Consider the following 144,179-nt stretch of genomic DNA (forward strand, 5'->3'; position numbering starts at 1 on the left):
CCCGACTTACAGTTCACACTCAATCCAATTTTTATCTCCTCAGCACAGCCACATATCTCCCTAGATCTAGGACTCCCACCAACTTCAGATCAAACTCCTGACGTGAAGAAGACGCAAAACAGAACAAAGGGGAAGGAAGCCACACTGACTAAATACAGATCACACCATGTATTCAATTGTAGTCTATGAGGTGAAGGGGATGAAAAGTTGGAGCACCACTGGAAATACACACACTCAGGATTTCAAAGTTGAGTTTGATTTTCTCACCATTTATAGTGGAGAAAACAAGTCACCCTTTTCAGTAGCTTTTAGTTTTGCATTTGTCCTGGGTTGATTGCTGAAGGAAGAAAAAGCTAATGATAAATTGCATCTTTTAAGAATTACACAGGGCTTTGCAAATAACAATCTTGTGTGGTAGGTAGTATATCATTAATTCCATTTTGGAGATGAAGAAACTGAGGCTCCTAGTAATAGTTACTTTACAGCCCTATATTCCACCCTCTCATGGCACAGTGGGTAGAGCACTGGCCTTGGAATAAGGAGGATGGGAATTCTAATTTGGTCTCAGACACTTATTAGCTGTGTGACCTTGAGTTACTTAACCCTGATCCAGGGTCATCTCCACTTGTCCTGCTTCATATATAGCCACTGGATCCAGATGACTCTGGAGGAGAAATTGAAGCTGGTGATTTAGTACAGCACCCCTCACTCAAATCCAATTCATTTGCTTGTCAGGGTATCTTCACCTCTCTGATGTCATGGTCTTCTTCGAAAATGAAGGACAAAAGAATTATAGTCAATATTTACATCTCTTGCAGTAGAAGGGAATATAGTAATTACAAGTAAAGAAATATATATTCATGGAAATTATGAGCAAAATTATTACCATCCAAAATAGCCTCTGCATATCCTTTTATTCCATCTATATATATATATATATATATATATATATATATATATATATATACAGATATATATATATGTATGTATGTATGTATATAGCAAACAAAAGCTACATTTCAGAGAATAGTTAGTGACATTCTCTCTTGATGGATACTGTACAAATGAAAAGCCACATTTGTGAAGCTCTGACTGGAAGCCACTCTGTCTTTCTCAAGGGTCATGGTATGATATGACCTTGTCAAAAAAAGTAGAAAATAACAGTGGAAGCTGGTTTTACCATGTTCTGGTCAGTGTCATTCAGTCCATGCCCAAAACAGTGTTATCGAGTAGTTTAACCACTCACTAAGAAGGGAAGGATATGTTACCTTTTTCCACCTCTGTACCTCAATTGGTTTGTGATCATGAGTTACATCATCTCTCTGTGTGGCAGTTTCCTCAATTATAAATTGGTAATCAATCTTTATTGGTACTATTATTTAGCATTATTTCTTTAGGTTTTTTTGCAAGGCAATGGGGTTAAGTGGCTTACCCAAGGCTACACAGCTAGGTAATTATTAAGTGTTTGAGAACAGATTTTAACTCAGGTACTTCTGACTCCAGGGCAAGTGCTTTATCTATTGCACTACCTAGCTGCCCCCATTTTATTCTTTAATTAGCTATATAAATATACTTATTTATCTCATAAAATTAAAAAACATTATGTAAATTCTCACTAAAAATACCATGTGCACAGTCAGATTTTCCCAATATGGAAACACCTTGGGATTAACATAGGGTATGTCAAAAGTGAACTAACTCTTTCAGTCCAAGAAGGAAACTCCAGCAAGATGACTACAATACACTAAGGAGAAGCTTAACAATGAAATATATTCCATAGTAGTCTGGTCTGTTTCATAGGATGCAAACCAGCCTCTGACACATACTGGCTATATGACCATTGGCAAGACACTTAAACTTCTCAGTGCTTCCAAGAAACTCACTAAAATTTTAAATGATATATGCCAATTATACATCATAGAGAGATTTTCCACACCAGAAATTTACTCACAGTGATTAAATCACATGACCTGTCAAGGGGAAAAGGAACCTAGTCTTGCCCACAAACTGGTCCAGTGACCTGAGAAATTGTAGTTTGAAAGAGCCCCCCAGGTGATGGAGAAAACTATTAAGAGCACAAAGTGATGATTGATGATTACCTTTTATATTTTCAGCTGTGAATTCTATACTTTTGCCCCAATGAGATCAGAATTCTGTACTTTGAAAGGCTGGTGATTTTTTCCTAATATAATGTTATGTTCTATCAGAGAAATAGATGACCACAAAACTCTGGAACTTGTTTTCCAAATTATGAATTCTGGAGAATTTTAAACTTATCTTTAGTTCTCTTTTTATTCCTTTTAACTAGATCTCCATCTTAGATTTTGCATATTATGTCAGTAATTATGGTGTTATTTTGTGATTTATTTTTATATTATGCTATCTTTCAGTGAACAATTATCTATTTTAACTATCATACTTCATACCCAATTTGGAAGCAAAATATTTTTTTTAAATTATATATATCATCAAGCACAAGAAGTATCTACATTTCCCATGTCCAAACATGTATATCTCATTCTTCCTCTTGATTCAATCATCTCATTATCAGAAAGTGAGCAAAGGGCATATAGGTGGTGTAATGGATAGAGAGCACTGGCCGGGAGTCAGGAGGACCTGAGTTCAAATCTAGCCTCAGACATTTAATATTTGCCTAGCTGTGAGACCTTGGGCAAGTCAATTAACACCATTGCCTTAAATAAACATATTTTTAAATGAGTAAAATAGATTATCAATCCTATGAAACTATGATTGGTCATCGTATAGATCTAAGTTCTTGAGCCTTTCAAAGTTGTATGTCTTAACATTTTGTGTTAATTGCAAAAATAAATTTAACTACAAATATATTGAATAGCTTGACCATCTAAGACCAAAAGGAATCAGACAGAAGCTTCAGTTACATCTCTATCCCAAGCTACTAATTTTCCTCAATCACCAAAGATAGATAAGACAGATAAAAAAAATACAGACAAATAAGTTAGATAGCTAGAAATATAAAATTTAATTTAATTCAATATATTTCAACAAGCATTTATTAAATATTACAGTTTCTCAGGCTTTGTATCAGATTATAGGAATATAAAAGTAGAAAAAAGCTTCTTATTTTAAGAAGTTTACATTTTAATGTAGAAAATAATAAGTAGAGATAAGAGCAAATATTAAATATAGGGAGGGAATCTGGGACTATGATTTTACCAGATGAAGAAACTTTCTCTATCAATTCAAGTACCACATTTTCTGAATTTAAATGACAAGTTCAGGATTATATATTCATTATGTACAAGAGGCAAATTGTGCATGTTTGGACCCAAGTCAAAAGACAGACAGAGACAGCAAGAAGTTATAGAAAGGTGTAAGAGATACAAAGATTATGGGGGGGGGGGGAATATATATATATATATATATATATATATATATATATATAGAGAGAGAGAGAGAGAGAGAGAGAGAGAGAGAGAGAGAGAGAGCAATAGATACAGACAGACAGCAGCACCTAGAGTGAAGAATCAGATGAATTTTTTTAAATAGGAAATAGTACCTGAGCTGAACTTTTAAAGTAATTCATTCCCAAAATTGCTATTTCATACTTTTCTTTTACTTCTAGGTCTATAAGCATAATAAGTACACATTTTGGATCTTTTAATTTGGGGTAGGAAAAAAACTCCCATTTTAAGTATGGTGGTCAGTTACTATACCCAGAAATGAATCACTGTCTTTCTACTTAAGCAACTAAATAATTATATAAATGAATAGATGATTTTTTAGGTTGTTATCAAGTTCTGCTTATTGATAAAGATTATTTCTGTAAAAGTTTATTGCTCAAACCAATGAGAAGCTCCAATAAAGTTTAATTCCCATGATAAATTCTGAAATTAAAAGTTTAGGCTTAAAAATATTAATTTTGAATTTGCATTCATGTGTATTTATACATGGTAGAGCAGCTGGGTGGTACAGTGGATAGAGCACTGGCCTTGACGTCAGGAGGATTGGAGTTCAAATCCAGCCTTAGACAACCGATAGAAGCTGTGTGACCTTGGGGAAGTCTTTAAGCCTGTAATTTAACCCTGGTTGCCTCTCTTCCATGTCATCTCCAGTAATCCTGATTTCATATATGGTCACTGGATCCAGATGACTCTAGAGGAGAAAGTAAGGCTAGTGACTTAGCACATTCCCCCTTACTAAAATCCAATTCACAGGTTTGTCATAGTCTTCTTTGAGAACAAAACATCAGCATTTATACATAGTAATTACATGGTAATTAGCAATTAATTTCAACTTACACTGTCACAATATCATAAATTCAGCATATTATCACTTTCAAAAAGAGGACAAAACATTGGTTATGTGGTATGTGTAACTAAGTTTTTCCATTTCATGTATATTCAACAACCCCCTCCCATATCAAAGAATTTTAGAACTAGAAGTTAAACTCAAAAAGTCATCTTATCCAACTTCCTACCTCCAAATTGGTGAAATCCTAACCATATAAAAATGGAATTAATAATAGATAATTAAGATCTATGATTTCATCAGCATATGAAACACCCAATGTTCATCTCTAGCCTATAGTCAACCTTGGTTTTGCCTGATCTGGGTCATGAAAAGGGTGATTGTTTTGCTAACAATGACCCAACTAGCATGTGTCAAGGGCAGAAGTTGAATTTAGTTCTTCCTAAATCTAAAACCAGCCCACTGTCCATAATGCCACACTGACTCTCAAGATACTCGACTGTCTGAAAGATTCAATTATATTCTCTCTTTCTTTCCTATATGTAAAGAAAAGAAAAATGAAAGACTCCTACACACACACACACACACACACACACACACACACACACACACACAAATGTCACCCATTCATGTCCTCTCTGGCCTTTGGTTTCTACACTCAACCTCCACAGGGAGGCTAGTATTGGGCCAGCTCTTGTCTTCCCCCAGTTGTTTCTAGAACACTTGTATTCCATGAGCTTCAGATGAGATTTTGCAACGTTTGTTGTCATTGTAAAAGATCATTTAATATTCCGTGGGCACATGCCATATGTTTTGAAGGAAGATGATAAGTACTGTTTTGTCACTTTTCCTTGGCAAAATGTAAAATGAAGTGAAAACAAAGATACTTTCCATACATGAAGCTTTAAGAAAATATTGGAGAAAATATTGCAAAACTAGAGTGAGTGAGCTGCCATGAATGTTATTTATTTTACTCCTGAATTTTATTGGTTGGGAAAGAAGTCCACAGCTTTCCTCCTACAGCTTCACAATGGAGAGTTGTAGTACTGAACCTTGGCCAAGATGGAACTACATCTTCTAGAAATATATGGTCTGCAAAGCACAGGAATAAGAACCATTTTTCCCCAACTTATGATGGATTCAGCAGAGCATTCTTTTCTTAAATAAAAGTAACTAAACCTGCAATCTTGCACTAGGGGATTGAATTGTGACAGTGTGATACATAGGATAGGGGGCTGTTGTGGGATTAATGCTCACAGCCATGGAATTAAATGCTTTAAAACATTCTACTTAATATCCCAGGGAATAATAAAGAGTAATACCAAGTAATATATAATCATAATATCATATTAGATAGGAAATCAATGGAAAGTCAGGTAACCATACTGCAGCAGTGTGTTTATATTGTGACAGCTAGGCATGTATATATGTGTGCTGTATTATATATATATATATATATATATATATATATATATATATATATATATATTCATATACATAACCAGATGTGCATATACATACTTTTCAAACATAATGTGGTATTCATTACAAATGCCATAAAATATTTTAAAAATCACAGTAAGTCAAACTTTCAGGTTTGATCAGAAAATCGGAGAATTTCAGAGTGAGAAAAGACCTAAGACTTGAGTCATTTAAATAAATGTATATTAACCAGGATTTCCCTATATAATAGCCAAGATAAGTAGTCATCTAGCTCCTACTTGAAGACCTCTGGTTAGAAGGGAATCCACTACCTCTCAGGCAGGCCATTTTATTTTAATTTTTTTCAATTAGCAAACATTTAATTTTCTCCTTACTCAAAGGAAAAGTAAGGAAAGGGGGCAGCTAGGTGGCACAGTTGATAGAGCACCAACCCTGGAGTCAGGAAAACCTGAGTTCAAATCCAGCCTCAGACACTTAATAATTACCTAGCTGTGTGGCCTTGGGCAAGCCACTTAACCCCATTTGCCTTGAAAAAAACTTTAAAAAAAAAGGAAGGAAAGAAGAAATGAGGGAGAAAGAAAGAAAAGAAGGAAAGAAGGGGGAAAAACAAGATTCTCATAACAGATAATAATCAATGTAAACAAATTATCATATTGGCAAAATCCAAAAATATGGATTATTCTTCATATTAGTGAATCACCTATTACATATATGTGTGTAAAATACATGCAAATGTATATTATATTTGAACACATATTTTGTTTATATATACATGTATACAATTATATATGTTTGAACATATACAACCTTTTCCTCTTTATCATTTTTGGTTGTAGGATTAGTGGTAGCCTCTCTGGGACTGTGGCAAAACAGACCTATTAAAACACCATCAGTAGAGACATTAGTGTAATAATTCACCTTAATCCATTTTGGGACAACATTAATTCTTAGGAATATTTTCCATATATCACCCTAAAACGTGGGTACTCTCTACCTTTGTGTCTTGTGTCTTTTGGGGATAATAAAATGAATGAACCACTTTTCTGAATGACGTCCTTTCAAATACTTTGAAGATAATGCTAAATATCTTTTCTGGGCTAAACTTCCTCAGTTAGCCTAATTGGTCCTAATAATTTTTTAGCCCTTGGTCAAATATTTTCCTCTGGACACATTCTAACCTGCCTATGTCCTTCCTCAAATGTGGCACCAAGAATTAACTCCAGGAGTGATTTGATTCAGTAGAGTTTATTTAATAAATAGGTTAAAACTTCCTTCATTCTACATCTTCTCTTAAAATGTTCTAAGATAAGTCACCCATTATAGATTATCATCTAAATAGTATGGTGGATAGAGTGTTATACTTGGTGTTAGGAAGTCTTGACTTGTAATACTGTCTCAGTCACTTGTTGCCTGTGTAACCCTGGGGAGGTCATTTAATATCTCTCTCTGCCTGAATTTCCTTATTTGTAAAATAGGGCTAAGAACAGCAGCTGCTTCATAGATTCATTGTGAAGGTCATAAATGAGATATATGCATGAGCTCTTTACAAACAATAAAACTTTATATATACATTAGCTACATCATGAGGCAGTGATCCTATTTATGTTTTTATTTTCTTCTTGCCTCAACATTTTTTTTATTTTTAATGAAAAAATAAACCACCCCATTGTTCTTTTCTCTAATAATCATCACAAGTCTCTGCAAATTATAAATTTTAGGCTTTCTCAAAGTATTCATTATATGTTTGTTTAACTCTTTACCTATCTTACCAGTACTGGAAGAGCAATGGACACTCTCAAACTCATCACCACTGCTGATCAGCATGGAAGTTTTGATCTACTCCTGGTGGCTTAGGTCAACAAACTGAAGTGAGACACTACAGAAAGTTGATTAGCCATACTGTAGTTCAAAATCCCAAAGCTATGGGAATCCATCAGTCTCAGCCTCTCCTAGTAACATGAATTACAGGCATATACCACTGGATCTGGTGAGATAATTTTCAATAAATGAAGTCACTCTTAGTTTTCATTCTCAGTCACCCATCATTTGATTCACTGTAAAAAGAAAAGTAAAGAAATGCCTTAGCCAATTTTTCACCATGATAGAATTTGAGTTCCTTGAGGAAAATTACCATGTATCTAGAATCTAACATAGTACCTGATGTGTAATAGGTATGTAAATGCCTGCTGAATGGATTAGATCATGAATTTTATTAATGCTCTCCTTGGTAATTATCATCTCAGAATTAGTGGTTATCATGATTGCTATTTGTTTTCAAGTCATTTCTACAGCATAAAAGCCATAGTACATTTCTAAAAGATGAAAAGAGCCATCTGGGATAAAATTTAAAATAAAAACATGTAATTCCTTGAACGTTTTGCTCAGGGGTGTGACATAGAGAGCTTGAACCAGCTTTTTTTATTTGTTTTTGCAAAGTAATGGGGTTAAGTGACTTGCCCAAGGTCACACAGCTAGGTAATCATTAAGTGTCTGAGGTCAAATTTGAACTCAGGTCCTCATGACTCCAGGGCTGGTGTTCTATCCACTGTGCCATCTAGCTGCCTCTTGAACCATCTTTGAGAGTGGATTGTTAATTTTTCATTTATAACTCAGAAATTGGCAAATGCTATAAAAAATCATGGCTTGCTTTGTTGTTTGCTTAGACTTAATAAAGTAATAGAAAAAATAGTCATGGTAGCAGATTAAAATTAAAAGTATATCATGTATCATTCTTTCCATCAAGAGCTGATTATTAAATTGTTTACCAGTATACTCCTGCTTTTGAATCTCTTATAATTTTAGTCTTTTCCATGAAATTTCAGTTTGATTCTAATAAAGTGAAACCAAATGATAATTTGGTACTCTGAAATTCTTAGAGCATTTGAATGTTATCAAAATTTGGAATTAGAGGGGTGGCTAGGTGCCACAGTGGATAAAACACCAGCCCTGGAGTCAGGAGTACCTGGGTTCAAATCCAGTCTCAGACACTTAATGATTACCTAGCTGTGTGGCCTTGGGCAAGCCACTTAACCCTATTTGCCTTGCAAAAAAAGCCTAAAAAAAAATTTGGAATTAGAGCTTGGAGGTCATCTAGAAGTGAAAAAAAACTGAGTCTCAAAAAGTATAAGTGATTTTCTCAGAGCTAGAAAGTCAGTATCAGAATCAGAACTTGAACTCAGGACTTCCTGAAAATTCATCTCTACCCACAAACACTCAACTGCCTCAAATAATTACTAGTTGTCTTCCAAGGACCATTAGATTTAGTTCCTTAAACTATTCACACTATAATACCAAGTAGGGTACTTAGTGATAAAGATATATAGACCTTGCCAGTAGGAGTTGAGCAGATTGATCAACAGTTATTGTTAGTCACAGCAAAAAAATTTCTTCCCAAACTATTGAGTATTTCAGAATATTCTCTTATCGACTACCCAGTTATGGTCTGTCAGTGGAACTTTTTTTTCTCTCATGAACCTTTGAGATTACACTAACATAGAAGAATCATCACACCCTATAACTCTTGTTAGAAAGTAAGCTCCTTGGGGATGAAGATTTCTTCTTGTATTAGCATCCCTGCTGCCTAGCATAGTAGCTGACAAGAACTAGGTTCTTAGTAAATGCTTACTGATAGATTGAAGAAATTATCTCCATTTGATAAATTAAAAATAAGGAAAAAGAAATAATATCTCTCATATTTAACTAGCAATTTAAAGTTTAAAATATGCTTTCTTCAAGGCAACCCAAGGATACAGGTAATATTTAAAAAAAACCCTTGTTAGAGTCACATTGCCCAATGTGCTGCATGAGGAAACAGAAATGCTACAAAAGAAAGCAAATATGAGAAAAGCAATTGCATTAGATCTAGTATATATAAAGAAGATGCCTTCCTGTAGACCAGTGTAGCTTTGAGGGTATTGAGAGACTGATTCTTAAAATAACTTAAAATCAGAAAGATACCGAAGACTTGGTATCTGACTCTATTATTCCCTAAAAAAGCAAATAATAAAATATCAATAACCACAAGCCATGTGCCTACTTTCAAAAAAAATTTCAACACACAATTTGGTGTATACTTGATCATAATTTGAGAGCTTACAAATGATATTTTATAATAGTTCATATCTTTACAATCAATCTATCTTGACTTAAAAGTGTACAGAATGCAATTCCCCACTCTGATTATTTTAATTATTAAAAAATTGATTAAGTAGACAATAAATCAAGAAATATTTATTAAGTGCCTACTATGTGTTAGGAACTATTTGCCATATGCTACTGTTAGCAAAATGCTAAACATTGTCTTCAATATTCTCCTCCAGGAAAGTGTCTAATATGCAAACATAAGAATTAGAAAAACATTCCTTGAAGCTATAGCTACAACAATAACTTGGTTTGGTGAATCTCTGATTACTCATAGAAAATGAGGCATAAACCAGAGAATCAATTGTTTGCCAAATGTGTTTAACCCTGTTGTGAAGGATATTCAGCAAAGGTCTAAACAAAAAAACTTAAAGATAATAAAGACCTTTAGAAGCAGATGTTAGCAGATGACATTTTAATAATTATATCAAGCTCTAGAACTTTATTTTTTTAAAGCCTCCTGAAGGGGGTACATAATTGCCACCAAAAAAAGTCTGTCCTAACTATCCACTTGAGGAAAAACTAAAAATATGTAGAATATCTAATGTCTATATAATTGAATTTGCAACTTAAAGAACCAGTCCAGTGAAAGTAGCCCAAATATCCAGGCAAAAACTATCCATGAAAAACTAATTGAGTCTGGAAAATTTGAGGGTGATGAAAGTGAGCCAGATTTTCAGATTTATTTTTGGAAGTTTCACCAGTATTTTTAATGACACAAAGAATATCTCTGAAACAAAGACCCATTCTTTTAATACAAATATTCTTGCAATGTTTCAGTAAGGTTATAAGTTCTAGAATATTGTTACTGTTATTTGTCCATTGTTCTCAAAGAGGACCATAACAAGAGGGAAGTGATGCCATAACAAGCATGTGATTGGATTTAATTGAAGGAAGTTTCTCCTCTGGAGCAATCTGCATCCAGTGGCCAGAGATAGAATGATTGGAGATAGTCCTGGAGGCATAAGAAACCTTGGCCTTTTTAAGCTGAGTTTTTATCAGGTCTCAGTTTAATTGAGGCACTCATTCCTTGAATAAGGCAGATAAGAAAGAAACCAAGTAAAGAATTTTTTTTTACATAACTAAAATAGGAGGGAGATCCTCAAGATTTCTGATCAAAACAGGAAAAAATAGCTATTTACATTGACTCATTTACATTCAGGCTGGTCAGGGCCCAAACAATGACCAAGTGAGGTTGATATGGGACCTATTGTTGACCAATCAATGAAAGTCAGAGTGATTTAGGGCTAGTGAACTCCAAGGTATCTTGCCTGATAGAATTTACCTTAGTCTTCAAAGAATTAAAATTGAGGTTGAAGCTAAGAGATCAGTGGAAAGGTCAATGATGAAACTGAGTATTTTGAAACATCATCAGTGCAGAATTGGGCAGGTAACCTAAAGAATACCATGATAGGAAAAAAAGGTATATGAATGACAACAAAGAAAAAAACAACATGAAAATATGACAACAAAGAAAATAATTAATAAACAGCCTATGTGGGCAGCTAATATCTAGGGATAGTCAAAGGCTCTAGAGGAAACTGCTTCCCCCCAAAAATTGGTCAACATGATAAAAATTTATGGGAATATATATATATATATATATATATATATATATATATATATATATATATGTATGTATATAAGAGTTTCACAGAATGAGATGTGAATGGGTAGTTATCAGAATTACCCACATCAGTGTGATCACAGATCCACTGACATAGAAAATTAGTTCATCTAAATAAGCATTTAACCTAAAGTTATGGTTTATTGGAATACAGATAAGGATAGCATATGGACCTGCGATTCCATTAGTATAGGAAAGTTAGAGAGCAGAAATGCTTTCTCCCAGAGCAGTCAATGCTATCTCTTAGAATTATAATGATAATTCACTTTGTGGGAATAATACTGAGATTTGCCAAAAAAAATACCCTTCCTCATATCAGAGGTGTCATTAACTCTGTTTTTACATCTACCTTTATAAAATTAATGATGATATTGATAATAACTAGATTAATAATGACTATGGTTCTTCAAGGGTTAGAAAAATATATGACTATATAGATATATTTGCATATGTCTCTATAGAAACTTGTCCATACATATATATATATAATTAATTATATATATATATATATAAACTTAATTTTGATATTTGCAATAACCCTGTTATTGTAGTAGATACTATTATCCTCATTTTGTAGATGAAGAAATTGAAGCTCATAGGGACCAGGTAACTTGTATAGAATTAAACAGCTACTAAGTCTGTGAAGCAGGATTCCACTATTCCACTTCAGGTCTTCCTGACTCCCAGTCCAATGTTTGATCTACAATAACATGTTGGATGATCCTATTAAGGGTCTTTTGGCATATAGCTTCCCCCCACCACCAAAACTGGTTCTTATCCATTTAAAGTAAATGATTCACAGTATTTGGACATGGAATGAATATACTGATTTAGAATCAAAAAGAGATCAATAGAGATAATGCTTATGAAAGTTTTTTTAAAAACATTAAAGTATTATGTAAATGGCATCTTTATTGGTATTAAAAATCCTCTTGTTCAGTAAGGAAAAAAAGTAATTTATCAATACCCATCCTTTAAGCTAAAAATCCCACTTCTTATTTCTAATGCTTCTTAATCCCCAATACCTTTCCTCTTTTAATTATTTCCAATTTATTCTATATATACCTTGTTTTTTAATTTGTATATATTCTCCTCTATTAGATTGTAAACACCATGATAAGAAAGATTGTTTTTGTCCCTTTTTACATCTCAAATGTTGAGCACAGTGTCTAACAAATAGCATCTAAATAAATAACATCTAAAAAAATCTTTATTGAATTGAACTATTGAAAAGTCAGAATTTATTTGCATTACACATTAATCCTAGAATCACTGAATATCAGCATTCAGGGCAATCTTAATCATCATCAATTCCACTCCCCTCATTTTATAGATGAGAAAACTGAGGTTCAGAAAGTGAAGCGAATTACCAAAAGTCATACAGTTAATAAATGACAAAGTCAATTCAGACTTCTAATTTCAAATTTGCTGCTCTTTCAATATTTTTATTTAGAAAACTGGAAAGATTGTGATTCAAAGACATAGTTTAAATTACTGTATAGCATTTTCTGAAGTCAACACCTCCATGCAAATCCTTTGGAAAGGAGGGAAAAGACAATCTTCAACCCAGAGGGAAGCTCACTGTGCAATTGGTAAGTCTTGAAAATCCATCCTGGAGTCAGCATGTGTCCTGACGTGTGTCACTGTACCAACCATTTCCAAACCTCCATTGTTTAAATTCCAAACAATACTGAATATTGGATATTTCCTGTAATTTTAGACAAATTTTGGCGTACACACAGAATCTTGACAACACTTCTATTAATCAAACACAACTTCTCTGTGCACAAATAAGAAAGCCACTGAATGCCACTGAAATGTATGGAGTCTTCTATCCCTTAAAACAGGGAAAACAGAAAAAATATAAAGTGATTTAAAAAAAACTAGAAGACATTATTGTTGCTTCAATGGAACAACTCCCCAACAAAAGAGTTAGCTTAAAAAATCTACTTTCAATTATACTAATGGAAGGGACTACCATTGTGAATGATGTAAAGCAAGAGGGCATCATAAAGCAAGAGGGTTGCCATATGGGTCAAAATGATTCCACGAAGATGCCCACTAATATGCCAGCAAAATCAGACCAATATGTAGGAAAATGTTTTTAGGTCTAAAGAAGAAATCTAAACTGCTAGCATTATTTGATTAGGGGATGGGGGAGGAGTAATTATGGCAAGGGGGGGAAAAGGACAGAAAAATGACACCTCTAAATATATTGAAGCAAAATCAGTTAAGTATTGGAAAAGCAATTCTATTGGAAGTCAGGAATTTTTCTAGTCAAAGTTCTATTGTTAATAATCTTTATTGTCAAAGTTCTATTGTTAATAATCTTTATAACCTTGGACAATTTCCTTGACCTCTCTGGGTCTCGGTTGCCTCAATTATAAAATTATAAATTAGGATGATTTCAAATGTCCCTTTCTAACATTCTTTAATCCTATGCTGGCTATGAATTCAAACTACAATCCTACAATGTATGCCTACCATCCTCCCTTGGGTAATTTCAGTAACAAGTCGTGCAGAGAGCAGTTATATTAATGAATCTCAGAAAAATGTCAACCCCATCTCAATAAAGCTTCAAACTTAAAAACCTATGGAATGACTTTCAATCAACCAAAACATTTGTCATTTCTTACATTTCAGCTAATTGTCGGCTTTCACAGAGAAGGTGTTATTTATTCCACATGAGTGACTTTCTATCCTGTGGAATAAATATTGTTTGCACAAGTGCAAGATAACAAGATGAATGCCACCCATGTGTCAAATATAACTTGCTAGATCAACTCAACTGTGGATCGGCAGTTCATTACATCACTATTAGCACCATCCTGATGTTGAGAGTGGATGTCCAATGTAGCTACTGAGTTTCAGTAATATGAGTGTATAAAATTGCTAACCATTCAAACCTGGAGGGCTGGTCTACTACATACATACTTAGGAAATAATGATAGTTCATGTGCCTACAGTACCCAAAAGGTTACAAAGTGGTTTCCTCTCAATAGCACTGCAAGGCAGATAATGTAAGTCTTATTAATCCCATTTCATAATGAATAGACTGAGACTCAGAGAAGGGAAATGAATGACTTATCTGTTGTCACACAACTAATAACAAGCAGAATTAAGATCTAGATACTCTGACTTCATATTCACTGCATATGACACTGAACCACATCTGTCAGCTATTAATTAGTTTTTAATTAACTATTAATTAGTAAATTCTCTAAAAAAAGTAATGTCATGTACATCCAAAATTCTTAAAGTAACAAAGCACTCTTACAGTAGCAAAGGAAACAAACTAGATGCCCATTGATTGGGGAATAGTTAAAGCATGATCCATGGATGCAATAGAATATTGCTATACGATGAGAGCCTAAATCACCCAAAAGAATGTATTCTAACCATCCACTTAGGAAAAACCAAGCATATGAAAAAATGTTTAACATCCAGATGATGCAATTGGATGGAAACCCACAGAACTGATTAAATGCAAATGGCCAGTATGGATGGTCCATACAAATGCCAGGTCAAAAATGTTCCTGAAAAATTAATTGATTTTACAATTATTATTTCTGATAAAGGACTCATTTCTAAAATATATATAAAGAATTGAGTTAAATTTATTTTAATAAAACCCAAATGATGCCCTAATTGACAAATGGTCAAAGGATATGCAAAGGCAATTTGCAGACGAGAAATCAAAGCTATCTATAGTCATATGAAAAAATGCTCTAAATCATTACTGATTAGAGAAATGAACATTAAAACATTTCTGAGATACCACCTTACACTTCTCAGATTGACCAATATGACCAGAAAGGACAATGATCAATGTTGGAGGAGATGTGGGAAATTTGGGACACTAATGCATAGTGGGTGGAACTGTGAACTAAACCAACTTTTCTGGAAAGCAATTTTGAATTATGCCCAAAGGGCAATAAAAATGTTCTACCTTTTGATCCAGCAATACCACTACTGGGTCTATACCCTGAAGAAATCATGAAAAAAGGGTAAAAACATCATTTCTACAGAAATATCCATGGAAGCTCTGATTTTGCTGGCAAAGAATTGGAAATCAAGGAGATGTCCATCAATTGGGGAATGACTAAACTAATTGTGGTAATTGCATGTGATGGAACACTATTGTTCTATTAGAAATCAGGTGGGGTGGGAATTCAGAGAAGCCTGGAAAGATTTGTATGAATTGTATGAATTAATGCCAAGCAAGATGAGCAGAACTAGAACATTGTACATCTTAATAGCAACATGGCGGTGATGATCAACTTTAATGGACTTGCGCATTCCATCACTGCAATAATCAGGGACAATTTTAGGGTATCTGTGATGGAGAATACCATCTGTATCCAGAGAAAGAACTGTAGAGTTTAAACAAAGACCAATTACCACTTTGCTTTCTCTATAATATTTCTTTCTTTCTCAAGGATATGGTTTTTTTCTCTCAACACATTCAGTTTTGATCAATGTACAGTATGGGAACAATGTAAAGATTTTCAGATTGCCCTCTGTGGAGGGGAGGGGAGAGCACAGGGAGGGTGGGGGGGAAATATTTTAAAATTCAAAACCAAAAATGTTAAGTAGAAACTACTATAGTATATATAATTGGAAAACAAAAAAATTATTAATAAGAAACAATTTAAAAAAACAAAATTTAACTGAACTTAGAATAGCAGAGGATAAGAAAAATGAATTGTGTTGATTGTATGCATAAAAATATTGACTAAATACTAATTAAGTGCAGATCATTGTGCTAAGTGTTGGGGATGCATACAGAGAAGTATTACAGTTCCTGATCTTAAGTAGTTCATGCCCTAGTGAAGGGAGCAGCACATAATGATTTCAGTTTTAAGTTCACTGGAAATGGCCAATGATCCTTAAGGTTTTGTGACAAGACAAATGATAGTATATCTTCTTTAGTACTGTTTTCATTCATGAAATGCTACTCATTACTGATGTTGAACCAATTTATAATGCCAAAAACTTTGGTATTAGGAGCTTTCAGTCCAAGTCGTTGAGTATTATGACTGATGAGAGAATAGGACTACATCACCTGCAGAAATGGTTGCCACATTACATTTTTTATCCTTTTGATAATGACTTGTTAGGACCAGGATGGATTAGACTGGAAACAGGTTAAGTTGCTTTTAGAATACAACTATATTATGTTTCCTATGTATTCATATAGTACATGGTATATATTTCTATTTTTGGTATGAATATAATAGAGAAGCAGAGGAAGACATGAACTGATGCAAAGTGAAGTAAGCAGATCTAAGAAATCAATATATACAATAACTATAAAACAAGAAAAAGCACAGTAAGATGACTTTGAGTACTATATAATTTTATTGACCAAATATGGTCCAAAGAAGAACTGAAATCACAACAACAAAATCTTCCTTACTTCTTTTCATAGTCTGAAGATTATGGTTGTGAAAAATAGCATCATATACTTTCATATGATTACTAAAATACTTTGATTTATTTTATATATTGATCATTTTTACTAAACTTCTTTCTCTCTATATCACCCTCTCTGCCTCTGTCTGACTCTTTTTTGTTATCTTACTTTTTGTTATAAAGATAAATTCTTGGGATGGGAAGAGAAGTGATTTATTTAGAAATGAAAGTAATGTTGGGGTAGCTAGGTGGCACAGTAGGGACAGCTTGGTGGCAGTGGATGGAGAACCAGCCGTAGAGTCAAGAGTACCTGAGTTCAAATCTTGCCTCAGATACTTAATAATTACCTAGCTGTGTGGCCTTGTGCAAGCCACTTAACCCCATTTGCCTTGCAAAAAAGCTAAAAAAAAAAGTAATGGCAAAACAAAATTTTTCTTTTTTTTAAAGAAGGAAATGATGGAATTCTTAAAAGTAAAATAGTTTAGGAAAAGATGGATGAAAGAGAACTGCCATCTTACACAAATGTAGTGTGATTAGAAGAAAAGAAACAGAAGAATTAGATGGGGAAGGAGACTTGATATTCTGGAAACCTACTCTCTTCAGAAATGGATTTTAAAAAAAGAGGGAATGATACATATACATACTATAAGCCTTCTCTAAAAACCTTCTAAATTCAGAAAGAAATAAGAGAGGAGAATAGGGAAGGTACTGAGTTACAGGCAATAGAATAAGAGTGTATATAGAAAAGTGTGTAAATTAATGTAGGTATAGAAGGGTATGTAAGAGAGGGATTCTTTGAAGAGTGGATGATTAAGGAATAGGAGGGCAAAGTAGTGAGTAGAAATGAGTAAAGGATAAAAATGAGAGATTACACATAAACCAAGTATACATATATATATATATATACATATATATATATGTATAGTATGCATATAAATAAATGTATACATGCATATATGGGTGTATATGAGTGTGTTGATAAGTATGTGTACAAATATACAAGCCTATATGTAAATATAGATAGATAGATAGATAGATAGATAGATATACAGATATACATATATGAGTGTTAGTATATGTATATCGGCATGTATCCTTGCTTAATTATAGACATCCTGCGGGAAGTGGGAGAAAAAAATTAAACAAATAGTGTGCTGCAGAGAACAGAAGATATCTACAAAGGAGAAAAGATGGTCAATTTTGATAACAATTTTTAAAATGTATTATATAGTCTTTCTTGAAATTGAAATTTGTTTTATATTATGAATGCTCTCATGTTTTGCTATACACATGAGTTAATCATATCATGTAAAATTTGAAAAACAGATAAAAAAAGAAGAAAACAATTTGTATTTTCTGAGTAGGAAAATGATCATGTCTAGTTTTGCTTCAGAAATTTCTTTGCATTGGTTCCCTATGGCACCAGAATCCTAGAGTACACAATATCAGAATTAAAAACACAAACCAAATACTTTACTATGTAATACTTCTTATTCCCTAAGGATACTGTAGAAAGTGATGTCTATTGGAATTACATGAACTCTTCCAAAGCACCAATTTTCTTATTGATTCAGCATAGAGTGCTCAATAATGTCTTTTTTATTTTTGTAAGGCAATGGGGTTAAATGACTTGCCCAAGGTCACATAAGTAGGTAATTATTAAGTGTCTGAATTCAGATCTGAACTCAAGGTCCTCCTGATTCCAGGGCTGGTGCTCTATCCACTGTGCCACCTAGCTATCCCAATAATGTCATAGTGAATTAAAAGCATTAATAAACTAGGTACACAGTTATCATTTAAAAATCAGAGCTGCAGTATAGTGAAATGAATGTATATAGTATAGTGGGAAAAAGAGTTCCAGTACTGGAATCAGAAAGTACCTGCATTTAAATCCTGGTTCTGACATTCTCTTAGTAAGTTATTTAACTTCTCTAAGAGTCAGTTTCCTTAAATGCAAAATGGCAACATGGATTTGTGCACCTCTTTAGGGGATATCTGTGAGAAAAGTGTTCTGTAAATCATGAAGAACTATATAAATGTGAGTTGTTACTAGGCTGAGAGAATTAGGTTTATTGTATAGAGTTAGGATTGAATAAAGAAATAAGTATCATCAGAAGTGGAGTCAGGGAACCTAGTTTCAAATTCTGTCACTAGTTTTGTAACTCCAAAACCACTAGTTATAAGAAAATCAAGTCCTCTCTCTAAACATCTATTTCTTCATTTCTAAAATTAAAAGAAAATCAGCTGATTACACTGCTTGCCCTGCAAGGTTTTTCTGAAGAAAGCACTTTGTGAACATTACAAGTCTATAAACTTACAAACTTTTATTGTGAAACATTTCTTTACCAGTAGGTCCTTTGGCTTATTCAGCATGACAGAGGCCCATTTCAGTTCTAACAGGTGCTTACAGAGCTCTCTTGACAGCCTCTTATCTAGATTTGTATATTTGGGCTTTGATCCTTTGGAGAAGATAAAACTAAAGCAATTAGAAATATGTAGTTTTGACACAAGAGACCATGATGACATCTGAGGCATGAATAAGACCTATGACCCTACAATACAAATACATAAATGTTTACATTAATTTAACAACATACATTATCTTCCTATTGATTCCTTTTGGTGTTGTTATAGCCTTTATTATACCAACATGCATTTGCAAAATTCATAGCATGAGCAGCTGATGGCATTATAGTATGATTTGAAACTCACTGCATTTGTGATGAAACATAAATGTTCAAGTTCTTTTTTAAATGATGTAAAAGCCTGAATATAGCAGTTGATATGAACATCAATTACTTTTTCCTGATATAGATGATGACTATTTGGAGACAGAAAAACTTCAAAACATGGGTCCATACCTTGGAGACCAAGTAACCATCTACAAAATAGGAATGATAACAGGAAATGAATTCTAGTTGTCAACTAGTGGTGACATCATTAAGATAAGGCAGAAGTGATCAATTCAACTGAGAGATGGAATTCAGAATCATTCTGTGACTGTGCTACTTAATGGATTACTCCCATCACCCACCTCCGTTAAGGTTAATCATGTATTGCTAAACAGGAGCTGGAGGGAGTCATGGAACAGTGTTTACTGAACCTACAGCTAGCTAACTAAGTGAATAGTGTTGGACTTGGAAGACGACTTGGAATACTGCTCTGATTCAGTTTCTTCATCTGTAAAATAGGAATAATAAAAGTGCCTAATTTTGCAAATCATATAGTGCTATATAAATACTAGCTATTTTGTTTAGACTTTCTCATCTCTACTAAGCTCTCATTGAAACAAGAAAATCCTTATTTTCCTCTCCAATCAATTCTCTATTTTACCTATCTGTTCCAAACAATTTCATTTCTCTTCAGACTTTTCAGTGTCCACTCCTCCCACTGTCTCAGTTAAGGACCTCACCTCACACTTCACTTGAGGCCAGGCATGAAAAGATGGCTTTTCACTCCTTCTTCTAACTACATATCTCCTTAACAGTATCCTCCACGAATTTCTCTTGATTCCATTCTCCAACAATTAGGGAGCCCCCTTTCCTAATCAAGGCCAATACCACTATATATACTTTTGACAAAATCTTCTCTTATCTTCTCCAATAGATTGAGCCTATTTGCATCTTATCTTTCTCTCAAATCTTTGATTCCTCTCTTTTGACAGGCTCCTTGTCTGTTAACTACAAACATGCCAATTCTTCACCATTTCTTTAAAAAACAAAACAAATCAAAAAACTTCTCATTAAATCATATCACGTTTGCTAGTTGTTATCTTTCACATCTCCTTTCTTTGCAATCTAGCTTTGAACCTTATCATTAAACTGAAATGAATTTCTCTGAAGTTACCAATGACCACTAAATGATCAAATTAAATGATTTTTTTTCTCAACTCTTATCTTTGACCCTTAAGACATTCAAAAATTTTTAGAATTGGGAAGGACATTAAAGATGACTGAATCCACCTCTTCATTTTATAGATAAGGAAGCAATAATCCTGAGAGTGAAGTGACTTGTCCAAGATCACACAGCCTGTTTAGTGGCGAGTAAGATAATTTCAATAACCTGATTACTATTCCATCATCAAAAACAAGTTGTGCAATTTAAAAAAAAGAAAATACTCTGAGTTGAGCATAGCAGGAAAAGAAATGACTTTGAACTCTCCTCAAAGTTTTGCAAAAAAGGAGTTTTGTTAGCTCCAAGATAAGGGAAGTAGAGGGAACATTTATCAATTCCTAATATCAGTGCAGTGAATACTTTTGCAAATATTATTTCATTGGTCCTACAGTTCTATAAAGTAGTGGTAATGATCCTCATTTTACACTTGAGTAAACTGATTCAGTCAGCACTTGAGTGTCTTGCCCAGGGTCATTCAGCTAATTAGTATCTGAGGTTGGACTTGAACTCATGTTTTCCTGACTCCAAGGCCAGTAACCTGTACCTCTTACCTGCATCTAGAATAGGAATGGAGTTCATAACACTATGTTATCCTCCTGGTCTCAGCTTCTCCTCTCAGGGTCCATATCTAAAGAAACTTCTTGAGTTATCTCATAATCAACAGAGATATGGGAGTAATGCTGATAATGGTAGAAGTAATCAATCAGTTTTAATCAAAGGGTCTGTCACTCAAACTGGACTTTATTGCCAGTAGCAAATGTCCAGAAAGATGAAAAGGGAAGTTTTCTTTATAATGTCTTCATTGTAGATATACTGTTTACATTCAAACAAGGGGAGAGGGGTCAATTCAACCTATTGTTGATATAACTGATAGAAGCACAGGGCTTCCTCCAGCAAACTTGCAAACAATGATAAGCAAGATTAAATGCAAGTGTTATCTACCCCATTTTACAGATAAACAAACTATGGCAGTGATGAAAGTCAGCCCAGGTTCCTGAGTCCCCAAACAGTCTAGGATGGCTGACTCCTAGCAGTAAAGAAATGTGAGTCTAATCAGCACTCACATAGTGATATTCATAGCAATTCAACAGTACATACAGCTTGTCCTTAGAGAAACATAATAATGCAATACTAAATTCAGAAGAGAAACTTGTAGGGAGAAAAAAAAAATAAGATTCCAGGCAGAAAAATATGTCTGATGCCTCAGGGCATCATTGACTATAACTTTAGCAGACAGAGGGTTAAAATCCTTTCTCTGTCATTCACTCTCATACTGGGATTGTCTGATTCATGACTCTGTTGAACCACATCTTGCAAACCTATGACCCCACGAGGCCACACTTTGCCATTAATTTGGGAATGGCACTCCCTTTTGAAATCAGTGGGAATTCTAGAGGAAAATTAATGGCTGATACTGGCCTTTACTCAGTAGAATACAGACAATAATGGTTTGTGGGGTTTGGGGAGGGGGAGTAGAAAAGAGGATTAATTTGCAGCATCGCTGTCTGTGCTGAATTCCCAAGTCTACCTGAAGAAATGCTTGTTTTTCAAAAGATGACGTAGGTGTGAGGCATGAGAAATAGTGAAAGGGAAGGCAATGAGGAATACAAATGCCACATCACTCCCAGCTGGAAGTGTCTCAAGTTAGCAGTTGCCTAAAATATTTTTGTGATCAAGTATTTGTGTAACCACACACATATGGAAGTGTAGAATTTTTAAAATGTACTTTTCCCCCATGAAAGATCTAAAATTAAAACATGAGCCTGGGTGTATGCAATGTTCTATTCTAGCAGTTTTTACATACCAGGTCATAGGTGGATTCCTTTAGATCAAGGGTGCTTAAAATTTTCTGTGTGTCAAAGACCTCTTGGACAATCTGGAACAAGCTATGGACTCCTCAGAAGAACAATTTTAAGGATATAAAATAAAATAAAAATCTTAAGATTGCAGATGTTATAAAAGAATTTAAACAAGTTCATAGACTATAAATTAAAGATTCCTAACCCAGATAAAACTCCCAATTTTACTAGTGAAGAAACTCAGTTTCAGGGTGATGTGAAGAGGAGCTATTAAATGACTTGAACAAGGTCACACAACTAAAAAAGAGCAGGACTATGAATGGGATATATTAAATTATTTAGAGAGTTTTTTTTCCCTTTTGTTTATCCAGGAAGGTTTTTTATTGTGTGTATGTGAATGAAAGAAAAATCAAGTAATCAAATGTCATAAAATTATATTTTTATCATATACAATATTAATAACTTTCCCTAGAAGCTGTACCTAAGGGTGACTAAATGAGTTTCTTGCTTGAGAGACCTGAAACAGCACATATAAGGACAAATTGAGATGGACTCTCTCTTTGTATTCCTGCTCCTTCGTATTCAAAAATGAAATAGGATGCCACCAATTTCACTGATTACCAGTTTCAATATCAACTTATCCAGGCAATGATAGGTCTTTTATAAATGTTCTACTAATGTTATTTTCCCAACAAAAGTCAGAGCTGACCTATAGTTCCTAGAGCTATTGTAAAAGGGATCCATTGTGTTTGTACACCATCTCTATTAGAATGACTGGCTGCTTCCTTTAGCATAGCAGTCTTCATCTAGAGAACACTGTCAGAATATTTAATATTAAGGGTTGTCAGAATTAGGATTCATTTGCATGTGACTTATCTAGCGCTTCATGTCAGCAAGACCTGATGCTGTTGTAAAGATTAAACTTTCCCAAGAAACACTTGGCAGGGACAGCAGAAGTATGAGTGATTGCAGTTAGTTGTGCTGGCCTGGGACAGAATCTTATGGATCTTCCAGAAAGCTGAGTCTTTGCAAATTTGTTGCTGCTGTCACTGCTGCATAATGGAAAGACTGAAGGTTTTCAGAGCTTCATTATAATTATTTTTCTTTGCAAGATTTGTTGGCACTGACAGAGGCAGACTCCTCAAATCTGCTGCTCCCTCACTCTGACATTTGCTATGCCACAGACTGGATTGTGTTGCCCTGTCAGTTTAGTGGACCTTTTCTGCAAAGAGTGAGGAAGTTTGGGGAAGGGCAGTGAGGAGGTTAGTGAAGAGGAACAGAAGCAAAAAGATAATTCTCAAAAAACTAGAAGATTATAAACCTTAATTTTTTACATTTTCTTCAGTGCTATTTCAGATCACACTCACTTACCAAGCCAACAGTCTGACAAGTATTTATGAGACACCTATAATGTGCGAGGTGCTAGTCTCTAGGGATCTGATGACAAAATTTTTTAAGTAATTGCTCCTGCCCAGATCTTGTATTGGTCTACTTTAATTAAACTATTAAATTTCTACAACTTGGGCAACTTGAAATGATGAAGAGATCTCTTTATTGACTTCTATGCCAAAAGATCTGATGAGTTAGTGAACTCTTACAGGAAGAGAAAGATTCTAGATCATCTTTTCCTTTGACTATTTGGGTGCCATTATGTAATTACAAAACTTCCAATGAGGATCAAGGAATCTATGATTATTTTTCATACTCTTGTGGAGACTAGAGCAGGGGTCTCAACTAGTCTGACGTTTCTGTTTTGCATGTCCTTTATTGAACAGGTGAATGTACATCAGCTTTAAGAGAGACATATGGAGGTATGGAAGTAAGCTTTAAGTTCGAGTTCTGGAAATTCAACAGTTCTAAGGAGTAGAAAATACAGGAAGTCAAAGTAATTTTCTTTTGGCTTTGCAAGGCAATGGGGTTAAGTGACTTGCCCAAGTTCACACAGCTAAGTAATTATTAAGTGCCTGAGGCCAGATTTGAACTAAGGTCCTCTTGGCTCCAGGGCTGGTATTCTAGCCACTGTTCCACCTAGCTGGCCCACCAAAGTAATTTCTCAATTAAAGAAGACTAACAATAGAAGTTCTTTGTACAGTACAAAAATAAACTTAAATATTGTTATAAGTACTTATTCATTCCCCAAAACCGTTTTATAGTCTGATGAGATTTAAGAGAATGTAATGGTAGTTATAACTTATGCTACTGTTTTAAGTCCCTGTCAATATGTCATAAATCTTGTGGGTCTTTTGCCCTATCCTTTATATGGAGGACATAAAGACTTGTCTTATACATGATCCATGGTGCAGAATAACTACATTTCTACTTCTCTCTTTCAGGGAGCCTTAGACAAGAACATCAACCTAATTTAAATAATTTATCTCCAAATCTCTGGGGTTAGGGTTTAATCAACCAAAGAATGTAAGAAAAGGTAATCCAGAAATCCTTTGATTAGAGGTAATGTTCCCCACATGAAAGAACTTGGTCTAGAACACATATGTAGAGTCAGAAAATAAATTCCCCTAAGGAGGAAACTTTCGTGATGCTCCAGCAACAGCTTTTCAGTATTAGGTTAGCATCTTCTATAAAAAAATATTCACTAGTTTTGACTTTATTCCAAGGAAAGGATAAACTCTTGATCCTGGAACTCAAAACCTTGAACAATCTCACTACATTCTTTGTTTCACACAATTTCTCTTCTCATATTCAATGTTACAAACAAACCATCTTCTATTTTTTCTCTTCCCTTTATTCATGTGTACCCATGACAAGAATGGACACCCCGCCCACGCCTTTTATTGAGGTCCCTCTCTTCCTTCTAGATATGTCTTGAGTGCCTCTTTTTCTATGAACCCTCCTTAGCACCATCAATATCCATCCACAGGTGGAACTGAAAGTGACTTGTCACTCATCGGATTTTTCAATCTTTTCCTGAACTTCTCTTTTGCACTCAACTTATTCTCTATTGTGGACAGATAACTTGTGCAATGGATAGACACTGACCTTAGAGTCAAGAGGTTGGGAGTTTGAATTCAACCTCAGATACTTGACACTTACTTGCTTGTGACCTTGGGAAAATCACTTAACCTTGATTGCTTCACATCTGGGGTCATCTCTGGTCATCCAGATTGATATTTGGCCACTGGATCCCAGGTGGCTCTGGAGTAAAAAGTGGGACAGTTGACTTAGCACAACATCCCCTCTCTCAAATCCAATTCACCTGTTTGTCATGGCATCAAATCCCTAACATCATGGTTTTCTTTGATATTGAAGGACAAATATCATCACTCTCCACTGTACTATAGTTATCCATACATGTACTTACCTATTCCCACCACTTCCACTGACCACACACACACACATATTAAATCCATCAATAAAATTTTCACTATTTCTACAGAAATCTCCTGCTATTGAACAAGGAAGTAGTTAACTTGATTTGCATTACTCTTAATGATAGCCCTTCTAATTGCCATTCCTTTCTAATGATGAATTCTAAGAATTCACAGGTCCCTAGTGACCTTGTTCTTTTCCACATGACCATAAATTTTTTAAAATAGTAGCAATAATAATAATAATAATAACAATAGTAATAGTAATAGTAATAATAATAATCTACTTAGGAATTTTGTTGGGAATCTACATCAAACTCTCAGATCTGTATTTTCTGAATTCTAAATGTTCTTTCTTTTTGAAAATAGAATTCCAGTGTTCTAACAGTTCTCTTATTCTCTATTATACCTCAAAGGTTAGAAAGTGGTGCCTCTGATCAGATCATTAATTCCTTTCAACTACCTGGATATTGCTTTTTTTGTTATATGAAGTTGGACTCATTTTGAGCATAGAGGTATCCCTCTAAATTCTGGGTTTTACTTACCTTTAATAAAACCAATGCTGAATTTAATTTAATTTAATTTAACATCATACGGTATGTGTCAGGCACTGTGCTAAGTGTTTATATAATTATTATGTAATTTGATACTCACAATAATTCTGGAGGATGGAGGACATTACTATCCCCTTTTTTACAGAATGAGGAAATTGAGACAGGTAGAATTTAAATGACTTAATAGAAACTCAAGAAATAATTATCTAGCCTTTTCCTGAAGAACTCCAAGGAGGGAGAACTCACCACCTCCAAAGACTATCTACTGCACTTTGGCATAGCTTTTCTCTTTAATTTATCCAACTCCTTAATTAAGAACCTGGAAATACAAGAGAAATTGAGAAAATGTTTGTTTTTCTTTCCTATTAATATTATGCTACCTGTTTTCTTTCTCATCTACCTTTTTTTTGTAAATAGTATTTTAGTTTTTATACTTACATGTAAAGATAATTTTCAACATTCATTTTTACAAGATTTTGTTCCATTTGTTTCTCTCTTCCTTTTAAAGATGGTAAAAAAACTGATATAGGTTCATACATGTGCAATCATGCAAATATATTTTCACATTAATAATCAGGAAGAAAGAGAAGAAAAGGGAAGAGTAAAAAAAGCAAAAAAGTAATAATAGTATGCTATGCTCTACATTCAAACTTCATAGTTCTTTCTGGACTACATTTTCCATCATGAGCCTTTTGGAATTGTCTTGAATCACTGCTAAGAGGAGCTGAGTTTATCATAGTTGATCATCACACAATGTTGCTGTTACTGTGTACAATGTTCTCTGGTACTGCTTACTTCACTCAGCATCAGTTCATTTAAGTCCTTCCAGGTTATTTTTTTTAAACCTGCTCATGATTTCTTACAAAATCCATCACATTCATATACTGCAATTTGTTCAGTCATTCCCGGACAATTGATCAGCATCCTCTCAGTTTCTAATTCTCTGCCACCACAAAAAGAAAAGCTATAAATATTTTTGTACATATGACTCCTTTTCCTTTTTTATGAGCTCTTTGGGATATAGACCTAACAATGGTGTTGCTAGATCAACAAGTAGGCAGAATTTGATTACCCTTTGGACATAGTTCCAAACTGTACTCTATTATAGTTGGATTAGTTCACAATTCCACCAATAATGCTTTAGTGTCTCAAATTTCCTACAACTTCTCCAATATTGATCATTTTCTTTTACTATTATATCGGTATTCTTTTATTTGCATTTGTCTAATCAATAGTGATTTAGATCATTTTTATGTGACTACAGATAGCTTTAATTTCTTTATCTGAAAATTGCCTGTTCATATCCTTTGACTATTAGTTGAGGAATGATCTGTATTCTTATGAATTTGGCTCTGTTTCTAAATATTTTCGAAACACTGGGTGTAAAAATTGTTTTCCAGTTTTCTGCTCTTCTAATTCTGATTGCATTTGCTTTGTTTATATAAAAGTTTTTCACTTAAATGTATTAATTTTACATTTCCTAATGTTCTCTAATTTTAATTGGCAAAAATTCTTCCCTTCTCCATAGATGTGACAAGTAAAGTATTTCTTCCTCTCCTAATTTCCTTATAGTATCACCTTTTATGTCTAAATCATGTACCCATGGGGTGGCTAGGTGGCATAGTAGATAAAGCACCAGCCCTGAAGTCAGGAGTACCTGAGTTCAAATCTGGTCTCAGACACTTAATAATTACCTAGCTGTGTGGCCTTGGGCAAGCCACTTAACCCTGTTTGCCTTGCAAAAACCTAAAATAAATAAATAAATAAACAAACAAATAAATAAATCATGTACCCATTTTGACCTTATCTTGGTATAGGGAGTGATATGTTGATTTATGCCTGGATACTATTTGCCAGGTTTTCCAGCAGCTTTTTGTCAAATTGTGAATTCTTATCCCAGGAACAATTTGGGGTTTATCAAACAAGAGATTACCATAATCATTTACTACCTTGTCATGTGTACCTAATCTATTCCACTGATCCATGACTTTATTTTATAGTTAGTACCAAAGAGTTTAGATGTTTGCAGCTTTATAATATATGTTTAGATCAGGTACAGCTAGACCAACTTCCTTTGTATTCATTAATTCCTTTGATATTGTTTATCTTTTTTCTTCCAGATGAATTTTGTAATTATTTTTTCAAGCTCTACAAAATAAGTTTCATTGGTATGGCACTGAATAAACATATTAATTTATATGGAGTTGACATTTTTATTTTATTAGTTTGGTCTACTCATAAGCCATTGATATTTTTCCAGTTGTTTAGATCTCACTTTATTCATGTGAAAAAAATTTGCAATTGTATACATATAGTTTCTATGTTTGTCTTGACAGACTCCCAAATAGTTTATATCTATTTATTTATTTGTTTGTTTATGTTACTTTATTTGCTTCTCTACCTCTTCTTCCTGAGTAATATATAGAAATGTTTATGATTTATGTGGTTTGTTTTATATCCTGCAACTTTGCTAGAATTGGTAAGTATTTCAAATAGATTTTTAAGTTCTCTATGATTCTCTAAGTATACTATCATATCATCTGCAACGAGTGATAATTTTATTTCCTAATTGCCTGGTCATTAGACTACCTTCAATTACTTTTTTTATCTTATTGTTAAATATAACATTTCTAATATAACATTGAATAAAAGGGATGTTAATGGGCATTCTTATTTCGTTCCTGATCCTATTGGGAAGGTTTTTAGCTTATGACATTACAGATAATACTTGCTGATGGTTGTACATATATGTTTATTTGTTTTTATGGGTCAATATGAGTTAAGGGACTTGCTAAGGTCACACAGCTAGTAAGTATCAAGTGTCTGAGGTCAGATTTGAACTCAAGCCTTCCTGACTCAGGTGTCAATGCTCTACCCACTGTGCCACCTAGCTGATCCCTTTCTTGTGTTTTTAAGCAAAATGAGTGCTGTATTTTTTCATAAACTTTTTCTGCTTTTATTGAAATAATCACATGGTTTCTGTTGGTTTTATTATTGATAGGATCAATTATGCTGGCACTTTTCCTAATATTGAACCAGATCTGCAATTTTTGCTATAAATCTCACCTGATGATAATGCATGGTCCTCATAATAAATTTCTGTACTCTCTTTTCTTAAAAAAATTAATTTTTAGCATTAATATTCATTAGGGAAATTGGTTTATAATTTTTTCTCTGTTTTGATTATTCCTTGTTTGGATATTAGTTGCATATTGTGTCATAAAAGGAGCTACTTCACCTTTGCAACAAATAGTTTTATAGTATTGGAATTAATTGTTCTATAAATGTATGGTAGAATTCACTGTTAAATACATCTTGACCTGAACATTTATTTCTTAGGGAGTTAATTTTCTAAAATGGAGTTAGTTAAATATTTTGCTTACTCCTCTTAATCTGGGCAATTTATATTTTTATAAATATGCATCCATTTCACTTAAATTGTCAGATTTATTGGCATGCTTTTGGGGGAAAAATAGATTTCAATTATTGCTTTAATTTCCTCTTCATTGGTGGTGAATGCACCCTTTTCATTCTTGTTATTAATTATTTAGTTTTCTTTTTTTTTAATCATTTAATTAAAGGTTTATCTACTTTTTTCCCCAAAAAGCAATGCTTATTTTTATTTATTTGAGTTCAATAGTTCTCTTTCAAATTTATTCATCTTTTAGTTTTTTTTTATTTTTGCAAGGCAATGGAGTTAAGTGACTTGCCCAAGGTCACACAACTAGGTAATTATTAAGTGTCCAATGTTAGATTTGAACTCCTGACTCCAAGACTGGTGCTCTATCTGCTATGCCACCTCACTGCCCTAAACTTTTAGTTTTTGAGAATTTCTAAGTTGGTATTTAATTGAGGATTTAAAATTTCTTTCTGTAGCTTTTTTAAATTGCTTAATTCATTTATTTGCTCTTTCTATATTTTATTCATATAAGTATTTTGGGATATAAAATTTCCTTTGGTAGTATCCCATAAATTGTAATATATTGTTTCATGATTGTCATTTTCTTTAATGAAATAATTTCCATGGTCCTTTATTACTTGTAATTTTTATTACATCATGGTCTGAAAAGGATGCCTTTAATATTTCTGACTCTATATTTGATTGTGAGGTCTTTATGTCCTAATAGTCAATTTTCATACAGGTGCTATATACCATTGAAGGAAAAAAGATATTCCTTTCTATATATATTCAGATATTTTTCCCCAGAGGTGTATTATTTATAACTTTTCTATAATTCTGTTCATCTCCTTAACTTCTTTGCTATTTATTTTGTGATTATGTTTATCTAGTTTTGAGAGGGGCATATTGATGCTCCCCAGTATAGTTTCACTCTATTTCTTTCTGTCACTCATTTAACTTCTCTAAAATTTTGAATTTTATGCCTCTTGGTGCATATATGTTTAATAATGATATTGGTTCATTGTCTATGGTACCTTTAAGCAAGATGTAGTTTTTTCCCCATCTCTTTTAATTAGTTATATTTTTGCTCATTTCTTTTTTTTTACTTCAGCTGAATCATAATATAGTCTGCTCCAGTTTTTAACTTTTTTCTCTGTGTGTTTCTTTGCTTCAAATGTTTTTCTTGTAAGCAACATATTATAGAAATGTCATTTGTAACCCACTATGCTATTTACTTCCATTTTAGGGGCATCATCCCTAATAGGAATCATCCTATTAATAGGAATCATCCTATTAACATTCATAGTTATGACTACTTAACATGCATTTCTCTATAACCTAATTTTTTCCTGTTTATGTTTTTCTCTCTCTCCTTTCACCCTACCACTCCTCATCAGTCTTTTGATTCTGATTACTAACATCCTCAATCTGCTCTCCCTTTTATCAATCCTGCCTTCATTTTCTTTCCCTTTAAGATAAGGCAGATTTCTAACTCTCTCTCTTACCCTAACCCATCTGATTGTGTTTGCTATTCCCTCTTTGAACCAAATCCAATGAGAAAAAGATTCATGCAATGTTTACCTCCTTCCTTCTTTCCTTTTTCTGTAATGTGCCTCTTCTGATGTAATTTACCCTGTTCTTCCTCCCTCTTCCCTTTTCTCACAAACAATCCTTTTTTCATCCGTAAATTTTTTTTCATTATCACATCAAAGTCAATTTATCCCTTTCCTTACTGTCTAAGTATACTCCTTCTAAATTTTCTAAGAGATAGAAGTATCACCTTCTCAGGTAGAAATGTAAGCAATTTAGCATTATTAAGTAATATTTTTTTTTCTTTCTTAATTATTTTATGCTTCTCTTAAATCATGTATTAAAAAATCAAATTTTTTGTTCAGCCCCTATCCTTTTATCAGGAAAGTTTTAAAATTCCCTATTTCAATGAATATTCAACTATATTCCTAAAAGATTGTGCTAAATTTTGCTGAGTAGTTAATTTTTGGCTAAAATCCAAGTTATTTTATCTTCCAGTATATCATATTCCAAGCTCTCTGATCCTTTAATGTAGAAGCTGCTAAATTCTGTGTAATCCTCTCTGTGGCTACTTCATAGTTGAATTAGTTTCTTTCTGCATTCTTGCACTATTTTCTTCTTGAACTGATACTTTTGGAATTTTGCTACAATATTCCTTAGAGTTTTCATTGTGGGATCTTTTTCTGGAGGTGGTAAGTGGATTTTGTTTTTTAATTGAAATTATATTTTATTTTTCCAATTACATGCAATAGTTGCTTTTCAGCATTCATCCATTTGCAAATTAATGAAATCCACATTTTTCTTTTTTCTTTTCAAGAGTTCTTAACTTTATTTTTTATATAATAATTTTTTCTCAAGTATGATTTTGGTTTATTTATTTTATATTATTACAATAATTTTGTTATAAGAGTAAACATAAACCCCCTCCCTCCCAAGAAGATAAGAAACCTCAAGAATAGTGAGAGAAAGAAAAAAATGTGCTTCAGTCTATGTTCAGATTCCAATGGCTCTGTCTCTGGGGTGAGTTGATTTCTTTATCATAAGTCCACCAGAGAAGTTGCTTCAATATTTTCCCTACAGTTGCTATTATTAGCTGTATTTCCCTCCACTCTATCCCCCCCCCACTCTCATTTATTCTACTCTCTCTCCCCTTTCATCCTGGCCCTGTTCAAAACTGTGTTGTATCTGAGTAACTTCTCCCATAATCTTCCCTCTCTTCTATCATCTATTCCCCCCCTTCCCTCCCTCCATTCCCCTTTATTCCATTCCTATCTTCTCATTTTTCTCTAGGGTACGATAGATTTCTATACCCTATTAAGCTTATATGTCATTTCCTCTCTGAGCCATTTCTGATGAGAATGAAGGCTCACTCATTCTCCCTTGCCTTCCCCCCCCCCTTCCACTCCATTGAAAAAGCTTTTTCTTGACTCCTATGTGAAATTTCTTAGCTCCTTCTTCCTCTCCTTTCTCTTCCTCCCAGTACTTCCCTTTATCACCCATTGACCCCAACTTTTTACTATATTGTACCATTATATTCCACTCCTTCCTGTGCCCTGTGTATATATTCTCCTTCTAACAAGCTCTTATAAATGAGAAAGTTCATATGAGTTATAAATATCTTTTTCCCATGCAAGAATACAAACAGTTCAATATCATTAAGTTCCTCATAGTTAGTCGTTCTCGTCCACCCCCTCTAAAGTTTACCAGCATCCTGTACTTGAAGACCAACTTTCTGTTCAGCTCTGATTGATTCAATAGGAAAATTTGAAAGTCCCCTGTGTTTCGTTGAAAGTCCATCTTTTCCCCTGAAAGAAGATGTTTGGTTTTGCTGGGTAGTTGATTTTAGGTTGTAAACCAAAATCTTTTGCCTTCCAGAATATCATATTCCAATCCCTACAAACTCTTAATGGAGATGCTGCCAGATCCTGTGTTATCCTGACTATGGAACCATGGTCATTGAGTTGTTTGTTTCTGACAGCTTTTAGATTTTTCTCTTTAACTTGGGAATTTTGGAATTCAGCTATAATATTCCTGGAAGATTTCTTTTGGGATCTCTTTCAGGAGGTAACCAGTGAATGCCCTCAATTTCTATTTTACCTTCTGCTTCTAGCATCTCTGGGCAATTTTGCTATATTATTTCTTGAAAAATGAATTCTAAGCTCTTTTCCTGGTCATGACTTTCAGGTAATTCAATAATTTTTAAATTATTTATTCTGCATCTGTTTTTGATGTCAGTTGTTTTTCCAATGAGATATTTCACATTTTCTTTTAATTCTTGGCTTTTTAGGAAGAGTTTCATTTCTTCCTGATTTCTTTTTTAGGTTTTTTTTTTTTTGCAAGGCAAATGGGGTTAAGTGGCCTGCCCAAGGCCACACAGCTAGACAATTACTAAGTGTCTGAGACTGGATTCGAGCCCAAGCACTCCTGACTCCAAGGCCGGTGCTTTATCCACTATGCCACCTAGCCACCCTTTTCCTGATTTCTTGCAGTCATCAACTTCCTTTAGTTCCATTTGCATTTGAAGGAGTTGTTTTCTTCAGAGAGTTTTTTTTAATCTTCTTTTCCAGCTGGCCAATTCTGCTTTTTTTAAGGCATTCTTTTCCTCATTTGCCTTTTGTTTTGCTTTTTTCCATTTGGCCTAAACTGGTTTTTAACATATTATTTTCTTCAGTATTTTTCCTGTATTTTTTTCACCAAGCTGCTGATTTGGTTTTCATGATTTTTCTACATTGCTCTCATTTCTCCTCCCAATTTTTCTTCCATCTCCCTTAATTGCTTTTCAAAGTCTTTTTGAGCTCATCCATAGTATAAGCCCATTTTCTATTTCTCTTGGAGATTTTGAATACAGAAGCTTCAATTTTGTCATTATCTGAGTATGTGTTTTGATTTCCCATAGGACTAAAGTAATTTTCTATCGTCAGATTCTTCTTTTTCTGTTGTTTACTCATTTCCTCAGCCCAAGATTAATTTACAATACCTCCAAGGCTTTGAGGTTTTTTTGGGGGGGCACCCTACTGTGACCTTTATTCCTCCAAGTTCTCATGCTCTCTTGCCTATGCTTTGGTATGTAGATGACCACAGGCACCATTCTCCCTCTGCCCTGGAACTGTGAGAAAGGTCCCTGCTATCTTAGTATGGAAGGCCAAATTGCAAGTTGAATGTGAGTGTGGGTAAACAGCAGAGTCCTGACCCCGGGAGAGCAGAGAGATTTCTGCAGTTTCCCCTGACCTGTCTGTGGGCTGTGCTCTGGAGGTGTAGGCTGGAGGTTCTGTTGCAGGTGCTCCTAACTCCACACTCATTCTGGTGTAGCAGAGTTCTTTCACCACCCCTTCAAGCTGTTTCCAGTGATCCCTGGGCTGAGCTGGCCTGAGCTGTGCTGCCTGGGGGGTTTTCCCAACTCTGTCCTGATGAAACAGACCTTTCCCAGGGAGCTTCTAAGTTATGTTGGACTGAAAAAATGTATCACTCAGTCTTTCTGTGTGTTCTGCCCCTCTAAATTTTGGCCAGGGTCATAATTTAACAGCTTTTGGAGTTTTTTGGGAAAGGAGTTCCCAGGAAATGCTGCCTTCATGCTGCCATCTTGGCTCCCAGTTGAAATTCACAATTTTCTACCATCTTTCCTTTCCACTCCCCTTCCTATGGTAGTAAACGGACTGGTAAAAGTTGTACATGTACATTTCTGTTTAATATATTTACATATTAGTCATAATGTGAAAGATGAATTAGAAAAAAAGGGGAAAGAAAACACCAAAAAAAAAAGGAAGGAAAATCATAAGTTTTTGACATAGTATACATTCAGACTATGTTTTCTTTTTCCCCTGGATGTGGATGGCATTGTACATCGAAGGTCTCTCAGGGTTGTCCTGAATCTCTGAACTTCTGAGAGGAATTGCATCCACTGTAGTTGATCATCTCACAATGTTATTGTTAATGTATATATGGTTCTCTTGGTTCTGCTCTCTTCACCCAGCATCAGTTCATGTAATTCTTTTCAGGCTTCTCTAATGTCTTACCACTCATGATTTCTTATAGAAAAGCACTACATAACATTCACATATTATAACTTGTTCAACTTATTCCATAATTGATAGGCATACCCTCAATTTCCAGTACTTTATATTGCAATAAATATTTTTGAATATGTGAGACTTTTCCCATTTTTTATGATTTCTGTGGAACATAGATCTAGTACTGGTATTGCTGGGTTAAAGGGCATGATTCATTCTATTGCTTTTTGGACATAGGTTATTCTCCAGAATGACTGGATCAGTTCATAATTCCAGCAACAGTGAAATAATATTCCAATATTCCCCTTTCTTCTCCAACAATTATCATTTCCCTTTTTTGTCATCTTTGCAAATATAATATGTGTGAGGTGCCATCACATATTTATTTTAATTTTCACTTCTATACATAATGATTTGGAGCATTTTTTCATATGATTATATATAACTTTAATTTCTTCATCTGAAGAAATTAATATCCTTTGACCAGTTATCAATGGAGGAATGACTTGTAATCTTATACATTTGATTCACTTCTCTGTATATTTTAGAAATGAATCCTTTATCAAAAACATTAGCTATGGGGGCAACTAGGTGGAGTACCGGCCATGGAGTCACAAGTACCTGAGTTCAAATCCGGCCTCAGACACTTAATAATTAGCTAGCTGTGTCGTCTTGGGCAAGCCACTTAACCCCATTTGCCTCAAAAAAACCTAAAAAAAATTAGCTATGAAAATGGATTCCCAGTTTTCTATTGTCTTTTTAATTTTGGTTGCATTGGTTTTATTACTGTGCAAAACTTTGTAAATTTATTATAGTTAAAATCATCCATTTTACAATTTGCAATGTTCTCTATTTTTTGTTTGATTATAAATATCTTCCCTTTTCATAGATTTGACAGATAGTGTGTTTCTTTTTCTTTTAATCAGACTATGGTATTGTCCTTTATTTCTAAATTCTGAACCCATTTTGACCTTATTGTGGTATAGGGTATGATAAGTGGATATATGCCTAGTTTTTGCTATACTAGTTTCTAGTTTTGACAGCATATTTTGTCTTATCCCCAAAGCTATTATCTTTGGCTTTGTCAAACAGTAGATAACTAGGGTCATTTACCAATTTTCTTTTGTACCAATTCTGTTACAATTCACTAGTTTGATATTTTATTTCTTAACCAGTACCCAGGAGGTTAGATGACTACCTCTTTATAATATAGTTTTAGATCTGGTACAGCTAAACCACCTTCTTTTGAATTTTTTTCCATCAATTCCATTGATATTCTTGACCTTTTGTTGTTTCAGATGAATTTCGTAACTATTTTTTTCTAGTTCTGTAAAGTTGTTTTTTGACAGTCTGATTGGTATGGCACTGAATGGTGATTTAATTTGGGTAGTGTTGTCTTTTTTATTATATTAGCTTGGCCTAACCATAAACAATGGATACTTTTCAAATTGTTTAGATCTGACTTTATTTGTGTGAAAAATATTTTGTTAACTGTATTCATATTGTTTATTTGATGTGGAAGATACATTCCCATGTTTTTTATGTTATCTGTGATTACTTTAAATGGACTTTCTATTTCCATCTCTTGCCTTAGAGCTTTGTTGTTCATATATGGAAATGTTGATGATTTGTGTGAGTGTATTTTATATCCTGCTAATTTACTGAAACTATTAATTGTTTCAAGCAGTTTTTTAGTTGATTTTCTAAGATTCTCTAAATATTCCATCATATTATTTGCAAAGAGTGAGTTTTGCTTCTTATCATCAATTCTAATTCCTTCAGTTTCATTTTCTTTCTTTTCTTATTGCTAAATCTAGCATTTCTAATACTATATTGATGATTAGTAGTGGTGATAACAAGCATCCTTGTTTCACCTGATGTTATTGGAAATGCTTCTAGTATATTCTCATTATATATATGATGCTGATGATGATTTTAGATAGATACTTCTTATTATTTTAAGAAAAACTCTATTCCTATACTCTCTAGTTTTTTTTTTAAAAATAGGAATGCGTACTGTATTTTGTCAAAGGCTTTTTCAGCATCCATTGGGATGATCATATGATGAATGTTAGATTTTTATTGATATGGACAATTATGTTGAGTGTTTTCCTAATATTGAACCATCTATGCCTACCTGGTATAAATCCTACCTAGTCATGGTGTATTATTCTAGAAATAACTTGTAATCTCTTTGCTGAAAAAATTATATAAAATTTTTGCAGGAATGTTCATTAGGGAATTTGGTCTATAATTTTCTTTGTTTTTACCTCTTCCTGATATAGGTATTAGCACCAAATTTGTATCATAAAAGGAATTTGTTAGAACTCCTCTGATTTTTTAAAATACTTTATATAGAATTTGATATAAATTGTTTCTTAAATGTTTGGTAGAATTTACTTGTAAATACATCTGGACTTGGAGATTTTTTTTCTTCAGGAGTTTGTTGATTGTTTCTTCAATTTCTTTTTTTCTGAAATGGGGTCATTTAAGTATTTTATTTCCTCTTCTTTTAATCTGGAAGCTCATAGTTTTATAAATATTCATCCAGTTCATTTATATTGTCAAATTTACTGGCACATATTTGGGCAAAATGGCTCTGAACTATTGGTTTCTTTTCCTCCTCGTTGATGTTGAGTTCACCCTTTTCATTTTTGATACTGGTAATTTGGTTTTCTTTTTTTCTTTTGAATAAATAAACTAAAGGTTTATCTATTTGATTATTTCATAAAATCAACTTAGTTTTCTTTATTACTTCAATGTTTTTCTTACTTTTGATTTTTCAGAAATTCTAATTTGATATTTAATTGGAAATTTTTAATTATTTCTTTTTCTAACTTTTTAAATTCCATACTTAATTCATTGATCTCCTCTTTTTCTATTTTATTCACATAAGTATTTAAAGATATAAAAATTCCCCTAAAAACTGCTATGGCTGCATCCCATAAATTTCTGTATGATGTTTCATTATTGTCACTTGAAATTATTGATTATTTCTATGATTTGTTGTTTGATCCACTCATTATTTAAATTGGGTTGTTAGATTCTAATTAATTTTTGGTTTAATCTTTCCATGGACCATTATTACATTTAATTTTTATTATACCATGGTCTGAAAAAGATGCCTTTATTATTTCTGACTCTGCATTTGATGGTTACATTTTTATGCCCTAAGACATAATCAGTTTTGGTAGAGATGACATGTACTGCACAGAAAAATTCCTTTCTATCTCATTACATTTTCTCTACAGATCTATCATATCTAAGTTTTCTAAAATGCTATTCACCTTCTTAAGTTCATTCTTATTTATTTTTTATTTAGATTCATCTGATTCTGAGTGAGGTTGAGGACCCCCCATTTTTATAGGTTTGTTGTCTATATGTCCCTATAATCATTTAGCTTCTCCTCTAAGAATTTGGATGCTATGCTACTTGAAGTATATATAGTTAATAATGATATTACTTCATTGTCAACGGTACCTTTTAAGAAGATGTAGTCTCCTTCCTTATCACTTTGTTGGGTTTTTTTGTTTTGTTTTGTGTTGCAAGGCAATGGGGTTAAATGACTTGCCCAAGTTAATACAGCTAGGTAATTATAAATTGTCTGAGTGAGATTTGAAGTTAGGCCTCCTGACTCCAGGGCCAGTGCTCTATCCACTGGGATACCTAACTGCCCCCATCCCTTTCAAAGAGATCTACTTTTGCTTTTGCTTTGTCTGAAATTAAGTTGCTATCCCTGATTTTTTTCCACTGAAGCATAATATATTTTTCTCCAGTCTTTTACTCTTACCCTGTATGTATCTCTCTGCTTCAAGTGTGTTACTGGTAAACAACATATTGCAGTATTCTGGTTTTTAATCTTTCTACTATCTAGTTCCATTTTTTGATAGAGTTCATCCCATTCACAGTTAAGAATGCTAACTAATTATTTCCCTCCATGCTTTCTTACCCTATTTATACTTTTCTCTTTCCTATCCCATTATCTCTCTCCTCCCTTTAGTTTTTCTTTTTAATTTTAACTTTAATTTAACTTTTATTGATATTTTTACCTCCCTTTTTATCAATCCTTTCTTCCCCTTTTTTCTCCTCTTCCTTCCCCCACTTCACTGTAAGGTAGGAAAAATTTTTAAACCCAAGTGGGAATGTTATTCCCTCTTTGAGCTAAATCTGATGAGGCTAGGATTTACTCAGGGTTCACACTCTTCCTCCTTTCCCTCTACGATAATAGGTTTTTGTTCTTCTTTTTGTGGTGTTATTTATCCTCTAATGACTAGCCTTCTCCTAGTATAATCCTTCTTTTCATTGTTATACACCTTCCTGTACCTACATCCTTTGACCTCTGTCAAAATATACTCCATTTTTCTGTAATGATAGAAGTACCTTTCTTAAGGGTTAATTGATTGCTTGCTTGCTTGATTGATTGGTTGATTGATAAGCAACATTGTTTCAATATCACTGTCCAAGTACACTCCTCTCTTCCATCTCATTAGAAATACACTTCTCAAGAGTCATAAATAACATCAAATTATAATCAATTTATGCCACACCTTCCTTTCAAGGACCCTCTATGGACATATAATCCTCATGAAGTAAATTGTCATGTAAAGCAAAATCATTGAATGAATTATTTAAACCCTCCCTCCCAAGTAAACTCCCTCTAATTGTAGCTAAAATATCAAATAAAGCAAGATCACTTCATGATCTATTTATGTCCAGCCCTCTAAGTATACTCTCTCCCTCTGCCCATCTATAACTATAATATGGTACTACAACCTTTGTTAACTGAAGTATGGAATAAGAAAAAATCACTTCATGATCTATTTATGTCTAGTCCTTCTAAATTCACTCTCTCCCTCTGTCTATTTTGCTATAGCTCTCATTAACTAAAGTATCTAACAAAGTATGATCACTTCATAATTTAATTACGTAGACACTCTGACCAAATAGAATATGATCTTCATAATCAACATCACTTCATGACTCATTTATGCCCATATCCTCTGTACATTCCCAACCTTTGTAATCAAATGTGCTTCAGGACCCATTTATATTCATATCTTCTAAGTATAATCTCTTCAACTACATTAAAACTTCTCTAGTGAAAGTATTGGCTAAAGGTTCAACACTTTTATGGTCATCCTGTACTCATACCCTTTCTCTAAGTATTTTTCTTGTAACTATTCTAAGACGAGTACAATTCTCAAAAGTTATTAGTATTATCTTCCCTTGTAAGGAGGTATATAATTTATATTCTGGACTAGCATTTTCCCCCTTTCTGTTTGTCTTTTTACACACCTCTTGAGTCTTGTATTTGAAGATTGAATTTGCTGTTCATGACTGGTCTTTTTACCAGAAAATTTTGGAAGTCTATTTCACTAAAATTCTATTTTCCCCCTTGAAAGAATATCCTGGATCTTGCAAGGTAGTTAATTCTTGCTTGAAATCCAAGGTCCTTTGTCCTCTGTAATATAATATTCCAAGCCTTCTGATCCTTTAATGTTAAAGCTGCTAAATCCTATGTAATTTTTTTGTTTGTTTTTTTATTGCAAGGCAATGGGGTTAAGTGACTTGTCTAAGGTCACACAGCTAAATAATTATTAAGTGTCTAAAGATAGCTTTGAACTCAAATCCTCCTGACTTCAGGACTGGTGCTCTATCCACTGTGTCACCCAGCTGCCCCAATACTATGTAATTCTGACTGTGGTTCCTTGGTCTTTAAATTGCTTCTTTTTTTTTTTTTTGGCTACTTGCTGTATTTTTCTCCTTTAGTTGAGAACTCTGGAATTTGACTACAATTTTCCTTAAAATTTTTATTCTAATTTCCCTTTTTGGATATGATCTTTGTATTTTTTTTCTAGGACTATTTTGTCTTCTTGTTCTAGGATAGTAGGGGAATTTTCCAAGATAATTTCTTGAAAGATATTTTCCAGGCTCTTTTTTTGATCGACTCTTTTTGAGTAGACTGATAATTCATAAATTATATCTTCTGGATCTATTTTCCAGGTTATTTGTTTCTCCTAAAAGGTACATTACATTTTCTTCTATTTTTTTCAACCTTTTGGTTTTTGTTTGATGGAATCTTGGTCTCTTATAGAGTTATTAATTTCCATTTGTTCAATTCCAATTTTTAGGGTTTTATTTTCTGCAGTTACTTTTTTTTTTTGCTTCCTTTTCCAGTTGGTTAATTTTTCTTTTTGATGAATTACATTCTTTTTACAATTAATCATTTTTACTTTTAGCGGTATTGATTTATTCTTTTAATTTTTCATAATTCTTCTACATGACTCTCATTTCTTTTTTCCATTTTTTTCCCTCTCCTCTTGGCTCTTTAAAATCATTTTCCATGGGGCAGCTAGGTGGCGCAGTGGATAGAGCACCAGCTCTGGAGTCAGGAGTACCTGAGTTCAAATGTGGTCTCAGACACTTAATAATTGCCTAGCTGTGTGACCTTGGGCAAGCCACTTAACCCCATTCATTGCCTTGCAAAAACTAAAAAACAAATCAGCTTCCATGAGATTTTGTATTTAAAGCCAATTCAAAGGCCCGTGGTGATTCATATGGAAACAATGTATCACTGCTTCTTTTGTTCTTCTGAAATGGCATTTTTATGGTCTCTATTTAAATAGTAACCTTCTATGATTATCTCTCTTTTTTTTTTCCTAATTTTGATAGTTGAGCTCTGCTGCTGGGGAATATAGATCCTACCTTTTTTTGTGCTAGAGTTGAGAACTGATCCTGGTTTATTGCTTGCCAAGGTATTGTTGATATAGCCCAGGCATTGTCTAAGCAGAAGTAGTTCCTTCTTTTGTGCTAAGGCTTTGCCTATGCAGTGGTTTGTTTCCTACCCAGTTCCATCTGTAGCTCCAGTGTTCCCAGGGCTTGAACTTTATCCCAGGTTGGAACCCACCCTACTGGCTTACTATCAAACTGAGTTGCTGAGCTTGGACCTGAGCTGTTCTGTGGATAAGAGCCTCCCACTGACTTTCCCACAATCCTGACTATGCTGGACGATATTCCCCCCTCAGCCCTGAAGAAACAGACCTTTACCGAAGATCCTCAACAATACCTTGAGAAATTGTTTTACTCTTCTTTTTGGGTGGAATCTGTAGCTTTAACATCTATGTAGAGCTTCATTTAAAGTTTGTCATGTAAAGATACAGGGGCATTCTAGCTTTGAACTGCCATATTTGCTCTGTCCTGGAAAGTCTCTTTAGTATATTCTTTCAAAAACTATTTTATCCTCTGGTTCTAGGATACCTTTGATAAAAACTTGAAAGAGGTTTTTCAGGATCTTTTTTGATAATGGCTTTCAGATTTTCCAATAATTCTTAAATTATCTGTCCTGTATATATTTTCCAAGTTAATTATTTTTCCAGTGAGGTATTTTACATCTATTTTTTTCATTCTTTTGATTTTGTTTGATTGATTCTTTATGTCTCATAGATTCACTAGCTTCAGTATGCCCAATTCTAATTTTTAAGGAATTACTTTCTTCAGTTAGCTTTTGTACCTTCTTTTCCATTTGGCCAATTCTATTTTTCAAAATGTGGTTTTCTTCAATGAAATTTTGTGCTTTCTTTTCCAAATTATTGCCTCTTTGTCTTAATTCTCTTGCATTACTTTTCATTTGTATACCCAATTTTTCTTCTACCTCTCTTACTTGATTTTTTAAAAACTCAATCCTTTGTCCAAGAGGATTTGGGGGGCTTGATACTAATTTATGTTCTTCTTTGAAGCTTTGCATGTTTGCATTTTGACATTGTTACCTCTGAATCTGTTTTATTCTTCCTTGTTGCCATCATAGTTTTCTATGATCAGGACTTTTATTTTTGGCTTGCATTGGTACCAGCATACTGTGCTAGAACCTCTGGTGCTGGTAACTTGTCCACTGCACTAGGGTGTCCCGACCTAGATGGCCCCAGTGCCCTGGGTTTCAGGGATGGCAGGTTGCATCTATACTTGAGCCTCATAGTTTATGATAGCATGACCTGAACCAGGAGATCTTGGTTGCTGTTCTGTGCTGTGACAAAGTCTTCTACTGGCTTTCCCAGATACTGCCTGTGCTGGGATGCACTTCCCTTTAGCTCAAAGTAGATAGATCTTTCCTGAATTTCTTTTAAGTTATCTTGGGTTGGAAAATTGTTCCATATTTTTGGATTCTATCATTCCAAACTTATTTTCGAACTTTGATTTCATATTGTTCCTTATGGAAACTGAGGAGAGCTCATGCAACATCCAGACTTCTCTCTGCCATCTTGATTCTACCCTTCATTCATTTTCTTATTCTAAATTTTTTTTAATTCATCCTTAATCTATTTTTGGTGAAAAGAAATACATTCTTACTATTCAGAGCTAGTCTCATATTTTTCATCTTTATATGTCCCCCCCATTTTTTTTTCATTTTTGAGTTTAGTCAATAGCTTTCAATGTAGTTCCATTGGCTTTCTTTAATTGTCTCTCTTTATCCCCTTCAGGATCAATTGTGAATATAGGTACAAGAGTATTGATGTTTGCTCCTTCCCATCTTTTTGAAACCCTCATTTAACATATCTGTCTATGGGATCAGAGCTTTTCTAAATCTACTTCCTATAGGCTGGACTCACAAGGCTTTTTAACTTTTTTGTGTCATGGGGCCCTTTGACAGATTGCTGAATTCAGTAGGTTCTTTCCTCAGACATATGAGGGTAATTATATTGAATTTAAAATGAAATCAATAATATTGAAACACGGGTATAAAGATATTTTTTTTAAATCATTATCATGGCCTTGAGTTAAGAATTAAGAATTCCTGGACTAACATATATATATATATATATATATATATATATATATATATATATATATATATATATATATATATATATCTGACTATCTCCAGCATTTCCTTCCTTGATAATCACAAGATCTTACATAATGCTAGATCTTTTTTTCAAAACTTCATTTCCTTTCTCTTTGTGAACCACTCACTCCTTGTTAGTCAAAAAACTCCTTTTTGCCCCCACAACATTTTGAAATATAAAATTGTTAATAAGACAAGTCAAGGATCAATCAGATACTATGCTTTTAGCCAATTACATTAAATCATGGATAGTGCTTAAACCATCTTTTCTAAAGTCACATCATTGTTAGTATAAATGAAACACAATGAAAGATGATCATTCAATGATTAGAGACATTCATAGTCAACATGATGAAAAAAATTACAGAGAGCACTAGATATAAATAAATCTTTTTCTATCAAGTATTTGTATAAATGAATTGGTTCAATATTGACCAAATGCTGAATTCTAATTGCACAAAAATAAATTTGAATTTCCTAGAAAAATCTTCAATTAATTAGAATATTCCCTCTCCTGTCCTTCCCACATTCATTTTCCTCCTCTTTCTTACTCCTAACATAGTCCTCCCCATCCAAAAGATTTCCTATACTGGCTGTAAAGATGTAGATGGGGGGAGGAATTCCATCTGCATTGTCTACATTTGAGAAAAAAAGATCTATACATTGCAGAATTCTAAGAATTACCCTTGGTTCCATAGAACATGCATTGCAATGATAAAAGGTCTGTTACCTGATTATCTCCCTATTGTACTTCCAAGCACAGTAAAAGAAACTTTTTAAATTTTTTTGTCAAAAGAAATATTTTTGCATCCAAAAAGCTAACCTGTTCTTAAATACTATCTGGTGCTTTCTTTCAGTTACTTGGTGAAACTAATTCATTCACCTTCTTCTCAATTCTAGTTACATGGATGAAAAAGTTTATAAACCAGTTGGTGACTCAATCAATAAAAAAATTTATTAAGTTTCTACAGAGGATAAAGTCCAGCTCTGGAGTCAGGAAGTCTCATCTCCCTGAATTCAAATCTGTCTTCTGCTATTTACCCTGTTCCTTACAGTTCCTCTTCTATAAAATGAGCTGGGGAAAGAAATAGCAAACCACTTCAGTTATCTTTTCCAAAAAAATCCCCAAATAGGTTCACAAAGATTCGAACATGACTGAAGACTACTGAACACATTTTTCTTCCCCCCCTTTTTAATACAAATATTTTGTTTGTTTTCCACTTAAATACAATAGTAGTTTCTACCTATCATTTCTTGATAATGTTTTGAATTTTATACATTTCCCCCCCCACTCCCTTCCCTCCCCCCCAGAAGGCAATCTGATAATCTTTACTTTGTTTCCATGCTATACATTGATCAAAATTGAATGTGTTGGGAGTGGCTAGGTGGTGCAGTTCAGCACCAGCCCTGGAGTTAAACCTGAGTTCAAATGAGGTCTCAGACACTTAATAATTACCTAGCTGCATGGCCTTGGGCAAGCCACTTAACCCCATTGCATTGCAAAAAAATAAACCTAAAAAGAAAAATTGAATGTGTTTAGTGAAAAATCATATCCTTGAGGAAAAAATAAAATATTAGAGATAGCAAAATTATGTAGTACATAAGATAACTTTTTTTAAAAAAAATTGAAGGTAATAGTCTTTGATCTTTGTTTAAACTCCACAGTTCTTTCTCTGGATACAGATGGTATTTTCCATCACAGATAACCTAAAATTGTCCCTGATTATTACTGAACACAATTTTCTAAACAATGTACTAATTATTGATGATACAAAGAAAGGTAAAAGACAGTGCCTGTTCTCAAGTAGCCTACAATCTATTGGAAAAATTGAAATACAAGCAATTGTGTGCAATCTATATATATAAATTGTAAATAACAAATTTTAAGAAGTCTGCTTTCTATACTTTTAATTAGCTGTTAATTAAAATCCATTATGCTCTGGACCATGAACATGAACTCTGTAATTTCCAACTCCTGAATGCAGAATGTCTCCAGAGGAAAGGCTACAAGAGGGCAGGTCAGGGGTATTCCATCTGCCTGAAAGGACTTTCCCCTCACACTGGTAATCAACTACCCATCACGTCTCCTGAGAGAAGATTCCAAGGGGTCAATCCCAGGAATCTACCCCAAAGCAATGACTTCTATCTATGCCAGTCCAAGGCAACCTTTACCTCCTACTGTGAGCCAAATCTCCCTGTTAGGATATAGAAAACCTCAAGTTAAAAAGAGAGGGCAATCTGCTTTCTGACTCCATTTCATACTGTTGCCTGTCTTTTGAGGGAAGTAGAAGAGAAAACCTATTAGGAATGGGACTTCTGATTCCTGCTGAGTAGGCTCAACTCCATCTCCAATTGTGCCCTTTTCCTGACTAACTTGCAGCCTTAGAATGAAAAAGAGTTTATAAAGTAGGATCTCTCATCTTACTACTCCATTTGCCTCCAACTCTATCTTTAGCCTCTGTTGAGAAGAAAAATGGCACCCTCCCTCTGAACATTTTCATTCCAGGTCCTATACTTCTCATTCCAGTAACTTTCAATTCCTATAACTCATCAGTGAAATCTCATTCTCCACCCCTCACCATGTTATTGTTCATTCCCAACCCCTCAATCCTTGCACTCCCAAAGTTTCAACCAAAACACCAACCAGCTCTCTCATTGTACCCTCTAGAATGCCTACTCCATTGATCACAAATTTCCCTTCATCTTATTTGTTTTCTCTCCCTCTTTTTCTGTCTATTAATTCTTTCTGAAACCAGGCTCCCCAAAAGGACACAGCCCCACTGGTCACTTCTTCTAGTACTGTATGCATTTCTTCTCAATGGTCAAGATAGAGAGATTGGGAAATTACTTGTTCCACATTCTCCCCCTCCCATCACGCAATAATCTCTCTCCCTTTGAGATTCATGCTATCCATCTCTACCACTCAATCAAAATCCTGGTATCTATTGACTATAGAACTCAAGGTCTTTCCCCTTTCTTCTTCAATGAGTTCAATACCTTCAATACTTTTTCTTACCTCCTCCAAAATTCCTTCCCTTAAAACAAGGGAACTTCAATATACATATTGACTATTCTTCAAATACTTTACCATTCAGTTTCTCAATCTGCTCACTCCTTATGACATACCCCTCCATCCCACCTTAACCACATGCAAAGAAGAACATATCCTGTACTAATTCTATGTTCAAGAATTCTGAAATCTCCTTATCTGACCATTATCTATTGGCTTTTCTTCTCTTCCTCTGCCTTTCCTTATAAAACTCTACTCTTCATTGCCACCTTGAGCTCTAATCCCTTGACTTTACTTGACCATGTCCCTTGCATTAATGATTCTCTCCTCTCTTCTCTAACTTGACTCCTTAGTGAAAAAAACCACCTTGTCCTTCTCTCTCTTGAATCCCTTCAATCCTTATAATATTACTGATTTTGGCCATTCAGGTATTGGGCTGCATCCAACATTCCCCACCTTTACTTCTACACAGGTGCTGCTGAACCTAGATGAAAAGAATCATGCAACCATTATGACAGGATCCATTTCAAATTCATATTTGGGGAGTTCAGGAGGACTAGCATCTCTAGTCCTTTTCAGAGCTGCTCATCCAGTTTGGTGTCCACTGCTTGCTCACCTTGGTAAAACTGCCTTGCAACTAAGTTGAGGGAAACTGAAAGACCTCAGATCCATTGATGTGTTAAAGAAATACCTGCCTCATGTATATGAAGACTTTCCTCAGTGAAATGGGCAAATGTGAACAATTTGTTCCAAAGGCCAAGAAGGCAGTTGAAAAAGGAGCTGAGAAGTACTTCGAATTTGGTCAAACATCCAAGATGACAAAATCAACCCCTGCTTACTGGGTCATTGCCATTCATGTTGACTTTTGCTTGTCAGTGGGTGTTGATGACTCTTGAAGAGAGAGTAAGACTGATTGATGACTTAAAGCAACTCTGTCTCACTAAACTCCAAATCATATTCAAGTCATGACATCACCAGTTTTTTCATTTGTCTTCTTCAAAAATGAAAGATGAACAACAACAACAATGTTATACTTGCTCAATTGTGCCTTCCTTCACATCTCAGGCAATTCTACCACACTTCTCCATACAACTCACTTATCCCACTCTCCACATTGGCTCCTCCAAAAATTTTCATTCCTCTTTACCCCTTCCTCCATTTTCTCAAAAATAATTTTCATAGAAAATTATAGCATATATATATATGCATATATAGAGAGAATAGAATATTTTAGAAAAAATTTTTCTGTGAATTTTCTGTGAATTTTCTATTCATCTCCTAACAAATGCCTTATGCCAAAACTTCTTCCTTCAGGCTAATTTCATATAATGATGTAGCCTTACTCCTTATCAAGTTCTTGTTCAAGTGATCCAAATTCTATACCATCTCATCCAACAGATTGCCTTGCTCTGTCATCCTCAAATTATCACTTACTTTTTTTATTCTTTTTAATTGTTCTTTGAATTTTACAATTACAATCTTGCATCTTTCCCCACCACCCCTCCTACACAAGGCAGTCTGATAGTCTTTACTTTGTTTCCATGCTATACATTGATCTAAGTTGAATGTGTTGAGAGAGAAATCATATCCTTAAGGAAAAAATAAAATAGAAGAGATAGCAAAATTTCATAAGATACCTTTTTTTAAAAAAAAATTAAAGGCAATAGTCATTGGTATTTTTTAAACTCCACAATTCTTTCTTTGGATACAGATGGTATTCTCCATTGCAGATACCCTAAAATTGTCCCTGATTGTTGCACTGATGAAATGAGCAAGTCTATTAAGATTGATCATCACCCCTATGTTGCTGTTAGGGTGTACAATGTTCTTCTTGTTCTGTTCATCTCACTCAGCATCAGTTCATGCAAATCTTTCCAGACTTCTCTGAATTCCCATCCCTCCTGGTTTCTAATAGAACAAGTGTTCCATGACATACATATATCACAATTTGTTTAGCCATTCCCCAACTGATGGACATTCACTCAGTTTCTAATTCTTTGCCACCAGAAACAGGGCTGCTATGATTATTTTTGTGCAAGTGATGTTTTTACCCTTTTGCATGATCTCTTCAGCGTATAGACTGAGGTGGTATTGCTGGATCAAAGGGTATGCACATTTTTATTGCTCTTTGAGCATAATTCTAAATTGCTGTCCAGAAAGGTTGGATGAATTCACAGCTCTACCAGCAATGTATATGTGTCCCATATTTCCCACATCCCTTTCAGCATTGATCATTGTCTTTTCTGGTCATATTTGCCAGTCTGAGCAGTGTGAGGTGGTACCTCAGAGATGATTTAATTTGAAACTTATTTTCAGTCTCTCATCTACTCATTTACTCCCTCTTTCCTACAAAAAATGTTAATGTCTCCTCCATCTTGAAAAAAATTCCCCTATCCTTCCATCTTAGCGAAATATTATCCTATATCTCTATTGTCCTTTGTAGGTAAATTCCTTTAAAAAGTCATCCTTAATAGGTACCTCACTTTCTCTCTTTTTACTCTCTTCTTAGCCCTTTATAATGTCTTCTAATCTTATTATTCAACTGAGATCACTTTCTGCAAAGTTACTATTGATCTCTTAGTTGTCTGATTCAATGGCTTTTACTTTATTTTCATTTTCCTTGACCTTCTGGCAAACTTTGACATTATTGATACCTCTCTCCTCAGATACTTTTTATCTCTAACTTTTTAGAATATTACTCATGGATTTCATTTTATTTAACATTCCTCAGTATCCTATATCCTGTTCCAGATCTTACCCTCTAAAATAAGTGTCCTTTAAGGTTCTATCCGGAAGCCTCTTTTTCCTCTAACTTGAAATTATTTCACTTGGTGATTTCATCAATTCTTATGAATCTAATAATCATTTCTATGTTAATGATTCTTAAATCTCCTTATCTGTCCCAGACTCTCAGCTGATTTCCAATATCCCATCTCCAATTGCCTTTTAGAGATCTCAAACTAGCTGTCCAATAGATACCTTAAACCCAACATGTCCAAAACTGAATTCATTATGCTTTCCCCCAAACCCTCCTCCTATCCTATCTTCTCTATCACTGTAGAGAAAATATCATCCACCTAATCCATCAAGCTCACAATCTAGGACTTATCCTTGATTCCTCTCAAATATATCCTTTTTGCTTATCTGACACTAATACTTCTATAGTGCAGATGCTTATCACTTTCTACCTGGATTATTGTAGTAGCTTATTAGTCTCTCCCTATTTCCATTGTTCCTCCATTCAATCACTAAAGTCATTTTCCTAAAACACAGGTTCAACCATTGCCACCCCAGGCCATAATCAATAAACTCTAGTGGCTTCCTGTTACCTCTAGGATCAAAGATAAAATGGTCTTCTTGGAAGTCAAAGTCCTTTATTATCTACCATCCTCTTACCTTTCCAGTCTTCTTATACCTTATTCACTGGCATGTACTCTTTGAGCCAATGATATCGGTTTCTTGTTTATTTGACAAGCAAGACACTCCTAAACTCTGAGTATTTTCTCTGGCTGCTCCCATGTTTGGAATACTCTCACTCCTTTGCTCTCTCTACTGACCTCTGAAGTTTCCTTTATGTCCCAAGTAAAATCTATACTTTTACTATAAACCTTATCCAGACCCACTTAATTCTTGTGACTCCCTTCTATTATTTATCTCCTATTTATCCTGTATATTTTCATATATATATATACATATATTTAAAATTGATTATAAGCTCCTTGAGGAGAGAGAGACTTTCTTTGGTTTTCCTTTTTTGTCTCCAGTGCCTGAGACAAAGAAGACACAACAAATATTAATTGATTGACTCTAGGAGATAGAATCCCACCTCTCTCTCTCTCTCTCTCTCTCTCTCTCTCTCTCTCTCTCTCTCTCTCTCTCTGTTTTTTGCAAGGCAATGAGGATAATTGACTTGCCCAAGGTCACACAGCTAAGTAATTATTAAATGTCTGAGGCCGGATTTGAACTCAGGTACTCCTGATTACAGGGCTGGTGCTCTATCCACTGTGTCACCTAGCTGCCCCAACACTAGTTATCTTAATGATCTTAGATCAATTTTTTTTTTTTTACAAAATGAGACACTGGATGTTATTTGAGATCATCTGCAACTCTAAAATACTCTGAATTGCTTTTGCTCCTGACAGAAACTTTTATTTTCTTAAATTTTGCATGTTCATAACAACATCAGGGAGAAATTAAAAGAGGGAAAAAGGGGAAAGGTAGTTTACCAAATGACCACCTCATGTTTGTTCAAGTATAAGTTTGAGCAAAGGAGAATTTGTGCACATTTATAATAAAGGTTCTGGTTTGCCTTTTTTAAAGATGGAGATAGGTCTAGGAAGAGAAAATGCTTATTAATTGAAAAAATTAAAAGAAAGAATCCTAAAGGAAATGGCAGCCTTTTATCTACCCACCCTTGGGAAATGAATGTTTCGTTTTCAGCACACAGAAAGGAATTAATCTCCATGTCTCAGAAATTCAGGGAAATTCATCTAAAATTGAGCTTTTTTTTGACTGATTTACTTGGTTTTTTATAGCACATGCTAGAAGTTCTCATCATTTTTCTTAATATATAACTTTCTTTGCCTTGTTTATTAAATTTTTAAAAAAACCACCTGAGTCAAAAAAGTCAAACCCTTCACTATGCTTATCTTCCCAGGTTCTCACACCATCCCCCCTCTTCCCTACAATATACAAGTTACCAGCTTCCCCATTCCTGCCTTGAGAGATGGTACTTCAGGCAGTTATAGAGAGGTAGAAGACATCTATTGGGATGTCTAATGTTTACTCTAAAGCCCAACAACCCTATGATATCCACTCTTTATTCCCAGATCACCTGTGACTAGAAATGCACTTTCTAGTGGATCCAGATCAGAAACCATAGAGTAAGAATACTGCTACCTTATCCTTTTACATAATGGGTGAGATGGAATGAGTCACTCAGGTTGAACACAGTTGAGTTCCAATATGCAGTATCAATCTTTACTATTTTTCACATAAGCTCACCCTTCATCTGGATCTCTCTGTTAAATACATCACCATTCTTTTAGTCACCCAGACTTTTATCTTCAGTGTCTTCTTTGCTACAACCTCAATAGATAGCTCCCACTCCTCATTCTCCCTTCCCCCACAGATCTATTCTACCTTCATTTACCTTGCATCTGTCCCCTCCTCACCACAAACATTGAGATTACTTTCTTCCAGTGACTCATCTCCTCTCACTTGTTCTATTTTCAATGACTACCTACTTGTCTTCCCTAACCCAAGTCTTTTGATATGCCAATTCATCCTCCACATAAACTGCCAAAATGATTTTCTTAAATCAATCTGACTATGCTGTTCCCTTAATCAGTGAATAATAATCACTCCCTACTTTCTCTAAGATCTAATACTTTTTCATCTTTAACAAACCTTTTTAGAAATGGTTAACTTTGGGGAGGCTAGGTGGCATAGTGGATAAAGCACTGGAGTCAGGAGTACCTGGGTTCAAATCCGGTCTCGGACACTTAATAATTACCTAGCTATGTGGCCTTGGGCAAGCCACTTAACCCCATTTGCCTTGCAAAAACCTAAAAAAAAGAAATGCTTAACTTTGTATGAATTTTTAATGTCCATAAATATTAGTTCAGTGGTGCAGGTATATAATTTGGAAATAATTAAATATACATATATTAGAGGTATGTGGTCAAAAATGTATTGATAGAAATGAGATTTTTAAAAAAGCTTGGTGAACACCACTATGAAGGCCTGCAATCCAGGACAATCAAAGAAAAGTACCATTTATAGGAACTACTGTTTGTCTGACTCCAAAGATCTGACCATACAATTCATACACTGATTTCATATTAAAAAATAAGGAGGGGACAGCTAAGTGGCACAGTGGATAGAGCACTGGCCTGGAGTTGGAAGAACCTGAGTTCAAATCCTACCTCATACACTTAAGAATTTACCTAGTTATGTGACCTCAAGCAGGTCACTTAACCCCATTGCCTTGCAAAAACAAAACAAAAGCAAGCAAATAAAATAATAAGGGAAAAAGTAACATCAATGGAGGACAGGAAATACTCCAGATTTTAAAAAACAATCTTTCTTTTTTTTCTTAACTTCCATTTTAATATCTATATTTCACCAAAATACCCAATAAACATATAAAGTTCAAAATAGCAAAATTTTCAAACTTTTAAACCATCTAGAGTGGGGAGGGGCAGTTTTAAATTGTCTTTGAGGCATAAATAAGTGAATTTTTTACCCATCAAAAACTATAAATTTATTTCCTCTAAATTTTGTCACAGTTCTAATTATTTTGGACAAAATGTCAATGATAGACTGAATATTTTCTATGATTCTGAGCAAAGACAAAATAATATTTTAAAAGAAGCCAATATGAGACTAGTTCCATAGTGGAGATTTGCTTACAGAATTCAACTGGCTCTTTGGCATCCCTAGAGATCTCCAAGAGCTGAAACCTTTCATAACACATAGCAAAAAGTTCAGATAGGAAAAGTTATCAGTGTTTTCCAGAAATACTCTGCCACTTCTCCCTCCTTTCCTCTTCTCATTCACCCCAGAAAAGTCTTAGGTTTTCTCTCCAGGGGCAAAAATATAATTTTAAATTAGAAAAGCTGGACCAAAATCCCCAATGGCACACTATCCTAGAAGCCCAATCATGCAGAGAAATGTAAAAGTACTCTAAAGGATGATGAACAACATAAAAGGAGGTGCCTATGCTTTCTTTAAAAAATATGAACTGCATCATCTCATCTCAGCAAAAGGTAGTTCTATGCATGGTGCTCAAAAATAGAGTAATATGAAAATGAATGCTAGAGATGAGTACCATGGACATTACAATGGAATTGGTTTGACCAGAAGTTATTTCCCAAACTACCTGTTATTGATATCACTCTCTCAATGCCACCCATAAACTGGTCTATTTTGGGTAGACCAGGGGTTCATTAAGACATGAATTATGAGTTCAATAATGGCAGCTACATTTAAAATTGAATCTTCTTCCCACTCCCAAAAATACATGGCTATATAAGGTCAAAAAGAAAAGTATATGAAGATGATGAAATGAAAAAAATGTGTTTCAATGTCATCAGAGAGAAGTTATTCCTTGGACATTTTTTTCACATCTATTTCCAAGTTAGTTTACTGAGCTATAAAAACTGAAATAACTTAGGAAAATCTTATATTCTGGAGGTCAGACTGATAAGGAAAGGAAGAACTCCAAATTTTTTTCTGCATACATTTTTTCAACTCTGCTTTTGTGTATTGTATTCCATACTCACCTTCTGAGATTTAGGTGACGGTTAAGCAACATTAAATATTAAAATGAGCTTTTTAAATGCATGTAAGACTGACTCATGCAACTCTTTATGTTTTATGTAAGATGTATATGACACATTCAGATTATCTATTATAATATACAAAAATATAGTTCTGTTATTTAAAAAAAGCCCTAGTGCTTCCCCCACCCCCACCCCGTGCTCATTTGGGGCATTAGTCTCCCTGGGTTTGGAGGAGGGGAAATGAGAGGGAAAAAATAATAAACACATAGAGGTGTACCATCTGATTTTAATCAGGCATGAGGAGCATATTCTAGTCTATGGTATAATAAAGGGCTACAGCAAACTATTAGAATCTCCCCAAAATACACACAAAAATATGCACACACAAGCACACACACACACACACACACACACACACACACACCTCACACCTCTATTGTACAATAATGTTGGACAGGACTAAGTCAAAGAGACTGCAAAGAAAATCTTATGTCACATGATATGAGAATGAAGGGGAAACCATAGAAATGACATTTTTCAACTGAAAGAAGCCAATATACACTTAATCCATTCAACAAGCTTTAGTCATCCCTGACTATGTGCCGGACACTGTAGCTGAATTCAAACCCAAAGAATGGAATAATTCCTACTCAAAAGAAGATTTGTTGAGAAGACAGAATTTCATGATGCATCTTCAAACAGGAAGGGAGAACTCATAATCTGGAATGGGACAGGCATATCAACTTTAAGTTGTTTCCTAGGGAAGGATTGGAGACAGGAATAGTATGACTATATGCATAAAACATTAAGGAAGTCTTTCTAATGGAAGGAAACATAGGAATAGATGAATTTGGAGGATTTAGATTTGGAACAGACCTCAAAAGTCATCTAGTTCAATCTCATTTTACAGGTGAGGAAAGAATGGTCAAAACCTCATCACAAATTCTATCACTTATCTAAAAATAACATGAAATATAGTCGTATAAAAAAGGTCAAAAGACAGCATCATAGCATTGTCCAGCCAGAAGTGACATGCCAAAGTTTGTCTAAAGAGACAGAAGATAATCTAGGTGAATTCTATGCACCTAGAAAGAAGCCTTATATTAAGTACTGACCTAGAACTTAAGAAAGGAAAATAAAAAAAAAATCAAAATGGAAGTACATCCCTTTATTTGAACGAGAAGTAGACTGTTGGTGTCCCTGGTGACTTTGGCAGGCTAGGAGGCTTTGGATTCACTAGAAATCGGACTGGAGACAAGCCCAATTTCATTAATGATAGGATTGCATTATGCTTTTGTGATTCACTAGTTTGTTGGGTCTGCTGGAGAAACTTGGGATTATGAAATAAGATCAAATGAGTAAAATTATACCCTGCCAGGAAATGAAAAGATCCATTTTGGTCTATGGGTCTTCTGAGAAATATCTATACAAACAGTATGTGTCTATCTGTCATAAAAGGGTTGTGTAATTAACATATGCAAAACACCCCCTCTTGCTGGAAGCTAGCTTGCCCTCTCTGGAAATCCAGGCTCTATTTATTTACAACAAAATAAAGTGGACCCTTCTGGAAAGAAACATCGCTCCGCGGCTGCACCAATACTGTCGCACAGATGCTTTAAATCTTTTATATCTCCCATACCTCCAGGGGCTGGTGGTGGATGCTATTGAGCCAGGGCCAATAAATAATTTATGCTAAGTAGCAATTTAGTTGTTTGGCTTGAGGTAAAGAAATTCAAGAAATTCATAAATAAAGTTCCCATTTTTGCTGTGTTCCAAAGTTAATTTATGTTACTCCGCAATTAACTAACATAAAGGTGAAAAAATATGACAGGCCTAAGGTAGAAACTAGAGCTCATAAATCTGCTGTATCTTAACTAGTGGTGCTTTGGCGATAGTTACTTAGTTCTTTCTGTCTTGTACTATTGAACAGGAAGTTTTCCTTAGTCTAATCCTCCACTTCTTTGTGGAGCTGTAAAAACATAACAGTTGTCTTTTAATATATGGTGTAATAAGGAGAAGAGCACTAAAGATGGAGCCCAAAATGCCAAGGTTTGAATCTGGGTTCAGCCTCAGATTACCGAAGACTTGAGCTGATGACTCTTCCCTCTAGGTTCTGTTTTCTCACTTGTAAATTGAGGAGATGCTGTAAAATGTTAATGTGATATAATTGAAAGAGTTGTGATTTTTAAGGGGACCTTGCTAGTCTACTTTCTGCCTACCAGCCTTGGACTTGAGTGCAAATCCTCCCTCTGACAGTGACTAGTTGTATAACCCTGGGCAAGTCATTTAATTTCTGTTTGTCAGAGTTTTCTCACCTGTAAATGGGGATAATCACAGTATTTACCTCCCAGAGTGGTAGTGAGAATAACATGCGATAATATTTGTAAAACAAATTGTAAAGCATTATGTAAATACAAGCTATTACTTTAATGACCTTGTTTAAGTCATTTACATCCATAGCCATTGAAGTCTTCTTTTATGAAATTAAGGAGTTAAACTAAATGAAACCTAATATGATCATTTTTTAATTTCTTTTTTCTTTTTGCAAGGCAATGGGGTTAAATGACTTGCCCAAGGTCACACAGCTAGGTAATTATTAAGTGTCTGAGATCAGATTTGAACTTAGATCCTCCTGACTCCAGGGCTGGTTGCTTTATCCACTGTGCCACCTAGCCACCCCATATGATAATATTCTTATCAAAAATTGAAGTACTATGTATGAGTTGGTGCTTGTCATTTTTTTGAAACTAAATGCAAATGGGAACTTAATTAAAATAAACTTTTCTTTGAATAAAAAATATTTTAGAAGTATATTATATGGTAGAAAGAACAATCAATTCAGAATCATATGATGCAAGTTTAAATCTGTTTTCTTATTTGCCATATGTATTGCCCTGGACAATTTGCTTCACCTCTCTTTGTCTCAGTTTCTTCAATTGTAAAATGATACCTTCCAATTCTAAGTGATCTCCATATACATACATGAATAAGTATGAAATATGAATATGTTCTTTGATGGATTGATCCACTGGATTGTGGCAGAAATCCCATCTAAAACTGATAGTATTAGAAAAGACTTTAGTGGGTATCATACATTTTGCAGGAATGTGTTTTATAACATTTCTATAGAGTAAGTGGTTATTCAGTCTACTTAAAGACTTCCAGAAATGCGGAACTCACTCCTTCACAGGCAGCACCTCTCACTTTTCAGTACTTCCAATTATCAGAAATTCTTCATATCTAGCACTAGTCAATGTTGTTTGTCCTCCATTCTCAAAGAAGACCATAACATCAGGGATGTGATGAATTGACATGCAAGTGAATTGTATTTAAGTAAAGGAGGACTGTGCAAAATAACCAACCTCACTTTATTCCCCAGAGTAATCTGAGTCCCTTGGCCTTATATGGATCAGAATAACTGGAGATGGTCCTGGAGATAGTGTGAGACTTTGACCTTTTAAAGTTAGGTTATTTAATAGCTCTGTTTGACTGAAGCAATGCCCATGCAGGGAGTAAATCTATGGTAAAAAAAGAAATGAGGCAGAGATTTGCCTCATTAATCTAATAAAAATAATAACAACTTTAAAACAGTATATAAATTTTTAATAATAGCATATATTTATATTATTATTAATTATTTACTCCTCACTCTGAACATATCTATTACCCTGCCTCCAACCTTACCCTCTATCTTCCACTGTTACTTTTGAGCTCCCTCTATTATTGGCTTTCCTCATTTAGAATGTAACCTCCTTAAGGATAGAGACTGCCTTCCTGGCACAGTAGTTGGTAGCTAGTAAATGCTTAATAAATAGTTTAATCTATCTATCTATCATTAAAAATATAGTATTACATTGTAGATATAGGACTGACTTTAGAGTTAGGAAGACTTGAATTCAAATCTTTCTTCTGACACTTATCTGTTATTTGACCACTGACAAGCAATTTGACCTCTTGGGATCCCAAGAAAGCTAAGACTACAAACTGTTAATATTTCTTACTGGAGGGGATTTCCATATCAGAAGTTCCTGACTTGGATTAAGAGGTTCAAATGCCTTCGGGGGGGGCAATTATTTGTATTTTGCAACTGAGGGGAAAATTGTCTCAAAGATATGAATCTATTTTCCCAAGGTGATATATCTAGTAAGTAGAAGAACCAAATAATGGACTCAGGTCTTCTGACTCCAAAACCAATAGTCTTTCTATATGAATGAAGGAAGGAGAGAGGACTCTATATATTGAAGTCAACTCATGGACATATCACAGTGCCTTGGGCAAATTTCCCAGTGGGCAGTGAAGGAAAGAAGGGACTAAGAATCAACTCAGTTTCCTACTCATAAGGAACAAAGAATAGGCTCCAACTAAATTCCATAAACTTCTTTAAGAAATATCAGATATAATTCAGTATAGTGGGAGAAGCATGGGATTTGGGGCCATGAGAGCCAGGTTTGATTACAGGCACTGTATTATGCTGTCTACATGACTTTGGACAAATCAATTCACCTCTCTGAGAATAAGTATAATCCCCTTTTAAAGGGTATATACTCCCTACTACACAAGATTGTTGTGAGGAAAGAATTTTGCAACCTATTAAAATGTGCTATAGATATTTAAATTATATTTAACTAAAAATTATATCAGAGGATCTTTTCTTTTTTTAACATCTATCTCCCCTAAATGACTTTGTAGACTTCAATCACATTCTCTCAGAGCTTCCACCTTTCCAGCCTAGAGTCCTAATTATTTTAATCAATGGCTAACAGTTTCTGCAAACTCCTTGGATTTATGCCATCTGGTTATGAAGGGATTTATTTATATCTGGTTTGCCATTAGGTCTAGAACATCCTGTTTTGTTTTGTTCTATTTTGATTTATCACTATTTGATCTAGTGACTACAATCTACATGATTCAAAAAAAGGAAATCTGGAATGATAATTCATCAAATAAATTTAATGAGCAGTTATTGAACATTTGCTATGAGCAAAACACTGTGCTAAGTCTTGGGAAAGCAAAGATGAAAGGGGATACAATACTTTTCTTCATAGTGCTTATAGGTCAAGAGGGGAGATGGGACATATACAAAAATTACTGTAAAATGTTACAATATTACTAATTGTATAGAGGTTAAATATGATTTTAAAAAGAACTGAAGAAGGCAGAATCACTTTTAGTTAGAGAAATCTTAGAAGATTTCAGGAAGAAACTTGGACTGGAATTGGGTTTCAAAGAAAGAGAAAAAATTTCTTAAGCAGAGATGTAAATTCTTTCTAAGACTAGAAGACATCTTGAGCAAATAAGCAGAAGGCAGGGAGAAGACAAGGTCAATGAATGACAAAACTTCCAGTATGTAAAGAATAATATTCTCCAAAGTATGAGCTATAGCATGAATCCAAAGCAGTAGTAGCAGGTCCCACAACCAGTCAAAGAATGGAAAGAGGATGAAACATGCCTTCCTTGTGATAGCCAACCATTGATTTCTCTCATGCACTATCTCATTCACCCATTACCTCTCAATCCCCTACTTTGCTCCATCCCCAAAGTGGTCCCCTGTGATTTCCTGAGCTTCAGCTTTTCAAAGTGATTTTAACCTGATCCAGAAAATTGTTTGCATTTTCTCAAATAGGCAAAGAGAAGGGTTTTTTTTTTTGAGAATTGGTTTGATGTGATCAGATTTTGTGCTTTGTGAAGTTTACTTTGACAGAATTAGGAAAAATAAATTAGAGACAAAGAAAATAGGAAGGAACCTATTGCAAATCTAAGTTAGAGTCAATAAAGATGAGTTAGAATTGTAGTAAGAATAGAAAGAAGAATATGCATTCAAAATACAGTACAGAGATAAAAATCAACAAGAACTGGTGATGGAGTATGGAGAATGAGAAAGGGAGAAGACATACTGAAGACTTCAAAGCTTTGCCAAAGTTGGCCTTATCTTCAGTAGAATGGAGAGAAATAGAACACATATCCTCAGGCAATTTTGTCCTCAAATTAAAAATAAAAGAAACTCTAATGTATGTTCATGTTTGTTACTTACAAAGATAGTATGACTAATTCCTAACTTGACTAATTTCATGTAAAAATGCTTCCTTTTAGTGTAATTTGTTATTATAAGACTCAAAGTACATCTAAATGCATATAAAAATTATTATGTACAATATAGAAATAAGATGTAAATGTTGACAATATGGGAAAGATAGCATGGTTCAATGCAGAATAGACATGTGAATAGATGTACAGAAGTCAGAAGGATAAAAATAAATTGAGGAATTATTTGTACTCCAATCTGGCTAAAGTTGTGAATGCTTAAAAAAAAGAATAATGCAGAGAATCTTAGAAGTTAGAAACGAATTGCAAAAACCATTGAATTCCAAACTAACAAGTTTGAGTTTTATTCTATAAAATGCTAGGAGGCACTTGAAGGATTATAGGATCATAGATTTGGAACTAGAAATAAACCAAAGGGTCATTGAGGTCATTTTATAGATGAAGAAATGAAGAACAGAAAAAAATGACTTACTTAATATCACAAAGATAATAATTGGCTATTAAGGTGATTGATTATAAGTCAATTTTTTTTTCTCCCCTACACTATGAAAGTGACATGCAAGTTCTATTCATTAAGAAGACTGTATTGGCGGTAATCAACGTGAATCAAAAAATAGTTGTTTACTTTAAAGCAGTATAGAAATGTGAACATTAAGCATGTATTTGTGAGTGGAAGTAAAAAGTAAAAGATAAGTCTTTCTCTCCTACCAATTACTGATTTAGGAACTGCCGCCCCCCAAGAAAGTGAGGAAAACTGATCAGTACAAATTAGAGTTATAACATTTCTTGTACTACAGGAGAATTATAAGAAGTCAAGTATGTGAGCAACAATACATTCACACCCTCTCCCGAAAGAAATGGCACTAGATTGAGACTTCAGTTTATCTTCTGAGGCTCTTGTCAACTCTAATGAGTATACTTCCAAAAATTTCACTTAGATATATTAGAGGTGCTTTGGGGGATCCTTTTACCTCCCATACATGGATATCAATTTAACACAAAATTACTTATTTGGAGAAAAATTAATAGCAAATGTAGGAATTAAAGTGGTTTGGAGAATTTAATCAATTCATCTACTCATTTTAATGAAAAATTCTTGTTGAAATATCACTAATATAAATTGAGTAGGACTAGTTCAGAATATTTCCACCACCTCTTAGGAAATCATAATTGGAGAGCATGTTCAGGAGGAAAGGAAAATACAAGGACTATCTCTAGATTTCACTGGAAGAATTTGCTCCTTCTTATTCTTTTTCCTATATAGTCCCAGAAAGATTAGTATGAGAGGAAAAGATTTTAGCTATGGAAAATACAAAAAATAATACTAAAGAAGAGATTGGAATACTTAGAATAGAAAAGGGAAGATAGAAGTATGGTAGAGACAAATGTCTCAATTGTTTTAAAATGGAAGAAAAATGAAATCTTCAAATTATAACCTAATGGATGGATTTTAGACAAAATTCTAAAATGTATTATTGAAGGTATGGTTTCTAAAGAAATTGTTAAGAGTTGCAAAGAGGAATCCAATAATAATTAAATGTCAACATGGGCTTACCCAGAGTAAATTATACTAAGATAATTTCAGTCCATTCAAAACTACTTAAATGACAAACCCCAGAAATGATTACTGAATTGATGTCAATATTTAGACATATATTGATTGAAGTGCCCCCTTCACATTTTTCTATTAAATATCTTTATCAATCAAAGTATAGATGACATCCTTTTAAATTTTTCAAATGACATAAAGCTGGGAGATATCAATACTTGTGACTCTCCTTGGTCACAAGATCCAAAATGATCTCATAAATTAGAAATGTAAGTTGAATTGAGGTGGAATTAAATAGGGATAAATATGAAGTCCAATATGTTTAGGTTACAAAAATCAACTATAAAAATGGGAAATAGGGAGAGGCTATCATGTTTAGACAAAAGTTAATGTTAGGAGGGAAAAAAACCTTTAGGTTTTAGTGGAGTACAAACAAAAAAATGTTTTATTGTCTTAAACTACATTAGTAAAGATCCTGAATTTATCACTAATTATCTGTGTGAAACTGGGTAAAGTCCTTAACTTCTCTGGGCATCACTTTTCTTCATCTAGAATAATAACAATAACAATAACCAATATTTCCATGGCATTTTTAGGTTTACAAATTGATCTACTACTATCTCATTTTATTTTAACAACAATCATGAGAGGTATTTCTTATCCTCATTGTGCAGCTGAGGAAACTGAAAGAGATTTCAGTTTAGTGACTGGTGCTGTCACACAACTAGTAAATGTCCAAGGCTATATTTGAACTCAGATCTTCTTAACCGCAGCTTCAGTGTTCTAATTGTCACTTGAAAAATAAGGGGATTGGAATAGATGACCTCTCAAGATACTTCCAGCTCTAATTTATGAGTCTACAGCTAGGAACTTACATCATGACCAGAATGAGTTATCAATTCTGTGGAATGTTATCCTGGTCAGGGCACAATTGGGGTTGGGATCTGGATGTAACATTTTATAAGATATTGGCAAACAGGTGTATTAGATTAGATGATTAGAATAGTTAATGTCCTGGAGAAAATACCATATAGGGATTAATTGAAGTAATTGAAAAATAAATTAAAGTAAAAAGAAAATATGAGAAAGAGAGGTATCAGATCATGAGAGTTGCCTTCAAGTATTGAAAAGGATATCCTGTGGAAGAGGGATTAGGATTTTTCCCCTGCCTGACCTCAGAAAACAGAACAAGAAGTAAAAGAAAATTGAAAATACTTGATTGTGAATTGATGTAAAATTAGGTATCCTAATAATTAATGCTACTCAAAAGTAAATGAAATGCCTCAAGAATCAGTAGATCTTCCCTTAGTGGAGGTCCTATACCAAAGTGACCATTATTTGAATTTGTAGAAGCTGTTCAGATACAGGTTGGGCAAGCTGGCTATTTAAGTCCCTTCTAATTGTGTAATGCTGAGTCTCCAAGAGATAGCAGACACAAGACAGGGTGATCATTTAGAGATCATTATAATAGTTTAGACTAGATATATAAGAATCTGAATTATGTCATACACATGGAAATCAGAAGGGAATGCATGAATATGAGAGGTATTACAGATGTAGACTCCTCAGTACTTGCTAATTTGGAAGGATAGAATAAGAAGGAGAAAGTTTCTGAGAGAAGGCTGAAATTTAAGCCTGGGTAAGGACACCCAGAACTACTTAATAAAAGCATTGTTATTTCCCCAAACTGACTCATTGCTTGTGAAATGAGAAGCCCTTTATCCTTGGCTATGAGCTGTCTCCAAATGGAATGTGAGAAGGCAGAAGCCTGACAGTTAAAGAAGCAACGTATCTCAGTTGGCATGGCTCTAACTTCAGTAGCCTGGGGTTTATTGAAGAGTTCTACTCTTGTCCCTCTTGCTATTTAGCTGAAAGATTTCAGCTAAATCATTCCTCTTTGGTTAGGAATTAATTCCTCAGTTTCCTGAGCTGTAAAATGAAGATAAGACTGACAATGCAGAGTCAAAACTTAGTTTCTGAGCCAAAGCCTACAAATCTCTCATGTGGACATAAAGTAGATGATATATCATATTATCAGCCAATCAATCAACAAACAAATATTTATTGAGAGCCTTCTAGTACCCAGCATGTTGCACAAGGGCTATCATGGGTTTTGGGGAGATAACCAGCCAAAATCTCTGCAGGGAACTTGACTCTATGTATAAATTAGGCATCTCACAAATGTATACAGACAACTACTCTCTGGCTTTTTTATTTGCAACCTGTAATACAAAGAGCCCCAGGATTAGAGCCAGAAACCTCTCATTTTAGTGGTCCCCGTTCTCACTCTTACTAGTTCTGTAATATTGGACTTGTCTCAACCTCCCTGAGTCTCAGTATCCTCATCTGTTAAGGGAGGATAATAAAAACACGCCCTGCCTAACTTTGCCCTGATAAGCATCATTTTGCAATTACCTAATTAATGCCATGAAGATTCCTCCTTCTAATATAGTTTGGCCCAAGACATGAAGCAGGTAGTTGGTAACTACCTCTAGAGTTTTTCCATAGCATTTTTTTGCAAATCCAGTTGAAAAAACTTATAATTCTTATCTCAGATACCTTGTTTTGTGAATTGTAAAATGAAATCTATAAATATAAGTTAAGCATGATCTCAGCATAAAGAAATCAGTGCATCATCACAATATGGACATTTGCCACAGAAGAGTTAGCAGATTTAGTCCTATTCTGGCACAAATACTGAATTAGAAATCAGAAGTTCTAGTTCCAATTCTATCATCAAGTCATTGTGTGACTTTAGTCAAGTCACTCAGGATCATGGAACCCTGCTTCTCTTGTTTGTAGGATAATGATAATGCTTGCTTACCTAACTGAAACAATTAGCTATGTATCACATGAGATAATAAAAAGGGGTAGAATACCTTGCAAATTGTAAAACACTCTATGGTACAATGAAGATATAGTAGAAAAGGGTATTTGTTAATGAGATATGGTGATTGTCCTTAAAGTACTTGCAATTAGTATGGTAAGACACCAACATTATAATCACACATACACATAGATACAAAGTATTTTTTTTAAATAAGTGAATCAGAGTTAGGTGGTACAGTGGATACAGTGTCAAGGGTAGAATCAGGAGGATTCATTCATGAACTTAAGTCTGTCTTCAGACACTTAGTAGCTGTGTTATGCTGGGCAAGTCACTTAACACTGTTTATCTCAGTTTTGTCATCTGTAAAAATAAAATAGAGAAGGAAATGGTAAAATACCCCAGCATCTTTGTCAAGAAAACTCAAATGGGATCATGAAGAGTCAAACATAACTGAACAACAACGGAAATCTTTGTGGGAATGGTCATTATGAATTACAAATTTTCTTAACCATATTAATCATGAATCACTTTCTCATTTTGGTGAAACCTGCAAAAACCTCCTCAGTTTTTGAACACATAAAATATATAGGAGTACAAAATAAATCAATTATATTGAAATACAGTTACCAAAATATTTGTTTAAGAAAACAAATTTATGAACCCTCTGATTTAAGAACCTGTTTTGGAGAGTTCAAGTAATGATTTTTTTCCTATAAGAAGTGGCATATGAATTAGGTTTTAAAGTACAAGGAAAAGATTATGTCTAAGATGGCAGAGAGAAGACAGGCACTGTGTTAAGTGCTTCTCTTTCCCCTCCAAAACAACATGAAAGAAACCTCTTAACAAAAATTTCCATCAACAAAACCCAGAAAGAGAAGCTAGGAGAAGAAAACCTACCAAGGTCTCTCTCAGGGGCGGTGAACCAGGAGACAAGAGCAGAAGGTCAGCATGGAGATCGAGCTTGGGGAAAGCAGAAGGCCAGCCTCAGCCATAAAGACTGGTCAGTGGCAGTTGCAAAATGCAACTTTAGCTACAGGAGGGTGACTTCCAGCACAGCACACCTGGAGACCAACCAGCTGGGTTGGGGACCTAAAGTCCATACTTTCAGAGGAGCCCTTTGCCCAGAACAAACAATAAACAAACCCTCCACCCCCTCAGGCTTAAAGTGTGTGGGCAAGGGAGTTCACTCAACAGAAAAAAAGATTAACCTCCTCCCACAGGGCTCAGCACTATTATTCAAGGTCAACTCAGATCCTGTACTGAGAGCCCCAAACACTCCAGAGAAAGCAACTAACACTCCCTACTGGCCTGCCATTAGAGTAACTAAACCAAGTAAACCAAACCTCCGGGATCTTCAAAAGCAAACCTCTGAGAGATAGTCCCTCCACCCCAAGACAAGATACTAGAAATATGAAGAAAGGTTAGTAAAAAAGGGGGGTCCATGAAATACTTATAAGAAATAGATTCTAACCCAGAGAGATCTAGCACTTCTGAGGAGAATATGAATTGGTCTACAGCCCAGAAAGACTTCCTTGAAAAAATAAGGAAGGAGAATGAATGGGGTAAATCTCATTACATCAAGAGGTACAAAAGACATTGTAATAGAAGAGAAGAAGAGAGGAGATGAGAACCACCTGAATCATCACCTCATCAGGTACAGCTTAAAGTTAACTTAGACACACTCAGTTAAGAAACTTAAGTTACCTTTCAAGTATTAAAAGGGGAAAAGGGGTGGGGAACAGAGAAAGGGGGAGAAAAGGGGGGTAACTAACAGAAGGAAGGGAAGGAAGAAGGGGGAAAAGGGAAAGGGGAAAAAACATGAGGGGGGTTGATATAGGAGGGCAAAGACACTGAAGGTGGTGGTATTCAGAAAAAAACACTGGGGGAAAATGAATAAAGGGAATAAAGGGGAAAAATACAAACAGAGGGAAGATATCATGGAGGGCAATAAAGAGTTAGTAATTATAAATTTGAATGTGAATGAGATGAACTCTCCCTCAAAATGTAAGCAAATGGATTAAAAAACAGAATCCTACAATATGCTTCTTACAAGAAACTCATTTGAAGCACAGAGATAGAGTAATAAAAGGTTGGAGCAAAATATATTTTGCTTCAGCTGAAGTGAAAAAAAAGCAGGGGTAGCAATCTTTATCTCAGACAAAGCAGCTGCAAAAATAGATAGCTTTAAAAGAGATAAGGAAGGAAACTATATCCTCCTAAAAGGTACCATAGATAATAAAGTAATTTCAATGCTAAATATGTATGCACCCAATGGTATAGCATCCAAATTCTTAGAAGAGAAGTTGAAAGAGCTACAGGAAGACATAGACAGCAAAACTCTACTAGTAGGAGACCTCAGTCTCCTGCTGTAAGATTTAGATAAATCGAATCATAAAATAAGCAAGAAGAAAGTTAAGGAGGTAAATAGACTGTTAAGAAAACCGAGATATGATAAACCTATGGAGGAAATTGAATGGGGACAAAAAGGAATATACTTTTTTTTCCCTGCAGTACATGGTACTTACACAAAATTTGACCATGTACTAGAACATAAAAACCTAATAATCAATTGCAGAAAGGCAGAAATAGTGTATATATAGCTTTCTCAGATCATAATGCAATAAAAATCATATGCAATACTGGGCTAGGGAGATATAGACCCAGAACTAATTGGAAACTAAATAACTTCATTTTAAAGAATGAGTGAATCAAGCAACAAATTATAGAAAGAATTAATTATTTCATCTGAGATAATGACATTAATGAAATAACATGCCAAAACCTATGGAATACACTCAAGCAGGCTGTCAGGGATATATTCTATCTTTAAATGCTTACATGAATAGATTAGAGAAAGAAGAAATCAATGAACAATATATGCAACTAAAAAATTAGAGAAAGAACAAATTTAAAAACCCCAATTAAATACAAAATTAGAAATTCTAAAAATTAAAGGAGAAATTAAGAAAATTGAAAAAATTGAAAGCAAGAAAACCGTTGAACTAATAAATAAAACCAAGAGCTGGTTTTATGAAAAAAACAATAAAATTGATAAAACTTTGGTCAATTAGATTTAAAAAAAAGAAGAAAATGAAATTGCTATTATCATAAATGAAAAAGGTGAACTCACCACTAATGAGGAGTAAATTAAATTAATAATTTGGAATTATTTTGCCCAACTCTATGCCAATAAATTTGACAATCCAAGTGAAATGGACAAATATTTACAAAAATATAAGTTGCCCAGATTAAATGAAGAGGAAATTAAAAACCTAAATAACCTTATCTCAGAAAAAGAAATTCAACAATTCATTATTGAACTCCCTAAGAAATAATCTCCAGGGTCAGATGGATTCACAAGTGAATTCTATCAATCATTTAGTAACAATTGGTCCCAATTCTATATAAACTCTTTGGAAAAATTGGTGAAGATGGAACTCTGCCTAACTCTTTCTATGACACCAATATGGTGCTGATACCTAAACCAGGAAGAATTAAAACAGAGATAGAAAATTATAGACCCATCTCCCTGTTGAATATAGAAGCAAAAATCTTAAATAAAATTTTAGCAAAATGATTACAAGAAGTTATCACTAGGATAATACATTATGGTCAAGTAGGATTTATCCCAGGAATACAGGGTTGATTAAATATTAGGAAAACTGTTAATATAATGAATTATATCAATAACAAACATATCAGAAATCAAATTATCATATCAATAGATGCTGAAAAAGATTTTGACAAAATACAGCACCCATTCATACTAAAAACACTAGAGTAAAGGAATAAATGGATTGTTCCTCAGAATAATAAGCAGTATCTATCTGAAACCATCAACAAGCTTTATATGCAATGGGGATAGGCTAGAGGCATTCCCAACAAGATAAGGGGTGAAACAAGGATGCCCACAATCACCACTACTATTCAATATTGCATTAGAAATGTTAGCTTCAGCAATAAGAGAAGAAAAAGGAATTGAAGGAATTGGAATTGGGAAGGAAGAGACAAAACTCTCACTCTTTGCAGATGCCGTGATGGTATACCTAAGAGAATCCCAAAAATAATTTTAAAAAACTACTAGAAATAATTAGCAACTTTAGCAAAGTAGCAGGATATAAAATAAACCCTTATAAATCCTCAACATTTCTACATATGACTAGCAAGATACAGCAGAAAGAGCTAGAAAGAGAAATCCCATCCAAAGTAACCTCAGACAATATAAAATACCTGGGAGTCTACCTGCCAAGGAAGACTCAAAAACTTTTTGAAAACAATTATAAAACACTTCTCACACAAATAAAATCAGATTTAAATAATTGGGCAAACATCAATTGTTCATGGATAGATCAAGCTACTGTAATAAAAATGACAATTCTACCAAAACTAAACTACTTGTTTAGTGCCCTACCAATCAAAATTCCAAAAAAAATTACTTTAATGAGTTAGAAAAAATTTTAAGTAAATTCATATGGAGAAATAAAAAGTCTAGAATTTCCAGGGATTCAATGAAAAAAGTACAAAAGAAGGTGGTTTAGCCTTACCAGTCTAAAATTATATTATAAAGCATCAATCATAAAAACTATCTGGTATTAGCTAAGAAATAGAGTGGTGGATCAGGGGAATAGACTAGGTGCAATAGCAGGAAATGTTTATAGTAATCTGCTGTTTGATAAATCCAAAGAGTCCAGCTATTGGAATAAAAACTCTCTCTTCGATAAAAACTGTTGGGAAAATTGGAAGTTAGTATGAAAGAAAAATAGATTAGACCAACACCTTATACCCTATACCAAGATAAGATCCAAATGGATATAGTATTTAGACAGAAAAAACAATATTATAAGCACACTAGAAGACCAAGGAGTAGTTTACCTGTCAAATATATGGAAAGGGAAGCAATTTATGACCAAGGATTAGATGGAGAACATCACTAAAAACAAACTAGAAATTTTGATTAAATTAAATTAAAAAGTTTTGTGCATGGACAAAACCACTGTGACCAAGATCAAAGGAAATGTAATGAATTGGGAAACAATTTTTACAACTATTTTTTCTGACAAAGACTCACATCTAAAAATATACAGAGAACTGAGACAAATTTTCAAAAAAACAAGCCATTCTTCTATTGACAAATGGTCAAAGGTTATGCAAAGGCAATTTACAGCTGAGGAAATCAAAGGGATCCATAGTCATTTGAAAAATTGCTTGAGGGGCGGCTAGGTGGTGCAGTGAATAAAGCACCAGCCCTCAAGTCAGGAGTACCTGGGTTCAAATCTCAGACACTTAATAATTACCTAGCTGTGTGGCCTTGGGCAAGCCACTAAACCCCATTTGCCTTGAAAAAAACCTAAAAAAATGATTGAAATCATTACTTATTAGAGAAATGCAAATTAAAGCATCTCTGAGGTACCACCTCATACCTCTCAGACTGGCCAGTATAATCAGAAAGGACAATGATCAGTGTTGGAAGGGATGTGGGAAATCTGGAACACTAATACATTGGTGATGGAGCTGTGAACTTCTCCAACCTTCCTGGAGAGCAATTTTGAATTATGTCCAAATAGCAACAAAAAAATATGCATACCCTTTGAACCAGCATTACCACTACTGGGGCTATACCCTGAAGAGATTATGAAGAAGGGTAAAAGCATCACTTGTACAAAAATATTCATAGCAGCCCTGTTTGTGATATCAAAGAATTGGAAATTGAGTGAATGTCCTTCAGTTGGGGAAATGGCTTAACAAACTGTAGTATATATGTATGTATGTATGTGACAGAACACTATTGTTCTATTAGAAACCAGGAGGGATGGGAATTCAGGGAAGCCTGGAAAGATTTGCATGAACTGATGCTGAGCAAGATGAGCAGAACCAGAAAAACATTGTACACCCTAACAGCTACATTGGGGCAATGATCAACCTTGATGGATTTGCTCATTCTATCAGTGCAACTATCAGGGACAATTTAGGACTGTCTGTGATGGAGAATGCTATCTGATCCAGAGAAAGAACTGTGGAGTTTGAACAAAGACTATTACCTTTAATTTAGAAAAAAAATGATATCTTATTGTCTGATCTTTCTCTCTCTTATACTTTATGTTTCTTCCTTAAGGATAATTTCTCTCTCATCACATTCAACTGAGATCAGTGAATACCATGGAAACAATGTAAAGACTAACAGAATGCCTTCTGTTGGTGGTGGGGGGAGAGAAGCAAGAATAGGGTGAAAAATTGTAAAACTCAAAATAAATAAAATCTCTCTAAAAAATAAAAGATAAAGTACAAGGAAGAAAAAGCAACCCTAAATGAAGAGGGAGGAAGAAAATTCTAGACCTAGAGAACAGTCTGAGAGACATAAGAGACATATATTCAGTGGGTAAAATATTCCAACTTGTTCAAAGAATTTTGTATAAGGTAAAAGATAAGGTTATACTATGTTGTAAATGGCTTTGAAAGATTTTTACCACTGCAACAATAAGGAATCACTGAAGATTTGGAGGAAAGAAATGATATGGCCAGATTTTTCCATTTGTTATATGGATGGTAAATTACAGGGTAGGCTTCTGGAAAAAGGGTGTTAATTTTCTATTTTAGGTGTTCTTTGGTGCCATTTTCTAAGGTAAGGGGCCCTAAGTTTCTGTGCTCTCTGTTTCTCAGATCAGGGCAGAGGAGGAATAAAGGGTGGCTGAACAAGTACCCAATTTCCTAATTTCCTAGGAAATCTTTCCACCAGATATGTTAAAACCCTTTAACTGAAAGAGCACTATCTGCTATTGTGATCAGAAGCTAAGATTAACAAAATCACTAGCTTCATATTAGAGTACAAAACCTAGAAATAAAAAAGAAATATTTTTTTCTGTAATTAGTATAATTATGATCAAGCCATATAATTTATTGCAAGCCTTTTCAATTTCATTTATCCCCACTGCCATCATCATCATTATCATCATCATTACTTCAATCACCACAATCATCATTACTATTATTAATGCCACTGCAAATCACTAATTTGGACACTATCAAAATTCATATATTAAACATTGATCTGTATGTGACAGCTGATTCTTTTTAGTTGTTTGAATAGAGAAGTGATGGTAGCATAATCTACTCTCTTTCTAATATAATTCCTACTAGTATAGAATTTATTCCTAATGGGTCAAAAGATTAAGGGTCTAACTTCCTATAATGAATAAAATGACACATCCTCCAAGAGAGCTCCTGGGACCTTGAACTGGTCTAACAAGTCACACATTCCTTTCACAAGGTCCCATTACAACCCCTAGGAATGGAATTGACCAGCAATGGGGGGTTTCCAATCAGGTCAATAGAATGACTAAGCATTAAGAAAATGAGTTAAGGACTTTGGTGATAGTGTAGCAGATAGAGCCCTGACCTTGTAGTCAAGAGGACAGGAGTTCAAATCCAAACTCATCCACTTGACTCTTACTAGCTGTGTGATCCTGGGCAAGTCACTTAATCCTGATTGCCTTGCATCCAGGGTCATCTCCAGGCATCTGAGTTCATATCTGGCCACTTGATCCAGATGACTCTGAAGGAGGGTAGCTAGGTGGTGCAGTCGATAGAGCACCAGCTCTTAAGTCAGGATGACCTGAGTTCAAATCCAGCCTCAGACAAGTAATAATTGCCTAACTGTGAGACCTTGGGCAAATCACTTAACCCCCCATTGCCTTGAAAAAACAAAAACAAAAACAGATGATTCTGAAGGAGAAAGTGGTGGGGCTGGTGATTTAGCACAGCACTCCCTCATTCAAATTCAATTCACATGCTTGTCATAGTATCACCTCCCTGATGTTGTGGTCTCCTTTGAAAATGAAGGATAAACATTGATTGATAAAACTTACCCTTGGTATAAGGTAAATAACAAACAGAATTATTTTTAAGCATTGTGACAATATAAAGGAACCTTTTGATCAGGTCATGTGGGTTTATTCATTGTCATATGAACTAGAATGAGGAGGTAGCTTTATGTTCACTTAAGATGTTCATACTCAAAGTGACTCCAATGGAAAAACTTTAAATGTAAAATGAGTCTTGTACCATTAAGTAATTAAACGAAGAAGTCAGTGTATCTAGTAGCACATGACTTACTTTGGTTGGAAGTAGTTTTTAGGGCTTTAGACATGTTGTTTGTGAACCTTGCTTCCTGAATCTGTCTTTGCCTGCCTGCTTTCAAGGTTTTAGCAATCTCTGCCTCTGTGTCTATGTCTCTCTGTCTGTCTGTCTCTATGTCTGCATCTGTCTGTTTCTATGTTTCACTCTCTCTCTCTCTCTCTCTCTCTCTCTCTCTCTCTCTCTCTGTGTGTGTGTGTGTGTGTGTGTGTGTGTGTGTGTCTGACTTGCTATGTCTTTCTTCCTCTTCTGTCCCTCTCTCCCTGCTCTCTCTGTTTCCTTTTTATTTTTCTCTATCCTTGCTCCCTCTCCTTTCCCTTCTTTCCTATCTTCTTCCTTCTTTTCTATTTATGAATGAAATATTACAGCCCTTGCTGAGATGCTAATGTTTCTTTTCAGGAAAGCTCAGAGCCTCCATGCCTCCTAATTTTCTTGCTTCCCTGGATGTGGTCTAACCTAGAGCTAAAGTGAGTAGCAGATACAGACTTGACCCTGCATGTTTTCAATCTTTCAGTGAAGAAATTTAGAACCCCTTCCTGTTTTTGTTCCTGTTGTTATTGCTGTGTTTTACTTTCTTTAAATGTATTATATTCTGCTTTTTCAAGGCTCACTATTATGTTTCACAATAGAAATTTATAAGGAGAGAATGATTGCAGAAACATAATCTATTTTTAAAGGAGGAGGGAGGACAGAAGTTTATAAAAATTCAATGAGTGAATAAACACTACTTACAAGCTATCCCAGATATACTTTAGAAACCTGAATACAGGAAAGAATATTCTTAACATAGTGGAATCAGCTACTAACCAAGCAAATAAAAATAATGTTACAGGACAATCCATTTAAAATGGACTTGGTTTAATAAGACTTATTTGAAATTGCCCTGCATCTAGAATTTACTACTCTATGTCATTTATGCAATAGGGTTTCATCTCCTTTTATATTTTGAGTGAATTAAAGGATTTAAACATCTCAACATCTTCCCCTGTCACAAAAAGTTAATACTACATACTCTATTTGATTGAAAAATTATCAATCAATCCCCACTTTCTGAATATGAAAAGTGACTACTTTTCCTTTCTTTCCCTCATTTCATTCCAGATGAAGTAAAGGAAGAAAGCATCTCTAAAACTTCAAGGCACTGGCAAGTTTCAAGGTCCAAGGTCAAAATCCAAGATTGAAGTGACTCAGAGAACTTGGCCTCAAATATTCCTCATGCCCCCTCTCCTATTATACAAAAGAGCCCAATAAATATAAAAACTGGTCTCTTTATGGATGAACATGAAGTACAAATCCCAAAGTAGCTCAAGCTTCCTTGATGTTATAGAACTTGTGTTTGACTTCATCTAAAGTTCTAGCATGCTTCTGTGAAGTAGAATATGTGAAAGAAGTATCTGAAGACAAGCCTGGTTTCCTGTTTAGAGCAAGGAGGAAATTAATTGCTCTTCTCTTCTTGCTATTCAATTGTTTTTCAGTCATGTAAAACTCTTCATGATCCCATTTAGGGTTTTCTTGGTTGATATAATGGAGTGGTTTGCTAGTTCCTTCTTCAGTTCATTTTACAGATAAGGAAATGAGGCAAACAGGGTTAAATGATTTGTTCAAGGACACACAGATAGTAAATGTCTATAGTCAGATTTGAATTCATGAAAATGAGTTTTCCTGACTCCAGACCTGTTGCTCTATTCACTGTACCAACTACGAAACAAGTGAAAATTGATTAGCATTCCCTTCCTTCATCCAACTCCTTATCAGCCCTGATATTTCAGCATTCAAACTTTCTCTCTTCCTTTGGAGCTTTTGTTTTCACTAAAAAGGAATGCTATGGATTCACTGAATTGATTCTGTCAGGTCAAAGTGTGGTAAGACCTAAACTACTACATTACATTAATTCAGACCCAACTACTTAAAGCAAATCTTACATAGGAACCCAGGGAATTGGATTTAATCTCTCTGACTCTTATCATGATTATACAATATTCAGTTTGGAGGGAAGGAAGGAAGGAAGGAAGGAAGGAAGGAAGGAAGGAAGGAAGGAAGGAAGGAAGGAAGGTTGGTTGGTTTGTAAAATGTTCCCAATGCAATGTTTGAAAAGTAACATAATAGATATGAAAAGGCTCAAAGTCATAATGAGGTAGATTTGTTACTTAAAACATCTAATTACCAACATTTATGAGAACACAAATGCACTGAAATTTTGAAGCACAACCATGGAATATGAGTCTAGAGACTAAGTTTCTAGTGTTTATTCTCCCAAGTTGGATTAATTATCTTAGATAAGTAACTTCATCTCTGTGTTTCTCACTTCCTCATCCAAAAAAAAGAAGGGTTTTGATTACATAATCCCTAACATCCCTTCCAGCCCTAAGAATCATCAAATTTTAGCATTGGCAGGAACCATGATCTCCAATATTCCATAAACAGACACTAAATTACTCATAGGAATCAAACAGTTCTCTGGCATTTAAGACCCTTTACAAGTTAGCCTCAACCTAACTTTCCTTATTATATATTACTATCCTTCCCTTCAACCAAACTGACCTTCCCCATTCTCTGCATCTTTGCACTGGATGTCCATTGTGCCTGAAATGAACTCTCCATAACTTTACTTCTTTGAATCCCTTAATTCTTTTAAGTCAGTCAGAGATCAACTTCTATAGGAAGTCTGTCCTTATCTCCTTTGCTGCTAGTGTCTTCTCCAAAATTATCTAGACATGGAATCAGGAAGACCTGAGTTGGAATCTTATCTACTACGCTTACAAGCTGTATGAACCTGAATCATTCACTTAACCATTCTGATTCTTTGTTTCATCATCTGTAAAAGGGGAGTTAATAATAGTACCTAACTCAAAGGGTTGTTGTGAGGATTCAAAAAGGTTACATACATATATATATATATATATAAATATATATATATACACATATATACATATATACATATATTATATATATATGCATTCTTTAAATTCCTATATAAACCCTAAAACTTAAAAATATAATTTTCGTGTTTGTACAAATACACATATATGAGTACAGCATATATTTCATGATATAGATATATTTAATAAGACAAAGCACATAGAAAAATTATTTGGAAAGCAACACCAAAAAATAGCTCCTATTCTATTGCCCACAATTTGTTTAAAAAAAAAATATATATATACATATATATATATTTATATATATATTTCCCAGTTAAACGTAAGTTCCTTTTTTTCCTTTTTGTGGAGAAACTTTGTTCCTTTGTCTTTGCATCCTAAATAATAATCAATCAATAAACATTTAGTAAGTGCCAACTGTTTAACTCTATGATTACCCCCCCCCAAAAGGCAAAAGACAGTCTTTGCTCTCAAAAAAACTAATAATCTAATAAGGGAGAGAGACAACATACAAATATATGCAGAGCAAGCTATATGCAGGATAAATAGGAAGTAAATAGAGAGAAAATATACTAGAATTATGAAGTGTTGGAAAGGCTTCAGTAAAGGAAGGAATTGCAGTTGAGACTTAAAGGGAGCCAGGGTGATCAACAGTAAGATTGGAAGAGGGAAAGCATTTCAGAAATGAGAGAAAGCCAGAGAAGGGCCCAGAGCCAATAGATTCAGTATCTTGTACATAGAATGGTCAAAAGGCCCAAGTCCCTGACTCAAAGAGTGTATTTTGGGGATTAAGTTGAAAGAAGACTAGAAAGATTAGAGAGGACTAAATTAGCAAAGGATTTTAATGTGAAACGGATCACTTTGTATTTGATATTAGGGGAAATAAATAGTTACTGGAGCTTATTGGAAAGAAGAGTGATGACTTAGTACAGAGCTTATAAAAAATACTTCATGAACATTTGTCAACAACTATCTTGTCCAACACATATCTAAAATAGAATACCTGTTAAAAATACATAACTGGCCACAAAACTTTGCTTGAAGCATTCTAATTAGGGAAAAAACACTAAAATAAACATGTGTACATGATTATCAATTTATATGCATATGTATATCCATGTAAGTATATGTGTATGCATATATATATTTATATATTCAATTATCAAGAACTTATTTTTTATCCTTATCCATATATCTTATAAGTATAGCAAACAATGCAAACCAATGGTCATGACCAAAAAACAACTTTCTAATTATACCTATTTATCCATCTCTGTTATGAAGTACCCGATATTTTTCACTTGGGCATCAGGGTTAATTGTTATTATGATCACAATTCTTAAATGTTTCAAAAATATTCATTTTTAGTGCTTATAGTACAAATTGCTCTTCTCATTCTTTGCTGCTACCAAAAGAGCTGCTATATATTTTTTTAAATAACATATAGGACTATTTCTTTTTTTTCTCTAGGAGTAATTAGATGGTGTAGTAGATGGAGGACTGTTTACGGAATAAGAAATCCAGCCTCAGATATATATTAACGTGATCCTGAGCAAGTCACTTAACCAAAGTTTGCCTCAATTCTCTCATCAGCAAAATGAGGATTATTTTAGCAACTATCTCTCTCAGGGTTATTGTAAGAATCAAATGAAATAATATTTGCAAAGGTGCTTAGTGCAGTGACTAACACAAAATGGGAACTAAATAAACGATAGTTATTTTATTGTTTGGTTGCTTTAGGACAAAGGACTAATAAGGGTATTGCTAGGTCAAAAGGTTTAGTAATTTGAAGAGAGGATATTGCAGAGCATAATTTCAAATTACTTTCCTAGAATGGTTGGACCAAGTCACAGCTTTATCAGTTATGCATCAAAGCACCAATTTTCTTCCAGTTCGTTCAAAAATTTGCCTCTTTGCCTTTTTCATCTTCTTTAGCAATCTGATGGTTTGGGATAGAACTTCAAGTTGCTTTAATTTTCATCTATCAATATCTTGGAGCATTTTTCAATTGATTATAGATAACTAGAGATATATAAAGAAAAATTCTATCATCACTTGAGAGACCCTATTCTATTATAGATGCCTGTAAAAATTAGTCTGTCCACAGAGTTGTCATGAAAGAGACATTATGTAAACCATAAAATGCATGATACCAAAGAGAAGCTGCATGTTGTAGTGTAAATAGAAATGACATCATCCTAAATAGCAACTAGAACATTACCTGATGTATAAATACATGTTGAAGATTAATCAATTGCATCTAGATCTGAAGTCAAAGAAGCTGAATTAGAGTCCTAGTTCCAAACTTACCAGCTGTATATGTCTACAGAAGTCACTTTTCCCCTCTGAAGCTTGGTATATTTATCTATAAAATGTTGTTAATAAAGAATAATTTTGTTACATACCTGATAACAATTTTTTAAAAGAAAGTATTTTTTGGTAAACTTTGAAGCACCCTAAACAGTAGTGAAAATAATAATTAAATGAATAATGGTAAACAATAACATTATCAAGGGCTGAGAATGATACAAATCTGAGTGAGATACTGACCTTTGCCTTTGACGAACTTATAATTTAGTAGGAGGGCATGTATTAAAAATATAAAGCAAATCTCAGAGTTGAAAAATGTACAAGAAGTATACAGTGCTTTGAGAAGAAGCAAAAGGAGAAAGGACTGCTTCTTATCTGGGATTTCTATAATGAAAATTAGCACTTGGCCTTTCTTCTCCATAGTGCTCAAGTCACCATAAACTTGTAAAGTTAGATCATTAGCAGGCATATTGCATCTTAAAAACAACTAAAGTAACATCTAGTACTAACACATATTTATTTATCTTTAATTATATTTTCATATTCATGCTTTCTGAATTATTTTCATTATCCTTGATTTTTTCAAAGAATTAGATCTTCATATTAAACCTTACATTCCATTCTTCCTTTCTTCCTCTCTCAACAAACACTAAAACACAAGGAGGAACAGCTGGTCCTTTGAGAAGGCTAAGCTTAACAACCTCTGCCCATGCATATTGAAATGGATACACTATCTCTGTTTCTAGCTTGGGTCAGGAAAATAGAGTGAGAAAAGAATAAAAAAGATTACAAGTAAGTTCTACAGGATCATCTGAGTTTTCTGAGAACTCAGCCAAAAGTTGTAAAAGGAGAATACTTCTAGATGATCTCTCAGGCCACTTCCACTTTAAAAAGACACTATGAATAATAGCCTTTGTATTAAAAAAATCCTTAGGACATTTTCCTTCGGGAAAGACAATTCAAGAAATATTTATTAATTACCTACTATGTGCAATACATAAGATAAAATTTTGCTTTAAAGATTGCAAAGGTTTCCTTACAACAAACCAATTTTCAGATGGAAAAAACTGAGGTTTAAAGTGTTGAAATGACTTACACAGTACATTGGGTAGTCAGTAAAAAAAAAATTAGGATTCTAACAAGATTTAAATCTTAAAGGGATCTTAGAGATAATTGTGTCAATTCCTTAGTTTCATAGTTGAAAAAACTAAGTTTCTAGGGAAAGGACGACTTGACTATCATTACTTAGGTAGAATATAACAAGGTCAGTATCCTTTTAACTCTAGGTCTAATATTCTTTCTTTTAAACCACACTAACGACTAAGAATCTGTTTTAAATGATTGCAGAACTTTCAAACACAAGTTCAGTTGGAGATAAGAGAGCATGTAAATATAGACTCAATTATTCTATTCTGTAGGTTTTATTATCATATCTCCAGATGGTGTCAAATCTCATCCAACCCAGTGTGGGCCAAACATAAACCTTACTTACTTTAGCTCTCAAGAAAAGATGACTCGAAACTCCTTCAATGTAATACAATTTATCAAACATTTAAGCACTTACTATTTGTATGACATTGTGCTTGTTTTTGAGGCGCCAAAGATGGGATAGAACACAGAACTAGTCTGCAAGATGCTTACCATCAAATAGAGGAAGGGCATGTTAAGATATATACACAATAAATATAATAGAAGGTAAATTAAAATTTGTATCATCCATGACTCAGGATTGTACAAGACTGGAGTCACACAGGCTAGGTTCAATCCTGAAGACAAACTCAGAAGATTCATGATCTTTCTTTGACTCATTATGTCCTCCCACCTTTCTCCTGAAATCAACTACTTGAAAATCTTGAAGAAAAAGATGACTATAGCTCATGAGTAGGTTTTCTAAAATGTAGGTAACAGTCCCCAATTGCTTCAGAGACAGTCAGGTTAAAAAATGTTGTGAATCAGTAAGTGTTAGTCATTATTTCACTCCCATAGAAAATGTAGAAAACAGAAAGAATTGTCTGAAGTCCATAAGCAAAAATACAGAAAGTATCCAATAGTGTGTGAGATCTCTCAGAAAGGGAACTGATCTTGATTGCAAATAGGGTAATTTCATTAAAGCAATCCTCTGATATTCCAGTGAGTTTTGACTTCCCAAGGATCCTTCATGATTCCCTCCAAGACTCAGCACCATCCAGAAGTTTAGTCTTCCACTAACTAGCAGAAAAATATACTTTGAAGGGGACTGACTGCAGTCTCCTTTCAATTAAACCTGTACTATCCAAAATAATTCAATGAATAAAAGTTGCAAGAGTCAGATTTTTGCCTTCCTCCTATTAGCCTGTCTTTGTCATCAAAAAGGATAATGCTAAGGAATTCTGTGAGTGATCCTCTTCTTTCTCCAGCAGGCATATTACTCAGATAAATCCTGTACACTCAATCTTGGGAATGTTCAAAGGATTTCACTACTCAGGAAATCTTCCTTCTCTGTCTAGAAGATGAGATTGCAAGATCACACCTTCTATAGAGTCAAAAATCATTTTCTATATAAAAAGTTAGGGCTCATGAATATATTCTATGAACCACTCTCTAGGACCATGTAGCAAGAACATCTACCCCCTGTTCTGTGCTTCTGCAGAAGCTATCAATGACTAAATTACTACTATCTCTTGAACTGGGAAAATCTACATTCAAAGTCTAGAGACTGACCTACATTCATAAAATTGTAGGTAGGCAGGTATAACTTCCTTAAGTGTACTTTCATGGTCTGTAAATATCTATTCTCACCGAATTGAGGGTAAGCATGCATGCTTATGAATTGACACAGTCTTCCCTTTCTCCTTCCAACTCCACCCCATAGCCAAACCTTCTCTGCTCTATGACTGATCAATTCTCTGAAAAGGAAGACAGTAAACAGGTAAAAATGAAGCATTCAAAAGAAAAAAAATGTGTCTATCAGCTCATTTTATAGGTCAAGAAGAAAAGCAGCTCCTCTGGCAATACTCTGTTCCCGAGTTCCAGCCAGCTAATCATCTTTAAGGTAGCTGCAGTAATTCAAAGTTCCCTAAGCACAAAACCAAGGCATATGACCTTATACTATAAGGAAAGAAATCTTCCTGATCCCCCAAAAAAGTTTTATACCTTATTAATTCTTCAAATTGATCTGGGCTTTCTCTAATCTTCTAAAAGAGATGAAGATAACAAACATTAGGAAAATGTATGGGGACCAAAGAGAGGGCTTTTATCTGCATCGAGTAATAAGGAAGGAGGAGTAGGAATTCCTGAAGAAACACCTGACAGCTTGTATTTCTATATGAGAGCACACTCATGTACCAGAATTGAAAAATCAGGATAAGATGAAGCTATTTCCCTATTTGCCTTCAAAAACCTAAAAAAAAAGATGAAGCTATTTGTCTACTTTGAAACTTTGGAGCATGAAGGGGAATTGTATAAAACAAAGCTGGAAAGATAGGTTGAACCTAGGTTTACTTTGAAACACCATTCTAAGCAATTTGTTTCATCCTACAGATAGTAGGAGGCCACTGAACAGTTTTTAACAGGAGAATTGTGAGGTCACACTTGTGCATTAGGAAGCTATTTTGGCAGTATATGAAGAATCAATTAGAGATGGGGAATAACTGCAGGCATAGAATTCAGTTAAGAGACTCTCAAATAAACCAATCAGTCAGCTAGTAATTATTTAGCACCTACTAAGTGCTAAGCACTGTATTAAGCTATGGGAAAAGATAATGAGAGCCTGAACCAATGTAATTACTAAATGAATGAAAAGAAAGGGCAAGTAAGAGAGATTTTGTGGAGATAAAAATCAACAGGATATGGCAACTGATGATATGTTATAAGAGATCTTTTCCAGACTTAAAATATATATACAGATTTTACCTAATATATATCTAATAATAAATATATCCAAAATCTAAGATTTTTGTTTGTTGTTTTAGGTTTTTTTGCAAGGCAAATGGGGTTAAGTGGCTTACCCAAGGCCACACAGCTAGGTAATTATTAAGTGTCTGAGACTGGATTTGAACCCAGGTACTCCTGACTCCAAGGCTGGTGCTTTATCCACTATACCACCTAGCCCCCCCAAAACCTAAGATTTTTTATTCAGATGAATATGTTAATAGAAATAGTAGACTTTGCCCAGTTCAGTTTTCCATTTCTTAACTTTAAAAATGCTAAAGATTTTGTTGACTGAAATATTTTCTATATTTAAATATTTTAAAGATGAAGAAATAAAACAAGTCATGTTAATATTTTCTAAAATTAAAAACTTTTAGGGATTAATTTCATGATTACATGATACTATGTAAGATTAATAGAGGTAGTGGGTTATAGGAAAAAGAGATACAGAATATACAACTTTCCTAGGCAATAACTTGTAAGACTGGGAGTGAACTGACAATTCCTAATGCCCATAAAATCACAAGTCTGGGTCAAAAAAATCCAAAAACAAATAACAAGCAAAAAAAAGAACATTTTGTATTTAATCATTTTTATCACATGTGTGCATATATATCTATGGCCCTACTCTTCATTTACATATATACGAATGATAAAATATTCTTGACACAAATCTATATAACATACATGTTTACATGTGAAACAGACTAAATGTAAATTTTAACATTAGGTTTAGAATATAAAATGGCCTAGATTTGCCTTAAAGTTTTTAAATCTGAAATACTGTCAAATATAAAGTAGACAGCCAATATCACTAGAGAATTTGACTAGAGTCAAATATTATTAAATTAAAATTAATCAAAGGATCCTCTGTCAGTGTTTTTTCAAACTGTGCCCCATTTATACTCTTAAAAATTGAATAACATAAAGACGCTATGTTTATGTAATTGTATATATTGATACTGACAATATTAGAAATTAAAACTGACAAAATTTAAGTATTAATTAATTTAAAATAACAATAAACTCATATGCTGATATTAATAGCATATTTTATGAAAGATATATTTTCTAAACAAAAAAATTTAGTGACAACAGTGGCATTGTTTACAAATCTCTTTTATACCTAGCTTTATAAGAGATACCTGGATTCTCATTTCTGTTTCTATACTTAATCTTTTGCAATGTTGTTTTGATAGAAGTATATGAAGAAAATCTGGCCTCACACAGATAGGTAGTTAAAACTGGGAGGAGTAGTTCAACAGGCAAGGAGCATCTTAGTATTTCTAAGATAAAAAATAATGTTGACCTCAGGGATCCCTTGAAAGGGTCTTTCATCCTATAGCTAGTAGGAGACCACTGGACAATTTTTAACAAGGAGAACTGTGAGGTCACGCTTAAGCAATAGGAACCTATTTTAGCTGCATGATAGACCACACCTTGAGAAGTACTAGCAAATAGAGTATTGACATATTTGCTCTGCTGATTTCTATCTTAGTTAACATCTAAGTAAGCCTCTTTATTTCAATGGGGCTCCAAAATTAGGGCAAAATTTTCAATCTTTGATATAACTTTAATTCCATTAAGGTGGATATATTCCACTTATTCAGATTCTAAACCTTCTGTAAATGTTCACCCTATACATATTTTTCCATTTATTTCCCAATATATTCCATAGATTGTCCAACTAATGCCTTGCTACTTTTGTTGTTGTTGTTGTTGTTGTTGTTGTTGTTGTTGGTCCTTTATTCTTAAACGGGACCAATGATGTACAAATAAACTGTATTTAAATGAGACAGAGCTGTGAAAAGTCATCAGTCTCTCTCTCTCTCTCTCTCTCTCTCTCTCTCTCTCTCTCTCTCTCTCTCTCCCCTCAGGGTCATCCGAAAAACATAGGTCAGGTCAGCTGGAAATGATCCCATATACAATAGGAAATCTTGGCCTTTTTAAGTTAAGATCTTTCCAAAGTCTCAGTTTGTCTGAGGCAATACGCATTCAGTGATTTAAGGCAAGGTAAGAAATAAAACAGAAGATGACCTAGTAATCAACTAGCAATAACCTACAGGTTTTGCTTAAACCATTTTATTAACCCTTCCTTCTATAACAACTTTCTTACGATATAATTCAGGTTCCTTCTCTCTTCATCTCTCTTTTTACAACCAGTTTTGATAAGGCAACAGAACCACAACTAATTTCTCTTACTTTTGGAGCTTGGGGTAGTATAATTACTTGCCAGTGTGTCCCAAACAAGATTTAACAGTGTCAGAGTCCTATAAGAAATACTCTCAGCTTGAAAGCACAGTTCTCAGCATATAATAAAAATTAAATATAACTTAAAGGATAAGTATTACAATGATGAAGAGTGAGGGAGAATGACTGAAGAATAATGGACAACTATGAAATTTCAAATCTGTTTGCCTAGAAAGATAGTGAAGTTTTTGATAGTAATGGAAAAGTTAATAAAGGGGATATATTTCAAGAAGGAAATAATTTTTATTTAGGAAATGTTGACATTGCTTATGGGATACCCATATAGAGATACCTAACTCAAGAGGAAGCTAATGACTAGCTAGATTTGTAGATACAGTAATTATCCCACTTGAAAAGTTTTATTGATTTATATGAACTGATGCTGGGTGAAGTGAGCAGAACCAGGAGAACATTGTGCACAGTAACAGCAACATTGTGGATGCTCTGCAATGATAGGCTTAGCTCCTCTCAGCAATACAGTGTTCAAATACAATACTAAAAGACTTGTGATGGAAAATACCATCTATATCCAGAGAAAGAATTTTGAAATCTGAATGTAGATAAAAGCAAACTATTTTTTTAATTTTCTCTGTTGTACTTTTCCCTTTTTGTTCTTTCTTCTTTCAAAACAAGACTAATATGGATATATGTTTGACATGATTGTGCCATATTAGATTGATTGATGTCTTGAGGGGCAGTGAAAAGAAAAAGAGGGAGGGAGAAAAATTTGGAACTCAGAATCTTACAGAGATGAATGTTGAAAACTATTTTTACATGTAATTGGAAAAATACTATTAAGACAAAAAATAATGTTTTTGTAGCACAGAAGAGATTTAAGTGGACCTTAATAACTCTTTTCAGGATTATAAAGGGAAAACATTTTCATCTATAATATTAATGATAATTCTGCCACATTCTTGTATCATAGATCCATAGCTAGAAGGGATTTCAGAGGCATTATTTTATGGATGAGGAAATTAAGGATCAGAAAAGTCAAAAGACTTTCCGAGAGAGAGAGAGAGAGAGAGAGAGAGAGAGAGAGAGAGAGAGAGAGAGATTGCAGAATTTGATCCTAAAGTAAAAAAAAAAACACCTAGAAATAATAGGAGGAAGTTGCAATTTGTAAAGGGAAAATCTTCCTAATAATTAAAGCTGTTGAAAAATTGAAACTGGTCACCTCAACATATAAAGCAATCCTCTTACTAGAAGTTTTCTATCAGTGACTGGATGACCACTTATCAGGGATATCAGCCAGGAAGTTTCTGTACTGCAATGGGGTGTAGATACTCTTTAAAGTCTTTTCCAGTTCTAATAGTCTATGATTCTGTGATGTCAGAAGTGAAGGATATCTAGGATGGTCTTGTACCTCTCTGAACTTGGAATCAGAATTAATTGTTGGATGTAATATTTTCCAGGTGTTAAAATATTATCAGTCAGAAAATTCATATAGTTAGCCATCAGCAAAATTGTCATTAACTGCTTGTCTTATTATTCACTCATTCAATCATTATTGATATACTAGGGAAATATGATAGAGAAAATAATTCATTAATTATATATATAATGATCCAGATGAAAAAGAAGGCTTCATATCTCTTTTATAAGAATAGCTAACTTGGAGTTTCTGCTGTTTATTTAAAACTTTGCTTAAGACAAAAAAAGTTTGTTTTAAAACTTGTTTTAATTATCAAAGAATCTCATTTCCTTTTCTATCCCCTCAAAGTATATGTAAAGTTATTATATTTTTAATTGGTCAAACAGAAGTTTTTGCCTTCCAAATATAGACTAACTTCTTTCCAAGTTTTTGAATATTCTTTTTTGTTAGTACTTATCCAAAGGCAAATTCTAGACTAAAGCTGCCCAGTAATGGCACAAACAGCATTGCATAGTTGAATGAGACCATTTTTAGTCACCACTCTAAATTCACAGAAAACTATATCTCTTTAAAATCAGTTAACATCTCTAATAAATTGAATTCCACAAAGATAGGACTATATCTTCTCTAAACATCTAATATTGCCACTAGCACAATGCTATATACAAAGTTAATACTGATAAATATATAAATAAATGAATGAATCTTTGAAATTTCTTAATGAAAAGTAAAGACATTACTTCAACAGTTTGTACATAGATGCCCAAGAAGAATGTTATCGCTCCAAAATTTTTACCACTTTTCTGGGTATAACATACTTCAATTTGTCATCTGCATTATTTTTTTGCGGGGGGGCGGGGTTGCAAGTCAAATGGGGTTAAGTGGCTTCCCCAAGGCCACACAGCTAGGTAATTATTAAGTGTCTGAGGCCAAATTTGAACTCAGGTACTCCTGACTTCAGGGCCGGTGCTTTATCCACTGCACTACCTAGCTGCCCCTGTCATGTGCATTATTAACAAAGCATAGTTGTTCTGGATAAAGAGGTAGATTTCAAAGTCAGGAAGACTATAAGGTTCCAAATCTTGACATTTACTGTTATGTGACACTAGGGGAAAAAAAATCACATGATCCTTATTTATCTCAGAAAATCCCCTTAGGATTTAACTTGCAAGTCAAATACCCACTTGTGAAAGGAATTCCTATATCTGGAGCTCCCTAAGAAATTTCACTCATCTCCATATACACAGAGTAGAATCTGAACTTTTTGAGGGGAGGATGGTGTTTTTGCTTTGCTTTGTAACCTAATACTGCATGGAACATAGTGGGGTTTTTAACTGACATTATAAGCAATAATAAAACATTCCTAATTTTTACAGTACTTTGCCAGTTACAAAATATTTTCACTAACCTATTTGTTTGACCATCTGATTCTCAAAATAAATGGACTGAATTGTATTGCTTTATGAAAGGTGTTGTTGCTCAGTAAAGACAACATCGCATTAGTGTCACAGTCCTTCATCTAGTCTTGACTTCTCTCCTTACTTTTCACACTTTGATCAAGACAAGATGGTCAACATCAAGGTAAAAAGTAGAGTTAAATCCTCATATACTAAACATCCTGGTTTAAATGTCATGACTCCATGTGTTAAACTCCTCTGCAAAATTTTATAGATCCTCATTGAACCTTTAAAATGTTTAAAATACAACTTTTCTAAGCCATGACAGGTAAATTCTCATTGCTACATTTTAGTAATTACACATCCCTCAGCACTCCTAAGCACATCTTCTATTAGTTTCACATAGATAACCCTACATTCATTCCTGAGAAATCTTCATTCATCTCCAGCAGGAGAGAAACAACCCTTACTAAATATATAATGAAGAAAGTAGAGACAATTTTCTCAAAAGTATCACATCATAGTTTGAGGGTTAAAAGAAAGACAGAAATAGCCTATTTTTATCAGGAAGTTCAGGTATTCAGCAGCTAGTTTAGGTCCACAATTCATTTGGCCATCACAGGCTCTCTGAGGCAAAATACCTGGCAACAGAGTCATATGGCCTCCCTACTTTCTGAGTTCTATTTTTAAGAAGAAAAAACATCACTTATCTGATCTCTGAGGAGAGGATGCAGAATAAACCCTAGTCAAGATTTTGTAAAGTTTCCTATTGGTCACCTACCATTCTTTTCTTTTTCCTTTTTTAATATTTTTTTTTAAAAAAGGTAATTTTGGATTACATCTAGATTCATGTTGCTTGGCACAAACTGCTGAGCAAACACTTAGGTTATATGGTAGTAAGAATTGCTTTTCCTTTTGGCCTTGTAATCCCAGAGTCAATCACAGATGCTTTGTTATTCAAAAACAATGGTTAGGGTTATGATTTCATGGATATAGAGAACTCATTCATAGGTGAAGGCAATTTCTCTAACACTGTAACTCATCAGCTTCTCTATTTCTTCGAGTCTTTCATTTAATTATTTTTTCAACTACATGCAATGATAGTTTTTACCAATCATTTTTGGCAAAGTTTTGAGTTTTACATTTTTCTCCCTTCCTTCCCTTCCCTTCCCCCCTTCCCCTGACAGAAAGTAATCTAATACAAGCTCTACATTTATAACAATGCTAAACACAGATCCGTATTGATCATGTTGTGAGAGAAGAATCAAATCCAATGGAAGAAAGAAAACATTAGAGAGGAAAAAAATTGACATAATGCATGGCAACTTTTAAAAATTGAAGATGATAAACTTTGGTCTTCAGTTCCTTCTCTGGATATGGATGGTATTTTCCATCACAAGTCTTATAAAATTGGCTTTGATTATTATACTATATAGCTTATTATGGTTGATCATCACCCCCAATGTTGTCACTGTGTATAATGTTCTTCTGGTTCTGCCCATTTCACTCCACATCAATTCCTGCAAGTCTTTCTGGGCTTTTCTGAAATCTCATCCCTCTATGATTTCTTACAAAATAATAGTGTTTCATCACACTCATATACCACAATTTGTTCAGTCATTCCCCAGCTGATAGACATTCCCTTGATTTCCAATTCTCTTTGACACTGCAAAAAGAGCTGCTATAAATATTTTTGAACATGTGTGATTTTTACCCTTTTTCATGATCTCTTCAGGATACAGACCTAGTAGTGGTATTGCTGAGTCAAAGGGTTAGCGTAGCTTCAATGTCCTTTGGGTATAATTCTAAATTGCTCTCCAGAGAGGTTGAATCAGTTCACAACTCCACCAAAAATGCATTAGTGTCCTAGTTTTCCCACATCCAACATTGACCATTTTTTTCCCAGTAATATTGACCAATCTGATGGAAGCGATGTGATACCTCAGAGATGTTTTAATTTGCATTTCTTTAATCAAGCAATTTTTCATTTGACTATAGAAAACTTGGATTTCTTCATCTGAGAATTGCCTTTCCATATCCTTTTGGCCATTTATCAATTGGAGAATGACTTATTTTACTCTAAATTTGACTCAGTTCTCTTTATATTTTAGATTCCTATCTATGACTTTAAGTCTTAAAAGAGTTTTTTCTAAAGCACCAAGATAATAAGTGACTTGCCCAGGAATAGGACTTGAACTCAGATCTTCTTGATTCAAAACTAGTTCTATATCCAGTTTATGACATGGACATTTGAAATATGCATACAACAGGTGCTTAATAAATAGTTGCTAATTTAACTGAACAATCAAACATCCACCTCAAGGAAAGCCACTGAAACCAAAAATTAATTGGAAACTAACTTACTTTTAAAGAATGAATGGATCAAACAACAAATCATAAAAATAAGCAATCATTTTTTCCAAGAAAATCATGAGTCATCATATAATATTTATGGGATGTAGCCAAAGGAGTTTTAGGGGAATTTTTAAATCTCTAAATTTTTATATGAATAAAATAAAGAAAAAGTAGATCAATGAATTGAATATAAACAAAAAAAAGCTAGAAAAAGAGCAAATTAAAAATCCCCAATTAAATACCAAATTAGAAATTCTGAAAATCAAGGGAGAGACTAATAAAATTGAAAGCAAGAAAAACATTTATCAAATAAATAAAAACTTAAATAAATAAAACTTTATAAATAATAGTTGGTTTTATGAAAAAATAGATGAACCTTTGATTAATCTAATAAAAAATTAAAGAAAACCAAATAACTAGTATCAAAAATGAAAAGAGTGAACTAACTACCATTGAGGAGGAAATTAAAGAGATAAACTGGAGCTACTTTGCTGAACTGTATGCCAATAAATTTGATAACCTAGTGTAATGAATGAATATTTACAAAGATACAAACTGTTCAGTTTAACAGAAGAAGAAATGAAATACTTAACCCCATTTCAGAAAAAGAAATTGAAGAGGGGCGGCTAGGTGGTGCAGTGGATAGAGCACCTGCTCTGGAGTCAGGAGTACCTGAGTTCAAATCCAGCCTCAGACACTTAATAATTACCTAGCTGTGTGGCCTTGGGCAAGCCACTTAACCCCATTGACTTGCAAAAACTAAAAAAAAAAAAATTGAAGAAACTATCAATAAACTCCCTAAGAAAAAGCCTCCAGGTCTAAATAATGTACAAGTGAATTCTACCAAGCATTTAAGGAAAAAATTAATTCCAATTCAACACAAACTATTTTTAAAAATAGAAGTTATGTCAAATTCCTTTAATGAAACCAATACAGTACTGCTACATATACCAGGAAGTACCAAAACAAAGAAATTAAACACCAATTTCCCTAATGAAAACTGATACAAATATCTTAAATAAAATTTTAGCAGATTGATTACAGCAGGTTATTACTAGGATAAAACATTCTGATCAGGTAGGCTTTAAATCAGGTAGATAGGGGTGGTTCAATTTTGGAAAGACACTCAACATAATTGAACATATCAAATATAAAAACCCACATGAAATCATATGATTATCTCAAAGGATACTGAAAAAGCCTTTGGCAAAATACAATCTCCCTTCCTATTAAAATATAGAAAAATATTGGAATAAATAGATTAATAACATTTAAATAAATAATAAAATATTATGTATTATTTTTTAAAAATAATAAGCAGTATCTATCTCAAACACCAACAAATATTATGTATAATGGGGATAAACTAGGAGCATTTCCTTCAGGGTGAAACAAGGATACCCAGTATTACCACTGCTATTCAATATAGTATTAGAAATTTAGCTTTAGTAATAAGAAGATAAAAAGAAATTGAAGGAATCAGAATTGGCAATGAGATTGCAAAGCTTTCACTTTTTGTTGATGATATGATGACATACTTAGAAAACCCAAGAAAATCATTTTAAAAACTACTTGAAACAATTAACAAATTCATCAAAATAGCAGAATATAAAATAAACCCCTATAAACAATCAGCATTTCTGTATATGAATAACAAAGCCCAAGAGCAAGAGATAGAGAGACTCCATTTAAAGTAACTGCAAATAACATTAAATACTTGGGAATCTATTCCCCAGAAACTATATGAATGCACTTACAAAACATTTCTCACACACATAAAGTCAGATCTAAACAATTGGAAAAATGCCAATTGCTCATGATTAGGTCAAACTAATATAATGAAAATGACAATTCTACCCAAATTAAATTACTTATTCAGTGCCATGTCAAAATTACTTATTCATTGCCAAATCAAACAAACTACCAAATAACTATTTTATTGAGTTAGAAAAAATAGTAACAAAATTCATCTGGAGTAAAAAACGGCCAAGAATATGAAGGGAACTGATGGAAAAAAAGGTAAAGGAAGAAGGACTAGCTCTATCAGATCTCAAACTATGCTATAAAGCAACAATCATCAAAACTGCCTAGTACTAGTTAAGAAATAGAATAATATATCAGTGGATTGGGATAGGATGAAAAGAAACACTGATAAATGACTACAGTAGTCTACTGTTTGACAAATCCAAAGACATTAGCTTCTGATATAAGAACTTACTATATGAGGGGTGGCTAGATGGCACAGTGGATAAAGCACCGGCCCTGGAGTCAGGAGTACCTAGGTTCAAATTCAGTCTCAGACACTTAGTAATTACCTAGCTGTGTGGCCTTGGGCAAGCCACTTAATCCCATTTGCCTTGCAAAAACCTAAAAAAAGAACTTACTATATGACAAAAATTATTGGGAAAACTGGAAAATGGTATGGTAAAAACTAGGCATAGACCACATCTCACACCCTATACCTAAATAAGGTCAAAATTGGTACAGGATTTAGATATAAAATGTGACATAGACCAATTAACAGACCAAGAAATACTCTCTCTGTCAGATCTATGGAAAGGGGAGAAATTTATGACCAAGCAAGAAATAGAGTACATTATATATTGCAAAATGGATTGTTTTGGCTATATTAAATTAAAAAAAAGATTTTGCACTAACAAAGCCAGTGCTGCCAAAATGAGAAGGAAAACCCAAAGCTGGGAAACAATATTCACAGCTAGGGGTTCTGATAAAGGTCTCATTTCTAAAATTTATAGAGAATTGTACCAAACTTATAAGGTTACAAGTCATTCCCCAACTGATAAATGGTCAATAGTTATGGACAGTTTTCAAATGAAGAAATTAAAGCTATATATAATCATATAAAAAATGTTTCAAATCATTACTGATTAGAGAAATACAAATTAAAATATCTGAGGTTCCACCTCACACCTATCAGATTGGAGACTTTTTCTTAGGGAGTTTATTGATGGTTTCTTCAATTTCTTTTTCTGAAAAAGGGAAAATGATCAATTTTTGGAGAGGTTGAGGGAGGAATGGGACATTAATACACTATTGGTGGAGTTGTGAACTGATCCAACCATTCTGGAGAGCAAAATGGAACTATGCCTCAAGAGCAATGAAACTGAGCATACCTTTTGTCCCAGCAATACCAATATTAGGCCTGTATCCAGAAAAAAATCATAAAAAATGCTAGAAGTCCCACATGTTCCAAAATATTCATAGCAGCTCTTTTTTTGTAAAGCTGCTGCTTTGTAGTGACAAAGAATTGGAATTTGAAAGCGTCAGTTGGGGAATAAGTGAACAATTATAATATATGAGTATTACAGAGTACTATTTTTCTATAAGAAACCTTGAACTGTTAGGACTGTAGAGAAGCATGGAATGAATTACAGTAACTGATGCTGAGTGAAGAGAGCAGAACCAAGAGAACATTGTACACATTAACAGCAACACTGTGAGTTGATCAACTTTGATAACAGCAGCAACTCTCATAAGTTCAGAGATCTAGGACAACCCCAGGTGACTGGCTATTCCCATCCAGAGGAAGAAAATAAAACAAAACAAACAAACAAAACCTACAGAATATGACTGAGCACCACATATACTTTTAAGAAATTTCTCTTTCTTTCTGTATTTTTTTCCTATCTCAAGGCTTTCTTTCTTTCTTTTCCCCTTAATCCTAATTCCTCATACAGAAAATGACTAATCTGGAAACATGTTAAATATAAAAGTGCGTGTACAATACTCACCAGACTGCTCACAGCAGAGGGGAGGTGGGATGGGAAGGGAGGGTGGAAGGAAATTTTGTAAATTAAGAATATGCATATGTATGTGAATGAACGTTGAAAAACTTTTATGATGTAATTGGAAAAATAAAATATAATATAAAATGGAATAAAACAAAAAAGAAAACAGTTGCAAAAATTCCCTCACTTATGACAGACACCCAAAAGAAACTCAGCACTCTATATTGATTACTTGGAGTTTCTATCCCTAAAAGTCCTAAGGACCTTCTATAAGGATTTCCCAATAAAGCAAGTCTAATTCTGTTTAAAAGAAAACATGAGATAGGCATCAGTATTTTAGAGATGAAAGAGCCATACTTTTCATATTAACTCCAAATTTATACTGGATATAGTAATATAACAGATATTAGTATGAAAGAATTCAAAGAAACAAAAATTATCACAAAGAGCCTAATATGATTTTTAAAGTGTTTCACCAAAAAATGTATTTGTACAAATGTAGTCTAAAGCCAAAGACGGAGTGAAATGTCAATTTCTTCCAATGAAGAAAGGAAATCCAATAAAGAATATTACTGTGTAGAGAAATTCCCCAATGCATCCCTGCCAGTATAAAGGGCCCAATGTTTATGCCAGTCAAAGCTCATATATAATAGGAAATAATTACTTTGAAGTAGGGAAGAAATGACTTCCTTCATCATACACTCCCAGCAGCAGACTTCCCAATCTTCCTGGACTATCAGAAGGCTGAAAATAATGCACACATTCAAAGGAACAGTACTCAATGTATTTGGCTGATTTGCTGAAGACAGCAATTTTATGCTCCTATGATAGATGGGCAAGAAGCATATCATAGTTGGTCTAGCCAATTGGGATTTAGTCTTTAGGTCAAATAAAATATGTTTTTACTGGGGGTTATCTTCATAGTCTTGATGAATCTACTTCCAGAAATGCATGCTGTCAGGGTCTTTTTTCCCTCCCCAGTTCAGAACATGCATAGGCATTATATTCCCTATCAGTTGTACTTTTAATTGACTGTTGATCCTGAACTGAAAGGTCATCTAAAAAATTTGAACAGAAAAAAAATTTTCTCTCTTCCACAGTGATTTTTGAGAAAAAGAGGGAGAATAAATGGTGAGCCTCTAAATAGGTAGTATCTGCAACAGGGGCGTGCTGACAGATTGGCTTTTCTCCCTACCCATAGCATAATTTGGTCATAAATGCATTTCATTTCAATTACTTGTCTCTTTAGGTCTCTTCTTTCAGATTCTAGGTGAATGGTGGACCAAGTTATGCCTTATGAGTTTTCAAAGGTTGAGAGAGCTATCAAAGGTCCAGAAACTACAGACCATAGAAAATTTTGCTGGCAGATACAGCAACCAAATCTACTTAGGTATTCCTGAGTTTAAGGGATAAGCAATCATTGAAATTGTTTTGTATTCCTACCTCAATGATTTTTGTCTTCTCTTCTCATACCTGACCCTAGAACTATTGCTGCACTCTAATGACTAGAATTTAACTACTTTTTCTTCTCTAATCTTCATTCTTTTCTTTTGCTCTCATGGGAGCTTGTTTATTTCTCCCCATGACTGCATCCCAAATCTTTTGACTCTTTGGGTTAATACATGGACAAAAGGAAAGGAAGAAAAAAAAACAGAAGGAAAGAAAGTAGAAAAGAAGGAAAGAAAAAAAAAAACAAAACCCACTCACAGTGCCAGACTCATGTTCATTGGGCTTCACTCAATGAGAGATTTACTTTTTGATATCTAAAATAGTTCATAGAATTATAAACTAATTTTCTGTGAATTTATCCAAGTTGTTGATAGTAATTTCAATTAAGAAAGAGGTAAGGAAAGAATCTTCTGGCATGTTATTTAATGAGACTTTCTGTATTGACAATCAATTAATCAGTAATCTGAAAAGAACTATTCAATAGGCTGTGAATCTACCTTACTATCCTACCATTTAGCTCACATTTGTAAATTAAGTATATTTTGGGAAATTTCATTAATGGTCTTACTAAAATCAAAATTTTAATTGACATCAATATAATAACACTATCCAAAAATAAAGTAAGGTAAGTTTGTTATCTTTTATTCTTTTGAAACTCATGTTGGTTTCTGGTGATCCCAAATCCTTTATATGTGTCAATAAATCATTTTTTCATAATTTATTCTGGATTTTTTTAGGGATTGCTATATAGCTAATTTGCAGTTTAGATTTTCTGAAATTAGACCATCCTAATTTGACAAATCAAGGAAATATTTACCCATCTCTATTATAATAGCACCTTTCAACTTACTACACAATTTCTAAAAGATTACTTTTTCAGGAATTAAAGCTTCTAGGTTTCTCAGTATCCTAGGTAATTCTTTTGGGCTTTGAGATTTGAAAGCAGTAAAGAACTTGAGAACATCTATAACATACCTATTGCTTTTGGCTCATAAAATTTCCTTTTCTGTTCATATACATTTATATAGAATTCTAATGAATACTATCTACAAGTAGTCTTACCAAATTTGATAATTATGCTCTTCAAAATTGCATTACATTCATATTTCAGAACTCATAAATCCCTAAACTTTTGTGCCATCCTCACTTCTAGACCCTTAGCAAGTGGATGGACCTCTGTGTGTCCCAGATGCTTAATCTGTAAATGAGTTTCCTAATAGTTCTATAATACTTCATAAGGAAACTGTGAAGTTAATCTGATTGAAAGTACTTTGAAAATAAATGGCACTCTATGTCCATATGGTGTTAATACTATTATTATGTCAAGATTTAAAATCTTGAAGCCAAAATTCACATATGTTCCTAAAAACTTGGTATCTTATTGTTGAAACATGTGATGGCAATTAGTATTAAAAATAGAAAGTGTCAGAATTTTAAGAAGTTGTTATATGGTGCTCTGGTACCAGAAGATTCATTTTAACAGAAACCTAAGTATAATCTCATTGTATCCTACATGGATGTAATTATTAAGTAATAATACAGATATAAGCTCACTGTAGAATAATTATATAGTTGTAGCAGCATTCAACTGTGCAAACACATAGATGCAGAGAAGAATCTTCTTCATAATTACACTTGCCATTAAATGATAACATCCAATTGGTATCTAATCTTCAGGGTACAAATAAGCGTGTAATACTGCTGATACATTCTAATTACATGGCTGTTTGTACCCTATAAGAGTAATATGATGAACTACAAGCAGTGTTGCAAATTCCAATGAAGAATTTTATTTAGGCTCTAATGAAAGATGTCAGGTGCTTCTTATTGCTCAATACACTCTTTATTTCTACTTTCACTTTCAGTGATTTTATTATTTTCTTCACTTCAAATGTCAAAATGTATATTTCATTTCCATTATTATTATTATTATTATTATCACTGTTAATCATTGTTGTTATCCAATAGTGGTTGGGGAAATTTTTCCATCCAGGATATTATACAAATTTATTTCATCAAGTTAAGTTAAAGCTATGTTTAAGATTTTGCATTATTGATTTGTCATATTCAATTCTTCATGACCCCATTTGGGGTTTTCTTGTCAGATACTGCAATGTTTTGTCATTTCCTTCTCCAGCTTATTTTTACAGATGAGGAAATTGAGGCAGATGGGGTTAGCTAGCAAATTTTATAAAGTAAATTTCTCTCATCTTTACATCTAGAGAAAAATTTGTATATTTCTCATATCTTCACTTAGATTTCTTTGCCAATATTTATATGGATTCATTATCTCATAGATATCCTGCAGTACAGATAGTAACTCATCCATGCCATATCATTTTCTACAATTCTTGATCATGTTTTCTCATATATCCTTCCCTGAGACTCTATGTAGCATGTTAAAGGCCTTCCTCAGTGTCTTTTTGTATTTCATGGGTCTGAGTTTTCATTTTTGTCATTCCTTAGTATTCAGATAATACAATGTACTCTTCCCTCCATTTCCTGTTTTTTAGATGTTTTGGTCTCCATTTAAAAATACATTTTTAAAATTCACTTCTGATGCATTAAAGTTTATAGCATATAGTGTTTTATGTGTTAATATTTACAAACATTATTGAATGTATGAATGATCTGTGATAACCTTTATTTACTTCTGTGGAATATGAATGGTGAGAAAGGGCAGTTTTTCACTGTTCTGGAGGGAAAAAAATGGCCATCATATATACCCCCACACAATCTATACCCTAAGAAGAAGACTAGTTTGAAATTCATACCAACATCCATTCTTGTGATTTTGACTGCAGGAATTTTTTTCCATTGAATTAACCAGTTGTGTAATTCCATGCTTAACGAGAGTTGGGAAACCCCTCTTCAAGTTCTATGAAATTGAAATGAATCCCATATCAGTATTGCATGGACCTTATAGGATAGGTCTGTCATTTTGATTTAAACTGTCTATTCGGATATTTTATGTACTCTATCATGTGACACTACTACATGATGGTTCGCCGCTCACCTATGAGCCTAGAAATATATTGTCCCTCTGCACTTCCTTTAGGAATGATAAATTCTCAAGTTAATATCAAACACCTTGTTTTCTACTAACCTTACAAAGCAATAGTCTTTCCCCAAAATAAAATAACTATGTTCAGCTTTAGATATTTTAAAGACCCCCAAAAGTTCTATTTTAAAGACCCCCAAAAGTTCTAGAATCCTAAGGCATATCTTTATTCTAATTTCTTTGACTTTTCTTGAAATGAAGATTGAATCAATCTAGCATCTTTCAATATTCTTCCTCTTGAAAACATAAAAATGCAAAAAGTCATTTAAAATTAATTATTCTAGTACAATAATTATTTAATTTTTGAAATAACCTTTCATTATGTCCTTTAGTACTCATGAAAACTAGAAAAACACAGTTCTGGTAACACAGAACTAAAATAAGCATTTGACCATAATAAAATAGAGTGTGATAGGAATCAAACATTTCTTTATAATGCCTACAGACAATTATTTAACTATTGGCATTCTTAAATGAGTTACGCAAAGTCACACAAATAATTAAGAAAGAGATATTTGAACATTTGAACCAAGTACCAAATCCAGTGCTATTTCACCTATCCTCCCTTGAAAACCTAAGCATGTCAAATAAATATCATTTATAAAAACTCTATCAGATATTTATTCTTCCTTAGACATATCTCCTTACTAATAAATATAAATTTTGTACTAATTTTCAATTTTGTACCTTTGTTTTTGTTTGTATCTGTCAGAAATGATTCCTGCTCTGCCCCTCCTCTTCAAAATAATTTAACAATGCTATGCATCTATTAAAGTCTAGTTCAAGGTCCATCAATCTATTTAAGTCCACACTGACCTTTTCTTTATTCAAACTCTTAGACTGCTTGGAGTTCATATTATACAAATAAATTTATAAACATGGATTGTCTCATATTGTCCTCTAGTTGTTTCTGGTTGCTACCAATGTCTGTTCATTTACATTGAATATAGAAAATATTTCTAAAAAATCATTAATAATTAATTGGATTAAGCATTAATTTTTATTGATATGTTGAGAGTATCTATAGAGATGCTTAAATATCTCAAAAAATATACTATATAGCCAACACTGAAACAAATTATTATTTCTATTTGATTATAGAACTACTAATTTCCCCAATATCTTGTCAATCTTAAAAGATAATAAAGATGAGGAAAGTTAATTCTGATAGATTGTTTTAATTCTGTTTCTCTGAGACATTCTATGAGATAATCAGTTCTCTATATCCAAAGAACATGAGGAAAAAGGAAAGAATTTAGATCCAATCAAGTTCTCAGAATATTCAATCTTTGAAGAATGTTTTAGCCTTTGGATTTATTTTTTTTTCTTGATTTTCTGTCATTTAAGTCATAATAGGGCAGTTAATTTTTAAAAGTGTTTTTTTCTTGCTGGAAAGTATTGCCAATTGATAACAAAAGAAAAACAAATTAAATTGAAAAAATGGCATACATGTCCCAATGATCCCTTTAGGGTTTGAAAAAATAGAGCTGTGGTAAAATACAATAACTTTCCTCTATTTTCAATACATATATTTATATATATATATATATATTTGTATATATAGCAATATCAATATATACATATATCAAAGAACATGCAATGTGGGAGTAAAAAATCCATTTTCATATTTCCTTTATGAATCAAAATAGTATATACAGCTATGTATATAGAATGTGGGCATATTTGTATGCATGTTTATATATCTATATATGTATGTATGTATGTATGTATATTTCAGATTAGGCCTAGTGACCATTTTTTAACTGCATAAAAGTTTTAAAATGTAACTTTTTTTTTGCCCCTGCCCCACTCTTGAGAATTTAATTTGTGGCAAGCTATGCATTTCCTAACTGCAGTATTTACTGATCCAAATTTTGGTCTAGGTTGTATTTGTCTCTTCCTTTCCTCTCCCATTTATCATCATTTTCTGCTTGTATATCTGTCCATTTGTCTTTCTTCCCTTTAATTTCTGTTCTGTGGTCCCCAGATAGAAAATGAAATATTAGGTTTGTCAAGCGTATATCATTGTTTAAATGCCTGGAGATGATGGGTTAAACAGACCAATCAATGAAACAAACCTCCAGTGCATTGCAGTGACAGCAACTGATGTTCCCTTTGGCTCTTTAAGACCTAACAAGTCAATAACCTATTAATATCATACTCTGCCAGGGTCAGCTCTAAACAAGACACACATGTCTTTTTAGGACACATCATACAGTTCTTGGGCAGATTCAATAGACGCATATTATTTGGTTATTAACCAAAATTTAAAATTTATTTTTAAGCAAACAAAAATGAAGATAAAAATAATTACATGGTTACAATAATTTCCACGTATATAATAACTGATTTAAAATATCACTGTATTATCTAAACTCAAATAAACAGACTGTTATTATTTAACAAATGAAGATGTTATTGGAACTCATTTCACAGCAAATATGAAAACAGAGTGAATTCTTAACTCTCAAGGAGTTTACATTCCAAAATGGAGAGGTCAATAAAAAGAACACACAGGTTTTAGGATCAGAGAGTCTGAGTACATATTTTCCAGCCACCATTTATCTGGCCATGGTCAATTCATTTACTCTTCCTGGGATTCACTTTTTTCATCTGCAAAATGAAGGGGTTGTTCTAAATCAGAGGTATCAAATTTTACCATGCTAACCATAAGTGGCCTATAAAACTCCCTACTGGGACCTGAGCCACATTAAACCGTAATAGGGAATTGTTTAACAAAATAAATAAAAATACAGTATGATAATGTTAATTTGTGGTGTTCTAAGTCAATATGTGACCAAAGAGGACCCGTTTGTTATTTGTCTTTGATACCATTTGATATCAATGGACAAGATTTTAAGGTGGGGGTGGGAAGGAGTCAGATCTATGATCCTAAATACTACATTTGTTCTGGTATTTTTTTTAAGAATCCTAGTTAACATTTAAATATCCTGAATATCAGCATAAAATGATACCAAAAGCATTGTTTATTATATTTAAATGAAGGTTCCTACAGAAATTCACAAAAATAAAAAATATTCCTTACATTCGTACATTGGCTTACTTAAATACACATTTTCAAATTTAAGATGGCAGAATTCCAAATTTTTAACTTAATCGAGTCTTTGGATTTAAATTTGTATCCAATCCCACTGAGTTTCTTATTTTGGTGCATTGTAAGCATGTGATTTCCTCTTTTGGGGGTACTTAAAGAGCTCAGAAACATTTTGAGAATGCCTCAAAGGCATTTTGGCCATAAGCAGACCAGAATCGTGTCTTAACAACACAGGGGATAGGAACTGATGAATTAAATTTCCTGTAAAATACCCTGGTTTAAAAAATAATGATCCAGCTCCTTCTAGTTGATGAAACTATTCCCTTGGTACTAGATAGGTCAAACTGGCCTATTTCATGGCCAGGAAAAAATGCTTCTTAGTATGTTTGGAGCAGTGAAAATTTAAAGGATGTTCGTAGAATTTCAAGGTTACTTAGCATCCCCAGGAATTGTATTGATTTCACCTGAAAGGAAAGAATTCTGAGATAGCCCAAGAGTTAACCGTTCTTACTCCAACATCATCAGTGCTAGGAGTAAGACTAATTGACTTCATTCTCTTGTCTCAAAATCTGTAATTTTAAGAATATAAGTACTGCCAATGAGCAAGGAGTGAGTTGAAGAGTGAAAATGTGTTATTTAGAATAATTTAGTTATCATATTGGGTCTCATCCCTGCTTGGATTTCCTGACCTTCACCTGCTGGTGAAGACTTGAGAGTATTCCTTAAAGCTCATTTTTTTTTCTGTGTAGGATCTAGAGCTGAAAGAGTCCTTGGGAGTCATTTAGTACTACCCTTTCATTTTACAAACATGAAAACTAAGTCCCAGTAGGTATTAAGCAATTTGTCCAAAATCAAGTTTGATGATATACCCCAGAGGAGGGATTTGAACTTGAACCCAAACTCTACAATCCATGCTCTTTCCATTATATCATACTGTGTCAGACACTTGACACTTACTAGCTATGTGACCTTGGTCAAGTCACTTAACCCTGACTGCCTTGTTTCCAGGACAATCTCCAGTCATCCTGATGCATATTTGATTCCTGGACTCAGATGACTCTGGAGGTAAAGGTGAGACTGGTGACATAGCACAGCATTGCCTCACTCAAATCAAATTCATGTGCCTGTCATGGCATCATCTCCTTGATGTCATGGTCTTCTTCAAGAATGAAGGATGGTAGTGGCTAGGTGGCGCAGTGGATAGAGCACCAGCCCTGGAGTCAGGAGTACCTGAGTTCAAATTTGGCTTCAGACACTTAATAATTTCCTAGATGTGCGGCCTTGGGCAAGCCACTTAACCCCATTTGCCTTGCAAAAACCTAAAAAAATAAAAAGAATGAAGGACAAACATCATCACTATACTGTGCCCAGTGGTAAGTCATTTCTTCTTGCTCTGTGGGAAGCCAAAAATCTTCATTCCAGTTCTTCTTAGAACATTGTGCTGATTCCTGTCCATACTCATGTGAAAATTAATTCGGGGAGCTAGGGAGGTCTCTGTATAGATACATAACTGATGATTCACCAAATAAGTTGGTTTGCAAAAGTATAGTTACTTAACTATTGAATAAATGAATAAATAATTCCAACTTTAGGATTTTTAAGGTCTTATCCATGTACTCATGTTTGGAGAGAGAGAGAGAGAGAGAGAGAGAGAGAGAGAGAGAGAGAGAGAGAGAGAGAGAGAGAGAGAGAGAGAGAGAGAGATTAAACAAGAATACTGGCTCTGGGTTAGCCAATTTAAGAAGTGCTTTACTCTCTCAGGCCACTAGGTTCCACTTACTGAACTAGAGAAAAATTAATGACACCCTGGTGATCTAATTAAATTTTGAATGAATGTACTTTTTAGGAAATAGTTTCTTTACCCATCAGTATCTGACCCAGTGGGAAATCAGCTTGACCAAATGTATTAGAAATTGCAATCAATCCCCAACTATTGAAAAATAATTCAATATGACATTTGACAAACCATGAGTTTGAACCTGTATGCATCTTTGTGTAAACAAAGATATGTATGCCTATAAAGATCTATATAGACATCCATACTCTACATCATGTATGAGAATTAAACCACTAATGCTGGTAGACAAAGTGATAATATGCAAAACCACATATGTTAACACTTGTTTATTTTAATTTTATTTATTTAAGGCAATGGGGTAAAGTGACTTGTGCAAGGTCACACAGCTAGGTAATTATTAAGTTCCCGAGGCCAAATTTGAACTCAGGTCCTGCTGACTCCAAATCAGTATTCTATTCACTGTGCCACCTAGCTGCCCCAATATTGTATTTTACTTGTAGCAAAACACAGAGTATCCAAAAGAAATTGTAGTACTCGATAATAAAACTGACATTTGTCGAATATTTTAAAATTCATATAACATCTTTTATACATTATCACATGTGAGACCCACAGCAATCTTTTGAGATGTGTATTATTATTTCCATTTTACAATTTAGGAAACTAAACTTTAGAAAGACTAAATAATATGCACAAGGTCACATGGTAAGTGACTGAGTTCAGATTTGAGCTCAGTTCTCTCCTGATATCAAACACTAGTTTTGACATTTTTATCTGACTAAAGGTCCTTTCTAATGGTGAACTGTCTAATAGACAAAGGTATATGAAAAGAGGTATTCTCAAGTCTCCATGATTTTCTTGGAGTAGGCATTTCCTCTGTTAATGCACATAACAGCTATTCTATATCTTGATATGTGGTCTGAGAAAGCTGTTGCAGCTAAATACAAAATCACCCTAGAGTCACAGGTAATGAGCATTTCCAAATTTAATTGGCTGATAGATATATACTGTCAGGTGAACTTTTATTGAAAACCTGTCCAACAGGTTAGAAACTTCTAAATATGGGTCTCCCATCCCCTTATGGTCATGGTCCCTTTCATCAGTATGGTAAAACCTGTGACTCCCTTCTCAGAATATTTTAAACATATAAAATGATGTATTCTATTACTAAGAAAGCCAATTACTTTGAAGAATAGTTATCAAACTATTACATTAAAAAGTTCTAAGATATCAGGTTAGGCTTCATTATAGTGCAGCTTGCTCTTTCCTAAAATATACTTTAAAAACTCAATCACCTCCATGCCATCATTAGATATTGCAGTCTGACTTGAGTGAAGGCATATCCACCATAAATTGGAAAATAATAGGTTTTTTCCCTCACCAGAAAATAAAAGAAATCCTAACCCAGTTCATCAGTATTTGAACAGCTGAAACCCCCTTAGAACACTTATGTTACATGTTAAAAGAAAAATAAAATGCTAACTACCTGATCCTTCAGAAAATGTTTAAGATAAATTTAGACTTCAAATTCACAGCACATATTTGTAAACTTGGTCATAAGCTTCCCCAAGTTGCCCATTTAAAATTGACTTCTTCAAGAAATGCGTAGCATAAAAATTGTAAGGAGAATGCTTCTCACCAAATGTAAGAATCAGTTTAATAAAAACTGGCTCATGACCTCAATGATCCTCTGCAACTGAAGAATCCTCCACAAATAGCATGTGTGAAGTGTGACAACAGCAGATTTCCTTCCCTTTCTCTCACCCTCTAAATATTTCCAAGATTTTTTCTTTGTCGAATGCCTTGCCTACGCATCTATTTTTGCTCTTGTCTCTGTACCAGGATAAACAGGACCTGTCTCTGAAGCACAAAGGTTAAAAACTTAGAATCATAGAATATTGCCGATGGAAGAATTTTTAGAATTCATCTAATCAAGCTTCATCATTGTATAAATGGGGAAACTAAATCAAAAAGAAAGGCAAAAATGACTTGCCTAAAGTCATGTGACAGAACCTGAACTAAAAATCAGATCTCCTGACTCTTAGACCAAGTCTTTATATGTCATCAGATCAACATTTAGAGTCTTTTTTCAAATTAACTAGTTTATACTATGTTCAATGTAAGTTACATGAAATTATTATAAACCTCTTTCAAAATTCATATTGAGTGATAGGAAGTCCATCTTTGTAGGAGCAGAGATAAACATTATCATCTCAAATAAGATGCTGAAAAGAGATGCAGAGAGTAAAGGACTTTGATGCAGGGTGGTTAGAAATTAAAAAGGAACTGTCAAGGTGGTTAAGGGGCTGCTGCCAAAGATTTAAAACATCTTTTGTTATGAATTACCAGGATTTCAAAACTGATGTTTAAAAATAGTTTGTTGCCTAGGAAAATTCCATCATTTAATTTTTTCACAATCTTTGAAAAGAATTTTTTTAAAACAAAATATGTCTTATACAGAGGTCATATCAGAAACCAAGATAGAGCATTCCAATTTTCTCTTCAATTATGGAAATTGAGAAGTTATTATTTCCCACAAAGTCAGGTAGTCAATATTTGCTCCCATGTTCCCATTTCTTTGCTTAGATGGATGAATCTTTGTCTGTCTGTTATGAAATGGTTTATGAGAAGATATAGACAGAGTATAGGGAATCTGCATTAGGTTAGTGCAGTTGTTGTTCATCCTTCATATTTTTTTAGATTTTTGCAAGGCAATGAGGTTAAGTGACTTGCCCAAGGCCACACAGCTAGGTAATTCATCCTTCATTTTTGAAGAAGACCCAGGACATCATAGAGTAATGTCTTGATTGTTCATGAACTATAGAGAGTTGTCAGCCTCACTCTCTTGTCCAGAGTCACAAAAATCCAGGGACAAGATAAAATTTAAGATGATTGAAGATGGCCCAGGATACAGTGAATGACCTTGGCATCATCAATGCCTAACCAAGTTCTAAATATTCTATAGTGCTTGTTTCAGCTGCCCTTATGACCATTGGAACAAATTGTCTTCATCTTCACATGCTTCAGATAAATATACCCCTAACTCACTAAGGGGCTTGGTCAAGGCAGGAGTTGATAAGGTGTTCAGAGAGGACCAGCACCTCAGGTGTGAGGGCTTGGTAAACCATCTTCAGGCTGCTTATTCACTTTTGGTGTCCACCTTTCACTCAATTCTCTCCCATTATTTCAAGTATGTGCAGAGTGACTGTTTCACCCTGGTTGGTATGTATGACTTTATTAAACACATCCTGACATAGTCATTTATTTGGACTGGACAGAAAACTTTATTCATTCCAGTGAGGGTATTACCTTGGGAGATTAAAACTGGCATCTTCTCTGAAGCTGATAATCCTAGAGAGTTGTTGCAGGGAACTAAGAGTGTCTTTAAAGAAGGTTGCAGAAAAGGATCAAGTATAAAGTTCTCTGTTTGGCATCAAAGTCCTTCATAACCATCATCCCTTTACAATGTTCTTGCACTTTACTCATCCCCCACTTACTCTTTGATCTAATAAAACTGAACTCCTTTTTTTAGCAAGACAATGGGTTTAAGTGACTTACCAAAGGTCACACAGCTGGTTAATTATTAAGGGTCTGAGATCAGATTTAAACTCAGGTCCTCCTGACTCTGGGGCTGGTGCACTGCACCACCTAACTGTCCTGTTAGTGAACTTCTGACTTTCTCAAACAAGATGTCCATCTCCAGGCTGTAGATATTTTTACTGACTATTCCCTCTGCCTAGGGCTCCTTATCTCTGGCTCCTAGATTCCTTGGTTTTTCTTTACATCTCAGCTAAAATCTTACCTTACATGAGAATCCATTCTTGAGGCCCCTTACTACTAGTCTTACCTTATTGATTATATCCAACTTAACTTTTCTATATCTTATATGTACATCGATAAAATACATGTTTTCATGTTGTCTCTCCCATTAGAATAAGAGCTTCTGAAAGCAGGGACTTCTGTTTCTTGGTTTTTGTTTGTGGTGTCTTTAGGAAAATTATTAACCTCAGTACCTGGGACAGCTCTCTAAGACTATAGCTATGGGTTGAAGATATGCTTTGGTAGAAAGAATATTCATACTCAGGATTTCCAATACAGTCCCAGAAGGGGACTGTGGAAGAGAAGGGTACAAAAAGAAATAACTAAATATTGGGGGAAAGGAAGGGAAAGGAATAAAAAAGCCAAAAGAGGATTTCAATTCAGGGCCTCCCCTTTCTAATACCAGTATTTTTTCAACTATATCCTGTTAGTTCCCAATAAACTCTTAAAAAGTTTCAGTTGGAGCTTCCAATAAAATAAAATGGAATATTTTGATACTAGTGAAGTGTGTGTTGGCTTTTTCTCACAGACAGCTACCTTTCCCCATGACAGGGATAACCAGAAGCTTGTAAATCACAACCAGTAGGGTCTGGAAATATTTCTCTTCTAGCTTTTTTCTGCCAATTATCTGTCCACTGACAAAGATTTTTTTTTAAGAGCCAAAGTGATGTGACATTTTAAGAAGCTAAAGAAGTAGCAGACAAGTGGGGAGTAAACTGCCAGGTGTCCAGTTCCTTCATACTTGTTCATTCTTGGCATGAAGTACATTTCTGTAGCTAGGTTTTGCTGCCCAAGTCTCTCCTTGAAGGAATGCTGATTCCCAAGTGTTATTTTATGATGCCTCAAGGCACCGCCCCAATACACACACATACAAAAGCATCTACTTGGTTGCCTTAAAAAAAGTGGAGGAAGGATTTTTTTGTTTGTTTGCTTGTTTTTAGAGGTAGCATTTTTTATAAAAAAAAAAAAGGAGTGAAGTTAGAAATTTTTTACAAGCTCCATGTTGTCCTCCAAAGGAGTTCTGAGACTCAAAGGGGAAATTACTATACTCCCCAAGAAAGAAACTTCAGCTGCTAGTGTCTTCAGAGAAATGAAAGTGACTTTCAGACAAGCATTGAAGCCTGTGAATAAGAGTTTACTCTGTAATTAATCATAATCAAGCAGAATGGAATCTTCCTTTACCCAATTTTTATTTCATTCTTTTGTGCAGGGTCACCTTGCCCCATCTCAAAAAACTCCTTGGCCCCTTCCTTTCCCCATCCAGCAAGCTAATGCAGGTCACAGCTATTTGCAAAGTCCTTTGGAAGTCAGTGCCTTTACAAAATCTAATTGTTTGGTTCACATGACCCATCCATTATGTTGATATTCTGCTCTGCTCTGCTCTGCTCTTCTCACTCACTCACCCCATTCTCTCCCTTATCCTCTTTTTGCTCCCTCTTTTTTATTTCCCCCTTCTGTCTTTCTTCCTTTTTTCTACTGCACCCTCTCTTTCTCTCTTTCATTATGCCTTATTCCCTTCTTTCTGATTTAAGCCTGTATGCTGTCTTTGCTATCTTTTCTATGTCATTGATTTCTTCCAACATATTCCAGCCCCAGGTAATGGTTATTGGGTTGACATCATAACTTTAGGGCTTCATTGCAAGAATTCTTTATCATACAGCAAGTTGTATTCTCAGAAAATGTGGTGCAAGTTGAAATAATATAAGCTGAATTTTTATTCTTCCACAGAAATAATGATGTAATAGGGGCTCATATCCCTGACCAAGAGTTTAATGCCTAACATTTTATAGAAGTCATAGAAATGATCACATTTATCATAGTTAATCAACTATAAATAAAGCAACTAATACGGTATATGACGTAAAACACTCTCATATATATATATATATATATATATTAATTAAGCAAGATAATGTAGCAGTGTTTAATTCTGACACCCAGTAGAACAAATAACACAAAATATGTCCTAGAACAAATAGCATGGAAAAGTAGCCAAAAATCAACTATTTAATACAAATTAAATGGAAGAAGTAGAATTTAGACCTTGGGACACAAACCTAGTGTAAGAAGGGATAAAGCAACTCCAATATTCTGAGGTGACTACTGGGGAAATCTATTGCCAAGAGAAATAACAGACAGAGGTAAGACTGGGAAAGAGCTCAACTTGGGTGTTATAATAGTAGCTTTTGCTTTTAATGAATTTTTTGCTAGATAAATATTAATCTCAGTTTCTAATTTCTAAAGAGGTATAAGTGCTGTCAGCACTCTCTAAATTCAAGTTCCATGGGATAAATTTTTGATTGCCTCACCCTTCTTAGGACTTTGTAATACAGTAATCATGCATTGAAAAACATTATTGAATTTCATTTAATTTAGAGATCCTGTATTGAATGCCATTCAGAATAAAGATGGAAAGGATGGGAGGAACTGTAGGGGTCTATGAGGAAACAGCTAGAGGATTTGAGGGAGTAAAGCTCTCTATTAGCCATAAAGCAGAGAAAACTCAAAAGAATTCTAAGCTTGAGATAGAGAGAGAGAACAAGGAAGAGGGATTATGCCCTAAATTTAGAAGCTAGGAAAACAATCTCCAAACACTCTCTTGGGAGAGGCTCAGGAGTAGAGGAGACCTTCTGCAACTCTTCGGATAGTGAGAAGAACTTAAGAACTTAAGTGGAGATTCATAAGGTTAGCAGAGAAACAACTATCAACTAAGAGGAGAGAGAGAGAGAGAGAGAGAGAGAGAGAGAGAGAGAGAGAGAGAGAGAGAGAGAGAGAATCCTAAAGCAAGAGTCTAAAAATATGGAACTTAAGTATTAATGTGTATGGTTTTGGGTTTCAAATGTTACCTCTTTCCTGCCTATTGTTATTCCCAAAGAGAGTATATAAGACTGCCTATGTAGTCAGAAAGCAGTCAATAGACACAAATGTTCTAAATTATAATAGCAATAGTTTGTTGACAAGGTGTTGTAAGTGAGAATCATTGCAAATACTATAGTTCTAAATTGAGGACTGCCTGTGTGGTGCCCTATTGACTCCAAAGAATTAGTACAATTCCCATGTATGCCCTGGTTATATGCAACCATTAGTTTTGAAAGCAGGAAATGTCTAATTCAATTCAACAAGTATATGACAGGTACCTACTTTATACACAGAAGAGTTATCCAAGGAATGGACAGGCCAGGTGAACTGCACAATCCAATTTTGCAAAGGGTCAGGTTTCATAAGACATTGAGTAGTGTAAAAAAAAAAGAAATAAAGGCAGTCTCCAGTATTTTATAGTCTCTAGTTTTTTTTTTATAGTCGGTGAATTCATTCATCTATCCATTCATGTAAGAGGTATTAAGAACTTGATGTTTTCCAGTCACTATACTAAGCATTGAGGATTCAGAGACAAACAAAATGTCTCCTTCCTTCAAAAAACTAACATACTATTTGGAAGAAAAATTATAGGAAGAAATAAATGAGAAATGTATACAAAGTAAGCACAAGGAAAATTCCTGGGAGTCAGACACAAGGCAAATTGTCATTAAAATGTTGTTGAGTTAACTTTCTACAGGAGGTCTTTCTTAAACTGAAGTAGCAAAACTTCTAGGCTGAAGACAGGAGGAAATATATATCAGGTAAGTCAAATCATCACCATTAACTTGACTACCATTAAGACTACTGTCTGTTGGAGACAGTCCAAGATCATGAAATCAAAGGATTAGTGGTGCCCTCAAAACTACCAACCAATTTCTAGCTCAGCTCCCACAACTGTCACTGAGGAAAGAATTCATTGTGGAGAAGGAACCCACCTTCCTTTTGCAACTTATGCCTAGTGAACAACTGCCTCAATAGGCCAATGGGCCCAAGAGACCTAGTAAGCATGATCCAGACTACCCACCAGTTCAGTCTCCCACAATTATCTCCAAAATCATCATCCAAGAAAGCAAATCCTATGGAGAAGGGACTAGTCATAGCCATCAATTGACAAATAACTGCTATCCATAGAACAATTAAAGTCAGCCTAACTGAAGCAGCAAGGGACCCTGAGAGAGAAACAGGAGGTAGCATGTGCCAAGCAAATCAAGCCATGACAACTTTTTTCATCAGTATCTCCCTTCAGTTTCTGATGGAGGCAACCCAGGACCCCGAACTCAAGAACTTTGAGAAAAGAAATCTATCTAGCATACTGCCTAAGGTGATCACCCTGGAAACAATTCTTAGAGAGATGCAACCTGGTAGCTACTTCTGCAGGTGATACAGCTGCCACTCCTGAAAACCCAATAGGGCAAAAAAAGTTATAGTCTCCAAAGCCCTCTTTGTCAGATCATCATCAAACATTTATTTTATCAGTAGAAATACATTAAAGATAGAGGCTCATCATCTACCATGCTGCTGTATCTCTAAGTACCATGGGCCTCTTCCATGTCATTTGTAGCTAAAATCTTTCATAGAAGGTGAGCACCTAGTGAATAGGGTCTGTCATACTTTTCTTATTGTATCTTTAATGTTCAAGACATAGCTAATATTTAATAAATGGTTTTATTCATTCACTGTTGACACCCAAAGTTAATATACTCTATTTCAGAAATTATTTTGTATTTTGTTTTTCTTCCCCAATAGATGATAGTTAGATAGAAATAGATATTATATGTAGATGTGTGTGTGTTTGTATATGTGTGTGTGTGTGTGTGTGTGTGTGTAGGTGGGTGTTGCATCCTTCTTATATAAAATAGGGTTTTCAAGGCTAAGGACTATTTCTTTTTTGTCTTTATATCTCTGGGATCTAATAAAATGGGGGTGAACATGATAGGCACATAATAAACATTATAATTGAATTTAATTAAATTTAGTAAGCAATTAGTAGAAACTAATAAATGAGGTGGTAAAATGCATAGGTAGGCAAGAATATAGAGAATATCTAAGTATACCCCAATGTTTCAGAAAAACTTGATGTTTTGTGCCTCATTTTTGTTTTCATTTTAATTAAAAATTTGTTAGTTTTTAAAAATCATTCAAATTTTTTTCTACAATTTAATGAATTGAAATCATCCCTCATTTAATTATTCAATGAATGCTTGCTCCTAGAATATATAACTAAAAAAATCATGGGATCATAAATTAGAAATAAATTGTTTAGAAAGGAGGCCATCTAAGTCCAAATCTCTCATTTTTAAAAAATGAGGAACTGAAGCCAAAAGAGGTTATATAAACTTGCCCAGGGTCTCATATTTAATAAGAATATGAATTAAAACCAAGGTTTTCCTGGTTCTAGGACCAGAGCAACATCATATGGTTTCAAAATAGTGTCCATATCTGTGGTAAGAAATAAATAATAGATATTTAGGAGGCAGCATCAATTAAACAGAGACCACTTGAAAAAGAGGGAAATACAGAGACTTTTTGTATAAGATACAGACCCTTCCTCCAGGGAACTTCAGATTTCCCTATTATAATACTTTTTGGTATAGTGCTCCTTATCCTTAGACCTGAAATGTTCTTTAAAAAGTCCTGTGTTCTCTTTTTTACACTTGCCTCTTGAACACTAAGAGGATACTAATGTTGTCTTGACATACTGTGTGATTTGTGTTCCAAAGTTTAACATTATAATATCAGAATATTTCTTAGAAGAAGACTGCTTTTATCTTTTTGGAATACTACTGATCGTTTTGTATCACACAATCCTTACTAATAGTGAAGTAGTCCCTCACTCTCATTGTACTCAGATACTAATTGCACAGACTTCTGAAATAAGGATTACCACTAAGGAACTGTTGATATCATGATGGCATTTGAGGAGACTATTTTGCTAGATTTCACTACCTGCTTTTCATTTATGAGATGCAAGAAGGATGGGAAATAGTAAAAGAAAATTAATTTTTTTTGTGAATTGCTCCTAAGTATGTAGGACAATCTCAGTCAATTAGAAACTTTTCATAAAGGTCAGAATATGTTGGCTGAGTATCAGATTAATAATGACCTAGATCTCTTTAGGTTTCATGACATGGTCCATCCACCAGCAAATGTTTTAGATCTTACAGTCTATCATCTATTAAATATATTCAATAGAAAGAAACAACTGTAATTTTCAAAATCTTGATCATCAAATGTTGCAAAAGTCATCAAAATTACAATTAAATCATAGGATCCCTCTACATATTGAAAAAGATCTTATGTTCATAGAACTAATCAGTAATATTTTGAATATGAACTATCTATTGCACAGCTACTGACTGATCTATAGCTTAGTTATATAGTTACTCTTACAAGTCCCTGTCTTCTGACTCTTTGTGCCTCTCATCTCTATCCTCCCAAAATGATACTTTCCCCTGACAAATTTTTAAACTTTTTCCCTTTTCCTTTTTTCTGTAATATTTTCAAACTGATCTACACCACTAATAATTTTAATCACTAACATTTATATTGGCAGTTAGATGGCACAGTAGACAGAAGCCAGGCCTGAAGAAGGAAAATTCATCTTTCTGAGTTCAAATCTTAGTCACTTACTAATTGTGTGACCCTGGACAAGTCATTTAACCCTATTTACCTCAGTTGCATCATCTGTAAAATGAGCAGGAGAAGGAAATGGCAAACCACTCTAGCATCTTTGCCAAGAAAACCTCAAATGGCATTACAAAGAATCAAATATAAATAAAATGACTGGACAAAAACAAAAATATTTCTATTAAACTTTAAGGTTTGCAAAGCATGCAAAATTCATTATCTCATTTGAACCTCAAAACATGGTTATGAAACTGAGGCCAAAAGAAGTTTCAGATTTGCCCAGGATCACATAACTGATAAGTGTTTGATTATCTGGCATATCAGGTCCTTCTAATGCCAAAACTAATACTCCATCCCATGCATCAAGCTGCTTTTCAGACATAGTCATTATGGGTTATAAATTATAGAAATCAATTATTCAGTTTATCTCTATGGTGAGCCATTCTAGGAAACAAAAGAGCATTAAACACAATATTCACCCTCAAGATGCTAACAGTTTAATTGGAGAGATAAACCATAGCTACATAAAAATGGGACTAACAAGATTAGGTATGAAGAAACATGAAAGGAATGCTGGATTTGAAGTCCGAATATTTGACTCTGACACTTTGGTAACTCATTATAACAAATGACTTAACCTTTCTGAGTCTTAGTTTATTCATCTTTAAAAGAAAAATGAAACCATTTCTAATACCCAACTCACAGTTATTAAAAGTGAGTTTAAATCCCTGTACAGATGTGTTATCATTATTTGATAAATTATATATCTTTTCAAAGGCTAATGATTGTGGGATGGGTTGAAGCTTCCAAGGGGGGATAAAAACACAGAAGAACATAGTTCTTAATTTCAGTGATAAACATCCAGAATAGTAACAATAATAACTATAACAGATTAAAATTCTAAAGTGTCTCAAAATTAATGAGACATTTTCCTCAGAACAAGTTTACTCAGATATTATCATCTCCTTTACAAAAATGAGCTGGATTATGGGAACATATATTCTAGACCAATATACAGAAAAGCTGTAAGACAGTTTATGAGAGTTCATATATTCAGAACTTCTTTCTCCTCTTCCTTTCCTTGTCCTATATCACATATCATTTCTTCATAAAACACAAGGTACATGTACTAGAATTCTCTTACTGGTAATAGCAACAACCTTTCTCTTTAATGGGGACTGTGAATTCTTCAGAGTATGAATCCCCTTGGGGGAAATTTTCTCTCCTAATGAAATTTTGCACCTGTTCTTCAAATATAGTCTTAGAGAGTTGCCTTAGAAATTCAAAGATTGACACAATGTCAAATAGCAAAGGAGTGGCAAGAGTTAGAATTTGAACTCAGACCTATTGCTTCTTACCATGATTCAATTACTGAAGAAGAATGTTGTTATCCTTCATTCTTGAGCAGGAACAATGACATCATGAAGGTGATATTTTGACTTGCAAGTTGATTAGATTTAAATGAGGCAGAGTTGTACAAAGTCATGAGCTTCACTCTCTCCTCTAAAGTCATCAGAGTTCAGTGGCAAGACAAGAGTCAAGATGAATGGTAAAAGCCCCCATTGAAAGAGAAATGGGGGAGGGAGAACAATTGCAGTTATTGTATAAACAATTTATAGCAAGACAAAGTGAAATGGCAAACTTGGACCCAAAGGACAGAAGTAGAAATAGAGCTCAAGATCCCAATTATCCTATCTAATTTATGTTTGGGGCAAAGTCAGATGATATATTCACAAAGCTCTGCCTTTCAAACATTAGCTTTTTGAAGAAGACATAAAGTACATTTTAACTTCTGTCTTTTCTTCTATTTCCTGTAAGAGATTTTGGTGGTTTTTAATGTGACTTTTTTAACAAGTTGAATTTGGAAAGACTTCTACCTGGCAATGGTCCAATCTAATTCAATTCTAATATTTGGGCCATACTAATATCTGCCATTGTTTTGTTTTGTTTTTTTTTTTTTTTTGCTCCATTTTTAACAGGTTCTGGATATGATGCCCTTTGCTTAAAAAAAAAAAAAACTAGAAGCATTGTGTATAATGGCAGAGCTTCATTTTCATGCAGAATGCATAGTTTCAAGTGTTCCCAACACTCACGCCAGTTCCTTTCACACTGAAAATAGACATAGGGCCAATCTGAATGTAATCTTTTTTTTCCAGTCCACCAATCTTGCAGCTGACATCTTTGCAAACAATTAAGCATTCAAGAAACTTAACAAATGTGAAGCCAAATGGTGAGCCACTCCCCACTGATAATTTGTTCACTCCACCCAAATATGAATTAAGTGCCTACTATGTGCAAGCTACTATTCTGGGTGATTTATGATCTAGAGATCACATCAATTTCCATAAACTGCAGCAAAACAAAAATTTATAAAGAATCCAAGTGAATCATTATTCAATTAGAGAAGTATCTAACCTAATCCAGCCTGGCTATTACATTTATTACTGTTTGTCTCCAAAGGGAAAGAAAAAGTAGATGAAGAGGGGAAAGGTAATTGGGAATATGAATAATTTTTAAGCAATTTTTATATACTATAAAAGTGTATTATTTCTGCTCTAAAGTAATATGTAAAAAAACAATAAAAGATTCTCTAACTTTTTTAAGAAGGACCAAATGAACATGTTTATAATAAGGAGTTTGATTCTCCATGTTGACTCCAAAGGATATATCAAACCCACCTTCTTAATAGCATGGCCACTTCTAGAACATATTGAAGCTGAGCAGCAAGATGGCAAAACCCTGTAAAAGCTCTCCTTTCTATGACTAAAATGTTTTGAGCCAATACAATCATATGTTGCCCCCAGTCACAACCTAGGTTCACACTGGATCAAGGGTTCAAAGTAGGATAAGGAACTCAAGAAACATATAGGTGACTTCCTCTTGTTTTTGGCCTATCTCCTGAGTTCGAGATTCACATTTCTTATGGCTCTATAATAATCACTAACAGGTTATTCCTTTTAACTTCTCATTCAACATATATAAAAATAAAATGATATCCTTCCCCTACCAAACCAGTTTCCCTGCTGGATTTTTCAATTTATTTCAAGAACTTCATTTTTCCATAAGACACCTACACACAATATTTTGTTATCATTTTTGATTACTTCTTTTTCTGTTGAAACTTCCTTCATAATGTGTCTCAATCCCTTCCTTTCTATTTCCAGTCACCATCCTAATATATCACATTGTACAATAATTATCTCCAGATAATATCTCTCTGATTCTAATCTCTTCTCTCTTCAATATAGTTAAAAAACCTCTGCCAGACTGACTCCCTTTGGAGATTAATGGAAGAATATAGGCAAAAGTCACATAAAATAGCATGGCCAAATTGCAATCTATATCACTTGAGTAAATACCTACAAAGGAAAGATCGATTATCCACAAAAGAAGTTAATAACTTATTAATAGGGTCTTGCCATACCTCCTTATTTTCTTGATATCTAACAAAAGCGCTGAATACATTAAAACACCAATGTGTATTGGTCATGATAGTAATGATGGTTTAAAAACAAGCTGTTCTCTCCCAAGTTATATGGCAGGTAAAAGTAGGCAATAACATATTATCTCAATTTGAGGAATTATACTTGTTCCTAAGTATAACCAGAAGAAGATCAAAATGCCATTTGGAAAATTTTAACAAAATAATTAAAAACACAATACAAAACAGGTAGTATTATTGTGTACTTTTCCTTAGTTTGCCACTCAGTACTCTTTTCCATTTCTATCACAAATAATATGCAATCTTGAATCTTATTCTCAGATCATAATCCTGGTATTAACATTGATTCCATCAATACTCATGAGTAAAAACCTGAGTTAATGAATAATTTAATTTTTTACCTTCACTTTTCCTTGTTTTATTGATTTGTCATATAAATATAACTTTGTATATAACAAATCAACAAACTAAAGAAAGTTTCCAAAAGAGGTTTGGAAAACTGTGCTTAAAGTGTTGAAACAGTGAAAATACTAAGCTAAAATGTTCATTGTTAAAAAATCAGAAAAATATTCCCAGGACTGGGAATTTGTTTATTTCCCTTTTTTCTATTTGATTTGATTCTAAATTTACAAAACTGCTAAATTTGGAATTCTAGTGAGTTTTAAGCTAATTCAAATCACTATACTTCTCCTAAGTCTCCTATATGAATATATGTATAGATGTATTTATGTGTGCATGTATGTATATTTATAAATAAAAAGCCTTTACAGACTATTATTCCTGTCAACACATACAGAGATTTTATCTTTTTCAATCAGTCTTTAAATTCTACAAGTAACAATTTATTTGTTTTCCATAAAATACTTACAGGACTCTAATGGCATTATATAACCAATATTCAATAGGTGGGTTGGCACTTGATGGCACTGGTCTCAATAAGCATAGTGTTGAATGCTTTTTAAAATTGTAATTGCTAGAATGGCTGTGAGTATAAGTTGCTCTGCACAAAAGGGTGACAAATAATGATGAAAGACATCAGAGTGCTCTCATGTGTAGCTTGGACCAAAGGAGAAAAGAGATTATTGCAGCTGAACTGTTCACATGGAATTCTCTGGACTTTCCTTCAGCCCACAACCTACCCCTTTCCCCCACATCTTCTCTCTTCTTCAATAGAATTCTTACAAAACCCTGCGTGCACACAAACACTCACACAATATCTATCGGTTCCATCAACAATGACCTTTAGAATTTTCAAGGACATAAGATCCCTTTTGTGAGGTGTAAACATGTTTGTTCTCAGACAGTTAAAGAACCAAATTGTTGTTAGTTCTATCATTTCCTTCCTTATGAACCAAGAGCTCCCAAATAGTTCTCCCTTGGAAAACGAGAAGCAGCACAAGTTTCTAGTTTGAAAGGACCAATGCTGACGCTGGCCTTTTCAGTTACTGATATTTCTATTATCTTTTTAATTAACATTTTAATCCTTTAAAAATCATTTAATCCTGAGGAAGCATGTTAATGTGGCAAAATCACTGCTAAGAAAAGTGTCAAAGAAAATAATAGCTGAAATTAATGATTTCATGATCTATCGGGTTTTCAAAGTGTTCTATTGTTTAAAAAGCCCTCCATTACTCATTACAGGGAGAAAGAATCTTTAAGGGAAAAGGGAACGTGTGTCTCAAATTACTGAACATTTATTCATTTGATAAAGTCCGGTTTGTGTGCGTGTGTGTGTGTGTGTGTGTGTGTGTGTGTGTCCCGTCTGAAACACTTGCTAATTGGTTGGCTAAGTATCTTTTGTGTTAAGCAGCTCTGGGAGTAAAACTAGGTGTCCTCCTACTCCTGCTGGGGCTGCTCCTCCTTCCCCCTTCTGTTTTTGTGAATACTCTGCAGCCTCAAAGGCCTTTCTCCATGTATATCTGCATTCCATGCCCTTTGAAAACCCAGGTCTCAGCTTTAGGGGCTCACTGTTCATTGATCTTTGTGGCAAGACTCGAGGCACTGATGCCAGTGGCTGTAACTGCTAGGTCTTGGCTCAGAGCATCTTTGGCAGTACTCTCATTTAAGCAGTTAGAATCATCCTATGAAAGGCTGTAACTCATAATAGGATAAATAACTGTGTGCATAATTGTACAAACACTTCAGCAAGAGGAAGCTAGCTATTCCATGCTCTGTTTTTTAGACCTTTCAAAATAGACACACACACACACACACACACACACACACACACACTGTTCTTTCAAATTCAATCAAGCTGTTACTTTATGACAAGCTTTTGCATTATTACAGGGTTAGCCTTAAATTCAGAAAGTTGGGCTCTGCAGTAACAATATGCCATTGGTGGATACAGAATCAGGAGCAAACTCTGATGGGAGAAAATATATGTAACTGTTCTGAACCTCTTCACTGGAATTGTACTGAATAACACCAATGGTAGCACTTAAGACTTTTAAAAGAGAATTCTGTAATTAGGCTTTGGATACACATGTTAATAAGTGAGCTGGATGACTCATAAGCAAGCAGCTACATCTTCCCACAAAAGAGTCCCCATCATTTCCTTTTGGGAATCATGCAATGAAAAATGTTTCCCTTCATTAAATTCTACTCATTCTATTAGTTTTTATCATTTTCAAAATGGGGGGGTGGAGGAGTAAGAAAGAATTCTATAGAATAATATCAGCAAACTCTTTCCCTCCCTCACAAAAACCTAAAAACTGGAACCAAAATAGTATGTATTTTTAACTATTTTCTTTAACCTAAAAATGCCCTTTGTTGTGACAATATGTCTTTCAATGTGGGGAGGGGGGGGGTCCTGAGTACAAGCAGTGGGAAAAGACTCTACCATGTATAAATGAAGCCCCAAGTGGCAGGCTGAATGGGGTTTGATGTCTGTGGGCTGCAAGAAAAAGCAGGGTGGTTCTCTGTGAGGAATGATAGCAGTGTCCCAAGGTTTGTGACAGCATCTTTCCACTCCAACCTCCTAACTCCTTATTGTGTTGAAGAAGTGAAGAAAGTACAACATAAGAAATATTCACTCCAAACTCATTTCACAAAGCTTAATTTTCCAAGTGTTAAGAACTGTTTTCAGTATTTCACATTCTCTCAGACTGTGGATTATTTTTTTTAATTCTTATATATCTGCAATACCAGCTTTATTTATGAAGTAGTTATCTGAGTGCTTAAATATATGTATTTATAGATGTATGTCTATATGTGTATATTTATATATAAATGTATATTTATATATTATATATATGAATATGTGTCATAAGAAATATATGTACAATCATAGGAAAAAGTAAAAATATTTTAATCTGAATTACTCAATTGTCATTATCTAAAAGTGAAATTGGCTTTATTAGTACCCAGGTTGAAATCTCTCTTTTCTTGAGAGATTAGTTTGTTTTTAAATTAGTGTTTTAATCATTTTGAAACCTAATCATACCCCACAGCCCTGCTTAATAAAACAATCCCTGTTTGAGAACTAGAACAATCCTGGGAAAGGAATTTTTTGCTTGTTTGATTGATTGTTTTCCTTTAATTTTCTTCTATATGCTCCTGATATCCTTTTGATATTTTTTCCTCAATATGTGGTATTCTCCTTAATAATCCTACTAAATAATTAAATTCAGGAAGGCAGAGAGGTAAGGGGGCAGAATTCTACCCCAGAACAGGTCTTTTGGGAGTACCCCTACCCAGACCTCAAGTTTTATTCTTGTGCTCCATGTACAGTGGGGGGAAGAAAACTGAGGAGTCTGAATACTGAAAGAACTGTCCTTTGTGCTGCTATCTCTCCTGATGTGTTCCAGTAAAGAGGACAGGCACTGAGACCAAACAGAAAAATCAAAATGGATTTTACTACGCCGCCAGTAAACAGCATGGCACAAAAGTCCATTGTGCTATGAGATAACTGCAAAGATGAATGGAATTGGCTGTCATTGAGGTGATTGTTGGGCCGTCACCATTGGCTCACAGACTCGGCCTGAATTCCTTTATGGTTCATCAGGGCCTGTTGGTACCACAGAAAGTGTCGTGATCCTTTTTTTCACTAGGGCCAGATGGTGTCCTTTTGGAGGCCTTACTAATGCCCAGTTTTCCACATGTAAAACTCCTGGGAAAATGACCTAACTCACAGCTGCTTAGTGAGGCTTGAGCAGATCTTTAGAAAGACTTCTGTCAGGAACAAGGAGATTGTACCACTCTTCGGGGGGAGGGGGGGAGGCTGTTGCCAGAAATGTATCAATTACAAACTATTTCTAAACTTCGGTAATAATTTGAATGGTGATATCCACAATATAAGTTTTAATAGTCAGGAGCTGAAAGGGTAACTCACAAAAGCAGCTAATTGCCAGGGATGATTATTCTTCTCTGAGCAGAAGTTTTACCTTCATTCAGAGCAGATGGCGTGAATGAGAACAGAGAATGTGGTCCAGAAGGGTCGGGAAAGGACAAAAAGTGAAAGATTCCCTAGATAGCTTGCAAGAAGCCTGGGGAGAGGGGAGGGACCCTTGTGTTAAAAGAGGCTAGAGAAAGTGGAAACTTTTGATGTATAGGGGTTGTGTTTACCAATGAATTGAATGATTCCCAGAGGACAGTCTACTGCAGGTGTGATTTTTTTTTCGAGAGCAAGATGCCTTTTATAATAACTGAACTATACTGAGAAGGCATCAGCGTTGCTATAGGGGCCAATTAGATCTATGCTGAAAGCTACTGTATGATTTTCCTCCTACCCCCATAAGGCATTAGCAATAATTAGCTTTAGCAACTGTTAATAACCTTGAAGAATAGTTTGTCTATTTGTGCATATGTATATGTGTATATGTGTCTATGAACATATCTATCTATATATATATATATATATATATATATATATTTTTATTTTTACATATCAGGGCCCCCCTATTTTAAAAGTTCTGTTAATCGTGATTAAAACATTTATTATTATATTTTTTGAAATGCTCAGGACAAGCAGACAGACTCATCCAAATCCCATTTGCTTAATTCTTTGGCACTTTGGAAAGAGCCTAAAAAGTCAGAAGAATAAGTTTGTATTTTTCTGTTGGAGAATTTAAAGAGAAAAAAATAATAGTAATCCCTCTGCAGTCAGGCTCTGAACTGGACATGTTTTATTTTCTTTCAAGGCATAAAATATCTTTTAAACATTCCTTTAAAACTTTTGCATTCTTATTTGAGAGGGGAGTTAAAAATTCAGATCTTCCCAAGCTAGTTAACCATTTCCCCATCTCACCCACCAGATAATTAAAATAAAAAATAATTGACTTTCATATACAATAGTATTCATATTCTTAAGACTGAAAAAGAAACATTTCAAGTGTTTCATGTCTCAAGAAAATTTCATTTTGGGTTAATAGTGACCAAGAGGAAAGGAAGAAGGATGTAATGCTCTTAGGAAAAATTCCTCCCCATCTCTGTGAAAAGGGACATTCTGCTGCACTTCCCCCCCCCTTTATTTTGTCAAAGGATTACACAAAAACAGTTATTGCCCTAGATCCCCAATGTAGTACAGATGAGCTTTACTTCAGTTTTAACTTAGAAATTATTGACTGTATTGTTTGTCTGACATTTCACAGTGCATTGCTTCACTTACATAAATGTTCTCTGTTTATGCTGTGATGGGAACTGTCATAAAGTGAGGTAACATTCCATAAAATCCCAAAGGGAAAACACATTTAGAAGCACTGCTGTTCCCCCTGGAAGGATAGTCTCATAGTCACTCTAAAATGAACTTATTTCATTCATTCTGAAAACTCACCTTTCAGTAAAGGACCCCTATTTTTAAATTTAAAATTCATTGTTGGTGTATATGACTTGAGAGGGGAGGTGGAGGTGGAGATTTTTTTCCTGCCTTCAGCAAAATGGGAATAATCAATAATCACCAAATCATCTTGTTGATTAGACTTTACTTTCTTATTAAACCTAATAAGAAAGGTCAACAGAAATTGCCTATAACCATAATTCAGACATGTGCTCACTTACTTCCCTTTTGTTTCAAAAAGGGGACTAGCAGTGAACACCAGCACAGGTACCCTGCATGGCTTACAACTGAAGGAGAACTATAAAGACAGATATACATTTGCGTTTCCCCTGCTGATATAGTTACACAAACTAGGTTTTTTGCAAGAACTATCTCCTTTTCATACATTTTTTAGGGGCACAAAGAAAATCTTCCCTCCTTGGTCACAGAGCTCTGCAGTCCTGGACCTCCTTTATCAATTTTCTTTCTCAAGCTACTATATATTTTATTTACATATGTATTCATATATTTTTCAGAGTTGCTGAGGGGGCTCAGAAAATCATAAAGCCAGACACACACATCCACAGAGGAATAGGAACTGTTTCAGTTGTCATTGTCCATGGATGTGCTAGAAAGTGACTCTAACATGGCTTTTCTTCTCTTTAATTATTGCAAGTCCTGTTCATTAGATGGGCTAGGAAGCCTGAATTGCTTATTTTACCTTTGTAGACTGAAGCCCAGTTTGATGCTGAATGGTTAGGTGCTTAAGGTGGTATTTGGAAGACTCCTTAAGAACTGGAACTGTGTGCTCACACTTATATATGCAGCACCTAGAATAACATATTTTGCATGTAGAAAGTGATAATAAATGCTCATTGAATGTAATGTGGGGGTATTGCCATTTTTAAAAAAGGCTCCCTGAATTGAAAGATAAATAGATTCCTACAGGGATCTTCAAAGGAAAAAAATAAAATTGCTCTAGTGAGTCAGGAGAGGAGGAGAAGGGAGGGGAGAAGAGGGGAAGGGAAGGGAGAGGAGGGGAAGCGAGGGGAGGAGAGGAGAAACTACAAAAGGGATCTCTAGGTCAGGAATTTTACTTTTGGGGTAGGTGGTAGTAATGGCTAACTTCAACAGTATAGTCTGTGCTGCTGATGAAAACACCCCCACCAATTCAGATTGGCAATTTATTAGTAATTTATGGTTTTAGATGGTTGCCTCAGGTCAGTGAGATGACTGACTTATCCAATACAGCTAGTATGTATCAATGAAAGGACTTGAAACTATGTGTTCCTGACACCAAGACCAACTCTTTATCCATAAGGCCAGACTATTCCTCTGCATTAATATTGCTCTTCAATGCTTCTCTCTGTCAGTGGTCCCTCAATTTCGAGAAAATAACTGATATTTATTTGATACAAAGTCCTTTCCAGTTCTCACTCTATTATCCTATTGAAAACTATAAAGCACTTTATATCCATTATCTCATTTGTTCCATGCAACAGTCCTGTGAGGCAGATGGTTTGTTTTTTAATTGAAATCTGTAAAGTCTTGACTAAAAAATGACTAAACAGAGAGAGAGAGAGAGAGAGAGAGAGAGAGAGAGAGAGAGAGAGAGAGAGACTTTGATAATAAGGAACTCCAGGAAAAAAAAAAAAAAACTTCCCCTACTAGTGTAGATCTACAACCTTCCTACATCTTAATCTCAAAGAATTACCTGGGGCATTGAGAATTTAAGTGATTTACACAATATATTTCAATGAAAACTCACCTTTCAGTAGAGGACCCCTATTTTTAAATTTAAAATTCATTGTTGGTGTATATGACTTGAGAGGGGAGGTGGAGGTGGAGATATTTTTTCCTGAGTCCAGTTCTCTATCCAAAAACGAATGCTTCTATGTGAACTGTCATTTAAATATCTCTAGATGAAGAAACTGAGGTTTGTTGGGGTGAAGTATGTGGCCCAAGATAATAAAGCTAGGATATGTGTTAGAATCTAAACTGGGACCTTTGAATTTTTCCCTAAACTATGCTACTTCACTTATAGAATGAAAATATTCAAGTTTAGTAGAGTCAATTTAAAGTTAGAGTTGAAAAGCAAGCTTCTTGATTTTTGTAACTCACATCCTCTGGAAAATTTAGTTTCTTACTTGAAAGCATCCATGCTGTTCCTGAAACCAAACACTATTTTCTAACATTGAGAAAAATCCCTTTGGCCATTTGTTATTTGTGAGAATGTGTAAAACATACATTTCCCACTCTTTTAAAGTTGTGAATTTTTAAAAATCAATTTTAAAAACTATTTTTGCCTACAGGCAGTATTCTCAGTATTTTATCAACTAAAAACATGGTTACTGCCCTGTAAGCTTACTATACTCTATGTGTATACACAAAGACATATATATATATATATATATATGTATATATATATATATATATAGAGAGAGAGAGAGAGAGATATACATATATAGATGTATATAATATATATATATACATACATTATACACATATAATGTATGTATATATGTATGTACACACCTAAATGTGATTATATTTTCAAGTGTTATATAAATATAAGTAAAGGTCAATCATTATTATCTATTCACCAATACTTGTGCTATTCATAGTGCCCTACACAGAGTATTTGCTCCCTAAATATTGGTTTACTTAATAAACATAAAAATAAAGGGATGACATACTGGCTATAAACCTATTCTGATATATGTATATGGATGTATGTATTTTATATATAAACTTATCCATATTTGTCACTATAGAATAGATATGTCATTGTCATTAATTATGCAAGCTACATGAGCATGTTATTTTGTATATATACCTTATATATGGAAAATTGTATATATATATATATTTATATGTCTATATCTATATATGGTATATGAATATATATTGCATATATGTGCATAGGCAGCTAGGTGTTAGAGTGGTTAAAAGCACTGGATTTGAAATCAGGAAGACCTGGACTCAAATATAGCCTCAAATATATATATTTGCTGTATGACTTTGGGCAGTTCATTCAAACTTTCATAGCATTAGTTTCATTATCTGAAAAATGGGGATGATGAGAATAATAACAGCTATCTTGCAGGGTTGTATGAGGTTAAAAATGAGGTAAAATAATAAGTACTTTGCAAACTTTACTTTGCTGATATGTTAATTATTATTATTAATACTATTATTGTGTATATCTCACATTGGGTCTTCAGCAAATACTTTTTAATTACACAAAACATAAGAAAGGCTTAAAAATTGAATTATGACTCAATTGTTATAAAAATAGGTAGATAAATGGGGTAGAAAAGATAGTAGAGTCTGGAAGACCTTTGTTTTAATCTGACATTAGACACTTCCTAGATGTGCAATCCTGGGCAAGACACTTAACCTCTGTTTCAGTATTCTCATCTTTAAAAGCAGGATAATAACATTACCTGTTATTGTGAGGATCAAATTAGATAATAATTATAAAGTGTTTGGCATTGGATCTTGGATATAGTAAGTCCTCTATGAATGTTAGCTATTCTTGTTATTATCTTCAGATAAATAATCAATATAGTATAAACTGTATGTGAATATGCAATAAATATATACATAATCACCTTTTTAGGTAAATAAATAATATTTTGTGTCACAGTCAGTTTTATTGATATTTTGCTTTTGAATTACATTTACAAATAATTTCCATTCAGTAGAGGACTCTTCTCTCAAGATATTTAGAGATATCTTATTTCCCAGAGCCAAGGTTCATCAAGAAGGTTGTGCCCTGAGCTTGGCATAATAATAACAATCATTTGTGTGCCAGGCAAAGGTGATCCCATCCTTTGGCAAAATATATATTTTGACCAGTAGCAGGTGTCCATTAAGGGATTTGTGATATTAATATTAATCAATAACTGTTTAGATTTGTTGGAGTTCCCCCTATTTCCCAGAGATCTGAGTGCCAGAAGCAGCCAGCATACCATAGCAGAAAGTGATCAATCATCTTCTGACACCTGTGCCATGTATCTTCCAAGTGAACCAAAATAGGTACTATTAATTCTGTTCCCACTACAGTAACTCTGGTTCTATACCCCTCTGAATGATCACAAGGCTCAGTGAACTTTATGCAACTTAAAGACTTCCTAAGGGACTCAACAATATTTTTATTGTCCCAAGAAATGTCATTCATGGAAACTACTACTCAAGTCCTAAGAATGATTATGTTGTGGTACAGCCTCATTATGGGTCTTTTATGTATATAAGTCCTGCCTTTGCCCAAGCATGTTAGAAGTACCCCTTCTGCTTGCAAGTGTTTTCCTCACTCTCAATTTAATTAAACTGCTTCCTGATTACTGACACACCTGCCTCCAGCCTACTTTGTTCAGCTCTGCCCATTCACAGGTTAGAGGCCAGTTCCAGTCTGGTTGGCACTTGAAATAAAATAAAATAAAACAGTTAAGTAAAACTGAAATGAGTAAGCTCAAAGGAACATCTATATTATATTTCAGGTCAATAGCATACCCATTTTCTACCTATTTTTTTTTAATTTACAGAAATTCATTTTTTTCTCTCTTTCATCTCTCACCTCATTGGGAAAAGCAAAGAAATGCAGCTTTCTTGTAATGAATATGTATAGAGAGTCAAAACAATTTTTTCAATGAATATACCACAAATATATGTATATATGAAAAATAAACATATTAGAGATATATAACACATATGAAATATATATCATATATGTTTTCACCTTTACTCAAAAGAACTATCTATCTATCTATCTATCTATCTATCTATCTATCTATATATCTATCTATATATCAGCCTTTACCCAAAAGAGATATGATAAAGAGAAAATATTTGTTTTCATAGTGGCAAAAAAATGTCAACTTAAAGGGATGCCCAATAATTGAGAATATTTTGATATAATGGAGTAATATTGCATTGTAAGAAAAAGGAAATAGATGCTATCAAAAAAAGACAAAAATAGACTTACATGAACTGATACAAAGCAAAGTGAGCAGAATCAAAATAATAATTTGTACCAGTAATATAATAAAAGGAATATATTTAAGGTTTTTAATAAATCAATTAAGAATGAAACTATAAGTATCAGAACTATTTATACAATGACAAAAATATGGTAAAAAAATTTTGAAAGCTATAAGAACTATAATTTTAAAAATTATCATTCATGATTCTGGGGTACCTCCAGAGAGATAATTGACATTCATAGTCATTTTTAAATTATGGGTTTATTTTACTCACATTGAGTCAATAGCCAAATATTTTATCACTTTCCTGTGCCCAAACTCTTCTTTTCCTTTGCTTATTCAGCAGACAATCATTGAGGGATTAGGGCATTGTAAATAGCCTAATATTAAGCAGAAAAATAGGTAACAATAAAATTAAAAATAATAATTGTTCTTTATATAACACTTCAATATTTTTAAAGTACTTTAGAAATATATCATTTATTCCTTACAACAACCTCATAAGTGCTATGTAATCCTCATTTTACAAATGAAAAAGTTCCAGATTAGGGGGAATTCTAAATATTTGTCTAAGGAATTTATATTTAACTAATACTGATACAATTTCATAGGATGGTCTAAGTCTTAGTAAAAAATGAAACATTCAAATGGAAATTTCAGAAAGACAATAATTTAGAGTAGTTAACTACTTAAATATATTTCAAGAAATCTGTTTTTCTAACCTGTCCTTGTTGCCTCCTTGAAAATTACTAGAGCAAAGTCATATGTGTCCAGCTTCTATAAAAAGTCTCTGACCTCTCTTTCTAGCTTCCTAATATATATTACTTTTTATACATTCTGCATTCTTTTCAGCCTGGTTTAACAGCTACTCCCCAAAACTGATCTTCTATACATACAATAGTCCTAACCACCTCCTTGCAGAGAACACTTGTTTTCCTTCAAGGCCCAGTCGGAGTACCATCTCCTCCAGGAATCTCTTTTACTGATCATCCTAGCTAAAAGTGATCTCTCCTCAAATTTTTAGAGCATTTTACCCCAATTATATTCTCTACTCTGAATTATAATTCTCTAAGTGTTTGTGATACCTTCCCTGCTCAGTCTAGAACATGAACTTGCTGAATTTAGAGGTTATCATCTTTTAACTTGGTATATCCAGGACCTACCTAAGTGGCTTAAGGTAGGCATTTGGGAATGATTTTTGAATTGAAAATCTTGCCTTTATAAAGTTGAAAATTCAGATCATTCCATGAGAAGGTATTTTTGAGGATACTCTCAAAAATAATTGTATCATTTATTTATTCATTCATCTTTTAACATTATTGCTTTATAATTTTGAGTTTGTACCCATTTCCCTCCTCAACATTCCTATCCCGCCCATTGAGAAGGGAGAAATATGATCTCAATTATACATGTGAAATCATGCAATGCATATTTCATATTAACCATATTAAAAAAGATAGAAAAATAAAGGAAAAAATTTTGATTCAACCTGTATTCAGACTTCACTAATTCTCATTCTGAAGGTGGATAACATTTTTAAATCACAAGTCCTTTGAACTGTCTTGCATGATTGTATTAATCATAATAGCGAAGACATTTACTTTTAATTATTATATAATATTACTATATACAATGCTCTCCTGGTTCTGCTCACTTTACTTCTCATCAGTTCATGTAAGGCTTTCCAGGTTTTTATGAAACTATCTTGTTCATTATTTCTTATAGCACAATAGTTCCATCACAATTGTATACCTAACTTGTTTAGACATTCCCCAATTGATTAACATTCCCTCAATTTTCAATACTTTTATATCCACAAAAAAGTTGCCATAAGAATATATGCATATTTCATTTAGTTACTTTTCCTTTTTCTTTGTTCTCTTTGGAATATTAGTAGCATTGGTGAATCAAAGGGTGTGCCCAGATTATTCAATTAAAAAAAAACTTTAAGCTTCAGTATCTGGATTACTTCTGAGAATGATTTCAAATCATAGTAGTTTTTAACAACTCAGGCCTTCCAACTGTCTAAAGTCTCATCCATTGGATTTCTTATGACTTAATTACTTTTTACTGCTATTAACTAAGAAACTTCAGCTGATCATCTGACAGAGTGTGTCTTATCTTTCTTTGTTGGAAATATAGTAGCCACTTGTGTGTCTGATCCTAATATTCATTAGCATAGAAACTTTGAACTACTGCATTTTGACCTGGGTAAATTAATTCATCACTCAATACACAGCCTGGTGACCCTACCCCCCCAACACACACACACTCCAAAGAGCTCTCTGTATTTGTACCAGCTTTAGTTTCAAGACTTGGATGGTTATATTTCACTGCAGCCCAAAACTCTGGAATTCAAGTGATCCACCAGCCTCAGCATACCCAGTAGCTGGGTATTGACCAACATGATCTGACCTGATTTCATTTTCAAAGAACTCATGATTAGTTTTCTGGAACATATTAGACATTTAATAAATACTAGTTGACTATATAGTCTTAATTTGGTTCAATGCCAGAAATTTCAAAATATCCCTCAGAAGTACCTTCTTTTTTTTTCAAGTCAATGGGGTTAAGTGACTTGTCCCAGGTCCCACAGCTAAGTAATTAAGTGTCTGAGGCTGGATTTGAACTCAGATACTTCTGACTCCAGGGCCAGTGCTCCACCTAGCCACCCCAGAAGTACCTTCTTATACTTTTTTATTTTTGTCCTTTTCCCTCTAACTTGGGTCAAAATTTTTTTAAAATAAGATTATCTCAATTTCTAAACCATTCTGCCTCATATATTTGACAGATTAGAAATTTGGATTAACTCACAGTTTCAATAAAGTTAGATTTATTTAATTACAACTTAAAATATTATGTCCCCTATTGATCAGGAAAGGTGACCATGCGATCAAAAAGCATTGAATATGCAGTTATATTGTTTAAAAGAAACCCAAATCAATCATTTCCCATGTGGAGGACCATGGTGAAATCCCTTAACTTTACCAAGTCTTATTTATGCATTTTAAAAATGAAGATTGCAGCATTGATACTATCTACTCCATAGAGCTGCTGAAAATATCTAGTAAGATCGTGTATTAAAACATTTTATAACTGATAAGTGATATATGCAGCTAGGTGGTAATTAGTGAATATGTTGAGCTTCCTGAAGTGGACATATATATTTGAATTCACACGATATGAAGTTATAATTATATAATTACCATATAAAATATGATAATTAATTTAGCCTAATGAAAATATATAGTCCAAATTCAAATAATCTCACTACTTCATGTGATTCATTATTTACACTAATTGGGACCTAACTGTAAATGGGAGACTAAAAGAGTTAATTCACCTAATTGTTGTTCTGTCATTTCAGTCATGTCCAATTCTTTGTTTCACCATTTGGGGTTTTCTGGACAAATATTCTGGAGTGGTTTGTCATTTTCTTCTCCAACTCATTTTATAGATGAAGAACTGAAGCTTCATTTCAGTGAATTGCCCAGGGTCACATAACTATTAAGTATCTGAGGTCAAATTTGAACTCAGGTCTTCCTGATTCTAGCCACAATACTCTATCCACAGAGCCATATACTTACTGAGCACCTTACAAATTTTTAAATTCAAGCTCCTTAAAATTCAAAGAGAAAAGCATTCAAAATCATACTTCTGTTTCCTCTACTTTCTTACTTAAATGTTCATAAAAGACAGGTGAATGTGTTACCAAGTCTATGGAAATCTTAATTCCAGAAATATACATATACATATATATATATATATATATATATAATCTCTTATAATTTCATATTTGTGTGTTTTAGTGTGTCCATCTCATTTACTTTAATGATATTTATAAAATATTAATTATCAGTGTGATGGGAAAGATAAAGAGGGAGTCTGAAGTTCAAGTCTTACTGCTGACGTGTACATAATGAACTTCTGAGCAATGACTTTTCCTCTCGGAGTCCCAGACAACTCTTTAGGCAAAAAGGTACAAAGCAACTGTTGATCTGTGCTGGTGAAGTGAGTTTTCTTACTTGGGGTTTTTTATACCTGGTTCAGACAAAAAATGCAAAGCCTTTGTGATTTTTCTAGTAACCTTCATGGACCCACCATATTGAATAATGAAATATTTGCTAAAAAATAAAATTGAATAAAATGACCAAAAATCTATTTTTCAACACATACTAGCTTACACTTCTACAGGCAATTAAACTCTCTGGAACCCAGCATCCTCATCTATAAAAGAGGGGTAACAAAACTCATAATATAGTCCAGGAGAGTTATAAATGAAGTATCATGTAAATATGAGCTGTTATTATAGGGAGGATAATGGACAAAGCCTACTAACAAATGTTTGTACAGAGGTAGCTAGGTGACATAATGGACAGAGTGAAAGGACAGGAGTCAGGAAGATCTGAGTTCAAAACCAGCCCCAGACACTTACTAGTTATGTGACACTGAGCAAGTCACTTAATCCTATTTGCCATAGTTTCTTCATCTATAAAATGAGCAGAAGGAAATGGCAAACAACTCCAGTATCCTTGCCAAGAAATCCTCAAATGGGACAGCTAGGTGGTGCAGTGGATAAAGCACCGGCCCTGGAGTCAGGAGTACCTGGGTTCAAATTCAGTCTCAGACACTTAATAATTACCTAACTGTGTGGCCTTGGGAAAGCCACTTACCCCATTTGCCTTGCAGAAACCTAAAAATAAAAAAAGAAAAGAAAGAAAGAAAGAAAGAAAGAAAGAAAGAAAGAAAGCAAGCAAGAAAGAAGTCCCCAAATGAGGTTACAAAGAGTCAGATAAGACTGAAAACAAATACCTGCAAAGTACTTCAAAATTATTAAGTAAAAGGAAAAAGCATAATTTAAAAAACTACTTCTCTTATCATCCATGCATCCAGAAATCATCCACTTACTCTCCTATCAATTTATTCAAAAGATTTTCACTGAGTACCTATTTTCAATGGTCATGTATCTTAAACCCTGCTGCAACTATTAGCCACTTTATTAGGAGCAACCAAGTCTGAAAAACAATTAGAGTTTCATGATCTTTTGTGGGGTTTTTAAAATGTAGTTTTGAACATTTAACATTTAATTTTCTGGGTTATTTAAGGAGAAAAAGAAAGGGGGAAACAGAACTCTAAACCACCCTGAAGCTCAGAACTTTTGGCATCTTTAATAGACCAGGCTTTATCTCAACCATATCCCTCACAAAAGACTTCCTTCTTCAAGTGCCCTTCACTGACTTGGCCTTATAAACTTAGAAGAAAATGTTCCCCTGAGTGTGGGAAAAAATATACTTGTTTAAACTGTTCTAACTTTGAAATCCTGAAACATTTTACTTTGAATTGACATAATGTTTGTTTCAGATTGATAACCCTGTCTAATTCTTGGCTTAATCTATTTGGATGTTATTAGAATATCTTAAGAAATAACTCCATTTCTGAACAATGGACAGGGAAAGGAGCTTGTCATGCTCCATCCTTCCCACCTTTTATTTCCTATAACTTGGAATTGGGTCAGCCAACCTTGCTCAATATTTTTCCACTGAAAAATGCTTTAGCCTTTATAAGAAAGCAAAAGCAGAACATTTTTCTTACTCTAAGTCACTCTGGGAAAGTTGCTTCTATTAGAAAGGGAAGGGTCATAGCTATGTTTCAACTTCAACCCTAGTAATTATTAATATAGGTGACATGCATACCCAAATGTACATCTCATCAATCAGATTCTAAGGATAATAGTCCAAAGGAGAACAGCAAAAAGCTACTAAAGAGATGGAAAATGTCTGGGAAAAGAATTGAAGTTGAGCCTGAAAAGGAAAAGCCTGGAAGGCACTGGATGGGTAGTGACAAGGAAAATGGGAATTCATTGTTCATTCCTAGAGAACAAAAGAAAAGGGAACTGGGGGGAAATGGATTTAAGTTGATACAAGAAAGAAAGAGTTGTAAGGAAAGACTTCTTGAATTCATGATGATGAAATAGTGAAACAACACCAAGGAATGTTGTAGAAAATACGATTGACCACCATCTCCTTTGACTTAATTAGGTACTAACTTGTATTATGGCAATGAACTGTACTGTATAACTTCTTTTAGATGAATTGTTTTAAATAATTTGGGCTTTTATTTTCACCCAATGCATTTATCTCCTGATGGATATCTCAGAGACGAATGTTCCTTCTCTAGAATTTAACATTTAAATATACTGATGTTATTCATATTGTGTATCTACTATCACATTATTTGCTTTACATACAGATGCCATATATAGCAAAGCATCAGATTTCACAAAATATGTTATCTGTCTTGATTCACTAAAATGTAGACTCCTTGAGGGGAGAAATTTTTTTTCTTTTCTTTTTTTTCTTATATTCTTATATTATCAGTATCTATCCTAAAGCTTTGCACATGGTGGACAATTGACAAATTATTGTGGTGTTTGTCTATTCTACTTCTTTTTCCCAAATGTCATCCTGTTAGAGACAGTATGCTGTGCAGATGACAAAAATTATTTTTATATAGACAACTGAAAATCTCTTTCTAAATATTGTTTCCTTGCTTCCTAGAATACCATTTAATATTGGATTGAGAGGCCTGTGTCAAGTAACAGCATGTGCTCCCACTCCCAAAGAGAAGTTTATCCAGATAAAGGTTGAGGTCACTGGATGAAAAAATGAAAGTATAAAAGATAACCTGATTAAAGTAAGAACAACCTCACCTCCTTTGGTTTGGTGATAGTGATGAGATTATGGGCTAATAGTGTGTGTGTGTGTGTGTGTGTGTGTGTGTGTGTGTGTGTGTGTGTACATATATATATGTATATGTATATATACGTATATATGCTTATGTATATGCTAATAATATTCACATGTTTGTACACAGACACACACATTATAATATAGTTAAACTAATAGTTTTCTCTTCCTTCACTAATTGTTAACCTGAGTCATTTTACTGTCCAGACACTGGCAATAAACCAACCCCTCCCCATTTCATCCTTTAGAATAGTTCACTACAAATAACTCAAACCTTCGGTTCCCAACTAATCAATCATTTTTTCCATACATCAGTCACTCTCTATGGCAAGGAACTAAAAATACAAAGACACAAATGAAGCAGTTCCTGCCCTCAAAGAGCTTATATTCTTTTGGCAAAAAAAAACAATATGTACAACACACACACACACACACACACACACACACAATTATACACATATTTGTAGTTTAGAATATTCATTGGTATTTCATCTATTTCTCAGCAGCAGGAAAGAGATGCCAGTTTAAGGAAGCCATGCAACAGATGCTTATAAAGCACCTGGTATTTGTTCAGGACTAAATTTGTGCTCCTTGCCACTGTGCTACATATATACATACATACATACATACATACATACATATAAATATATATATATATGCATATACATATATATGTTTGTGTACAAATATATCATTTAAAATCTAAATATGTATACATATAAAGTGTGTAGGTACAGATAGTATATAGATGCTATATATATATATGTGCATTATATATGTATACTACATAATTTCTTGCACATTTTCCTACATATAAATGTTCAAAGTTCTCCAGTGGCACTAAGGAACTTTTTTTTCCCCCCTGAAGATTTGAAAAAACTTTTTAGAGGACCAAAATTATAATGTAATACAAGTCTCTAGACTACTTGTTCCTACTCTAATAGAGCCACATGAATTTTATTGGGAGCAAAGTGGGGAGAGGTAGTGAACTAAGGGAATGGTAAGGAGATCAAATTTAGCAGTTCTGAAAAAATACTAGGTGCTTAATAAGTGCTAGTTGCATGGCTTTCCCAAACTGACAAATCTCTGCTGACACCAATGAATATTTTAAACCACAAGTTCCCTCTGAGGACCCTTTTTCCCAACATCTCATGTATGTATTTTTCTCAACATACATGTATGATCAAGACATTTCAGTAACGAAACACACACTGAGTTACTCCTTCATAATCTTGATATCAAAGGACAAGATCAATAATAGCTCATATTTACATAGTTATACATAGGGAAAGGCACTTTACAAACATTATTTCATTGATCTTCACATTAGATCTGTGAGGTATGTGGTGAGAATATTATGACCACCTTTTTACATTAAAAGAAACTGAAGCTCTGTGACTTTCAGTCATCTTTGTGATCAACCCATAAATGACAATTTCAGGGTCTGAATCTTCATTTTAAGATGCCAAGTGCAGTCCTTACCACTTCAACACTGCCCCTCCTTTATCAGTCTTTTGTTTTTATTGATGATGATAGTGATTATCAGGGTGTGTAGGTATGCATTTAACAAACAACTCTACAAGAAGAAAATGTTTGATACACTTATAAGCTTAATTGGCATTATTAACATTTTCTCCATTTTCTTAAGTCTAAACAATCAACAAAATAACAAACCAAGTTCTTATTTGTAGCATTTGCTGATTTTTGAGGTGTAAATAATCACACTGAAAATTTAACAATCTGCTCTGTGAAGCTGGACTATTTATTTCTACCTGACCTATGGTAAAGCATTCTGAGCTCATTTTGATCTGATCAGACACACTATAACTTGCCTCTAACATAGTGATGTCTTTATGGGCTTCTTCGGTAACGAAGGGCAAGAATCAACCATTCTCTTCCGAGTTATCCTAAGAAGTGAGTGATTATTTTAAGAACAATGTGAGAGGTAGCTTAGAATAATTGGAAAAAAAAGCCAAACTCAAAAAAATAGGAAGATATAGGTCCTAGTCCTCCCATTGTCACACACTGACTGTGGGACCCTGGGCAAGTAATTTACCCTCAGAAAACTGCTTGAGGAAGTAATCTAAGAATATAAATTGAAAAAAAAAGGTGAGGGAGCAGGAAATATCTGCTTTGGAAGAGAAAGTTCTCTGTGTCAGTGAAATAACAGGTAGAGCTGGTCCCTATTGTAGACCTAATTTGAGCTACAATACTTTGAAATACTTAAGAGTAGTAAGCAGGTTTATAACAAGGCTTTTGATTGATACTTCTAGAATCTACTTCAAAGATGTAGTTACTTCCCTCAATGATTCATATAACAGATTTCCTCCAACCCAAGAGATGGTTTTTGAATGCTGACATGGCAAAAAGCATCACTACTCTGAAGCTAACCTGAGGAACTCTAAACATTCATATATCAGTCTTTCTAAACATTCCAGTTCTTAGACTCTCATTGTATAATCCACCAGTGAGTTCATACTCTAAAATGAAGGGATCTTAATCTTTGTGTGTCATGAACCCCTTTAACAATATGGTAAAACCTAAGGGGCCTTTACTAGGATAATGCTTTTAATGCATAAAATAAGATAAATAAGATTACAAAGAAACTAATCAAACTGATTAGTAGCTAGGTGGCTCAGTGGACTGAGCAAGTATATCTTGGGTAAGTCACTTTGCTTCAGATTGCTCATCTATAAAATGGGGATAATATTAGTATCTACTTACTTACCTTTCAGAATTTTTCTGAGGATCAAGTAAGATAACAATTACAAATTATAGTGCCTGGCATAGAGTAATCATTATATAAATGTTATGTATTTATCATATTATAAAAATGTTCATGAATCTCAGGTAAAGATGCTTGCTCCAACATTCTCAGTTTGGCAGAACTGTCAGAACATGATCTTTACTGTTATACTTTTCAAGGACTAAAGTGATGAAAAAGAGTAAGACTTTAGAGGAGGATAGATCTCTATTTCAAATTAAAAAGTAACCCTGGAATCATGGGTCGCAAGAAATTCCTTTTTCTTCTGTTCTCAAGCAGAAGTACTTCTAATAGAACGAGATATAACTCTTCTTAGAGATGACAAGTTAAAGAAATGTGTTCTGTTTTATCCATAATCAATCAATTCTCATTTATAAAACAGTTACAATGTGCTAAGAGCTGGAGATACCAAGAGTTAAAAAAGAAACAGTACCCTTATATAGGTTAGAGTATAATGCGGGAGACAATATGGAAACAAAAATATGCAAAATAAATTTATATATACAAGATAGATGCAAAATAAAGTAGAGAAGGCACTAGAATTAAGATAGATTAAGAAAGGCTTCCTATAGATGGTAATATTTTATTTGGGACTTAAAGGAAGCCAGCGATATCAGTAGATAGAGAGGAGAGAGAACATTCCAAACATGGAAGAAAGTCTGAGAAAATGCCTAGAGATAAGACACGGAGTATTCATGGAATGGCCAAGAGACCAGTATAACTGGATCAAAGAGTAAGTGTTTCAGAATAAAATATAAGGAGATGGAAAGGGAGAAAGATACTAGGTTTTGAGGGGCTTTGACTGTCAAATGGAACCTTTTTTTTTTTGCTCTGGAGGCAATGGGAAGTCATCAGAATTTAATGAGTATCAGGAGTGATATGATCAGATAGGCACTTTAGGGAAATCATTTTAGTGACTGAATGGAAGATGGATTGGAAAAAAGGAAAGACTTGAGGCAAGCAAACAAACCTTCTTGGATTACTTGCAATATTCCAAGTGTAAGGTGATGAGAGCTTGCATTAGAGTAATTGCAGTGACAAAGGAGAGAAGGGGCCATGTACAAGAGATGTTGAAAGATAAAATCAACTGACAAGAGATTGGAACTGGGAGGTGGGGTGAGATATAGTGGGGAATTCAGAATAACTCCTGTTTGTGAGTCTGAGGACTTGGAGGATATTGTTGCCCTCTACAGTAATAAAAAAAAAAGTAGGAGAGGGGAAAGATTTGGGGGGAAAGGTCATGAGTCATTCTCAATTGAGTGCAATATCCTTTCTAGAATCCTTATTCTTTTTTTTTACTTAAAAAAGACAATGCCCTTCATCTCCTATGATGAACTGTTCTAGGTGATCCTATAGAAGGACGAATTCATAGACCTACATCTCTATTTCTAAATTTCATCCATAAGTGAAAGGTGAACTTAGACAAATGATTTTAAAAACACTCCGAATGTATTTGATAAAGTTGTCCTATTGAACCTCAAGAAGTATTGCCTGTTCGTTTTATGATTAAATAATATTGCTCTTCTCTGTTTGATCACCTGATTTTGGGCACCTTGTCTAATTGCTATGCACTCTTCTGAGTGTATCAGGGTAAATAGTTTGATTTGAAATTTCATGCCATACTTACATGTCGCTCACATCCTCCTGTTGAACTAAATTGCTATTTTTCCCTCATTTCCTGGATAGATTGCATTTGGTCTATGGGTAAACACAGAGTGACTGCCCCCTCTTCCCCAGTTTTATAATGAGAAGATGCCATCTGATCAGGTGCATGTACTCTGCTGTCATTTGCAGCCTGACCTGTGGGTCAGGGGTGATTGGAGCAAGCTCGGGGATGCATACAAATCACATCCTCTTGTCTGTCTGTTTTGTTGACTGGTTCTCCTCAGGGTCATGGCTATCTTAAGTAGCAGCCTGAAGGATAAAGTGTGCCCTGTCTGCGCTGTAAAACTTTGACTTTGGACCAATTGTATCTGACACACAGCAGCATGAGGTTTGGTTTAGCCTTTGGATTCAGGACAAATCACTGGCTATCAATAGCTGATAGTGACATGCAGTTTACTGAATGTCTCCTCTCTCTGACAGCTATACATGGGGAAGAGAAGAAACAAATGTTGGGTTTTTTTTTAAGTTTGGAAGGTTTGCTTCAAATTTTATGTCACAAACATTTCCTTAAGAAGTAAGCTCGGTCCCCAAAACTACAGGTAAAAAGACACAATTTTCAGTGATTGGTTTTCATTTATTAAGCATCTACCACATTCCAGCCCTGTGCTTGTAACCTGGGGAGACAAACACAAAAGTGGAAACAATACCTGCCCTCATAGAACTGACATTCTATGTACAAGAGAAGTAAATATAAAATAAATACAAAGAAATTTGCATGAGTATTTACAACTTAAGTCAAGAAAACCCTCTTGTAGGAGGCAACATTGTTACTGACCCTTATAGGGAGTCAGGGTTTCAAAGGTGCTGAGTTGAGGAGGGAAAGTATTCCAGGCTCTAGGGAATTGGGGAACAGATTGTGCAAAAACTTGGAGATGAGAAAAGAAATATTATGTACAGAAAACAGCAAATAGGACTATTTAGCTGGAACACAGAGTCTCTGAGCAGGGAATACTTCATAATTATCAGGGAGAGATAAGATGGAGCCAGCTCTAAATTACAAACCAAGTTCTTATTTTTATTCTAAAAGTGAAAAAAAAAAATTCACTGATGATCTTTGCACAGGTTGGGGGCTGGAGGATGGTAGGGCAAATTGATCAGACTTGTGCTTTAAGAAATAAATGGATATTATTGTTGTTTCTGCTATTCTAATTAACTAGCATGTACATAATGCTTTTGAATTTGCAAAGCATTTATATAGTTGATAATTTGATAAATTTATACATTTGATAATTTAACAGGAGCATGAGTAATGACTGTCATCTCCCCCCGAAAAAAGGAATGATATGCATGTTTCTGCATAATAAAGATATAGCTATTAAATTAATGTAATACATGTGAAAAGAGTGATATCAAGGGTCCTCTCTGTGGATTATCTGTGATGCCCTATCATTCAATTATCCTTGTTAACCCTGCAACACATTTCCCTAGAATATCATTTGTTCTGATGATACTTTGACAGTGTCACCTTTCTAATCAGTTTATCTAGTGCCATAGTAGTGACAAGTTAAACTTATATCTGAGATCTCACAAACACACACATTTCATAAATATGGGTGACAAAAATAGCACAACATAAAAAGAGTTGGATTTGGTTCTAACCAGGAAACTAAGAAATCAAGAAGCATTTATTGAGCACCATGTACCAATGCTGAGCATTGAGGATACAAAAACAATTAACAGTCTTCTATGGAAGAGTCTAATGGGGGAAATATAAATATATTATAAATATAAATATATAAATAAACAATATAAACATATATAAATATATAAATACATATAAAATACACAAATATATGCATATGTGCATATATCACGTATGATTGTGTGTATGTATATAATATGTATGCATATATTTGTAGGTGTGTGTCAAGTATGTATATTGTGGTTGTGAGTGTACAATTATATATAAATATATATGCATAAATATGTATGTGTATATCAGTGGATAGGGTGCTGGGTCCAAAGACAGAAAGACCTTATCTTCCTGGGTTCAAATCCATCCTCAGACTTACTAGCTGTATGACCTTGGTCAAGTCACTTAACCCTGTTCCCCTCAATTTCCTCATCTGTAAAATGAGCTGGAGAAAGAAATGACAAACCACTCCATTATCTTTGCAAACAAAATCCCAACTGGGATCACATAAAGTCATTCATGACTGAAAGGATTTAATTATAGCAACATGTTCCTACTCTCTGCACAAGGTCAAGTCTTTCTCTGTCAAATCTAGAGCCTAGTCTTGAAGGAACTAGAAGGCTTGGTGGATAGAGTGCTGTGCCTGGGGTCAGGAAGACTCCCCTTCTTAAATTCAAATCTGACCTCAGACATTTACTGGCAGTGTGACACCAAACAAATCACTTAGCCCTATATGCCTCAATTTTCTCATCTGTAAAATGAGCTGGAGAAAGAAATGACAAATTACCCCCATATCTTTGCCAAGAAAATCCCAACTGGGGTCACCAAAAGCTGCCTATGACTGAAATGACTGAACAACAGCAACACATGATATATAAAGAGTGGATGGAAAGTAATCTTAGGGGAAGGTAAGTAACACAGTAGATAGAGCACCAACCCTGGAATCAGGGAGGACCTGAGTTTAAATCTGACCTCAGACACCTAATAATTTCTTAATTGTGACCTTGAGCAAGTCACTTAACTCCATTGCCTTAAGAAAGAAAGAAAGAAAGAAAGAAAGAAAGAAAGAAAGAAAGAAAGAAAGAAAGAAAATAACCTTAGAAGAGAGGGAGTGAAGACTAAGAAATAGCTTCTGCAGAAGGAGGGGTTTGAGTTGTCTTTTTTTTTCCTTTGGTTTTTGCAAGGCAGTGGGATTAAGTGACTTGCCCAAGGTCACACAACTAGGTAATTATTAAGTGTTTGATTTCAGATTTGAACTCAGGTCCTCCTGACTCCAGGGCCACTGCACCACCTGGCTGCCCCCATGTGCTACATAGCTGGTCCCCTGTGCTGAGTTTTGAAGGCAGTCCAGGATGCTTTCAAACAAACTAGCTACTTTTGTGTGTAACATCTATTTACAAATATTCCATGTCTTCTAGCTTTCAAATGCTTACCTTTTAAGTGAACTGTTCTAAATCTGTCCTTGTGTGATGCTATTGTAACTTTAAAAAAATAGTGTACTGCATATAAGGATAGACTTTATAACAAATGAAAGGGTGTTTATGAGATGAAATACTTGAGTAGTTTCTATTAACAACGGGCCTGTTGAAAATGATGTCTTTTGTCAAATTTTTATCCCTGCAGTTTTATCAGCTCCAGTAGCACAACACTGCTAAAAAGAACTTTTACCAAGTTGTCTGAATGATAATGAGGAATGTTTCATTTTTCATAATACTATCAAGGGGGGGGAGAGCAAGCAACACTCTAGTACAGAAAGATCTTACATACAGTTTTCAAGAGTTACTACATTATATTTCAGAACATACATACTTAAAGGATCCAAAACTTCAGTTTCGTACTGAAGCATTCTCTGTGTAAAATATGTCTAGAAAGAGGTTAGGAAAAATTGTTTTTATTATGTGGTCTTGGAAAAGTCAATAGATGTGATATTGGGAGACCAGGGTTCTAGTCCTGCCTCTGACGATATTTTAGCTTTTCTAGAGGTAATGAGTAGGGCAGCTACAAGGCACATTAGATAGAGTGCCAGATCTTGAATCAGAAAGACTCATCTTCCTGAGTACAAATCTGACCTCAGATACTTACAGGCTGTGTGATCCTGGAAAGTCATTTAACCCTGTTTGCTCCAGGTCTTCATCTCTAAAATGAACTGAAGAAGGAAACAGCAAACTTCTCCAGTGTATTTGCCAAGAAAACCCCAGATGGGGTCACAAAGAACTGGATTTAGCTGAAAAGTAATTGAAAAGGATGAAATGATTGGAATCAAGAAAATTTTAATTTAAATCTGACCTTCAATGCCTACTAGAGAATATGACCCTGGTTAATTCATTTGACCTCTTTTTGCCTCAGTTTCCTCATCTATCAGGTAAAAATAATAATAGCACTGACTCTCAGGATTATTGTGCAAATAAAATGAGGCAATATTTTAAAGCATTTAGCACAACACTTACTACATAGCAAATACTTAATAAATGTTTAATTCCTTCCTTGCTCTTATGCTCACTTTACCTCTATAAAACCCATTTTCACTATCCATAAAATAGGGATATGAATACTTGTACTATTCGCTGCACACAGTTGTTGTTGAAAGGAAGCCATTTTGTAAAATTAAAGCATTATGTAAATGTGCCCTATAGCTATTATCGTTAGTGTTATTAATTCGTAATTATATTTGTTAATAACATTTGACAGGTAGGAGAAATACTTTTTTTTTAAAAAATGAACTAAAAGTTGCATCATTTGGAAGAAGCCAGTGGTTCTCAAAAGTTCTCTGCACTGAGAATTGTGGGAAATTTATTCTTATAATTACATATATAACCTGCAAGACAGCTAAGTGTCAAATGGAGAAAGTACTGGACCTGCAGTTAGAAATATCTAAATTTAAGTCTGACTTAACACACTTAACTCTCTCTGTGGACCTGGATAAGTCATTTAATTATGCCTAAATTTCCTGATCTGCAAAATGGAGATAATGAATAGCACCAACCTTTTAGGGTTGTTGTAAGATTATTGAGATATTTATAAAGAATTTGCAAACCTTAAAAGTATATAAATACTAGCTATTATTAGATACTGTTATCATACTGTTGTTCACTCATTTCAGTCAAGACCAACTCTTTATGATCTCATTTGGGATTTTCATGCTCCCCCCAAAAATACTGGAGTAGTTTTACATTTCCTTCTCTAACTGATTTTACAGATGAGGAAACATTGACAAAGAGGGTTAAGTGAATTAATTGTCCAAAGTCACACAACTAGTAAGTGTCTGAGATTAAATTTGAATTCAAATTTTTCTTATTCCAGGCTTAATTCTCTGTCCACTGCATTAACTACTTCCTTATTTGTCAATTATTATTATTATTATTATTAGTTATTATTATCATTTTATTGTTCCAGAGTGCATTGTCCTTCATGGAAAAGAACATACCTATGGCATAAGAAAAACTAATATGAGAAAAGCTATCATATTTGTGAATTTAATAATTTATCAATATCATATGCTATAAGATAAAAATGATGATCATTTATTATATATACTATACATTAAATACTCTATGCTAGGAGTTGGGAGAGATAAAAAGTTTAGATAAGATTCAATCTCTCCTTTAAAGAAACTTGGGTTACAGGAGATGAGAAATCCACATAGATTACAAAAATACAAATAATTGCATTAAAGAAGTAAGAATCAAAATTATTTTGATTGAGGCAAGGAACAGAAGGTCTTCACAGAGATTTTATTTGAATGAGCTTAAAAGGATGGATAGGAATTCAAAAGAGATATGGAAGAAAAAACAGTTTCAAATAAAGGGATCAGAGGTAAGCAAAGACATAGGGATGAAAAAACCCTAGGGAATGCTAGGAAGCATGGGAGAAGGTGAAGAGAATAGTTCAGTTTGAACTAAACTTAGAGTGAATGGAGAAAAGCAATATAAGATAATCAAAAATGTGGCACTATGGAAAAATAATGAGGGCTGAATAATAGATATTGGGTATCGATCCACCACTGAGAGGATATGCTCTTTTCCCAGAGAAATCCAATGCACTACTGTGAATGGGCAATCTCTGGCTTAACCTGTACCTACAAATATAAAACAAATGGTGTCAAATAAAGCCTTGATGGAAAGTGAGAATATCTATGGTTGGGAGCCAGAAACTGTGAGGACAAGATGTCATATTCATTGTTAGAGTCTGTTGTCATATCAGTTACTTTTGCTTGATCATTTTTCTGTTAGGCAAAAAAAGGTTCTAG

This window comes from Macrotis lagotis, chromosome 5, assembly GCF_037893015.1.
Source record: "Macrotis lagotis isolate mMagLag1 chromosome 5, bilby.v1.9.chrom.fasta, whole genome shotgun sequence".
In the NCBI taxonomy this organism is placed as follows: domain Eukaryota; kingdom Metazoa; phylum Chordata; class Mammalia; order Peramelemorphia; family Peramelidae; genus Macrotis; species Macrotis lagotis.